This window comes from Pristis pectinata, chromosome 1, assembly GCF_009764475.1.
Source record: "Pristis pectinata isolate sPriPec2 chromosome 1, sPriPec2.1.pri, whole genome shotgun sequence".
Lineage (NCBI taxonomy): Eukaryota > Metazoa > Chordata > Chondrichthyes > Rhinopristiformes > Pristidae > Pristis > Pristis pectinata.
This window is the reverse complement of record NC_067405.1, coordinates 51,929,264-52,047,005: the sequence shown is the minus strand read 5'-3', so window position 1 is coordinate 52,047,005 and position 117,742 is coordinate 51,929,264. Positions and strand designations below refer to the sequence as shown.

The following is a 117,742-nucleotide window of genomic DNA, read 5'->3' as shown; positions in this document are numbered from 1 at the left end:
AAATATCTGTGAACAGTGAGGAGGAACATCATCAAATTTGACTTTCTGTGCATTGCTGCAAAATATCTATGTTGGCAGCACCTGCTTTTGGTTCCTGGGTTTTAAGAAATAAAAAATACAATCTGAATCCTGGGCAAGAGGCTGTCCTTCTCTAATGCTTGTATCTCATATTTCATGGGCAATAAAGTAAATTACACAATCCTTTCATAGAAGTTGGTGATATTTTAATGAAGTTTGATATGTCACCAAAGATTCTTGCAAATTTCTACAGATGTACAGTGGACAGCATTCTGACTGGTTGCATCACTGCCTGGTATGGAGGCTCCAATGCACGGGGTCGGAAGAGGCTACAGAGGGTTGTAGACTCAGCCAGCTCCATTACGGCACAACCCTGCCCGCCATCGAGGACATCTTCAAGAGGCGGTGCCTCAAGAAGGTAGCATCCTTCATTAAATACCCTCACCATCCGGGACATGCCCTCTTTTTGTTACTACCATCGAGGAGGAGGTACAGGAGCCTTAAGACCCACACTCAGTAACTTAGGAACAGCTTCTTCCCCCCCTGCCTTCAGATTTCTGAATGGTCCATAAACCCATGAACACTACGTCGTTATCCCTTTTTTGACACTATTTATTTATTTATTTGTTTGTTTGTTTGTTTGTTTATGTCTTATTATGAAAGACTTAGAATTTTTTTTAGTAATTTTATGTCTTTGCACCATACTGCTGCTGTAAAACAATAAATTTCACGACATATAAGTCAATGATAATAAATCTGATTCTGATTTATTTACTAAATCAAATGCCCAAGCTTCCCCCTTTTGTTGCCCATTTAAGCAGGTAACTTCCATTGATTAAGGAGACAAGACTATTGGTGCCATCATTCAGGACTTGGATGCCACTTGGATCATTTCATCAATTACATCCTTTTTGTTTCTTAGAATTAATATGGTAATAATGGGCATAAATTAACGGAGATTATCTTAAAGAATCGAGAACAAAGAAAAGCACGAGAGCAATACCAGAATACCAGAACTTCTATCAATAGGAAAATGTAAATTTCACCTCATTTAATCATCATTTCTGCACTTTGGGCACAGCATGTTTAGGAATCAGCAAACTCTTTCAAATTGAAAGGTGACATTTAGCAACAAAATGCATTAAGATGCATGAAATGTTTGAAATTTAAATTTTATTTACAACATGGTAACAGACCCTTCCGGCCCAACAAGTCTGCGCCGCCCATTTTAAACCCAAATTAACCTACCCGTACGTCTTTGCAATGTGGGAGGAAACCAGAGCATGCGGAGGAAACCCACACAGACACGGGAGAACGTACAAACTCCCTACAGACAGCGACGGGAATCGAACCCCGATCGCTGGCGCTGTAATAGCGTCGCACTAACCGCTACACTACCATGCCTCCCTAAAAGGGACAAATCTCAAAGAAGATATTTTAAAAATAAAAAAATCACTCAAAATATGTAATGTAGTTTCACATTATGATGTTGTTTCCAGCTACACCTGCAAAGCTGTTTGCAAAGTGAAGCGGCCACCCAAACATCACGACTGGCGGTCACAAGCATTTGAAAAAGGGACAGGGATGTGTGGAAGAGGCTGACAGAGACTGGTCTTTCTTCACTCTTGTTTCTTATTGCTTGCAGTCTCTTTGGCTATTTTTCTTCATCTTGCTATAACTGAGATCTTGCCTCATTCAGTAAGTCACTTTATTGTGCACTGACATTTTCAGTCGGATACGATAGAGGGTTGATTGCTTGACAGTTTGTCTCCTCTCTCCTGACATAATGCTTTAGCTGCTTAGCAGGTGAGGAAGTCTGTGATACCACTTCATTAAGTCAGAATCTCAGTTTGTCCTTGTTGGTCAGTTGAGGGTTTCTTTGATCTTATTTGATGTAAAGCCATTAGATTTTGTGTGGGACATGGAATCATTGTTAAGGGAACCAATAGCCTTCTCAGCCAGATTGTGTATCATCGTACGCCCACCTCTCATAGACCTAATCTATCGACATACCATAACATGCCCACAGGGTTCAGTGGTTCTATGAATATGGCTTTGTCAAGCTGTCACCTGACAAACCAGTGTGAAAATTCTCTCAAGAGCTTAGATGTTAATCAAGGAAGTTCTACAAAGTAGACTGGGTTGAAACTGTTTACGTCTTGTCCAAATACAATTCCTGGATTGCTACTGTTTGGTTTCCCTACTACGTATCTTACTTTGCATAGAATTAAAAAAAAATAACGATTTACCTGCTCGACTACTTTTACATCCAGGACATGAGTCTGAGATTGGAGTCACTTGACCAGGAGGGTAGTTTCCCCTCACTGAAGAGCATGGTGAATCAACTGGGCTTTTACAACAATACAGGAGCATTTGGGGTCACAGAATCAGCCTATAAGTGGTTACATTTGATCTGAGTATCTTTACTATTATCATCACATGGTTATGCTGAATATATTTTTATATCTTTGGTTAATCCATAGTTATTCACCATTGGTTGCGGCAGAAATAGATAAGAGTTGCACATAAATTACAGACTCGAATCTGAAAGAGAATAATACTGAGAGTGCTTAGCATTTTAATTTGGGAAATCAGGTATTTCTTGATTTAAGATCATTTGATCTCTGAATTTTTGTTATATACCATTGATTCTTTGGGGTATATGTCTTTGATTTACAAATCTACTTTTTGCTCCAATGAATAATGCACCACTTTCTGCTCATAGGAATACACTGATCCAAAATATCCATAATGCGTTAATCCCAGCCTTTTGGATTTACAAACTGAGGAAAGGCTATACAAACATATGCAGTTAAACAGGGAAATTCAAGAACTTCTGTCAGTTATTCTTTGCTCCTCCATGGTGAGGTGTTGCTGCCTTCTCCAGTCAATGCTGCAGGAATCAATGACTATTTGATATATTGATCAACTATGTAGGCTAGCAAAATCCTTGAAAATTTTATGCCTTTTTGAATATCTAATTGAAATTTTAGAAGCACACTATGCTTAAATTACTGTCTAACAACCTGGCATGAGCATTTTAATTTTCTAACTGCAGAGACCAATTCTATTAGATAATTCTAAATAAAAATAACTAAGATGTTTTGTTCATGTAAAGCTTGATGATGACATTTAAGAATCTGTCTTAATCTCATGTGTATGTCCCAATCTTCAGAACACTATCTTGTAAATAATTGCAAGGCTATTTAAACACTAGAGCTTTCTCCCCCACAGTTTGCTGCCAGTTTGAATTCACCAATGCGGTTGGTTGCTTCATAACATCATAGAAATCCCCTGGAGTTGGTGCAAAGTTGAAATTAATAAATCAGATCATGTTTAACCCAGTCTGCAATCTGCACTCATCACCTTTGCTTTCTCCATGGTCGTACTTACCAGATTTGCGGCTCTAGGCTTCCCTCAGGCTGTAGATCTGGCTGCTAAGACCATCCCATGAAGGAGAGTGGGCTGTAAGTGACTACTAGGCTTCAGGTGGCAAATCCTGAGGCCCCATCCCAGAAAGCCCTGATGGGGTTTTGACAGCTTGTTGGTGCCAAAGGCCTCAGAGCTGTTTTGAAATCCCTCTGGTATATCAGAAACATTTTAACACAGTTCAATTTGATGTAAGTAATTTAAAAATTGGACATTAAAATACACTTTATAATATGTTAAAATCCTCTGAAAATTAACTAAATACAAAAGTAAAGAAAGAAACTAACAAAGCCATGTCTAGCTAAAGCTAAAGGAGCAGATGGTTGGTGTATCCAAACCCTGCACATGTGCTCTTCCCCAAACTCATCTCTGATGCTCTCACAGCAACGCACAGGCACAGAAGTCAGAAGTGAGCTGACTTATGAAGAGGAATTAGCTGCCAGTTCTCAATGGGAACCACCAGCTCAACATCAGAAGAGGAAATCCACACGATACATCCTTCTGGACTGTTTCTTTGAAGTCACTGGCATGTGCTGTTGCATATCCACAAAATCTCCAAATGCTGCAGTCAATTAATTTTTTTTATATGCTTAAAGAGAAACATGGCACCAATCTGAACACAATAATGGTCCCAGACGTGGGCCAGTTAGTGAGAGAGATGTCCCAACTTGGCATAATATGTTTTGTTAAGACCGAGTGAGGGAAGGTAATGTTGCAAATACACTGTAAGAGCTCCCAGGGAATGGTACCAGTGTGACGTTTTTAATCATTTGCGAAGGAGGATGGAGTCTTTGATTAACAAAGGTATTGACTGCAGCTAAGCAGATATTGACCTAAAGTGTCAATCTACACTAAATATTTTGCTGGCCATGATGGCCGATAACATGAAAATTCAAGTCTGTTCTTGTATTCCTTTGTGTCTAGGCTCTGAAGTAGTGCTGGAACATGGAAGCAAGAGTGTTATTTGTGAATCAAAATGACAGCCTCATATTATTGGCTCTGAAAGACTATTGTTCGTTCCATCAAATACCAATAATTTTATCAAAGAGGTGGTTGTTTACTTCGTATTGCTATGGGTTGATAAAGGTCTTCATGCTGTCATATGTCACAGAAATACTGTTTCTTTTGTTTGTTTCTTTTTTTTTGCAATTATTACTGTACAGAATTTTAATATACAGAGAATTTTAATATAGTTAACAGCACATGTAACATTAATTTAAGTGTGGCAACTAAACAAAAATGGTCACTGTTAGGGGCGGATTATACTTCACCAGCTGTAAAGTAAAACTCACTTTGTGTTTTGCATCAAGGTTTGCTGTTGTAACCTTTTCATAAAAAATCCTTCCCAAGTACAAAATCTCAGTTTGCATACTGAAACTGGTAGTATTTAAATCTCCTAATGAATTATAAAGTATTTGATAAACTTATTTTCAGTGGAGAAGAGGAAGAGACAATGAAACAGCCATTGTTTTTCAAAGGAGCCACAATCAAGCAATAACAATATGCTATGATACAATTTACCAAAAAGAATTGCTCTCAAAAGAAGCTTCAATAGCGATTACATGCATGTAAATTGTTTTTTTTGGAGTCTTCAGAATTTCCAGTGGAATTCAGCTTTGATTCGACCCAATGATGTGCCTTAAGAGGGTAATGTTTCTGACCCAGTCATTCAGCACTGATGACCATACACATACAGCCCTTAATTATATCTGACAGTAAATATATGACCTCACCAAATCATTTATCTCCCCAAAGCTTATGGAATGATCTGGTGGGAGTCAGAATGATTCATGTCTGAACACTGCAGCTGCTCTACCAGAGCTCAACTAATAAAGTGCCATGAATGCAAGGGAACAGGTTTCCATTAGCAATTTAAGCAGGCGAATGGGATCAAAGTAGGGCCAAATTATGCCATTGTTACCAATTACAGGCTTTTGGTTGTGTTTATAAATTTATTAAATACTTAACACAGAAGCTGCTGAGGGAAGAATAAAAATATTACTTTCTCTCAAGTATAACCAGTGCTAAAGATTAAATGCAGCATACTGAAAGCCCAAGATAAAATATTAAACCATATTGCTAGCTGATACTTTGGAGCTAAAAAAATCCTCTTGTCTAATCCATGTAAGTGCCTGATTATTTTTTAATATATGAAAGTAGTTTGTTTAGATTGAATAAGATTGTGTAAATGATATAGAGATGCTTAATTTGAATGAAGAAATATAACATTTTGATTGTAAGTTTCAGTTAATTTCCAAATTAATTGTGCATAAATATAACTATAAAAGTGCAATCTGAAGATCAATTAGATTTAGTTTATTACACTTCTGTGACTTTAATATCAGATTGAGTAGATTAAAAGCTGATGTATATATATGGTGTTCAATTGATATATATGGCATTTTCCACTGTAAAATCTAATACTCAGTTTTGGCATTGAACTCGCTGGCTATTCCCATGGTGCTTTTATAGACATGCAGAGAATAGTCATTATAGGAGATGGCTGAAATCCATAGAGAGGGTGTGGAGAGAAGTTATCATGTGGGATGCTCAGAACCCCATATTTCTGTGTCCATGTTTGAGCACATTTGCCTTTGAATCAAACAGTTTTTCAGTTTTTGTCCTTCTTCAGAAACCAGAGACTTGAGCACCAAATTGCCAACTTTCTATGCAGTACTGAGGGAATGCAGTACTGTCAGAAGTGGTGTCCTTCAGATAAAAGTTCCCACCTAATGACTGTGGTAGACACAAAAAAATCCCAGAAGAGTGATTAGCACCATCTCAATGATGAGGTGAATTAACCCTGATGTTAATATTTATCTGTTCATCAACATAACGTAACATTAACCAGTCATTACCACATTGCAGGATCACAGAAACTGGCTGGCAGGGAGTCATACAACAATGAATGCACTGTGAAAATTCTTTGACTGTAAATATTTTGGGACATCCTGAGATCCAGAAAGATGCTATATAACTGCAAGGCTTTTTTGCATGAATAAACAGATTTGCAAGGTAATATTGTGAATAATGTTAAGCTGAAGGCAGGAATTGTAGGATCAGGAAAAGCACTTGCAAAATAGAGTTCTGAAAGTTAAGCACTCATGAAAGCAGAAGGTAACAAGGTCTGATGTAGACAAATGCAATGTTGAAAAAAAGAATAGGGGGGCATAGTTACCCTACGGGTTTGATACAACTTGGCAAGGGGGGAGGTGACTCATTGCTCACCCCATTCAAACATTGTGGAATGTACGAACCAAAACTGCATTAGGGTACTAGTGGTACTGCATATTTATAGAACTCTCACTCATCCTGTGCAATTCTCATGTGTTATTTTGTTCTGTTCTAATCCTCTCTGTTAAGGAGCTAACTTGCCAGTAGTCTCTAGTTCTGACAGAGAGCCACACCGAGAAACCTGTTCAGATGATATTTCCTTCTGGACTCAATATTGAATTCTACAAGTTCAGGTAAGTCGATTTCTCAGTCTGTATCAGTCATCCATCTGTAATATTAGCTCAGCTTTTTTTTTCCCCTGGAGGACATGCCCAGTCTGAACTGCTGAGCTTGTCCTGCTCTGTATCTTGCCTTCATACTTTTGTCTAGGTTCTTTTGTCTATGTTCTCACCCTCTAACTGCTCACATTCACTCATTGACCAGGTAAACTTGTTTACCGCTTATCCCCATGGTCACTCCAGTTTCACCACCCCCCAACCCCCTCATTCCCACACCTTCCCTGAAACTTTACAAACTTCTCATTTTCAGTTCTGACAAAGGATCTCTGACCTGAAACACTTGCTCTGTTTCTTTCTCCACAGATGCGGCCTGACCTGCTGAGTATTTCCAGCATTTTCTGCTTTCGTTTCAGATTTCCAGCATTGGATTTTCATTTTCCTGTTAATCTCTTGCATTCTTTGTTTCTCGTGGCCAAGTCTGGGCAGAACATGGCTAGAATAGCACGGACAGTCCTGGTTTTGTCATGTGAATTCAGGAAATTGTACCCTCAAGAAACTGTCTTTTTGGTTTAATGTAAAGTAAGTGAACTGTCTTTGCCTTTCAGTGTGCAATACCTAGAGTCCAATGTTGCTGTCCACACCACACACCCTGGAGCATTAACCAAAAACAAAATTGCTGGAATCTGAAATAAAAGGCAAAAATGCTGGACGTATACCATAAACCAGTTGTGGCTTCACAAAAGGTGTTTCAACAGCTGCCTTGATCCTTTCCCCTTTTAATGAGCCTTTTAGTTCCTCTCTGTCCCTTCCCTGTTTCCTCTTTCCTCTCCTGCATTACTTCTACGACAAAACCTCCATCTCTGGTCAGCTCCATTCCATTATCCTGACCCATAGCTTGATTATTACAGCTCCATTCAGCTTGTCTTCACTGCTATTAGCATTGTACACTGTCACATCAGAAGATCATGGGCCTCTCTAATGGAAATAATCCCTTCCACAAATGCCCTAATTCCTCTGGTGCTAGGCTGAAGCAGCAGAGTGAGTATAAAGAGGATGCATACACTTAAGGTGAGGGGGTAAGTTCAGAACAGACGTGAGGGGTACGTTTTTTACTCAGAGAGTGGTGGATGCCTGGAACGCGTTGCCTGATAGGGTGGTGGAGGCAAATTCATTGGGGGCTTTTAAGAGGGACTTGGATGGGCACATGAATGAGAGGGAAATGGAGGGATAGGGGCATTCTGTAGGTACGAAGGATTAGCTATGTCGGCACAACATTGTGGGCTGAAGGGCCTGTTTTGTTCTGTACTGTTCTACGTTCTATGTTTTATGTTCTATGTCATGAAAAAGTGGAATAGGGGCTGATGATAGGTGTGGAGAAAGGGAGGCTGAGCTGGCTGAAAGAGCTGGGAAGCTCAAGACAGTTTGAATCCAGAAGCAAGCCTATTTTACTTTACTATACTGGATAATAATCAGTCATTCAAACTAACAAGGATGGGTGTAGCACTAGGAAAACTAAAACTGAGGTGCCAAACTTACGAAGCTGCAACACAAGACTATGTGCATGCTAGTCAGCAAACGCAGCTTGTAATGGACAGAGATAAATGATCCCACAACCAATGGATCAAATCAAAACTGTGCAGTCTTGCCGTATCTAGTTAACTATTAAACAGCAAGTGGTCTCACAGCAAGTGAGACTGGAGTTCTCATGCACCTTCTGTTGGTCATCCACACTTTCTCATCTGGCTTTGGATAGCTATACTCTCGAGTTGCGCAAGTAATCTGATCTCCATTTAGTGAGTCCTTCAAATCTGCAAAACTTCAATTAACAGCTAACAATCTTAGCTCCATTAAGAAAGGATCATAGTATCCTCTCTGCTCCTGGCTGCATCTAAAACAGTGGACTGTTTCACTTAGATGTGGGTTGCAGTGTGCTTCTAGGGTGAATGTTTAAGGGCTTTATGGTGCAATGTAATTGTCTCTCAATGTGACCACTGGGACACAAAAACCTCTCTACTTTTATCTGTTCTGATTTATCTGCCATATACAGCTCAGACTTCTTTCCTTTGTCTCCATTCTTTAGTGTTTGATATCCAATTGACTTGTTTGGATATCCAATGGCTGAGGAGCCTTTATTTCTCCCAATGTGTACCATCTCAATTAAGTCACACAGCTCACTAGCTCTCTGTGCATGTTAACATGTTATCTCAATTGGGAGGGATCCCCCGGTGATCAGTATTCTGATTTGTAAATAGCATCTACATTTCAGTTTCATTTACCAGCATTTCTGATGCCATGTCTCAGCATGGATCTCTCCTCCTCTCTTAGATAGTGGAGAACAGTCGGTAATTCAAACTAAAAAGAAAGGGAAACATTGTTAAATAAGATAAAAAAAATTGCTGTGTCAAGATAACATTTCCTGCTCAGCTTCCTTCTGTAGAGGCAGACAGACTCAGCATTGTCCGAACCAAACATTGTTGCAAAAGAAAGCAGTTATTAAGTTGAAATGATGTAGCCTTAAACAGCAATGATCATTAATATTACTTATGGCACTTATTGGCTTTAGAGAACCAATCGATGGTTGGACATACAGGGCCAGATGTTAGGCTTCTAAATTACGTACATACAAAAGCTGTTAAGGATACCTGATGATTTTTAGTTTCATGATGCAAATTATGCGGGAAGTTATTTATATTCAATGTAGATTGTTTCATGCTTCATTTTCCATGCCTTCTATCTATATTCTATTTTGGTAGTTTGTGTAAGTAAAAGTGTTGAAAGATAACGTAACATTGATAGAATTCCATTGTTAGTGTTCTCTTAAGATTAGTAAAGCAAAGCTTCTGTTGTCAGCACTGAGAGCTAAAATCTGAGCATGAACAATAAGATCATCTGAAGATCTAATAAGAGTGGATGGAAGTTGTTGGGAGATGGAAATGATTGCTGCATTATTGGAATCTATAAGTGCTTATTAATATCAAGTTTGGTCAAAAGAGTCAGAGGCATGCTTTTACAGACATTCAGGAATTGTAAAAGGGACTTGTTTCTTTATTTCATGGAGTTAGTTTGGAAGTATTGGACATGGTCTTGCCTCTGAGCCAGGTTGAAATCCCATTTGACCACAGAAACTGAAGTTGAAGATACCGAGGGATTTCTGCAGTGTTCTAGCACCGTCCTTTGGATAGGTGTTAAACTCACTGCACTGTCAGATCCCGAAGCACTGGTTTGAAGAGCTGAGTATAATTCTTGTGGTCCAGGCAATTAATTATTTGTTAATCAATATCATTAAAACAGGTTATCTCGTCTTCATCATATGACTGATTAGGGATTCTTGCTGTGCACAAATTGACTTCAGCATTTAGTTCTAGGCAATCATTGATATGTTCATTGAAGCATACAAGAGGATGGGCCTTGCGCTCGACAAAGTTCCTCGACCAACCTGTCCCCGCTTCTTCCTACTGCCCCTCGGCAATTGGTACAATTATACAGGGCCTTAGATCACATCTGGCGTATTGTGTGCAGATGGTCTCTTTATTAAAAACTAATATACTTAGCATAGGGGGAGCTCAATGAAAGTTTACCAGTCTGATTCCTGGGATGGCAGGACCACTGATGAAGAGAGATTAGGTTAACTAGGTTTGTATTCATTCGAGCTTAGAAGAATGAGAGGGGAGTCCATTTGAAACTTATAACATTCTCAAAGGTCGATGCAGACTGGATGCAAGGAGGATGTTTCTCCTGTCTGTGGCGGTCTTGAACCAAGGATCAGCTCTTCAGGTTATTTGGTAAAACATTTAGGACTGGGATGGGGTATAATTTCTATGCTCCAAGGGTGGTAAACATATGGAATCGGCCACACAGAGTGCTGTAGAGGCCAAGTTGCCCAATATGTTTAAGAAGAAGATAGATAAATTTCTGGACGCAAAAGATATGAAGGGTTATGAGGAGAGAGAGTGGGAATATGGTGTTGAGCGAGATGATCAGCCATGATTGCATTGAACAGTGGAACAAGCTTGAAGGGCTTAATGACCCACTTCTGCTCATATTTTATGTTAATGGCAGGTCCGAGGAAAATATAGAGCACTTTCCATATCTTGGGATCCACCTCTCAGTGGAGGCAGACATTGATGATAAAACCTTCAATGTGCCAGCAAAGCCTTTAGTTAATTGGAGAAGAGGTTATGTGAAGATCAAGACACAAAACCCAAGTAGCAACAGTGATTCCCGTCCTACTATCTGCTTCTGAGACATGGAATACCTTCAGCAGGCATCTCAAGGCAATAGAGAGATACCATCAATGATACCTCTGCAAAATCCTCCAAATTCACTGGAAGGATATGCAAGTCAATGTCAATGTCTTCTGCCTGGTCTGCATCCCAAGTAGTGAGACCCTAGTCATGCTCAGTGACACCAAGTTCATGAAACAGACACTGACACGCTTTTCTGAGTTCTATCACGAGAGGAGGTTACCAGGCAGACAAAACGGTTCAAGGATGTGCTCAAAGCCTTCTTGAAGAAGTGCAAAACCTCCACTGACTCCTGGGAAGCTCTGGCTCATGACTGCTCAAAGTAGAGAAGGAGAATTCAGGATGTTATTGAGAACATTGGGTCCATGCCAGGAGTACACAGAATCCCTGTTTAAATGGTGGAAGGAGCCCACCAACTCACAAACTACCACCTACCTGCTCTGTCAGGCACCTCCTGCACCATCTGTGGAAGAGTTCCCACATTGGCTTCACCAGCCAGCTCAGACCTCACAAAACTAGAGTAGAAGTAAGTCATCCTCAATCTCAAGGGACTGCCTAAGAAGAAAAAGACTATAACAGAGAGAATACTCAGAAATATTTGATTACCTGTAAATCACTGTGGGTTATCTGTGGTTGTAAAAGGAAACATGCAAATGCAATTTTCATTTTTTTGATAAGTACCAGTGCAAGTATTTGTGTACAAAGGAAGAGTTGCTGAGATTTTATTTTCGGTGTGCTGGACTCTGGTTTTGCTTTATCATTGTAGATCTTGAGCTTTATTATTTGCTCAAAATAATGCAAAGTCAATTTATTCCCGACCAAAGTAAAGAATCTTACAAAGGAACTGTGAAAAACTAATTTAATAATCTGACCTTTCAAGGATTTCCTATCTACGTCAATAGACTCCCATTGGCTGTAACTATCAGTCGATTTTGACGAAAGGTTATCCAAGTCAACATTAAGTCTGGAGACACAAGAGACTGTCGGTACTGGAATCTGGAGCAAAAAAACAAACTGCTGGAGGAATTCAGGGGACAAGCAGCATCTGTGGAGGCAAAGAGACAGTCAACGTTTCAGGTCAAGAACCAAAATGTTGACTATCCCATTGCCACCCCAGATACTGCATGACCTGCTGAGTTCCTCAAGCAGTTTGTGCTTTGTTCAACATTAAGTCTGCTTCTCCTTCCACTGGTGCCATTTGCCCTGCTGACTCTTAATTTTAGTTCAGATTTCAAGCATCTGCAACATCATATTTTTATTTTAATGTAGGAGAAATGAATTCGAATGATAAAATTATACAAAATACAACCAGCAGGGGGTGTGCAGAACGTGGAGCCAGCAGAGAAAAAACACAACACCCAATCTCCCTACCCACAATAATCATTAAGCATATTAAGGACTTTTGTATGTACCCATATGAGTCTAATATACATATATTTAATGTGCACCTTGAAAAACTCTCAAATTTAAATTCCTGTATGGTTTCTCGCTGACTGTGTGCATGGTGATTTTACTCTTAGTTATTGTAATGTCAGTAACGGCTAGTTATTAGCTGGTTAAATGTTTTGAAAATTGTTCCCTGTTGTTTTCCCCCAATTCAACTTGAATATATTATCTTTTAGATCGTCACAAACAAAAAAACTTGTTGGCCTGCCTTGAGTGATGAGTGCTGTATAATGTTCTCCTGTTCTTATTTCCAATGTTCCTACTTAGTCATAATTAATTATGTTATTTGCTCTTAACATGATGCCAGCTGAGTTATATTCAAAAACAATTATGCAGATAATGGAATAACTGACTCAGTATTACTTGAGCCTACATGTTATGATTTTGTTTGAATGCAGTTTAAATATAAATATAAATGTTTGCCTCCTGAAAAAAAAATAGCAACGAATTCTGGAGATTGAAATAAAGGAGCAAATTCAAGGAGCTTTATAACTATTCTGAACTGATGAAGACATTTTGGGAAAGATTATATCTTTACTTTTATTGTATTACAATCTTAAGTGCTTTGGATAAATGCATCCATTGTTACTTCTAAAGTATCTCATTGCCAGAGCTAATATCTAAAGGCACTATTTAAATTGCATTACCACAAAGCGAACGATGGTAGTAAATCAGTGAACAGCATTTTATAAAGATATGCAACCATAAAGAAGGAAAATGGCAAGATTACTCCAAGGTATTTCTATCTTTTTCCTGCAAACGCTATGATGTCTGATCCAAATACAGCTGTCAAAAGTAGCCTGAAGCACTGGGTAAATGAGCTAGAAATGCAAAGGTAAACATTTGTTTATACACCAGATCATACACTTAGTATAGGGCAGCATCTACTATAATATATAATTTCTTTTGTGCTGCTCAGAGCAATCATGATTGGGAGATAGATAAAAAAAAACAGAGGAGACCATTCAGCTTTTGCATGAGTTGCCTCTTTGTTAGACCTACCAAATTGTATCAACGTTCTCATTTTTCTTTCTAACCCCACTATTTTCTTTTTACTTTCAAGTACTTTTCCAATTCCCTTTTGAAAGCTGATATTTAATCAACTTCTGCTGCCCTTTGAGCAAGAGCATCCCTGATCACAACAACTTGCTGTGTAAACCAATGGGCCAGATCTTGCCGGCAAATGCCAACAGTTCTGAAGGGAACTGTCGGCATTTACCTGTTTAAATGGCAGCAAGTCCCTGACTTCAATACATGCGTTGTCAAAGGGGTAAGCCCCAAACTTACTGGACAGCAAATGGTGTTGCATTTGCTAAAATGCTTCATCTTTGAATTTCACAGTCCCAGTAACAGAGTCTATTATTCTGAGCTGCTAAGGTTAGATCTGGCACAGGATGAGAGACCACATCGATTTAATTGGGTCTTGTGGGGTTGCAGCTATGAGACAAAGGGGAAGGTGAGTTTGTTCTTAAGACTTCTTTAGTTTGAGTTCAATGTTTTTAATTATTTATATGTTTTTGATGATTTTAGAAAATGACTTTTGTTTCTTTATCTTTTGTTTCTTTATGTAAATCTTAATTTTACAAAAATATTTAGTTAATATTTTATGGTTTTCAAAGGTCTCTGAATACCAAATACATTTAAAAATCCATTAAAAATCCTTCACAGCTTTGACAGCTGGCAACATTAGAGGCGGGCTTTGCTGGGTGTCAGGTGCCTGATTTCTGTCCTATTTCCAACAATTATCTATAGTTCATCCCAACTCGATCAGATGAACTTTCAACTCCCGTCAACTTTTTAGGCAACTCGTCTTAATCCAATGTTGTCCTGTCTCCTTGTCCTTTACAATATCAACATCCTTTCTCTGGTGAAGACAGATGTAAATGCTTGTTTCAGATCTGATTTGGGGGCAAGGCTTCTTTGGTGTGTTGGTAGACGTCCTGTTACCACTGGAGTAAGTGATCTTCAGGCCTGTGAAATTGGCATCTGAACCAGGACTAGGTATGGAGAGTCTGTGGGCCCTGATTCTGGGTAGTGGGCTCAGACCAACAAGACTCAGCTCATCATTTCCTTATGTTACCATTGACTCCCTTGCCAATTTAATTAGATCAAGATCGTTTGGTCACTGACCCTATTACTAGTGGATATAATTTCTGTTTTTTAACTCTATCATATTGAACACCTCTATCAAATATCTTCTTAACAAGAGGAAAAGCCTCCAGTTCAGTGTAATTGAAATTCCTCATCCTTCATATCATTCTGATAGATCTCTTCTTTCAGCCCATTTTGTATTCACACAGCCACTATCCCTTTAATCCGTAAGTTTTAATTTTGGTAACAAGCCTATTGCATGCAAAGGCCTTTTGAATATCAACAAGTAGAACACCCATATCAATCTGTTGCACTACCTCCAAGAACGCAATCAAAATAGTCAATAATGATTTGTTTTTAATCGAGTCATGATAATATTTATTTGTTTGCCCATTTTTTTCCCAGTAACAAAATAATTTTGTACTGGACTTGCTCCTCTCAGAGTTACTCCATCATGACTTTATGCTGACTGGTACATTGTTGCTCTACTTATCTCTGTTTACAACAATGAGAATGATGTAAAATCTGCAGTCCTCCAGTCCTTTGTCACTAGCCCACTATTTGAGAAGTTGGAGATTATGGCAAAAACTGTAAGATTTCTACCCTATTTCCATCAATAATCTAAAATTCACCCCAGCTTGATCAGATGACCTTTTGACTCCTCCCTACTTTTTAGGTACCTCATCTTTATCTATCTCCTTGTCCTTTACAATATCATCATCCTTTCTCCAGTGAGAGTGGATGTAAGTGCTTATTTAGCACCTCAGCAAAGTGCTGTGTCTTGACAAAAAGACCTTTTTGGTTCCTAATCCCCAAGCCTCCTTTCCTTTGCTCTTTCACTTTTATGGAATGTAACTATAAAGGAGTTGATTTTTGCCTACCCACACGTCAGGATAAATGCATTTCCGATTAGTTGCTATTGGCAGTCAACGTCTTTTGTTCTTTCTTGATTAGTGGCAGAACTACTTTTGAGCTAATTTCAATGACAATCGATATTTTATAAATCCGCCATTCTGTTCCAAGTGCCAGTTTGAAGCCTAAATTCCAATCTACAGTCGAACATTTGCCTACATTCGGACAGAGACTATACTACAATTGTAATTTAATTGGCTGGGAAGCACTTGGGGACGTCCTGAGGACAGAAATGGTGCCATAGAGATGCATGTTTTATTTTGACCTGTTTATCCTCATTCATATCAGTTATCATAAAAATAAACAAAAAGAAAAAAAAATCATTCAGACACTTAAAGTATAATCTTGGAATCTCCAAACAAAACAGTACCTAATATTTTTGTGTCCAATTTGCCTGTTGTTAAAAATAATAAGTTACTGCTTGGGTATGACATAGCCTCAATCAATGCACTGTGACACATTTGATTGTGATCTCTATGCCAGATATTGTCTAGAAGGTGTCCATTAAAGTGATTTAAGTACTTAATATGATTAACTGATCCAGAGGCTACATTAATGCATTCGTCAGATGGAATATTTTTTTCTTAAGAGCTTAATGGTAGCACATTAGCAGTATAAAGGATGAACAAATGAATAGTTTTGAAAAATAGGAAGCAGTGTGCTGCAATTAGAGGTATTTGATCCAAAAATATATCTTAAAAGCCTTACTTTCAGATGGATTCACAGCATGAAAAAGAATCCTTCTGTGGTAATCTAATTTAATCAGGCAATGCTTCCTGCCCTCTTGTGAAACTAGCTGCAAGGTCTCATCTATTTGCTCAAGTTAGCTCATTCTTAAGATCGATGCGTATTCATAGAATCATAACATGGTGACAACACAGAAGAAAGCTGTTTAACCCTTCAGTTTCATGCTGTCTCATTGCAAGTGTAGTCTAGTCCACACTTCCATCCTTTCTTGTGGCCCTGAAATTCAGAAAGGGCAGGCACGGTAGTGTAGCGGTTAGCATAACGCTTTACAGCTCCAGTGACCCGGGTTCAAATCCAGCCACTGTCTGTAAGGAGTTTGTACGTTCTTCCCGTGTCTGCGTGGGTTTCCTCCGGCTGCTCCGGTTTCCTCCCACATTCCAAAAAGATGTACGGGTTAGGAAGTTGTGGGCATGCTATGTTGGTGCCGGAAGCATGGCGACACTTGCGGGCTGCTCCCAGAATACTATGCAAGAAGATGTATTTCACTGTGTGTTTCGATGTACATGTGACTAATAAAGATATCTTATAAATACAAATCTACAATTTAACAGTAGAATTACCATAATAATGGCCTGAAATGTACTTAACTTTTGTCCCAGGTGGTTAAGAACCACCAGGAAGATGCTCTTCTCCTCCACTTTGCAATGTGGGAGAGACAAACTGGAGGCCACGTGTTGGCTCATCGTACCTGCAGCTCTCTGCTGGACTCAGCACTGAGTCCACCAGGTGAAGTTCAGTCATGCTGAGCTGATGACCAAGCGCACTTTGCATCTGGCCCCTCCTATTTACACCATCCATGGCTGGCATAAGTAGTGTGACTCCACTCACTTGAAAGGGACATCCCACCAAGGTTGAATGGGCAAATGGTTTATTTTCTTTTCTTTATTTTACTTCCTCTTAGTGGTCTTCATTAATCGATCTTACATGGGTTTACTTGAGTTTTTAAGTAAGTTCATAATTTAGAACATAGAACATTACAGCAGAGAACAGGCCCTTCCACCCTCAGTGTTGTGCCAACATAACTAATCCCTCCTACCTATAGAATGCCCATATCCCTCTATTTTCCTCTCATTCATGTGCCCATCAAAGCCCCTCTTAAAATCCCCCAATGAATTTGCCTCCACCACCCTATCAGGTAACGCATTCTAGGCATCCACCACTCTCTCAGTAATAAACGTACCCCTCACATCTCCTCTGAACCTACCCCCTCTCACCTTAAATGCATGCAATCTGGAAAAAAATATTGCTTGTCCATCCTATCTATGCCCCTCATAATTTTATACACTTACAACAGATCACCCCTCAGCCTCCGCCACTCCCAGAGAAAAGAGCCCAGATTTGTCCAGCATCTCCTGATAGCACATGCCCTCTAATCCAGGCAGCATCCTAGTAAACCTCCACAGCACCCTCTCTAAAGCTTCGACATCCTTCCTATAGTGAGGTGACCAGAACTGCACGCAATATTCTAAATGCGGCCTAACTAGAGTTCTATAGATATTCATCATAACTTCCCGATTTAGTTTGTTTAAATTATTTTAATCCTTTTGAATTGCTTTTAAAATTCACTTGATCAAGTTGTCAAGGGCCCAACATGGCCATTTAGGGGCAGGATGTCAGGACGCATCACGTAAGGCAGTGGTACGGCCAAGGAAGCAGGACCTGAAAGTTTTATGCTTCAGTGGGGACACAAAAAGTAAGTGAGATAACAGAAGCAGCAAAGGCTGAAGCAGGAAGAGTGCATGCTAAACGTGAGTGGTATAGAAAATTTACAAGTTTTAAGCCAAAAATTTGCTGTCACCAGCAAAGCGACAGCACTCACCACTGAGTTTAAGAAATCGCAAAGATTAGGGATTGCTATGACAGAGCTTCTCCTTTATTGAAGCCTGCTGCTGTTAGGTGTCACTTCAAAATGATTCCCAAAGCTCAATCACTGTAATGTCATCAAACTATTCAACAGTCAACAACGTTAAAGATTTCTTACAGAAAACATATCTGAAAGGATAAGGCACATTTTTTGATTAACTTTCCAAATGTTAGTCATTAAATAAAGTTCAGCTGTACAAAAGTAATTAGGGTGGAGATTGAAATATCATAAACAATTCCTTTTAGAAAGAATTATTTCAAAATCACATTGTTTCAAATTTAAGTGAGGAGATTGCAATACTTATACGTGACGTTAATTGGGAATGAAGAGTTTGCTCAGCAGTAATTGTAGTTTAGTGACACAAGAGAGACTGCAGATGCTGGAAATTTAGAGCAACAAACACAAAATACTGGAGGAACTCAGCAGGTCAGGCAGCATCTATGGAGGGAAATGAACAGCTGACATTTCGGACCGAGACCCTTCATGAGGACTGGAAAGGAAAAGAGCAGAAACCAAAATAAAAGGGTAGGGAGGGAGGAAGGATATGGCAGGTGATAGGTAAGTTCAGGTGAGGTGGGGAAGGGGGGTGGTGAAAGGGAATGATGTGAGAAGCTGGGAGGTGATGGGTAGAAGAGGCAAAGGGCTGAAGAAGAAGGAATCTAATAGGAGAGGACAGTAGGCCATGGAATAAAGGGAAGGAGGTGGGCAGGTCATGTGGGTGGGGGACGGGAAAGAGAAGGGGTCACAGGAATGAGGGAAAACAAAGGGGGGGGGGGAGGAAAACAGAGAGGAGTGGTTACCGGAAGTTAGAGAAATCAATGTTGATGCTGTCAGGTTCATTCCCCTACATTCGACTGTTCATTTCCCTCCATAGATGCTGCCTGACTTGCTGAGTTCCTCCAGCATTTTGTGTTAATTGTAGTTTAGTACATTGTTAAAAGCTTACTTAGACTGCTCAACAAAATGCAAGGTTGATAGCAGGACTGGTTTTACATTGTTTAAATTCACATCAATTCAAGGCAGAAAACAGCTTAACCCATTGACAGCTAGTCTGAAATTTCCACTTTGAATTGTGCATGCATGTGCATCTCAAAAATGTTGTCAGTTCCACAGAGAAATGACAGTGAACATTGATTGTTTCGCCATCACTGCTGCCAGAAACATTGGGTTAGTTATGTATTCAAATAAGCTGTAACACCATTTGCATCAATTAAATGAAAGACTACATTTTATGTGGAAATTCCTCAGAGACACTGCCACTTACATCAAGAAAACAATTAGCTGGGTTGCGGGAGGGGGGGGGTGCGGAGAGTGGGAACGTATTATCTAGATGTGGATCACATCTTTGTGTTGGTAATAACATCACATGAGTATTTTGAATCATACTGCTTCTTAATTAGTCACCAATAGGTAAAGAACCATATAAGAAAGAGTTTCATCATTAGCATTCTCCCAGTTGTTGAGAATAATTAGATAATTAACAATACTGGAAAGACTTTTGCTATGGTATTCCAAGGCTAATTTATTTTACAAGTTTATAATTTTCTAATGTTAGTTATTGAGAATTGAGAATGTTTTCCATTCTGGATTATCTTATTGTGCTTAAAACTTTATTAATTCCAGTGACTTCTATCATGAATATTTAATAAATTACATTGAAACACATGCTGCATAAATAGTTGAAGTATACCTCAAATTCTGCCCTTCCCTTAATGTAGAATTTTCAAACATTTTGGATTGGCAGGGCATTCTTATCTTCTCATTTGAGGTGGACAATGTAACCTCCCTAACAAACACTAGTGACACAAAAAAGACTGCAGGTACTGGAAATCTGGAGTAACATACAAAACGCTGGAGGAACTCAATTGGTCAGGCAGCATCTATGGAGAGAAATGGACATTTGACGTTTTGGGTTGAGACTCTTCATCAGGACTGGAGTTTTTTGGACTAGAGTTGTTTTACTGTTCACAACTGATTTCTACCATTACCTTCTGAAGATATTTTTGATTAGTGATTGTGTAGCCTACTCATATAAAATCTCAAAAATGTTGGTTTAATTAATTATAAATGTATTATCATGTTACTTACTGTATGTCAAATGTGAAACACAATTCATTGACAACGGTCTTTGATATGAAATAACTCCTGATATGTTTTATAGATACAACAATTATAACATCTTCTGCATAAAATATTCTCTGTTATGGGGGAAGGATTTCCTCAGCTTTTGTTAGCTGTGATATCGTAAATATGTTTGCAAAGATTATCTGTTTAGGATTTCATGAAAACTGAATGTAGATTCTGAGAAAACATGGTGAGAATTTTGCCACACCATGCTTCCCATTACCCAAATAAGGCAAATGGAACTCTGATCTAAGACAAAAGCAAAATACAGCAAATGCTGGAAATCTGAAATATAAACAGAAAATGCTAGAAATGCTCAGCAGAACAGGCAGCATGTAAGGTCAGCAGGGAATAGGGAATAAGGTTAGAAGTCATTAGAACCATAGCTCTGACATCAGAGGTCCCCATCCTAAAGTTTAGTAAAACTACGTACGATCCTCACAGTATTGAATCCTTGCGCACACAGTAACACAAATTCTACACCAGACAGAAAGGAGAGTAACCATTTTCTCTGGTGAAAAGAAATGGGGATTATGTTAAATTAATGCCTACCACCCAATTACAAGTGAAACCTAAAAGCATTTTCTTCACACAAACAGTGTTAGTCATAGTATCCTGACTAATTGTTATCCCCCAGTTGACATTCCTAAAAATCAGATTACTGGGTCATCGATGTGAGTAAATTATCTCCTGAGTTGTTATAATAGTTACCACTTACAAAGAATCAGATTAGCTGTAAAGTATTTTATGACATCCAGAATCGTTGAAAGATATCAGATAGAACTAGTCTTTTATTCTTTAGTACATGCTTTCAAATGAAAGCGTGGATGTAATAATATTGCTTTTTGAATCAGATGAAAGATGGTGTCATAAAGAAGAGAATACCATGTACCCTTATCCGGTAACTCTTTACTGGTAACTCCTTTGGTCCAAAAAGATAACAGGATGTTTATGATAACATGGCCTAGTAGTTATTCCATCAATTTTGTTTTCATTGCAATCTTCATTTACGTAGAAAATGATGCACTGTGTTCCCCCCCCCACCCCCCCCCCGAGGATGTCCAATATACATTTGTGAATAGCATGAGTAGAATAGAAGAGAAAAAAACTACACTTTAGTACTGAAGTGACTGATGATCCACTGACACCTCTAAATGATCAAATATCTGTTTGGAGAATACAACTAAATGCTAAAAGCTGGTGTGTTGCTTTGCATCAACACAACACACTTAGGAGCCATGCTACCACTAACCATTATGCTTAGTCAAGACTGATGGATCAGAATCCTTCCAAGTATGTGGCTTCCTCTGATCGTTTGGAGTTATTATCAAGGTGCTATGGAATGGATGTGTCTGAGGCTGTTTAGGGAAGGGTCGTGAGGTGTGCCGTGATGCAACAGCTGATCAGCTTTTTCCTCTGTCAGTGATTTTCTTAAAGGATTGGAGGGTTCCTCATATTTCTTAAATAGAAAGTGCAGTAAATAATTCTGAAAATTGCACTGATTGATTATATTGTATTAATCGCACTGGCTGAATGAGCAGAATGGTTTTAGACAGGATAAGATACCCATACAATGTATCAAAATCTCCTTATACACTCTTTGATCCTATGATTTTCTCTATAGATACAAACCAGAGCTGGAAGTGCCCTCATTCTGTAAGTTACAGATACTTCATGCAAAGTTGTTGGTCAGAGTCTCTTTGGCATTTGGCCAGATTGCCAGTTGAACAGGAGAAGTCATTTTTTTGGTGTTTATTGCGGTATTTTGAGAGTACAACAAAACTGCTCTAAAATCTGCACTGTATTTTCTGTTACTTAGAAAGTATTTTTTTTAATGTCAATATGATTTATATTAAAACATAAATGATTCATTGTTCATAGGCTCTTAATCAAGCTGTGCACGGTTGACATGATTGATGATTAATGAAGTAAGGTCCAAGCTTCAATTTTTAGACTCAACAAAAATGTGAATTCAACATTTTCCTCTGCACTCCAATGGTTTATGCAGATTTCTATTCGTTTCACCCCTTTTAATTTGAGTTAGTTTAGTTGGATATCTGCGTGCAACATTACACTGATGAAAGAAGGCATTTTCGATTGGGTTGTGCCCATGACTGGAGGCCATAAAGATAAGGCAAGTGGTTTGGGACAGAGCATGGGAACATGTTTTCACACAATTTAGTAGGGCTGTTCAATACACTATCAGAGTTAATGAGTGAGGCAGACCTCAACATTTAAAAGTATGTTAAATAGGTGACATGAAACAGAAAATTCTGGAAATACTCAGCAGGTCAGGCAACATCTGTGGAAAGTTTTATTTTAAAATGAAGACTAATCCGATGAAGGGTCTTCAACCTGAAAATAATAACTCGGTTTCTCTTTCCACTGATGCTGCCTGACCTGCTGAGTGTTTCCACCCTTTCCTGTTTTTGTTTCAAACTTCCAGCACCTGCAGAATTTTGATTTTCATGTACAAGTTGTTGGACAAAAGAATAATAAATGATATGAATCACGTGCAAGGTTAGGATTACAGTTTGTGTGGAAACCAAACATCATAGGCTTATTGAGATGAATGGCCTGTTGTCTTTTAATTTCTATAATCAAATGTTGAGCTGTGTCACTTCCTTCCAATTTCAATAGCAACTTTTTTCTCACCCTAAAGCTCTTTGTAGCTGATAAAGTAGACTTGAAAGATACGTATAATGTGAGAAACATAACAGGCAGAGTGCACAGCAAGGTCCCAAAAGCAACACAATGACAAAGATCAGGTCAACTGCTTTAGTGATTTTGGTCAAGGGACAGGTGCTGCGCACATGATAAGCATGATTTCAAAGCAGATAATTCCCCTGCCCTGCTATGAAATAGTGCCAAGGTGTCCCATACACCTAGCTGAGAAAACAAACTTCGACTAGGTGTATGATACCTTAGTTTTAGATGTCTAAGAACCATAGTTTAACATTTAATCCAAAACATAATAGCATCTCCAATACTGCAGCACACCTATAATACTTGGAGACAAAAGAAACTGCACATGCTGGAACCTGAAACAAAAACAGAATGCTGGAAGAACTCAATGGGTCAAGCAGCATCTGTGGAGGCAAAAGGTATAAGTTGATGCTTCAGATTGAGACCCTGCATCAGGACTGAGAGGGAATAGGAAAGATTGCCTTTATATAACAGTACATAGAGGGTGGGATATCATTCGTTTGTAAGCTACTTTACAATTTGCAAAACAGTCGCCTACCAGGGTAGAGGAGACCACATCACGAGCATCAAATGTTGTAAACCAGGTTGGGAGAGGTGCAGGTGAATTTCTGCCTTGGATGGAAGGGCTGTTCAAGTCCCTGGATGGTAGTGAGGGGGGAGGTGAAGAGACAGGAGTTACTCTTCCTGTGGTTGCAGGGAAAGTTGACAAGGGATAAGTTTTTTACCCAATGGTATGAATATTAATGTTCCAATTCCAGGTAACACACACTCCTGGTACTGTCCTCTCACACACACTGTCCAACAAACTTTAAACATAGCACATAGAAACAGTAACAGCACAGGAACAGGCCCTTCAGCCCATGATGTCTGTGCCGACTATGATGTCAATTCAAACTAATCCTATCTGCCTGCAGAAAGTACAAATCCCTCCTTTCCCTGCCTATCCATGTGCCTGTCTAAATGTCTCTTAAATGTTTCTATCGTATCTTCTTGCACCACCTCCCCTAGCAGCACGTTCCTGGCACCTAACACGCTCTGTGTAAAAAAAACACTTGCCTCCCAAATCTCCTTTAAAGTTTCTCCCTCTCACCTTAAAACTACACCCTCTAGTATTTGACATTACCACCTTGGGAAAAGGACTCTGACTATCTACTCTATCTATGCCTCTCATAATTGCATCTACTTCTATCACATGGTCCCTCAGCTTCTGACACTCCAGAGAAAACAGTCCAAATTTGTCCAACCTCTCCTTATAGCTAATGCTTTCCAATCTATGCAACGTCCTGGTAAACCTCCTTTTCACCCTCTCTAAAGCTACCTCATCCTTCCTGTACACAAAAAGTGCTGGAGGAAACTCAGCAGGTCAGGCAGCATCTACGGAGGGAAATAAACAGTCAACATTTCGGGATGAAGGGTCTCAGCCCAAAATGTCGACTGTTTATTCCCCCCCCCCCCCCATAGTTCCTCCAGCACTTTTTGTTTATTGCTCCAGATTCCAGCATCTGCAGTATTTCTTGTGTACATCCTTCCTGTAATATGGTGACTAGAATTGCACACAATGCTTCAAATCTTTATAACCCAAGCTTTATACAGTTGTAACATAACTTCCTAACTGTTATTCTCAATGCTCCGACTGTTAAAGGCAAGTATGCTGTATGCCTTTTTTACCACTCTATCTACTTGTGTTGTCAGTTTCAGGGAGCTACAGACTTACACCCCAAGTTCCTTCTGTGCCTTGATGCTCCTAAGGGTCCTGCCATGAACTATATACTTTCTTCTTATATTTGACCTCCCAAAGTGCAACACCTCTCACTTGTCCAGATTAAACTCCATCTGCCATTACTCCACCCACATTTCCAACTGATCTGTATCCTGCTGTATCCTTTGACAGCCTTCTACACTATCCACAATTCCATCAATTTTTATGTCGTTTGCAAACTTACTCATCAGTCCATCTACATTTTCACCCAGATGATTTTATATGGACACCAACAACAGAGTCCCCAGCCCTGTGTAACACACTGATCATAGGCCTCCAACACTACCCTCTGTCTTCTATTGCCAAGCCAAATTTGAATCCAAGTCTTGTGAATCCTATATGCCTCAATCTCCTCTCTTTGTTCATCCCTCCCATCCCCTTCCCTCACCTGGTTCCATCTACCCATCATCCCCTCTCTATCTGATTCCACCTATCACCTACCAGCCTCTACCCTACGCCCCTATGTACTGCTATGTACTGGGAATATATCCTGTTTCCTCTCAGTACTGATACAGGGTCTTGACCCTGAAAAGTCGACTTACACCTTTTGCCTCCACAGATCCTGCTTGACCGGCTGAGTTCTTCCAGCGTTCTGTTTCTATCTCCACTATTAGTTCACTTATATCCCAGTCTAGATTTTTTTGCACGTTTCAAGATGAGACATGAACCCATTGCAAGTGTGCCACTAAATGAGCCATACTGGCTCATGTAAGTGAGCAGAGATATTGGTTTCTTCTCACTGACAGGCCACACAAAATGCACTGATGCAGTACCATTAATGTAATGAGGGCACATGTCCAGATGTGATAAAATACTTCTGCAAGTTCATTCCTGCCAGCATTGCAAAGATCAGTTTGTTAATTGTGCTGCACAGCAGGGTTTTTGCTAACTTCATTTGCATCCCATTTATAGTGACAAATAGAAGTTCAATTGATGAAAAAATATTGGTGATTTGGCTCCTGGTTCCTACTTGTATCGCAGACATAGTTAATAGTTCCAATCTAGTTCAAAGATCAGAAGAATATACAGCAGAAGTTTTATGGTGGAGTTATAGCTCAGCATTTCAAATGGGCACTAATAGCAGAGTCAGATTTCAAAAAGTAATTCAAAATTGTGTTTAAGCCTAATTTAGTTTATTCCACCTAATAATTTTGGCTTAATTGGTGATTTCTACTTGGGTGGTAATGCTTAATGTTTGTAATTAATTTACAGTATAATGTATAACTTTATAGCGGTAACGTCCAGAAAAAAGTCCACTCAGCAGTAGGTACAAAAATATTACTCTGGAAATGTAAGATGTAGCCAGATATACAACGTAAGTCATTTTGAGTAAGATTTATGGTAATGGAATCATTGCAAATCAGTGATTATTGACAATGTCGCAAGCAAGGATGTATGCCCCTGTGAAATCTTAAATCAGGTGCTCTAAACCAGAACTTTATCAAACTGGCTCATAATTGTACACAACAGTACCTACTCCTTGCATGATGTATTTGAATATTGGTAGCAAAGAACGTGGTTGGTGGTGCACATAATTGCATAAGTTGCTTCCCTGGTGTTTATAATGAACTGATATTGTTTGCATTAAGTTATGCATGTCATTTCATCCCTACTTGATGAAATAAACTGTTTGAGCTATGGAGATAAGAAGTCATTTTGCTGTTAATGTTTTCTTTATTCATTCATTTCACTGATCTGGGCAGCACTGACTAATGCCAGCAGTTATTGTCCCTACCTGAAATCCCCTTGAGATGATGGCGCTGATCTGTCTTCTTGAATTGGTGCTGTCTGGTGAAGGTAACCCTATAGTGCTTTTGGGTAAGGAGTTCCAGGATTTAGACCTAGCAGTGATGAAGGACTGGCGAAATATTTCCAGGTCAGAATGGTGTCCGACTTTGAAAGAAACCTTCAAGTGTTGGTATTCCCATGCATCTGTTTTGTCCTTCTCGGTGGCTGAGGTCTTGTCTTTGTGAAGTGCTGTCAGTGCAACTTAAGAATGCAACCTCAACACATTTGTAGTTACTAATATCACTGCCACCTCTTGTGCATCAGTGGTGGAGGGAATGCATGTTCAGAGTGGTGGAAGGGATGCCAATCAAGCTAGCTACTTTGTCCTGGATGACATCAAGCTTCTTGAAAGTTGCTGGAGCTGCACTCACTTAGGAAATTGGAAGGTATTCCATCACTTTCCTGACTTATGCTTTGTAGATCGTAGAAAAACCTTGGGAAGTCAGGGCATGAGTCATTCACCACGGGTTACCTAGCTTCTGGCCTTAGACTTCTCACCACACTATTTGTGTGACAGGTTCAGTTCAGTTTCTGGTCAATAGTGACCCCCGAGGATGTTGAAGCTAGGGGACTCAATGAAGGTAATGCCATTGTATGTCAAGGATGATTCGACTCTTTTTTCGTGATGGAGATGGTGTTTGTCTGGCACTTGTGTGGCATGAATGTTGCTTCTACTTATCAGCCCATATTTGAATGTTGTCTCAATCTTGCCTCATGAAGACGTGCTGTTTCACTTGCTAAAGAGTTGTGAAGGGAATTGAACATTATGCAATCTTCAGTGAAAATCCCCACTTCTGACCTTGTGATAGAAAGATGGTCATTGATTGGGCCTCGGACGATGACCTGAGCTGGGAGGATTGATCTCCAACAACCATAAGCACTATTATCTGTGTGAGGAATGACGCTAAACGTTGGAGGGTTTTCTTCTTGCTGTTCATTTTCTGTTTGTTCAGGTCTCCTTGATGCCACACTTGGTGAAATGCTACCTTGATGCTAAGCCATTTGGGAAGATTTCAGAACTTCCAGTAAAGTTGTCTTAAAACCTGGACATAATTCTTATGTCTTGATAGGTATCAAGGTAAACAGTATAATTAAATATTTTCTTATATGGCTCACATGAGGGGACATAATTTTAAGATGATTGGAGGAAGGTATAGAGGAGATGTCAGAGGCAAGTTTTTTACACAGAGAGTGGTGGGTGTGTGGAACGCACTGCCAGCAGAAGTGGTGGGGGCAGATACATTAGGGACTTTAAGAAACTCTTAGACAGCCACATGAATGATAGAAAAATGGAGGGCTATGTGGGAGGGAAAGGTTAGATAGATCTCAGAGCAGGATAAAATGTCAGCACAACATTGTGGGCTGAAGGGCCTAAACTGTGCTGTCATGTTCTATGTTCTATGTATATTAGAGAGAGATCTGGTTGCTACTTTTTTTTCAAAACAGGCTATTGTTACCCTACTTGTCAAAATCTAGTAAGGGAAAGAACAATATTTGTAATTCTGCAAATTGTACTACATGGTGGCTGATTATTATTCACTTAGAAGACCTGGGGCCAAACATCTGTGGTTTTGTTCAGAGTGTTTCTGTGTTGGACAGAACTGTGATAAAAAGACTACAAACTTGGCTGACAGCTAATCTCCCCTAGGTGATTCAATAGGGCCTTGTTAAGGCAGGGTGCTTGTTCTATCACGGTTTGAAGCATAAGAGGGGGAAATTGCCAGGTAAGGCAATTCACAACCTAGGAATTTCCTTGTTTGCAGGCTAACTTCTGGTCTGCCAAATAGCAAGTGTGGGTTCTGCATCATGATCCAGAAAATCGATAAAATTTTCTATTTCTAATCTTTTTCTCTGGTCCATTATAATAAGGATTAAGGAAAATGTAGCCTTCGCCCTTCACCCGGCACTCGCAATCACCTCCTGCAGCTTCTACTTGTCAGGCACTCACAATGCCTCCCTAATGGCGCAGGTCCCCATTGACCCTATGTAAACTAGGTGACCACCCTTAGTATAAGATCTCTGTCTGGAACAGAGCAAATTATACACTTACACCAAGGTTAAAGGTCATCAAAATTTAGACATATTTATCTAGAATTGAAGCAAATGGTGAAATAACATAGGTGATCCATCCATACTTAGAAAAAAGAATATTCATTGAGAAACGCCAAAAGTGCAGTTCTTGTCTTAAAAATAATCAAACCAATGTGAGGAGAAGGCTGCAAGTGAGGAGGAGGTTTGGGTTTAGTGAACTGTAACAGATATTTGAATAGTTGGAAAGATATGAAAAAGTCATCTAAAGGTTTGAGAAGCTTTCAGATAAAATAGAAGGTGAAGGAGGAGGTCCAAAATTGAAGGGGACATAGGATATTTATTTATTTATTTATGTTTACAGTGTGGTAACAGGCCCTTCCGGCCCAACGGTCCGCACCGCCCATTTTAAACCCAAATTGACCTACCCGTACGTCTTTGTAATGTGGGATGAAACCAAGCACCCGGAGGAAACCCACGCAGACACAGGAGAACATACAACTCCTTACAGACAGTGATAGGAATTGGACCCGATCACTGGCGCTGTAATAGCGTCACGCTAACCGTTATGCTACCAATATAAGAAAGACAATTTACTGTAATTGTTTGAGAAGAAAAAGAGCATGATATAAGTACGATAAATAGTGAGAAATAATCAAGGACATTCTTGATCACTAGCAAGAACAAACAAAAGGGCAAATTGAATCATCAAACCAGATATGATGGAAAATGAAAAATAAAATCTATTAACCGGATGTGGAATGAGTAAGAAAAATCCCAATCACTTCATGCTATCACAGGAATATATGGAAAGGTCCATTGACAAAGATGAGCAAGAAGAGTCAGGAATGCAGTATGGGGGTGAAGAATGGGGGTAAATGCAGCCAATCAACTTCTCTTGATCCAAAATAAACTATTACGATGAGTGTAACAGGGGAATGAATGATGTTACAGACTGATGCAACTACTGGGTGCACTATTTTAAACAGTAGGAGGTTAATCAGAGCCAATCCTTTGATGATGAAGCCAACCGATATGGGAGGTACCTATATCTATTCAACCTGGTGAGATATAAACATAACATTCAATTTTTATGGGCAACTCTGATCAAACCTTGCAATTATTCCCCAGCTCTTCCTTATACTAGGTGGATTTGAAAATCAAATATGGTTTGGCTCTGCCCTAAGATTAGATTCTTTAAGTTTGGATTCTGAATAACATCAATAATAATCTTCCTCTGAGAGAAGAGAAAAAAAATTGTGCATTAGGCTGACTGCCAAAGGTTCTGCACGATTGGGGATAAAGGAGAATTGATGGGTCACTTGCTTATGGCAGCTTGTCAATGCATTTTAATGAAGTGCCTGGCAGCTGAGCTTCCAAATAACATCCATGTTTGAATAACTGATGGCACAGATCTGCCATCGAATACATAAAGTACACTTTCAGTCTTCGGCAAGTTAAATATCAAAGCAGCTAGGATCCTTTTTATTTCAGTGGGAGGATCCTTTTCTATTACCAAGGGAAGTGATATTCTCAGAGCCACACATAGCTGATGATTGGCTCCTATGCAACAGAAGGGATCCACGTTAGTACCTGAGGAGAGGTTGTTATGCTGATGACTTAACCTTGTGTGGGACCTATGTGCTGAATTTTCAGCACTCACAAATCCCTTGCAGACAAAAAGAGGAAATTTTCTCTATGCTAATTATAGTGAATTGTAAATGTGTTTATAAAGAAAATGTTTAGCATTTTGCCGTGCAGAAATTCTTAATTCAAAAAGCAAAGTGGGGTAAACTAGGCAGCGCAGCGACTGGGCACAGAAATCATGAGGTGGGATTAATCTGTCTCAGCTTCTGCTAGCCAACATGACAACCTCACGCCACCTGTTGTTACCATGACTGGAATGAACAGTCAGTCCTAACTGTGCTATTGAATGGCTTCTCACCTCTGCAGGCAGCCACTTTAGATCTGTCTGTGTTGTGGCTGCCACGGGTAGTGAAAGTCATTGTGGAAAAAGATATGATAATGCCATAACATGGGAGAGAGCTGCCTGTGAGATTTTCCATCACTGGCTTGGTGGTCTTAATGGAGGGTCAAGGGGTGGAGTAATATTCCTTAAACACAGTGAGGAGCCAGGAGGCTCTCCAGACAAACTCTCAGAAGACAATCGAGCAAATATCAATGGCAATCAGTGCTGGAATTAAAGTTCTGAAGGTTTGGCAACAGTGCCACAAGGAGGTCAATGGCCTAACAATATGTGACCATTTTGAGGAGCATAGGTTGGGTAGATAGGAGGAAACTTAACCCAATAACAGAGACATAGGTTCAGAGCATGGGGAAAAAGGTTTAGAGGGGATCAAAGGAAGAATATTCTCACCCAGAGAGTGGTTGGAATCTGAAAGGCGCTGCCTGAGGAGGTGGTGGAGGCAGGTTTCCTCACAATATTTAAGAAGCACTGAGCACTGCAATCAACAGTCACAAGACACCCTGTTGCCTTCCCAATCATCATGGGGGACTTCAACCAGTTGGTGGTAGTTGGCCAGCTTGAAGAAGTCTTTGAGCAACTACCTCCAACATGTCACCTGCATTCCGCAGAGGAACCAACACACTCAATCACTTTGACACCACCATCAAGAACACTTACAGTACCATCCCGTGCCTGCACTTTGGCAAGTCCAACCACTTGGCTGTACTTCTACTCCCGACATATAGGCGGGGACTGAGGACCTCAGCACTAGTGGTGAGGACTGCGAAGGTATGGTCAAGGGAGGCAGAGAAGCATTTGCAAGACTGCTTTGAATCAGTGGACTGGACCATATTCAGGGATTCATCTTCAGATCTGAATGAATATGCCATGGATGTCACCGACTTCACCTCGACCTGAGTAGATGTGTGTGCACCTTCGAGAACATACTGAGTTTTCCCAAACCAGAAGCCCTGGATGAACCAGGAGATTTACAGTCTGTTGAAGGCTTGATTCAAGTCCAGGTACGACCTATGGAAGGCCATCGTGAGAGTGAAAAGGCAATTCCGTGTGAAGGTAGAGACACAATCAGATGCACGACAGCTGTGGCAGGGTTTGCATGCCATTACTTCCTAGAAGGCAAAATCTAATAGCATAAATGGCAGAGATGCTTCACTCCCTGAGGAGCTCAACACCTTTTATGCATGCTTTTAAAGGGAGAATAACAATACACCTGTGCGAATCCCCACAGTACCTGGTGACCCTGTGATCTCTGTCTCGGAGGCCAATGTCAGAACATCCTTCAGGAGGGTGAACCCTCGCAAGGCGTCAGGCCCCAACGGTGTACCTGGCAGGGTACTGAAAATCTGTGCCAACCAACTGGCTGGAGTGTTCAAGGACATCTTCAACCTCTCACTGCTGCAGTCGGAGGTTCCCACCTGCTTCAAAAGGGCATCAATCATACTGGTGCCCAAGAAGAGCAGGGTGAGCTGTCTCAATGACTATCACCTGATAGCACGCACATCTACTGTGATGAAGTGCTTTGAGAGGTTAGTCATGGCTAGAATTAACTCCTGCCTGAGCAAGGACCTGGACCTGCTGCAATTTGCCTACTGCCACAACACATCTACAGCGGATGCAATCTCACTGGCTCTCCACTCTGCTTTGGAGCACCTAAACAATAGCAAAACATATATGGGGCTGCTGTTTATTGAATACAGCTCAGCGTTCAACACCATCATCCCCTCAGTATTAATCACCAAGCTTCAAAACCTGGGCCTCTGTACTTCCCTCTGCAACTGGATTCTCGACTGCCTTATTGGGAGACGACTGTCAGTGCAGATCGGTAGTAACATCTCCTTCTCGCTGACAATCAACACAGGAGCACCTCAAGGATGCGTGCTTAGCCCACTGCTCTACTCTCTCTGCGCTCATGACTGTGTGGCTAAGGACAGCATGAACATTATCTATAAATTTGCAGATGACACCACTGTTGTTGGCAGAATCTCAGATGGCGACAAAGGAGGCGTACAGGAGTGAGGTAGATCGGCTGGTTGAATGGTGTTGCAACAACAATCTCGCACTCACTGTCAGCAAGACCTAGGAATTGATTGTGGACTTCAGGAAGAGGAAGTCGGGAGAACACACACCAGTCCTCATTGAGGGGTCAACATTGGAAAGGGTGAGCAGCTTCAAGTTCCTGGGCGTCAACATCCCAGAGGATCTATCCTGGGCCCAACACATTGATGTAATCATGAAGAAGGCACGCCAGTGGCTCTACTTCATTAGGAGTTTGAGGAGATTTGGTATGTTACCAAAGACTCTTGCAAACTTCTACAGATGTACTGTGGAGAGCATTCTGACTGGTTGCATCACAGCCTGGTATGGAGGCTCCAATGCATAGGATCGCAAGAGGCTGCAGAAGGTTGTCAACTCAGCCAGCTCCATCAGAGGCATAACCTTCCCCACCATCGAGGACACCTTCAAGAGGCGGTTCCTCAAAAAGGCGGCATCCATCACTAAGGACCTTCACCATCCAGGACACGCCCTCTTCTCGTTACTACCATCAGGGAGGAGGTACAGGAGCCTAAAGACCCACACTCAATGATTCAGAAACAGCTTCTTCCCCTCTGCCATCAGATTTCTGAACGGTCCATGAATCCATGAGCACTACTTTGTTATTTTTTTTGCACTACTTATTTTGTAATTTATAGTAATTTTTATGCCTTTGCACTGTACTGCTGCTGCAAAACAACAAATTTCACATCATATGTCAGTGATAATAAACCAGATTCTGATTCTGTTGATAGTTGGATGAGCACTTGAATTGCCAAAGCATAAAAGGCTACGGACCAAGTACTAGTAAGTGAGATTAATGTAGATTAGCAATGGTCGGCATGGATTTAGTGAGTTGAAGGCCTGTTTCTGTGCTGTATGAGCCTGACTCTGTGACTCTATGAAAGAATACACTTCCTACTGGTGTACCACACCAACTGCACCAGTAGTATACTCCATATCCCACCAGTCACCTCACAATCACTATCACTCAGGACTCTAATACTACGCCCCACACTTACACATTTTTCATCCTACAGATCTGGATCTCCCAGTTTGGGAACACTGTCTGCTCTTCATCTGTGGAAGGCATAGCACACAGAATGCAGGACACACTTCATTCTCTCTTGCACAACAATTGAACACAATAGCTAACCAGCGAGGAACAGACATGGCTGTGTTCCCTTACCCACCTCTCCCCCATCAAGATGTACCTGCTCAAACCTGGACTGGGCACACACAGCATTAGGGCTGAACTAGTGGAGGTGGATCGTTGTCTTATACTTAATCTTCCTTCTCATATCCCTCAATCCAAAATTGCATCTAATTTTGAATCAGCCATTTACTTAAGAGTGTGCATCTTACTTTCTTGCTTTCCTCTCACCATTGATACATGGGGAATGGAACTTGGCTGGTCAGTGATGGAGGAACAATAGGTCAAAGAGCTTTGAAAACAATGCAGTGCCACTGTATTTAACACTCTGAAGCAGCATCGGGGAATGCATGGGGTGAGCCACTGGGTACAATTGGCCTCCAATCAGGAATGGGGAGAGATTAACACAGCTTGTAGGCACAGTTTTAAATGAAGCAGATTGTACTCACCTGTCAAACGCTTGTTTTATTGTTTACAAATGTCTCCGGTAATCAGAGACAATTAAAAATGGATGAAGAAACTGGGAATGAATAAATAAAACTAGTAAATGTATTTGAAAATGCATTAAACTACTGCTAATTAATTAAATACATGATTATACAGTGAATTAAGGAAAAATAATAAAAGCATATGCTGATTATGTCAGTCATAATGCTTCTTGAACACTTCAATGCCAGTTGACTCAAGAGTCTGAAGTGTGTGGATTCAAGACTCATCACAGAACTTGGGCACATAATATATTCATTACAGTAATGAGAGGGTGCTGCATTGATATAATGCTGTCATTTAGATGAGATGTTGAATTGAGCTCCTGTCTACTTTTTTAGATTAAAGTAAATGATTCCATTGAAAGTATGGAATAGTTTAAGCCCTTTTCAGCATTTTCCAACATTGAATCCAGCAGGTCACAAGCAGAATGTTGAATGCCCAGATTAAAAGTGCTCATTTTTATGGCACAAAGTATAAAAAACAATTCTTGTTCTATTGCTACACCCGACTGCATGCAGTTGATTTATCATTGTGATCATGCAAATTAATTGTAGTAAAATTGTTGCAATATTTTCAGGGCAGTGAGGAGTGAGTGGGCTGGGGCTTGTTACAGTGGTCGGGGAACCCCGAGTTGCAAGTAGTGTGGGGACTGAATAGAACGAACTTTCTGGTTCCAGAATTGCAGTTGTCAAATTGAGGCAGTGATTGGGCAGGAAGGACAGTACTGGAGGGTCAAGGCCAGGGAGTGGCAGGTGGCAAAAGATCCTGAATTAGAAAGGAAGATTGCACAGTGGGGTTTAATGTTTGGGGGAAGGGTGGCTTCAGATTGCACATTTTGGAGGGGTGATTTTCCTCACTTGCTGGACTTTGGGCTATACCTCTCCTACTAAACTTTAACTCAATCGGTGCATCTTGGATAAAATTTCTCAATGAAACCGTAAGAAGCTAAGAAACAGATGCCCGAGAAGATCATTCATAGCTACTCTGCCTTTCAATAACATCAACAGCGATTTGGGCCAAAGTGGAATCCTAGCCCAATGTGTCTCTGGCAATGTTGGTTGAAGGTTAAGAGGGAATTTCACTCCTTCTCTTCAGATTGTGCCATGAGATCATTTGAACAAGCAAATAGGCACTCAATTTAACATCTCATCTAAAGACAGCATCACTGACAATGAGGCACCCTCCCATTACTGCACTGTTCATGTTATATGCCCTGGTTCTATTGTGGGTAAATAAGTATTATTGATATAATCAGGTATATATAGCACTTAATCACCGATACATAGCGAGTATAACTTAGCCCCTAACTGTGCTGGGCCATATTGCACTGAGTGCTAGGGTGGTTATTCCTTTGAATTGACCAAATATGCATTGTTATTTCTTTTCCTGCTGAGAATGAACCAACTCCAATAGCCTGACACATGGGTACCTGTCACAGGGAATAAGAGCAAGATGATGAAAGGAGAACAGGAAAGCATTTGCAATAATATGCAGTGCATCAAACATCCTGTAAATCATGTTGCATATAATGCTCCAGAGGAACAAAAAAATGCATGTTGACATTTCCACTGTTTATAGAACCCACAGCTTGAACTATCACTTTCTAAAAATCTCGAAGAGATCATGAAAAAGTTACCAAGCATTACAGGCTGGTGCGCTACAAGACATCAGAGGAGGAGAAGACACAGGGAGTGAAAGATGCAGAGACCACTGAGTGGAGAACACAGTTTCAGATCCTCAAGCTCCTGGCTCCTGTATATGTGACGGGTGTGTTAAAGCCTGCGGCCCTCAGTTGTGACAGTGATTGGTTCAACCAAGGAAATGATGGGCTGAAACTCAGGGAGATTTCAGAATCAGAATCAGAATCAGAACCAGGTTCATTATCACTGACATATGTCGTGGAATAACAAGGTAGTGTTCATGCTGTTTCACAAGTCAACATAGGTAGTGATGGGTGCTGGGCCAGAGGAAAAGAAGTCAAATATAGGAAGAAAATCAAATGGACCATAAAACAGACTGCTGCTTCACCAATGACCCATTTGCACGACTATCATCACAGATTTATACCCTGTGAGCCCATACAATGTGTCATCAGCAAAGAGTAAGTATTTAACAGGTAGTTGGACAACAATTAGTGTTTCTCATATTTGGACTAATGGTACCTCAAGTTTTATCGATAAATGACCTCCTCCAAGAGAAATAAATTGGACTAGGCATTAAAAATACTAAATTTATTCAAAGATTTTCCTAGACCTACATTCTGGGACCATGGTAGCTTCTTTGAAGAACCTTCTTCTGTTCTTGGTCTGACTGATGTTAGCTGCCAACTGCTACTGGATATTCTACCTTTTGAAAGAGGGTGCTTGTGATGGGAAATAGGGTAGACATGAATCATGTCATGGGTACTTTCAATTTGATATTTCTGGCTTTAGGTTTCACACTGCACATTGGATTGAGTTGTGTTTCTCTCCATCCTTAAAAGTATTAACATTGCCTTGGGATGTGGGAAATCTTCCTAGCATGCCCGCAATAATGAATGGAGAGCTCATTAGGCTAGATTACATCAGATAATTGGTATAATCCTGTGCATCTAAGGATTCTCTTAGTCTTTGAAAGGTTGCACGATATTACCACACCAAACCTTGCTTAAAAGAGAAAACTGTCTGTAACATCTTCATCATTACATCACCATGTCCTAAAAATTTTACAACCATTGATGCAGTTTTGAAATATTTTTACTCCTCTTTTGCCAAATGTACCTGCCAATTTGCAAACAGGAGGGTACCACAAACAACTTGCCAAGTGATCTCTTTTACTGACAAGGTTTGACGGGTAAGATATATACAGGAAATAAGGTTAATAGAAGTCATAGAATAGTATAGCACACAAACAGGCCCTTCGGCCCACCATGTTCATGCCAACCTTTTTGCCCATCTACACTGATCTCTTTTGCCTGCACTAGGGCTGTCTCCTTCTATGCCTTGTCTATATAAGTGCCTGTCACGATGTCTCTTAAACATAGTGATAGTATCTGACTCCACCACCTCCTCCACCAGCAAGTCCCAGGCATCAACCACACATTGTGTAAAACTACTTCCTTTCAAATCCCCATCAAAACTCCCTCCTCTCACCTTAAACATGCCCTCTTGTTTTTGATACCCCTACCATGGGAAAAAGACTTTGATTATCTACCTCTTATAATTTTATGTACCTCTATCATCCCTGAGCCTCCTTTACTCCAGGGAAAACAAACGCAACCTTCCCAATCACTCCACATAACTAAAGTCCTCCAATCAAGGCAACATCCTGGTGAGTCTCCTCTATTCTATCCAGTACAACCACATTCTTCCTAAGTGCAGTGACCAGAAGTGCATACGATACTCCAAGTTGCAACATTCATTCTAACTCTTATATTCTATGGTCGACCAAGCATGCCATATGCCTTCTTCATCACCCTATCTACCTGTGTTGCCACTTTGAGGGAACCTTATTTCTCGTCTAACTAGTTTCAAACTGATAGAATAAGACAAAAATAATATTTAATTTTAGCAACCCTGTGTAATTCAATGATAAGTAGTGCAATTTATTTTTCTGTAGTTGATAATTACTTATCTCATTTCTTCACCAACCCTGGAAGTATTTGGCTATTGAATTCTTTGGAGCTTTTATACAGATTTACCTTTGACTTTAAAGACATTCTCTTAAAATCCTAGATGGACTCCTTGATTTGAAGAGATCAGATTATAAATCCTTTGAGCAAACAAATACCAGAGCCAAAAAGAAATTCAAGAACCGTTAGCTAAATTTGCAAGACTGCCAATCAGATGCTTATGTGAACAAATCACATTGCCAATTTGAATTTGAATTGAAAAGCAGAATTTCCCCTCAGGCCAGTTGATTAACCAAATAGTCATTGGGATATTGTATTGAATTGAATTGGGAGTTGTTTTGTGAGACTGACATAACCATTTATTTACAGTGAGGAAACTGGATAAAGAAGTTTGAGGGTAATCTTAGTTAACAGCAATTCCATTCAATCAGGCCTCAAAGAGGAGGTTCAAGTGACAAAAACCTGAATGATCTGATGAAGTGTCCCAGACTTGAAACATTAATTCTGTTTCTCTTTCCACAGACGCTGCCTGACCTGCTGAATGTTTCCAGCACTTACTGTTTTTATTTCAGATTTCCACTACAGTTTTATAATTTTCATATCCGTTGGTGATTTACTAAATAACTTTGTTAGGGCTGGAGGACTGACTCCCCCAATAAACAAATTACGTTGTAAATTGTCTTAAACTTGTTGGTACATACACCATCACTCTTATGTGCTAAATATTCCAAGGTCCAGAAACGTGACATGCAGGTAAACATGCCTGGTTAAGATGAAGGCATGCAGTCTCTTCAAACAGTTTCGACAATCAATCAACTTCCAGAGAAGTGGAGTGGGGATGGGAGAAAAATCGAGGCAGCTCAGATTTCTGATCCTGATTTTTAAACTTTCTATCTCACCCGCAGCCAGAATTTTAAGGGTTGACATCCTCCCTCTGCCCCCCTCATTCTTTCTCCATTTCAGCAGAAATAATTCCTTCTTTGTCCAACTCCCAGTAAGATAGCAGCAACAATCAAAAACGAATCCTTGTAACATCTAAAATACATTTTAAATGTCACATCATTAATTTTGTAACAGCATATTAATCTTGGTTTGAGGTAGAAAATATTCCCATAACAAAACATTCAAATTACAGTAAAATTTCTTCAGATTCCCCAAAGGCTCAGCAAGTGTGTCCAATGAAGAAAGGTCGTTGACCTGAAAAATTTGTTTTGTTTCTCTCTTCACTGTTGCCATCTGACCTGATGAGTATTTCCAGCATTTTCTGTTCTTAAGTCTATTTGCTGTGTAGCCCTGTTAACCAACCAAGGGAGATCTAGGGTTAATTCTCAGGTGTTTGTATTTTTAACTGGAATGGTTTACCAGATTCTCCAAATAGATAGATGAATACCCTTATTATCATACCAAATAGATGTTAGTAATATACACATATGAAACGTGTAGTTTCAATGCTAGTTTCATTTTTGTTATTATTCAGGTACATTAAGATTAAGATATCTTTATTACTCAGATGTACATCGAAACACACAGTGAAATGCATCTTTTTGTGTTGAGTGTTCTGGGGGCAGCCCGCAAGTGTCTCCACACTTCCGGCACCAACATAGCATACCCACAACATCCTAACCCATACATCTTTGGAATGTGGGAGGAAACCGGAGCACCTGGGGGAAACCCACGCAGATACGGAGAGAACGTACAAACTCCTTATAGACAGCAGCTGGAATTGAACCCAGGTCACTGGCGCTGTAATAGCGTTATGCTAACCACTACACTACTGTGCCTGCCATATATGTTAGTAATGTAAATTTACCCAGAAACATGTATTTTTGTAATTGAAAATTTGTTTGCGTCGTATCGATTCTTTTTTTCTGTTTCTAAAGAGCAGCAATTAGTTGATTCATTTTCAAACGCAGCTTCATTCCCATTAGACTCTTTTCTGGGTAGGTGGTGTTTAGCCATAAGGCAATAAGCCTCATTGGACTTCACCATATGTTTTCTGGGATACAAACCAGCTTGCAGAATAAATAAACCAAACCATTATAATGAAATGGTATTAGGTGAAATTAATGTGTTTAATTTGTGCTGATTTCCCTACAACTAATCTGTGCACACATTGGAACTTAGTATTTCTACTATACTGTTGCCAATCACAAATCAGAATTGCAAAAATAACTCTTTAAGATTTATGTTTTTTACTCATATCTGTGAGAAAACTGTATCTTGAGAGTGTGCCTGTGTAAACAAATTTTGATGTCAGATGGAGTCAAGATTGTCGGGTAAAACCCCTCTGGTTCACTGATGCCCTTCAGGGTAAGAAATGGGCCATCTTTATCCAGTCTGTCCTATGAATGACCCCAAGTGATTGACTCAAAAATGTCCAAGCAGGTACTAAATTGTACCATAATTGCTGCTTTGAAACAGAGAACGAGTTAAACAGACGGACCACCTGGCATCAACCTAGTCAACGTTACAAAGCCCTCCTCCTACACATTGTGGGAACTAGTGTCCACACTGGGAGAACTGTCTCACAGACTTGTCAAGGAGCAGTCTAACACAGTCATCCTTAAAGAATCGTACCACTTTAATGACTGGAGTCATATCTCAGATTAAGGAAGATGGTTGTTGGAAGTCAATCATCCTGGCCCCTGGATATCACTGCAGCATATTCAGCTGCTTCATCAATGACCTTTCTTGGATCATAAGATCTGAAGTGAGCTGTTCACTGATTCATTAGCTGAGGAGTTGCAAATAAATTTCAGGATGTTGAATTCCATTTGCAGCTCCTCAGCAAGTGATGCAGTCCATGTTTGCAGACTGCAAGACCGAGACAATATTCAGCATGAGCTAATAAATGGCAAGTAGCATTTGTGCCCTAAAACGCCAGACAATAACCATCTCCAACAGGAAAGAGTCTAACCATCTACTCGAGATTCAATGTCATTACCATCTGTTAGTTCTCTATCATCAATACCTTGGAGTCACCAATGACCAGAAACTCAACCAGACAAGCCACATACACAGTGTAGCTACAATAGAAGGTCAGAGACAGATTATCCTGCAGTGAGTGACACCGAAGACCTTCCACCACCTACGAAGCACATGTCAGGTGTATAATGGAATGCTCTCCACTTGCCTAGTTTATTATAGCTCCAACAACTCTCAAGAACCTCAGCACCTTCCAAGACAGACAGCCACTTGATTAATATTCTATTCATTATTTCAACACCTAAGCATTCACTCATTCCACTGACTGCAGTTACTCACCTAAGTTGCTCCAACGAAATCTCAAGAACACAGCATTTACCACAAAGAAGGACAAGGGTTCCAGGCAAGTGGCTCAACAGAATTACATATTTGCAACAGAAGCACGTCTCAACTGAGAAGAACACCTCTGCATATTCAAACATCTTTGCTGGGAATCCAGGCATTCAAAACACCTTTCTTTTACCACTGTTTTGAGAGCTGTCTCTCTCTGCAGACTATTTGTGTTTTCATGCAGCTATCCACGTCCTTGATTGAAGACTGACTCCAGTTTGTATTAACTGGCTGTTACCCTCATCCCAGAATTCCTGAAGGATGTCCCATGCCTGACAACCCCTAACATGCCTCAGATGGTGGTAGATATCCATAGCCTCTGGGAAAATGTTTGCTGCTTGCTAGAGCTGGAGGCCATGTGTTACCAATGATTTATGATTTCATTACCACACTCTGATTTCCCACCACCAGATCTTTTCAGGCCTCTGTTACAGGCTGGAAAGTTACCCCGATCAGATTGGTGACTGACTAGGGCTGGTGATAATGCCAAGTGGTGACTGATGAGGTTGGGTAGAATGAGCCAGCACTCAGCTTTGTGGCTGTCACTGGCTTTCCATATCAACACACATTCTGGGACCTCCATGAATATTTGTCAGGTGACAAGGGATCTGTGGAGCAAAACTTGAGCAGCAATTCCTGTCATAAGCACCAGCAATGAAGCTCAGCAATGTGCCATCATCAGATGTGGGATTGAACAGACATACTAAAGATTGGCTTTAGTTACCTTGATAGATTGGAGCTCAGGTTCATCATCAAAGGTTTTCAGCGAGCATTTAACCTGCTTCTTACAATGATCACACGATGCTTTGAGTAAACATGAGATATTTTCTGGTGTAATACATGGGATAGGTAGGCTTTGAATGTATGGCTTAATCAGACAATGGGGTGGTTGACTTCCCACTGAGTTCTGTCCTGCAAGGCCAATGTACCGCTTTTGAAAGTCATGTCCTTCTGCATAGGATAATTTTATACATCAAAGTATATGTCACTAACAGAAATCCATGGCATATCTATTTCCAAATCCTCTGAAGGCAATCTGTTGATGTAAACAGCTGGAGCTGTTTACTCTAAAGCTATTTGCTTTGAACAAGACTTCCTGACCTTTCTGTTGTTGACCACTTTGAAGAGTAGGTTTAATTAACTGTCAACAGTCGAGGGTGTAGTTCATGGTTAGAGTTACCACCCCAGGCCCTATAGTTACAAATTAATTACCCGTTGCTAATGTTACTGCTGTCATACATTTCAGTACCTTACCTATCGGAAGACAAAGGTTGTGAGAGCGAGGAGTTTATGCTAGAACTGTGCAAAAGTTAGGCCATAGTTGAACTACTGTATACAGCTTTGGTCACCACACTAGAGGAAGGATGCGACAGATGTGGAAGAAATTCACGAAAGATATAACTACAAGGAGAGATAGGCTAGGCTCTGTGGGAGATCTTTAAGGATGTGAATTATAAAATAGATGGGTGGGAATCAGTGGAATGGTGTGTTCAGATTTTGGGAAGGCTTCCAATGAGATCCCACACAGGAGATGGGTTGAAAAGATTAGAGCACAGGGAACTGGAGGTTATATGCTGGAATGGACTGAGCATCGGTGAACAGACAGAAAGCAATGAGTGGGAATAAGCAAATCTTTCTTCAGATTGGCAGGCTATGACTGGTGGCGTAGAGCAGGGATCAGTGCTTGGGACCCAGCTGTTCACAATCTATGTTTACAATTTGACCGAAGGGACCAAGTACCATATTTCCAAGTTTGCAGATGAAACAAAAGGATGTGGGACTGTGAATAGGAAGGAGATGTACCAAAGCTGCATGGGGATATAGGCAAGCTGAGTGAGTAGGTGGGTGAAATTGGCAGATGAGGTCATCCACTTAGATGCATGAAACACAAAAGCAGAGTACTTTTAAAAGGCAACAGACTGGGAAATGTTGATGTTCAAAGAGACCTACATGTCCCTGTACACATCACTGAAAGCAAGTATACAGGGACAGTAAGCGATTAGGAAGGCAAATAATATTACCAAAGGATGGCAGAACATGCTGAAAGGGCCAAATGCTCTGCTTTAATCTGGCCCCATTCCTCAACTCTTTCTCCGCCATATCGACGGCTGCATTGGTGCCACCTCTTGTACCCGTGCGGAACTCGACAGTTTCATAAATTTCACCACTAATTTTCACCCTACTCTCCAATTCACTTGGACTATCTCTGACACCCCTCTCTCCTTCCTCGATCTTTCCATCTCCATCGACATCGATTCCTTATCCACTGACATCTTCTACAAACCCACTGACGCTCACAGCTACCTCGATTACAGCTCCTCCCACCCTGTCTCTTGCAAGGACGCTATCCCTTTTTCTCAATTTCTCCGCCTCCGCCGCATCTGCTCCAATGATGAGGCTTTCTATTCCAGGACATCCGAGATAGTCCAACTTCTTTCCAGACTGGGACTTCCCCCCGACTGTGGTCGGGAGAGCTAGCACCCGTATTCTGCCATTTCCCACATCGCCGCTCTCACCCCCACCCCTCCCAGACCCAACAGGGATAGGGTCCCCCTTGTCCTCACATTTCATCCCACCAGCCTACGTATCCAACACATCATTCTCCGCCACTTCCACCATCTTCAATGGGACCCCACCACCAAGCATATCTTCCCCTCCCCACCCCCTTTCTGCCTTTCGCATGGACCACTCTGTCTTCGACTCCCTAGTTCACTCCTCCCCCCCACCCATCCTGCTCCCACCCTGGGAACTTTCCACAGCCCCCACCATAGGTGCAACACCTACCCCTACACCACCTTCATCCAGGGACCCAAACAGTCCTTTCAGGTGAGACAGACATTCACCTCCCACTGCATTCAGTGCTCCAGGTATGGCCTCCTCTACATTGGGGAGACCAAATGCAAGCTAGGTGATTGTTTCGCAGAACACCTGAGCTCTGTCTGTAACCGTGACCTGCATCGCCCCATTGCCAGTCACTTCAACTCCCCCTCCCACACTATCACTGATATGTCAGTCCTCGGCCTCCTCCACTGCCAGCAGAATTCCAAGCACAAACTGGAGAAACAGCACCTCATTTTCCATCTTGGAACCATACAGCCTAATGGCATGAACATTGAATTCTCCCACTTTAAGTAACCTCACCCCCCTTCCCCACAACCTACCCCCCCCTCCACCATACTTCTTCTCTTCTTCCCTTTCCTAGACTCTTTTTTTCTACCATTGTTTTCCTTCCTCTCCTTACCTTTGACCCATGCCCCAGTGAATCTGCTCTCCCCACCTCCCCCGCGCCCGCCTATCACTATCTCTTACCTACATCTACCTATCACCACCCTATGCCCACCTCGCCTCGCCTCTTTTGTCCACCTATCAATGCTCTGCTTTTCCCTCCTATATATTGTGCTTCCCCTTTTCCTTCAGTCCTGAAGGAGGGGTCCTGACCCGAAACATTGACCGCCTGCTTTTCTCCACAGATGTTGCCTGGCCTGCTGAGTTCCTCCAGCATCGTCGTGTTTTTCATTTTGCTCTGCTCTAATCCTGATATTCCTCTGCAATGTAGGTGACTGAGATGAGAGCTAACTGCAGTGAACCAGAACTGAATGGGTGGTGGCAGCGGATCCCCTCATGTAAAAAGCACTTGAATTCTTGCTTGAAATGCTGTAATCTACAAGGCTACATAAAGAGTGCTGGGAAGTAAGATTAATCCAAACATCCCTTTTTACCAGACACAGAAAAGAGGCGAATAACTTCTTTTGTGTACTGAATTTCTATGTTTCTTTAATTCTATACATTCTTTGTACAACACTTCAAGATCTTCAGCTGGAGACACAAGAGATTCTGCAGATGCTGGAATCTGGAGCAACGAACACAAGATGCTGGAGGAACTCAGCAGGTCAGGCAGCAACTATGGAGGGAAATGAACAGTCGACATTTCGGGCCGAGACCCTGGAACAAAGGGAAGGAGTTGAGGAGCCAGGGGGAGGAAGGTGTGGGTGATGGGCAGGACGTGAGAGTGGGAAGGGGAAAGACATGGGGTAATGGGGCCAGGGGGATCAAGGAAAACGGGGGGGGGGGGGTAGTGTGTGTGGACAGAGGGGAGTGGTTAGCAGAAGTCAGGGAAATCGATGTTGATGCCATCAGGTTGGAGACTACCAAGACGGAATATGAGGTGTTGTTCCCATCACTCACACCTTCCTCCCTCTGGTTCCCCACCTCCTTCCCTTTATTCCATGGTCTACTGTCCTCTCCTATCAGATTCCATCTTCTTCAGCTCTTTGCCTCTTCCACCTATCACCTCCCAGCTTCTCACCTCATTCCCACTTCCCCCTCCTCCCCCACCTACCTACCTTCCCCCTCTCACCTGGTTTCACCTATCACCTGACAGCTCGTGCTCCTCCCCCTCCTCTTCCCTCCACCATTTTATTCTGGCTTCTACCCTCTTTCTTTCCAGTCCTGATGAAGGGTTTCGGCCCGAAATGTCAACTGTTCATTTCCCTCCGTTGATGCTGCCTGACCCGCTGAGTTCCTCCAGCATTTTGTGTGAATCTTCAGCTGGTTATTCCTTAACTCACGGCAATGTTTAACACTTAGCATAAAGCATCCAAATGGATGAGAAAGTGGTGAAAAAGAATATCATTTATATCACATGTTTAACTTTTGCAGCTACTGATACACAAAGCCTTTTCCAACCACATATTGGCTTTTTCTGATTGGCCCGCACTGTGCAATCAAATGGCTTTCACAAAGGCTGTAGATGGGTTGTTCAGGTCCTTGCTCTTGAGGGACACTTGGCTGAAGAAGATATCCCTGCTCATGCTGGTAATGAACCAGGCATGGCAAACAAGGTATAGATTTATGTGTCCTGAACCTACACCTCTAAACCACTTCCCACTCTGAATCCAGGAACGTGACATCATGTTCTTGCTGCTGATCTCCGCTGCCTGTAACCACATCCCCTTGATTCAGCTGCAGACCTTTTCCTCCCACTGCTAGGGAATTGTATCTCTCTCCTACTCTTCCTGGTCCCAGCAGTGCATCTGCCAAAGCGATGCAAGCTTTGTGTGTGTGCCATTCATTCTGGTACTTGGCTCTTTTCTTCCCAACTTCAAATTGCTTGCTTGGTTTATCACTTTATACGTTGGAGTTAAAATTATGGAATAGAGGTGCTCATCGCGTCTGCCAATGCTCAGTAAAAGGCACATCCCAAGTGAAATGGGAACGAGGTGGTTGGGTTAGTAAACCACTGACAGGCAAGATGAATGCTTCTGTGTTTCCTGCCTGCTGTTGAACCCACCTAAGCCTTGCCTCTAAGCATTCCACTGAACTAAAACCAGGGCCAATGAAACCAGAGGCAGCTGCCAACTGAAAATGGCCAGTTCTGAGCCTTGGCAGTCAATGCTTGCAGACAACATATCAGTGCATAATGCAGGGAACTGTTTTAATTTTAGACTCTGGGAGATTGGATAAAGTGCTAGAAAGCCAATACAGACAGCAGTCCCCAACCATTGACCATTTAAGTTGCCTTTCAGCTGGTATATTACACTCAGGCATAGTCTGAGGTCTATGCCTGAGTGTAATATACCAGCTGAAAGGCAATTTACCCAATAATGTAACACTGCGTCAGTTCTACATTAAAACAATTTGTATTATTAACCGAATTGCAGGTTGAATCCACAAAACACAAATTCACCAACCAAATCTGAAACAGTAAGCAAAATGGTCATAGAAATACATATACATAAACAGGGTAGAGCACAGAAAATAGCAAAGCACTGATAGATAATTTGTCTTCTTGTACACATGCACCACTATTTAATGTCACCAAAAATATGGGTTACTCATTTAAAATTAAGCTTAGCACGTAAGGCATTAAAATCATTAGGACATGCTCACTCTTGAACTCTCAAAGTGACATGAATAAATCCATACCTGAAGGGCATTTGTTTCATTAATTTAACCCCTCGTTCACTATCTATTAGTTTTGTTTTCAAATTTCACATTAATCTTAATGAAGTAAAATTTTTCCAGCTGAAAGAATCTAAATTTTCAGGACTAGAATTGTGCAATGGATGGAAAGCTGAACTAAAATGGTGCTGAGCTTTGGACCTGTGCCAGCTTTCTGTGTGGCTGTGATTTTTTTTCCATGTATCATGTACAAGGAGTCATGAGATTAAACAATGTAAATCCCAGAGCTTCAGCAAAATCACACATGTTAACTGCATGGAATTTTGAGAGTCACATGGGAAGTAGGAAGTTAAATTCACAATTGTCTGCCTTGCAGGAGCTCTTAAAACAATGGTTCACAGGGGGAAATGCTGCTTTTGAGTTGTAGGTCCAAACTGCAATGCCTGAACTAGGAGTGGCAGGTCAGGCACAGGAATTAGCACCCTCAACCCTGACAGATGATCAGGCATTTGCATTGGAAGTGGACACTTGGAAGAAGTGTCAGAAAAATCAGACTCCTTGCCCTCCAAAGGAAAAATCTTGGCACTGTGGCATCTTTTCCATAGTGAAGCATGGATGGTTGGCTCCAGTGGCAGACTTCCTGACAACGTCCCTGATAAGGACTAGTACTCTACCTTGCTTCACAGGTGTCTCCATCCTCCAATGAAGGCCTGCAAAGCATCAGCAGGATTAAATGTGGAGGGGGAAATGAAGCTAGTAAAACATGGCATATCCCAGTGATGAACCCTGCTTTTGGGAAGCTAGTCTATGGGAAGCCACATTCCTCAGTCTCAAGTACAGCTTCTCTTTATGCCTGGCATGCTCCCTCAGCTGTCTGCCCTTCCATCATCTGCAATAACATTTTCCTACCAAATTTTTTCAGTGCCTTAATCTGTACCAATGATTTCCTCCCTTCCCCTCTTTCTTCCCTGCCTGGATATTATGTTTTTTGCCTGTTTTGGCATAACACTCTGGAATTCTCTCTCTAAATCTCTGCTAGGGGGAACATCTTCTCAGCGCCCAGTCTGTCAATCTCCCTCAGAATCTTGTGTTTCAGAAAGTTCAACTCTCATTCTTTTACATGCCCAACCTGCTCTACCGGAGTGTGGCGACTTGTTACAAGCTGCTCTCTGCAGATCTACTCATTACCTTTACTGTAATCGTTCTACACCTTTAAATTTAAATTCTATGTCACTTACTATTACTACCTGTACTATTTCAATGCACTCTGTACTAACTCAATGTAGCTGCACTGTGTAATGAATTGATCTGTACGATCGGTATGCAAGACAAGTTTTTCACTGTACATCGGTACAAGTGACAATAATAAACCAATACCAATACCTCTCTTCATTCCAGAAATCAACCAAATGAATCTTCCCTGCACTTCCTCTAACACAAATATATCCTTCCTTATATAAGGAGACTAAAACCATATGCAGTACCCCAGGTGTGCTCTCACCCATGCCCTGTAAAGTTGCTCCAAAACCTCCCTATTTTTATAATGCACACCTCTTGCAACAAAGGCCAATTAAGTGCTGTACCTGTATGCACATATTTCATGCACTGGGGCCTCCAGATCCTATAGAATAGTGGATAGACTATTAGATTAAGAATAGTGGGTGCAATGAATCATATTTAAAATTATCCTAGGTAGAGACAGCTGAAGAAAGGAACATTTTGTAGTCTCGCTCCATCAAAGCACTGGGGAATGTTGCATTGTTAGAGGTGCCTGAGCTTAAGTTCCTGTCTGTTTATGCAAGTGGATGAAAAATACCTATTAATATTACTTGATGAAGAATGGTAAAAGCAACAAAACAACAGAAGTGTTCAGCAGGAACAGCTGCAACTGTGCCATGCATTTCTGGCATTTTGTTTTAGTTTTATTCTAGGTTTGTAGCATTTGCAGTATTTTAGACTGCAAAAGAATAGGATGTTTCACTGGTGTGATGGCCAGCACTTTTCGTTCAATTAGCACTGCCAAAACAGATTAACCAAACATTCATCACATTGTTGCTTGTGGAATCGAATTCTGCTCAGATTGTATTCTGTGTTTCGTTGCAAAATAACACCAAGCGCACTTCAAGTTAATTTGTTAGTTGCAAAGCATAGAGACACACTGAGGATGGAGGAATCTACTATATAATCATCATTTCTTTATTTCAACCAATACGCAGTAAGAAATGTTTGGAAAATGTGCATGTGTTTTAAATGCCATTCATTAACAGAAAACTTTGTATTTGTGTGTTTTGACACTGTCAAGATTCTTTCTTTGAAATACAGTCTGGTTAGCCTTAGTTCGATACCGATGTGTGCTGAACAAAAATAGTGCCTTTGCAACAACAAAACTATTAACCTTTTCTTTTGTTAATTATAGAAAATATCCAGTGACATTTGGGAACTGTTTACAATCAGTTTAATTAAAACTCCATCAGCACAGGCTGGGCTGCTTTGATAATTTATCGCTTATTTTAAAGCAGATGTAAACATGAAACCTCACCTCCAACATTTTAAGTATTGATTTTTTTCCATTACTGAATAATTGAAAAGCTTCTTTTAAAAAAAACTTGGAGCTGTCTTTTCAATGTGAATGATAAATGATTTGAAGGGGCCTGCCCCTTGAGGAAATGGACTTTAGCCTTTCTACAGCTAATTAGATTCAATTAAGTCCAACAAATTGTGGAGGTAAGTCTTTTCCATTAGTGGATGCTATTATTTGTCCCTTGCCTTTTTATCTGGGCTTGCATTATCTGAGATAGGCACATCATCTTATGATAGTGGATAAGAACCTAATTACTTTAAATGATGTTAGGGTGATTGTAAAAGCAGTGACCTTTGCAAGAGTTGTTTAATCAACATAAACACTGACACTAGGAGTTTAAACACTGTGTTTTGAGGAATATAACTGTCATGCCTCAAGCTGACGCTGCATTTTCGTGATTGCCATTAGCCTCAAGGTGATAACTTGAATTTATATAGTGCCTTTAATGCAACAAAATATCAAGGCACTTTGATGGAGAATTATTGAACAAGATTGAACAGACGACCAAATTCTTGGTAGGGAAAGCTAGATTTAAGTAGCAATATTGAGGATTGAAAGAGTTTACACATATAGGGAGAAGTGAAGCCATGATGGGATTTATAAACAAGGAAAAGCTGTTCAAACTCAAGCATTGTCAGATCAGGGACCAATTGTCCTGTTCAAAAGCCCAAGATGTATTTGCTCTATTAAAAGTGGATGTGTATCAATGTCATTTTACTGTTGATATCGTCATAACTTGTTCCATCTGAAAACCTTCAGTGGGAATGGTGACCATGGAAATTCTGATCCTTGAAGATTTTGAAAGCAAAATTGAATAGCTGAGGACTTTAAATGCACAGCAGGTTCTTCCAATTTAATGCATACTCTGAACCTGCCATCACCTGTCAATTGGAGCACCTGCTGATAAAACGGTGTAGATTCAAAACCATTCAGAGAAAGACGTGATGAACTGTTATTATTGTCCATATGTTTCATCTGTTCTCAAATTACTGTGGCAAAGACATCACCAGCAGATCTGCTTAATGGGAGTGTAGCAGGGAGATAGCAGTGGAGGCAGGATGGTCAGTGTCAGTGGGGTGAGGTGGAGGATTGGAGAAGTGGCAGAGGCAGAAACTAGAGGTAAAGACTCATAGGAAATATTGTGAAGATTAGTGTAATAATTTGAGGTGTTCAATTGAAACACTGCCTATTGGTTCAAGTGCCGAAGTGAGTAATAGACCAGGAAACTCTTTCATTAGATCTTAATGTGATCTGAAAGACTTTAGCTGGGTAGTGGTGCCAATGCTAAACATAGCCTCAATAATCAGGTTTTCCCACACACTGTTTCAATTTAGTTGTCAGTGCTAGTAGTATGGGATTTTAGTGAAGAATGGGTTCAATTCTACCATTATAGCTTAACGTCCCAACATTCTCACACAAAGAATGACAACGTGAGTGAAATGGTGAAGGTTGTTGCACTAAAGAAACCTTATAATCTGGGAAGGGATCGTCACCATCAGCAGAGGGGGATCTGTGAAACTTGCATGAAATGGAAGGGAGATTTAAGCAAGAATATGAACACCTTTTGAATAAGAACAATTTAAAGAGCAATAATGGTATTTTATAGATCATTGAACAATTCAGGAAGAATAAGGGTACCATATCTGTGCTCACCAGAAAAGGAAAATTAAGAATAGTGGAGACAATGAATCACATTTAAAATTATCTTAGGTAGAGACAGAACCAAACAAAAGAATAAGAATAAGTGAAATGCCTGGAAATTTAGAAAGCCACAGAATAAATGCCAGGATCTTGTGTCCTAATTAAAATGTTATGCAAATAATAAAAATCAGGTCCTAGTAATGTCACTAAATTATGTTTCAATAGAGTGTGAATAGATTCCTTGCAGCCAGCCAGTTGGTCCATCAATTCCTATTTATCTTTGTTTAAGGAAATGACTGAAACTTTGTAAAGCCAATCCTTCAAGTTGAAAGCTATTTTCTCTCTTCCAAATTTGTATGACGGCAAAAGATACTTGACTGGCTCTTGTTGGAGGAATTATGGATGGCTAAATGTCATTTCCCTTGACCTGCCTATTTGGAGTGGCAAAGAAAATTGCTAGAGTGAATTTTTTAAATCCATTTTCAGCAAAACCCTTGTCAATGAAAATCCATTTTTACAAGGGCACCACAAGGATCAACATTTCTGAAAATGAAAGATATACAGGAATTAAAATAGTTTACTTTTCTTTTACAACTCTTTGGCAAATGGATTTCAATACAGATAAGTATGAAGTGATGCAGTTTGGAAAGTCAAACCAGCATAGGACTTATACTATGAATGGTAGGGCACTAGGGAGTGTAATGGGACAGAGGGACCTAGGAGTACAAGTGCACAGCTCGTTGAAAGTGGCGTCGCAGGTAGACAGGGTGGTGAAAAAGGCATTTAGCACACTGGCCTTTATCAGTCAGGGCATTGAGAGTAGGAGTTGGGACATTATGTTGCAGTTGTACAAGTCATTGGTGAGGCCACACTTGAAGTGCTCTGTACAGTTTTGGTCATCCTGTTATAGGAAAGATGTGGTTAAACTGGAAAGAGTGCAGAGAAGATTTACAAGGATGATGCCAGGACTAGAGGGTCTGAGTTATAGGGAGAGATTGGCCAGGCTAGGTTAGGGTGAGAGGGGAAAGATTTAAAAGGGACCTGAAGGGAAACTTTTCGTGAAGAGCGTGGTGAGTATATGCAACGAGCTGCCAGAGGAAGTGGTTGAGGCAGGTACAATAGTATTATTTGAGAAGCACTTGGATAGGTACATGGAGGGGTGGGGCTTAGAGGGATATGGGCTGAATGCAAGAAATTGTGACTAGCTGGGTCATGGTCCATGGTCCATGGTCCATGGTCCATGGTCCAGTCCATGGTCGGCACGGACTGGTTGGGCCGAAGGGTCTGTATCTGTGCTGTATTGCTTTATGACTCTATGACTCTTTGGTTTCCCCCTCTCACCTTGCTTATATGGTTGAATGACACACAGAGATTATACAGTTTTCCAACCAGTAGGAAAAACCTGAATTATGAAAACTTGGAAAAATTGTGATCAGGACATCTGCATTGTTCTCATCTACTTCTAGTAGAGAAGGACACTCTGATCAGGTTAGATGGAATTAATTGGAAGGAGGTTTGTATGGTCACCCTAATGGACTAGATGGGCAAATAGCCTGTTTATAGTTTTTTTCAGAAAGTGTATTCATACCAGTGGGGAAATATTTAAATACAACATCTTAGAAGTTCTGCATGCATCATCTTGCAAAATTATAAGTGCTCAGTGAAGCAGCATGAAGGGTAATTGCCCATTTGTCAGCCATTTTTCCAAAATAGCTCATGTTTTTCTGATTTAAAGCTAAACTTGGAGCTGTGATTAAACAATTGCAACAAGTGTCCAACATGTTGCAACATGTTCAAGCTCATAAGCAAAAAAACATTTTTGAATTAATCTTGATTTGCTGAAATTGGTGTTAACAGTGCTAGCATCCTGACGATGTGCTACACAGACTTACTGCAGTACTAGAACTGACCATCAGCCAGCTGTCACTTGCACTGTGGTCCACAAGCCTCTGCCTGTTCTGGGGCGAGGCTCCTTTTGATATGCAAACTGCTGTTCTTTGACGTATAGTGCAGGCTGATTGTTTTCCTGTTAGTTCACTTTTCAGAATCTGAGCACTACTGAAGAGCCCAGCATTCATTCCCCATCCCTAACTGCTTTTGCAAAGATGTTAGTGAGCTGCCTGCTTGAACCACTGCAGTCCTTCTGGTGAAGGCACTCCCACAGTACTATTGTGTTGAGAGTTTTAACATTTAGACCCAGTAACAGTGAAGAATCGGTGATACATTTCCAAGTAAGGATGCTGTGCAACCTAGGTGGGAACTGGCAGGTGGTGTCTTTCTGCACCTGCTGCCCTTGACCTGCTTGGAGATAAGAGGTCATGGGTTTGGGAGGTACAGCTGGATAATTGCAGTGCATTTTCTATATGAGACACTCTGCTGCCACTGTGTAGTCGTGACAGAAGGAATGAATGCTAAGAGAGGTGGATGGGGTACCACTTCATTGGTCTGCCCTGGATAGAATAAAGCTTTTTGAATGCATTGGTATTGGTATTGGTTTATTATTGTCATTTGTACCGAGGTACAGTGAAAAACTTGTCTTGCATACCATTCATACAGATCAATTCACTACACAGTACATTGAGGTAGTACAGGGTAAAAACAATAACAGAATACAGAGTAAAGTGAGTGACGTCGAATTTAAATTTAAAAGAGTAGAACGATTATAGTAAAAGTAATGAGTAGATCCGCAGAGAGCAGCATGCAACGAGTTGCCACTTTATTCATCCAAGCAAGTGGAACATATTCTATCACACCCCTGAGTGGTGCCTTGTGGATTGTGGAAAGTCTGTGAGGTGTCAGGAGATAAGTTACTCACTGCAGAAGACTGGTCCATTTGATTTTCTGATCTGGGCTGAGTCCATGACTCTCGACAGCTTCTTACATACCTGTGCATTCAAATTGCTGTACCAGACCATGATGCAACCAGTCAGGATACTTTCAACAGTACATCTGCAGAAGTTTGTTAGAGTGTTTGGCACATCACCAATTAGAGTTCTTAACCTTCTAAGAAAGTAAAGACACTGGTGCACCTTCCTTGTGATTCCTTGTGCTGGGCCCAGGACAGGTCACCCCATATGTTAACGTCCAGGAATTGAAAGCTGCTGACTCTGTCCACCACCAATCCCCCGATGTAGCGCATGTTCACCCTCCTTCCCCTTCCTGAAGTCAACGATCAGCTCTTTAGTTTTGCTGACGTTGAGCAAGAGGTTGTTATTGTGGCACCACTCAACCAGGTGTCCTACCTCATTCTTGTATGCTGACTCATTGCCACCTGTGATTCGTCCAACAACAGTGGTATTGTCAGCAAATTTGTATACAGCATGGGAGCTGTACTTAGCCACACAATCATTTGTATATATTGAGTAGAGCAGGGGGCTAAGCACACAGCTTTGAGGTGCACGTGTGTTGATGGTCAGCGAAGAGGAGACATTGTTACCAATCCTCATTGATTAAGGTCTGCCAATGGGGAAGCTGAGGATCCAGTTGCAGAGGGCGGTACAAAGGTCCAGGTCTTGAAACTTGATGATATGTTTGGATGGGATGATTGTGTTGAATAGCTGTAGTCTATGAACAGCAGGCTGACGTAAGTGTTCCTGTTGTCCAGATGGTCCAGAGCAGAATAAAGAGCCGAAGAAATCACATCTGCTGATGACCTGTTGTAGCAGTTGGCAAATTGAAGTGGATCCAGTTCATCTCTGAGGCAAGAGTTGATTCGAGTCAATGAGGACTGGTAAGAACACCTCCTCCTCGCTGACCATCAGCATAAGTGCACCTCAAGGCTGTGTGCTTAGTCCCCTGCTCTACTCAATATACACATATGACTGTATGCCAAAATCAGACATGAGAAGGCCTTGGCGAGTAGGATTAAGGAAAATCCCAAGGTGCTCTACACATACATGAAGAACAGGAGGATGGCCAGAGTGAGGGTAGGACCTCTCAGGGATAAAGGGGGAAACATGTGCCTGGAGGCGGAGGAGGTAGGGGAGGTCCTTAATGAATACTTTGCTTCAGTGTTCACCAGGGAGGGTGAATTTGACAGATGTGAGGTCAGTGTAGAACAGGCTAATGTGCTGAACCATGTTGACGTTAAGAAAGAGGTTGTGTTGGACCTTCTAAAAAACATTAGGATAGTTAAGTCTCCGGGGCTGGATGCCACATACCCCAGGTTACTAAGGGAACCGAGGGAAGAGATTGCTGGGGCATTGATGATGATCTTTGCATCCTCCCTGGCCTTAGGAATGGTACCAGAGGATTGGAGGGTGGCAAATGTTGTTCCGCTGTTCAAGGAAGGCAATAGCAGCCCAGGGCAGCAATGGCCAATACCAAAGGACATCTGTTTAAGGTGAGTGGAGGAAAGTTTAGGGGATATGTCAGAGGTAGGCTTTTTACACAGAGAGTGGTGGGTGCCTGGAAAGCACTGCTGAGGGAGGTGGTAGAGGTTGATACAATAGGAACATTTAAAAGACTCTTAGATAGGCACATGGATGGAAGAAAAATGGAGGGTTATGGGCTGTGTAGGAGGGAAGGGTTAGATTGATCATGGAGGAGGTTTGTATAGGTCGGCACAACATCATGGGCCAAAGGGCCCGTACTGTGCTGTACTGTTCTATCTTCTATGTTCAATGTTCTAAAACCACCTTCTCAAAGCACTTCATTACAGTTGATGTAAGCAATACTGGACGGTAGTCATTGAGGCAGGTCACCATGCTCTTCTTGGGCACCGGTACAAGAGATGCCTTTTGGAAGCAGGTGGGAACCTCAGATTGCAGAAGCGAGAGGTTGACTATGTCTGTAAATACTCCAGCCAGTTGGTCCGCACAGATCTTTAGTACTCGGCCAGGTACACTGTCTGGACTCACCCTCTTGAAGGACGACCAGACGTTGGCCACAGGGACTGAATTTACAGGGTCATCCAGGGGCTTGTGTGGGTGTGTCATACTTCTCCCTATTGAAGCGTGCGTAAATGGCATTGAGCTCATCCAGGAGTGATGGGTTGTTGTCACTTATGCTACCTGATCTCGCCTTGTAGGAAGTTATATTGTGCAAGCCCTGCCACAGTTGTCGAGCGTTCATCCGTGATTCCATTTTAGTCTGAAACTGCCTCTTTGCACTCACTATGGCCTTCTGGAGGTCATACCTGGACTTCTTATATGACTCTAGGTCACCAGCCCTAAACACCACAGATCTAGCCCTCAGCAGATTACAAATCTCCTGGTTCATCCAGGGCTTCTGGTTGGGGAAGACTTGGAATGTTTTTGTGGGTGCACACTCGTCCACGCACGTCCTTATTAACTGTGGCATATTCATTTAGGTCTGCTGATGAATCCTTGAACACGGTCCAGTCCACTGGCTCAAAGCAGCCCCGGATTCATTCCTCTGTCTCTTCCATCCAGCTCTTCATAGTTCTTTTCACCGGTGCCACGGTCCTCAGTCTCTGTCCATACACAGGCAGAAGAAGCACAGTCAGGTAGTCGCATTTACCAAAGTGTGGGCGAGGGATGGAGTGGTAGGCGCTCTTGATGGTGGTATAGCAGTGGTCAACTGTGTTGGGTCCTCTAGTGTTGCACGTGATGTGTTGAAGGTAGTTTGGCAGAGACTTCTTCAAACTGGCCTGATTAAAGTCTCCCACCACCACATGACAGGTTTCAGGGTATGCTGCTTCGTTCTTGTTGATTATGGAACTTTGTTCCTCAAGTGCTAGCTTGATGTCTGCATGAGATGAGATGTAGACTGCAGTCAGGATGATGGCGAAGAACTCTCTTGGTAGATAGAATGGTCGGCACTTCACTTCAGGCACAGTAGTGTAGCGGTTAGCGTAATGTTATTACAGCACCAGATATCCAAGTTCAATTCCGGCTGCTGTCTGTAAGGAGTTTGTACGTTCTCCCTGTGTCTGCGTGGATTTCCTCCAGTTTCTTCGGCTTCCTCCCACACTCCAAAGACGTACGGGTTAGGAAGTTGTGGGCATGCTATGTTGGCACTGGAAGGGTGGCTACACTTGTGGGCTGCCCCCAGAACACTCTACACAAAAGATGCATTTCACTGTGTGTTTTGATGTACATGTGACTAATAAAGATACCTTGTCTTATCTTATCTATACAGTATATTCCAGGTCAGGGGAGCAGGAGTAGGACAAGGCTGCCATGTCCGTGCACCACGACGAGTTTATCATAAAGCAGACGCTGCCACCTTTTCCCTTACCCGACGCTGCCGTTGGGTCCATGCAGTGGAACGTAAATCCCTCGGGCTGGAGCGTTGCGTCTGGTGAGTTAGGGGTGAGCCATGTCTCTGTGAAACAGAGCACACAGCTGTCCCTTATGTTATCATTAGTGGAGAGGTAAATTGCAGATGGAACCTACCCAGGAATTGAGAAGGATAAAATAAAACAAGATAAGGTATCTTTATTAGTCTCAGGTACATCGAAACACACAGTGAAATGCATCTTTTGCATAGAGTGTTCTGGGGGCAGCCCGCAAGTGTTGCCACGCTTCCAGCGCCAACATAGCATGCCCACAACTTCCTAACCCATACGTCATTGGAATGTGGGAGGAAACCGGAGCACCCGGAGGAAACCCACGCAGATACAGGGAGAACATACAAACTACTTATGGACAGTGTCCAGAATTGAACCTGGGTCGCTGGCGCTGCAATAGCGTTATGCTAACCACTACACTACCATGTCATATTGTCTTTATGGTGTAACTCTGTGAGTATGACTATGTAAGGCTATGTCTCTAATAATCTGTGGGACAGCTCTCCCAGTTTAGACGCTTGTCACCAGATGTTGTAAGGAGGACTTCGTAAAGGGCAATCAAGATTTTAAGGCCAAAAGAAAAAGGAAAAAAAAAAGTTCAAAAATCCAAAACTCTTTTACTGCTCAGTGGATCAATATCCTGTCCATTCAAAAAGACAAGAATACCCAGCTTCAAACCTGTGTATCCTTTTGCTAGCTATTTTAGCCATTATACTTCTACAGATGCCCTGCATCCTTAGGTTAGAAGGGAAGATTTAATCTGGATTTGCAGTCCTTCCAAGAAAGGCACTGATATGTGAAATTGATATTTGATGTCATTTTCCAGCAAAATCTCTGACAACTTTGTTGTCAAACTGATTTGCAAGGTGGTGGACTGTGCTGGGAATTGTCTTGCTGTCACCTAGGTTTGATCAATCTCATGTCACAGGCTGATTTAATGTGCATTGTCAGATGGGAATGCTCTGGCAAAAACTACAAACCTGTTGATTTAAATAGTTCAAAAATCAATACATTTTGACATAATGTGAGTCCAACTTCTTTGATGGCGCACTCAATACAGAAGGAAATATTCCAAAAGGAACACCTAACAAAATGGAATGAGGAAGAGGTTTGCTTCACGAAGAAAGTTATGTTTTTAAAATTACACTACAAAGACCGGCATGAGAACGGAATGTTCACATGAAGTATTTATATTTCAAATGCGTTATTACCATGTTACTCATTAAAGTACATCCCCGGAATGATTTTATGACTTTTATTGCATGAAAATAAAGGGCTAATACAGCAACCTCACAGTTAAATTTACAAGCCTATGCTTGGAGGGAGTACAGGTCAGAGACAGGACAAAAGCATTCTAGTTCAAATTTTTGACCCTTCTGAGTCTTTCACCCAGCTGGAAATGCGGCATCACTAAATCTACCCTCACACCTAATTACATTAGAAACTTGCATTCCTTGAGCTTACACTTTAGGTTCCAGAATTGATTGAGGGTTCTACCAGTCTCCCACAAGAACATCAAGAGATTACTGTAGCCACTGAGAACCTGGCTCAGATCTGGCCACAATGGAGCTCGACTGTTTCTGCCGGCTTCTGTCAATCTTGAAAAGGGCTCTGAAAGATATGCCAGTAAGCAAGATGGCGCTGGAGCGTTGTGACTCATTGCGAGCTGCACTCTACAGATCTACTCATTACCCTTACTATAATCATTCTACACTTTTCCCCTTTACTAACTAACTTTCACTAACTATTCCCCTTTGACTCTCACCAACTTTTATCAATGCACCATAGAAAGCATCCTATCTGGATGTATCACGGCTTGGTACGGCAACTGCTCTGCCCAGGACTGCGAGAAACTGCAGAGAGTTGTGGACACAGTCCAGTGCATCACGGACACCAACCTCTCCTCCTTGGACCTTGTCTTTACCTCTTGCTGTCTTGGTGAAGCAGTCATCATAATCAAAGACCCCACCCACCTGGGTCATTCTCTCTTCTCTCCTCTTCCATCAGGTAGACGATACAGGAGCCTGAAGACACGTACCACCAGACTTAAGGACAGCTTCTACCCCACTGTGATAAGACTATTGAACGATTCCCATATAGGATGAGATGGACTATGACCTCACGATCTACCTTGTTGTGACCTTGCACCTTATTACACTGCACTTTCTCTGTAGCTGTGACACTTTACTCTGTACTGTTACTGTTCTTACCTGTACTACATCAATGCACTCTGTACTAACCCAATATAACTGCACTGTGTAATAAATTGACCTGTACAATCGGTATGCAAGTCAAGTTTTTCACTGTTCCTTGGTAGAAGTGACAATAATAAACCAATACCGATACCAAGATCAAATTATTTTTTTTGATCAGCCATTTCCCCGATAACAAGAAATTGGTTTTAATCACCTTCAATTCATACAAGGAGAAACTGTGAAACAATGAGACAAAGATCATCTTTCATTTTAAATCTAGGTATAGGCATAATTCCAGGAGCTTCACTGCTAATTATAGATGTAGGTCTTGTTTTAATGACAGTCAATCTGAACTGATACATCTTCATGCAAAATATGTGCTGTTAGCTGCCAGTAGCAAAGGGATAATTCTGATTTGTGTAGTCAGTTCCAAACTATTTTTTACTTGCAGAAATTTCTGATCATTATCTGACAACTAAAACTGCCATTTTGATTCAAGAGTAAATGTTCCCTAGATAGCCAGTTTTTAGCATTTGTCATGCCATGCTACCACTTTCTTTCTTTCAAGGGTGACAGCATCCGTAATAGCTTATGTAATACATGGGGGTAAAATTCATGCAGTAGGTTATGTATGTGGAAAAGATTTATGTCCACTCGTGACTGATAGCTATCTATTAGTCTAAAGGAGGCAGAGGTAATTTGTTGACTGTGCCAACGTCATTGTCCAGAATATCATTTGTTTCAACTGCAGGCACTCAATGCCAGATCTCTCTTCCCTTAGAGTGTTGACCAACAGCACCAGCTGTTCAGTGACATTTCCCAGGTTGGCGAGGTTGTACACCAGGCACAATTCCTTCTTGCCCATCCCATTCTTCGGAAGACTCTGCTATTTTAAGGCAACACTTGGAAAAGTAACCCTCAAAATGCACCCTGGGCAAAAGTAACCCTAACCAAGATATCGCACCATGACTAAAAAGACTCCCTATCAGCAAATAAATACTTACACAAACAACAAAACTGTTTTCTTTCCCCATTTTGATAAGTTGATGCCCTCACATTTCTTACTTTAGCTCCTATACACCACTTGACTCAATTCTCAACTGCTGACTTGCCCCTTGTTACAACTATTCATGAACTAATACTGCAGAACATTTCCACCCTGCTTGGGGAGTTATAAGTCCTCTGAAAGGTCGACCTATTGCTTCGCTGCTAACATTTATACCTTTCTTCTTGGAGTCATCATCCATGAAAGCATGAATGGGCATTGTCATCTCATAGCCTGCAATGAAATTAATTTTCTTCTCAGAAAAGGCCAAATTTCAAAGCATGAATGTATCATGACAACCTAAGTTTACCTGCAGGATATGAAGGATACTTTTTGCCTGCTGTCACACACATTGGGTACCTTGAAGCCCTGCACATCAAGGTGGGTAGAGTGTTCTGTGGATGGGTAACTTTGATTGCAAAGTGTTTACTGGAGAAAGTGGCATACCACACCCTGCCAAGAAGCCCTCACTACAGATAGGGAGCAGTAGAGGTGCTGAAAATCTGCCAGGAATCTGACCCTATCAGAGAGTAGTTGCCTGGTCAGTATAGCCAAAAGAGCAAAAAAGGCAATTCTGAAAAATTGTTTACCAGCAGAGAAATCACAAGTCAAAACCTTCAATACTTCAGGCTTAGAAACTCCTCACATCCATCTATATCAGCTAATCCTGTCAGCAACTGTGTCGAATAAATCTCACTTACCGTGAATGCAATCTAAGTGAGGAAAGGAAACAGAGTAGAGTGGCACTAACTTTTATGGACATATATTGAGATGAGAAAATACAGGAGAGCTGGTGATTCATGCGAATGTCAAAATAACAAGGAACTGGTAGAAAAAATGTTATAGGAGTTGGGCAGAAAGTGCATTTGAGGCTAACATCAAGATAGGTTATGATCTCAGTAAACATAGAAGCAGGCTTCAAGGAACTGTATGATCTGTATGGACTATCCCTGCTCCTTTTCATACGATCTTATGAAATTACATCTGCCCATTTTAAAGGTTGGTGGTAGATCAAAAACAGCAGGACAACCCATCTACAGTATCATAGGTTAAATACTTTCTATTGCATTATTCATTTACAAATAATAGTTCTATATATGAAAATGTAAACTAGAAGCTCAGTTTTGAGGTTAATTCTTCATTGAATGTTATTCTGAAGATTAACAGGATGATTTTTTTGAAGCCAGATGGTTAGAGATCTAGGATGCAAAACAATGATGTCATCTAGAGGCCTCAAACTAATGAAGAACCTCACTGAAAACTCATAAATAACCTTATTTAAGAGGGAGCTTTTGTTTAAAACCCAATGAAGTGCACAATGTTAAACAATGTACTTTGTTGCTGTAATCTGCATTTAGATTGAACACAGAAAGTTGGCAGTAATGGTTTATTCTCTGAAATAGTTGCACCCTATGCTAATTGTTTTCTATTAGATACAAGTTAGTTACTGAAGTGAATCCTGTAATTTGTTCTACCATCTTCCTGAATCAGAAATAAGTATGCATTATGGAAATGGAAAATCATTGGCGAAAGTATTGAAGAGAGTTAATGCAGCCCGATGAAACTCCATTTTATTTTGCTTCTTTTACACTGGTGCTGATTTTATTTTGGATTCTAGGCTTCCAGGTTTCTGACTTTTATGATGCCGAATACTAAAGTACAGCTGCAGAATTGTAGATCCATGGCTAGAAATTCCTCTTTCAAAAGAGGATAAAGTTGCATAGTGGGTCACTACCCAGAGGACTTGACTTTTTAAAGATTTATTCATTGATAGGATGCTGACAATGCCAGCATTTATTGTCCTTGAGTTGAAAAGGCAGTTAACTGGATGGGTCTGGAGTCACATATAGACCAGATTGAGTAAGGCAGATTTCCTTCCCTGACCAACATGAGTGAACCAGATAGGTATGTATGATAATCTCATAGTTTCATGGCTACCATGACTGAGATAGCTTCCCCCACAGCCCCATCCCAATTTCACTGTGATGGTTATGCCAGGCCAGAGGAAAAAATATTGAAACTTACCCCACTAATGAGCAAGGCCCAAGTAAACAGGAGGTAGGAGAGCCCCCTTCACCAGCAAAATAATAATTAACAGTAATATTCAATGCCATTACTCAAGGTCAGTACTCAAACCAATCTCAAAGTTAAATGACATTTATCAGACCAGTCAACACTTGCTTCCATCTTCATTTTTTTCATACCTAAAGATTTGAGTAACATTGAAGGCAGTCCTATCAATCACACTGTAATCCCATCACTAGTGGTTACATTTAAATTCTCTGGCTGCCATGGTGAGATTCAAACCCCTGTTCCTAGATCAATGGTCCACATCGCTGGCTGTTAGCCTACCAACTCAATGACTTGTTATCATAACCATGTTCTGGGAACATGGGTTCGAATCCCTCAATGGCAACTGGGGAATTTAAATCCAAATGGAATAAAAATCTAATTTCATAAATTGTGACCACGAAACTATATGGATTTTTATTAAACATCCAGTTCGCTAATATCTTTGTAGAAGAAAATCTGACATCCTTACCAGGCCTGCATTTGACTGCAGATCCACCAGTGTGGTTCAACTTGAATAGCCCTCTAAAAAGTGCCACAGTAAGTCAAAATAGGAGGCAAATTATGGATAGGCAGGAAAGGCTGTGATATACACATTACATGAATGAATTAAAAAAAACTATGGCCAACTGGAAAATTGCCTGAAGGACTTTAGATTTAGACTGAAATTGTGGACAGCTTGACCAAACAAAGCATTATGTTTTGAGAAAAATGACTGTGAGCCTTTGCTAACAAATGTGACAAAACTGTTAAGACAAGTTTATTGTTCATTATCTAATTGTTTTGATGATAATGAAACTGAGTCTGTGAAAATCAACACCTGCTCAGGGTCAAATAAGGCAATTTCTTGGAATAACTGTTGTTGCAAATGAAACTGTGGAACTGTACACAAACTCTGTGTTATATAACTATAAACTAATCGAAGGATAGCTTGGGAATAAAAGCACATTGTAAGTGGTTCAACTATTATCAGGTAATTTTCCAATTATGTTACAAACTTCAGGTGGCCAACAGCTGATTCTGTTACAACATTTTGTAGAATTGGGTGGATAGGCCAGCCACACTACCAAAGTTCAGCAGCTACAACTCAGTCATCTTTAATTCATATTATAGTAATTTTTATGTTTAGTCGATTGCAACTAAGAAGGAAGTTTCCTAAAGCTTTGTGTGAGAATCACAGTAAAACTGCATTGCAGCTCTGTGTGACGAATTGCAACTGAGAATTGTGGTAAAGGAGTGTTGAAGCTCATTGTGTTCCTTCTTTAGTTATTCATTCCATTACATGAGAAGTTTGGCATCAGAAATTCTGAAGTGTTACACACATTCATCAATAACTAAATATGACTGATAGGTCACCTACCAGAACATCTTTGAGATGTGGGACGAAACCAGAGACCTGGATGAAACCCTGCATTCATGGAGAAAATGGGCAAACTCCCCACAGCTGCCTACTCTTTTTTAAATAAAAGCATCCTTTTCTTTGATTTATACTTATTTACTTATATTATTATAATAATCCCTCTATGCAGCGCTTAGGATCTTTGAAAGGATTCTATGCCTTTATTGCTGATTTTTTAATTTGCTTCCTTTTTATGTAGCACAGGCTAAATCAACAGATGCTACCAGACACATCTGTAATGAGAATTGACACATCTCAGTTGATTGGCACCTGCATAATACCAAAGGTTTGTAAAGTTTGTAAAGTGTGTTCAGGATGGATTCCTGTCACAGTATGTTGACAGGCCAACTAGAGGGAATGCCACATTAGATCTAGTATTAGGTAATGAACGGGGTCAGGTGACAGATCTCTCGGTAGGTGAGCAACTGGGGGACAGTGACCACCGCTCCATAACCTTTAGCATTGTCATGGACAAGGATAGGAACAAAGAGGAGAGGAAGATATTTAATTGGGGAAGAGCAAATTACGAGGCTATAAGGCTAGAACTTGCGAGTGTGAATTCAGATGACATTTTTGAAGGGAAATGTACTATGGGGATGTGGTCATTGTTCAGGGATCTCTTGCAGGAGGTTAGGGATAAATTTGTCCCAGTGAGGCAGACAAGGAATGGCAGGGTGAAGGAACCATGGGTGACAAATGAGGTGGAACAACTAGTTAGGAAGAAGAAGGCAACATACGTAAGGTTTAGGAAGCAAGGATCAGATAGGTCTCTTGAGGAATATAGGGTAGCAAGGAAGGAACTTAAGAAGGGGCTGAGGAGAGCAAGAAGGGGACATGAAAAGGCCTTGGCTAGTAGGGTTAAGGAAAATACCAAAGCTTTTTTCACTTATGTGAAGAGCAGAAGGATGATGAGAGTGAAGGTAGGACCAATTAGAGACAAAGGTGGGAAGATGTTCTTGGAAGCTGTGGAAGTGGGTGAGGTCCTCAATGAATACTTCTCTTCAGTATTCACTGAGAGGGGCCTTGATGATGCTGAGGACAGTGTTGGAAAGGTTAATGTTCTGGAGCATGTAGATGTCAAGAGGGAGGATGTGTTGGAGTTGTTAGAAAACATTAGGACAGATAAGTCCCCGAGCCCTGATGGAATATTCCCCAGACTGCTTCACGAGGTGAGGGAGGAGATTGCTGAACCATTGGCTAGGATCTTTGAGTCCTCGTTGTCTACGGGAATGGTATTGGAGGATTGGAGGATGGCAAGTGTTGTCCCCTTATACAAAAAACGAAGTAAGGGTAGTCCAGGGAATTATAGACCAGTGAGCCTTACATCTGTGGTGGACAAGCTGTTGGAAAAGTTTCTTAGAACTAGGATTTATGGGCATTTAGAGAATCATGGTCTGATCAGGGACAGCCAGAATGGCTTTGTGAAGGGCAGATCATGTCTCACAAGCCTGATAGGGCTCTTTGAGGAGGTGACCAGGAAGGTTGATGAGGGTAGTGCAGTAGATGTAGTCTACATGGATTTTAGTAAGGCATTTGACAAGGTTCCACATGGTAGGCTTCTTCAGAAGGTCAGAGGGCATGGGATCCAAGGAGGCTTGGCCGTGTGGATTCAGAAATGGCTTGCCTGTAGAAAGCAGAGGGTTATGGTGGAGGGATTGCATTCAGATTGAAGGGCAGTGACTAGCAGTGTCCCACGAGGATCAGTTCTGGGACCCCTACTTTTTGTGATTTTTATTAATGACCTGGATGAGGGGGTAGAAGGGTGGGTTGGCAAGTTTGCAGATGACACAAAGGTTGGTGGTGTTGTGGATAGTGTAGAGGACTGTCGCAGATTGCAGAGGGATATTGATAGGATGCAGAGCTGGGCTGACAAGTGGCAGATGGAGTTCAATCCGGAGAAGTGTGAGATGGTACACTTTGGAAGGACAAACTCCAAGGTGGAGTACAAAGTTAATGGCAGGATTCTGAGTAGTGTGGAGGAGCAGAGGGATCTGGGGGTTCATATCCACAGATCCCTGAAAGTTGCCTCACAGGTGGATAGGGTAGTTAAGAAAGCTTATGGGATGTTAGCATTCATAAGTCATGGGATCGAGTTTAAGAGCCGTGAAGTAATGATGCAGCTCTACAAAACTCTGGTTAGACCACACTCAGTGTACTGTGTTCAGTTCTGGTCGCCGCATTATAGAAAGGATGTGGAGGCGTTGGAAAGGGTGCAGAGGAGATTTACCAGGATGCTGCCTGATTTAGAGAGTATGAATTATGAGGAGAGACTAAGGGAGCTAGGGCTTTACTCTTTGGAGAGAAAGAGGATGAGGGAAACATAATAGAGGTATACAAAATATTAAGAGGAATAGATAGAGTAGACAGCCAGCGCCTCTTTCCCAGGGCGCCAATGCTCAATACAAGAGGGCATGGCTTTAAAGTAATGGGTGGGGGGGGGGGGGAGTTCAAGGGAGATGTCAGAGGAGGGTTTTTTACCCAGAGAGTGGTTGGGGCATGGAATGCACTGCCTGGGGTGGTGGTGGAGGCAGGTACATTGGTCAAATTCAAGAGATTGCTAGCTAAGCATATGGAGGGATTTAAAACAGAGGGATCTGTGGGGGGAAGGGGTTAGATAGTTTTTAGTTTTTAGGCGAGGCTTAAAGGTTGGTGCAACATTGTGGGCCGAAGGGCCTGTATTGTGCTGTACTTTCTATGATTCTATGATTCTATGATCTCAGTTTTTAATTTCAATCAGTCCTGATGCAGAGTTTTGACCCAAAACGTCGACAATTTCTTTCCTCCCACAGATGCTGCTCAACCCGCTGAGTTCCTCCAGCAGATTGTTTGTTGCTCCAGATTCCAGCATCTGCAGTCTCTTGTGTCTCAATTTTAACCCTGATGTTGCAGGACTTGCAAGAATTGTGCTAATGTTACAGCAGCCCAACTTATGTCAGGCAGAATTACACAGATAAGGGAAAAGTTTCACAAAGTGAGAGACTTAGGTGAATGCTGAGGTACAGCTATGACAAACAGCTTCTGCCTTCATATCTGTCACATTTTCTTATGATATAGAAAGAGGTCATTTGGCCCATCGGATGTATGCTGACTCTGAAGGCAATCCTATCAATCCCATTCTCTCTCTTATTTCTTTGTCACCTATCCATCTCACATGTCCATCAACTCCCCCCAAATTTCTTCCAGTTCTCTTACTACCCATCTGTGCCAGCGCTAGTTTACACTAACCAATGAAGCCACCAACAAACATATGCTTTGGAGTGGGGGGAAACTGGAGCACCCTGGGCAAACCCACAGGGAGAATTCCACACAGTAGACACCTGAGGTTAGAATCAAACCCCAGTGAGTGGAGCTGAGAGGCAGCTGCACTGCCTGTAATGCCACTGTGCTGACAGGGTAAAGGCAAATGGTTTGCTTTAAGTATTCTTGTGCTATATTGTTTATGGTTTTATTACTCATTGGTCTTCAAGTTCACAAACTATGAATTTTGACAAGGGAAGTAGCATCCTTATCCAGTTTACTATATTGCTGGAATGTACAGGGTCCAGAAGCAAGAGGCAAATTTTCTCTGCACTGTCAAACAAGGTCAAAGTATTCCAGCAGTGGCAAAATTTGGGTGTTGTAGCTCATATGGCCACACTCCTAGGATGATGTAAAATAGAAAATAAAAGTGAAGACACTGTATGCAAATATGGAAAAATGCTATTTACTAGATGTTCTTAAGATTCAATGAGGTTACTATATCCAGATATCACCACTAAACAAAGCAAGGAAATTATCCAATACATAAGGACACAAGAGAATAGGAGCAGGAATTAGCCCTCAGGCATATTAAGCCGGCCCTGCCGTTCAATATGATTGTCACGAACCAGCAACAAAAGAAACACACTGAGCATGATTCAGTGTTAAAAACTATTTTATTAATTACTACTTATGATAATACGTAAAATAAAAGTAAAAATGTTAGTATGTTAGAATTCAAAAATGTTAAACCTCGAACGTTAACCCCAAAACTAAACTCTTTGTGTGTGTGTGGCAAAGTCCCAAACTCCAAGTTCCGGAATGGTTCTTAAAGTTCAGTTCCGCAAGCCATAAGGTGAAACATGAGCAAGGGCTTCTTCAACAACCACCGTTGTCAGAAGATAAGACGTAGGTGTAGAGAACATAGGGAGAGTAAATACGAAATCCAGATGTTCCACGATGGAACCCCAATGACACTTCAGCGTTTACTCAGTAGTGACTTCCTCACCCCGAAAAGCATCCGAATCGTGATCGTCCACACACAAATACCTGTTTCCTTCTACAGGTCAGCAACAAAGTGAACTCCACTGGATTACTTCCAACTTCCATACATGGATTTCAGTGGCAAACACAGTTATTGTTTCTCATCCATCGATAGAGAAAACAAGCAGGCTGGTGTCTCTCTCCCTTTTCTCTCTCTCTCTCCTTCTTCTTCAACAATGTCATTACGTCCTTTATCTTCTATTGACGTAAGCACGCCCCACACACACATACACACACACTCTCTATCTTAAAGGGACTTTCACTGAGTCCGTAACAATGATAATGGCTGATCCATGCTGACCTCAACTTCTCTTGTGTGCTATTTCTCCATACCCCTTTATTCCTCAATTTATCAAATGATTATCCACCTCCACTTTAAATACTTCAAATGATCCAGCTTCCACCACCTGCCAGGGCAGACAATTTCAGAGAGTCACCACCTTCTGCGAAAAATAGTTCAATGTTCTTCAGCTTTAAATGACTGGCCCCTTATCTTGTAGTTACGTATGTCCCCTTGTTCAAGACTCTCCCACACTAGTTAAAACATTCCAACATCTCTCCTGTCAAACCCCCCTTAGGATTTTATATGTTTGATTAGGGTCTTCTAAACTCTAAGGATTACAGGCCCAAACTATTTAGTTCACTCTTGGTAGGACAACTCTCTTAACACAGGAATTAGCCTGGTGAATTTCCCTTTGTACTGCCTCCAATGTTACTTAATCTTTCTTAAGCTAAGTTTCCCAAAACTGTATGCAATATTCCAGGTGAGTCCTCACCAACACTCTGTACAATTGTAAAACAATCTCCCCAGTTTTAAATTCCAACCCCTTTGCAATGAAGGCCAAAATGTCCTGAAAAATGGTCCTGACCCGAAACATTGACCGCCTGCTTTTCTCCACAGATGCTGCCTAGCCTGCTGAGTTCCTCCAGCATCATTGTGTTTTTCATCTAGATTTCAGTCCTTTATTTCTCAAGGCCAAAACGTTGTTTGCCTTCTTACCTATTTGTTGGACCTGCCTGCTTGTTTTTTGTGATTCATGCAGTAAAACACTTAAATTCCTCCATACTTCATTCACTTGCAATCTCTCTCCACTTAGATAACAATCCGTCTTTTAATTTTTCTTATTGAAGTGCATGACCTCACACTTCCCCACATTAAATTCTATTTGCCAGTCATTTCCCACTGTTAACTCAATAGCCCTTTGCAGAATCATAGTATTCCTTTACGCCTATTTTTGTATCAGCAGCAAATTTGGAAATGTTCCTTCAGGTCATTAATGTAAATAGTGAACACATTTGCAGGGCAAGAACTGATCCCTGCAGTACTCAACTAGTTACTTCCTTCCTGTCATTTATTCCAACTCTGCTTTCTATGAGACAGCTATGTTACAATTCATTCCAACACACTTCCTCCCATACCATGGGCTTCAAATTTATTCAGGAGCCACTTATATGGAATTTTTTTCTAATGCCGATTAGAAATCTAAATACACCACATCTCATGGAATCCCTCTTTTTGGTTCCCCTCTATCAACTCCCCCTGTTACATTCTCAAAGAATGAGAACATGTTTGTCAAACGTGATTTACCTTTCATAAAACCATGTTGACTTGGTTTAATTATATTCAGCTCTCCTAAATGATTAGTTATTTCCTCTTTGATTATTGGCTCAGTATTTTGCCAATAATAGCTGTTAAACTAACTGGCCTGTAGTTCCCTGCCTTCTACTTTTCTTCTTCTTTGAATAAGGGAGTCACATTATATGTTTTTCATTCTTTTGATACCCTCCCAGAGTTTTGCAAGTTATGAAAATTTTCAACTAATGAATCCACTAACTCTGTAGCCACTTACTTTAAAACCCTAATGTGCAATCCATCGGATCCTGGTGACTTGTCTGCCTTTCTCCTCTGAGTATCTCCAATATTTTATCCCTTGTAATTAGAATTTTGTAAGTTCTACCATGTTATTTGAAATTAGGTTGCCTGATTTATAAGATAAAATAAGATGAGATAAGATTAGATAAGATTTCTTTATTAGTCACATGTACATCGAAACACACAGTGAAATGCATCTTTTGCCTAGAATGTTCTGGGGGCAGCCTGCAAGTGTCACCATACTTCCGGCACCAACATAGTATGCCCACAACTTCCTAACCCATACGTCATTTTTGGAATGTGGGAGGAAACCGGAGCACCCGGAGGAAACCCATGCAAGATACGGGCAGAATGTGCAAACTCCTTACAGGCAGCGGCTGGAATTGAACCCAAGGTTGTTGGTGCTGTAATAGTGTTACGCTAACTGCTACACTATGGTGCCACCCAATATCTTAGGGAAATTAGCAATGTCTTCCACAGTGAAGACTTATGCAAAATATGCATTCAAAATGTCTGCCATTTCTTTGTTTGCTGTTATTAATTCACCAGCCTTGTCTTCTAGAGGCCCCACATTTACCTTAGGCACCCTCTTCCTATTTACACATCCGTAGAAACTTTTACTGTTTGTTTTTATACTATATACAGTGTAGTATTATATATAGTATTGCACTGCATTTTGAGTTTTTTCTCAAAACTCATTTTCTCACTTCTTATGAGCACTTTAGTTTTCTGCTGCTGGATCCTAAAAACTTTCCAGTCCCCTTGTCTAAACAAAGATTTGTATGTCCTGTTTTTCAGTTTAACATTATCCTTTACCTCCTTTGTTAACCAAGGATTGTGTGTCTCTTTCTCTCATGGAAACCCTTCTTTTGATTGGGATAAAATTTTGCTGAGCTTTATAGACCAGCTGTTTAAATATCTCCACTGTTCATCTATTGACCTGTCTCTTAACTTGTTTACCTAGTCCACCTTAGATAACTCCTCTCTCATACCATTATAATAATCCCAATTTAAATTGAAGACACAGGTTATGGACTTATGGTTTTCGTCCTCAAGCTGCATTTGGAATTCAATCTTATTGTGGTCACTACCCCTAAGGGGATCTTTAACCAAAGATGCCTTATTAATCCTTCCTCATTACATAAGACCATATCTAAAATAGCTTCATTCCTGGGTAGACTCCACAATGTGCTGGTCTAAAAAAATCACGCATTCTACAGATTTTTCTTCTATGATACCCTTGCCAGTTTGGTTTGTCCAATTAATACATAGATTAAAATCTCCCATGATAATTGCAATAGAAAACAATGATTTCAATTTCAAGTCACTCATGAAGACTGACCTATGCAGGAATGAGTGATGCTGCAATAAATGATTCCCTTGTTCAACTCAAAATACCACACAGAGTGGTGTGCTTACCTAAGCTCTACAGATCAGAAGTTTGTGGTCTTCACTGAACTATCTGATTTGAGCAACAGCCTCAGTTGCAATTGTACAGCAGATCTCTTGGCCCTTGATCTAGTGATAAGGGAGAAGGAACACATCCAATATTCCCCTTCCTAATCAGTATTTGTGGGCAAATGCTAGCAACAGCATAACAGTGAGCACATCTGGATTGTGACCCTCTGTAAGTAACCATTCTGTGACAACCAAAGTCTAGCACCACATGCGGTGAATGGGGAGCTACCAGTGCCATAGGAATGATATCTCCAGTAAAAACTGGATAGGAGGTAAAAGGAAGAGGGATTGAGGATTAACCTGTACCTAACCACGGCAATACATTCTTAGAGCAAAAGATGTCACTGTCCATGACCCACCTGGAGATCTCAGCTGTCAATCCACGTTTGACCTTCTGTCCCCATTAACATGCTCTCTTGCAGTGGCTATCCTGCCTCCATAAGGAGCTTGGGCATTTGATACAGAATTTAAGCCCCGGGAAAGGAGTGGTACAGCTATTGTTGGGGCAGGACAGTGGGTGTGGGGTTGGTGCAAACCTTGAAGATTATACACCATGGGAGCATATCTTCTCTACATGCCACAAGGGGGGAATGCTGGCCTTTGTTTGGCAGCAACTGCTTTGTCCACTGCCAGCCTTGTTCATGCAGCGCATCTTCTGTGAGGGAATTTTAAACAGCCTTCAGCCCCTTTATTCACAATTGTTTTCTTCATGCAGTATCTGTATGTCTGAGGTATAACTCACTCAGTTTAGATTGGAGATTGTTCAGATATCCTTGAGGTGTCGGACATTAAAACCCAAAAATGGATAGCAGAAGCGTAATTTCTCCCCTAATGGTATGTTATCTAGATTGGCGATTCCAACATAAAAGCCAGGTGATTAGTTTGTTTTATCAGTTAGTTTAATATGAGATTGTAGTTATAACATTATTCATTGCATTATTCCAAGATTGCCTGCCTGGTGAAACCAATTTCTCAGCTTAGATTTTATAAAAGTGTAATATCTTAACATTCATAAGCTGCACAATTTCAGGAGGCTTCACATGGGGGATGGCTGTCTTGTTGTTATTAGCATATGTTCACAGAACTTGCCAAGATTTTGAGCTGTGGAAATACATTGTGAACAGCAATTCTACTGACACAATGCATAAAATGCTGTTTAAATCTCTCAAAGTAGCATCATAAAACAATTGTTTCTGCATCACAGGGATTTATTCTCAGGACAGAATTAGTTCCCTTTCTGAAACAAACTGACATGGGATCTGAGTGGGTACATTGAAGGCAGCATCGGCGGAATTGCAAGTATCTTGTGAAATGTTACCCAAGATTATGGCAATGAGCCATGATGGAAACACTAAACAATTGCCTTGTGCTTCATTTTCTCATCACCATTAATCTAATGCATCATATGCCTAGCAATATGATTCAGTTATAGAGTATATGGACACCTTTAACCCTTACGACAGCGAGTAGGATGACACTTATAGCAGTGCTATTTTAGGAAGAGTGCCTTTCAGTTTGAGTTCACAGGCTACAGCTAATTTTGGTAACTTTTTCCAGTAACAACATATTGACAGTTTCATTCATGAATCATACATCACAATTTGCACATTTGGATCTTATATTACTGACGTAAGTACATATAAAGTGTCAGGAAGTGGACAGAATATGTGGTACACATACAATTAACAACAGAATTGCTTTATAATGATAGAAGATTAAATTCTGTCTTTATTGCATGGGGTTCTGGAATTTTTTTTTGCTTTGTCCTACATGTTAACAGTCATGCCTGCTGATAACACACATTGTTTGGAATCATAATATCCCTAAATACTGCTCATTGTACAGCAACTGAGAAAAAAGTGTTTAATTATCTTTCTAGCTCTTCCTAATTACCTCAGCCCCTTAAGGAATTTATTTTGCTGTTGTAAATGCCAAATGGCATTATGACTTGAGAATCTGATAGGCTAAGAGAAATGAAAATGCTGCTCCTACCTCATGAAAGACTGCAAGTACCAGAATGCCAAGCAAACTCTGTAGGAGGGACAGTGACACGGTGACTTGGAGCACCAGTCAAAGCAGATACGTTTATTTCTTTTCAGAGCAAGCATCAAATTGAATCTGACTGAAAGCTAGTTTACTCAGCCTGTGGATGTTCAGAAATGAATGGTAGATGGTGTGCTGGGGGCAGTTGGAGTTGGTAAGTGAAGGAGTGAAGAAAAAGTAGTGGGGGAGGTGGTTAGAAAGTGGTACGGGGGAACAAGAGGTGACACTGTTCAAGGCTATTTTCTATAAATCAATGCACAAAAGTTGCCTTCAGGATATCTTGCTGGTGAACATAACTGAACTGAATTCAAGACTTGAGCAGAGGTGATACAACTTGTGTTGTCTGTTGATAATACACATTGTTTAGAATCATAACATCCCTTACTTAACTGGACACTTATTTAGTGACTGGACTCAACCAGGTGGCAGCAGCAGGAAGATCACATACATGGTGCAGCAGTGAGGTTCAACTTGAGATGACTGTTAGACAGTAGGTTATAATGAATGGCAAATCACAGCCTGTGTAGAACTGGTCTTCCCTTGTCTGCACACATTTAAGATAGGCCAAGAATTGAATTGCATCACATTGCATTAACTTCCATTAATTGGAGGAACAGAGGAATCTTGGGGTCTACGTCCATAGATCCCTCAAGGTTGCCACGCAGGTCGATAAGGTTGTTAAGAAGGCATATGATGTGTTGGCCTTCATTAGTCGGGGTACTGAGTTCAAGAGCCACGAGGTGATGTTGCAGCACTATAGAACTCTAGTCAGACCACACTTGGAGTATTGTGTTCAGTTCTGGTCACCTCATTATAGGAAGGATGTGGAAGCTTTCGAGAGGGTGCAGACGAGATTTACCAGGATGTTGCCTGGATTGGAGAGCATGTCTTATGAGGATAGGTTGAGCGAGCTAGGGCTTTTCTCTTTGGAGAGAAGGAGGATGAGAGGGGTTTGATAGAGGTGTACAAGATGATAAGAGGCATAGATCGAGTGGACAGTCAGGGACTTTTTCCCAGGGTGACAATGGCTAACATGAGGGGATATAATTTTAAGGTGATTGGAAGAAGGTATAAGGGGGATGTCAGGGGTAAGTTTTTTACACAGAGAATGGTGGGTGCGTGGAATGCACTGCCGGCAGAGGTTGTGGGGGCAGATACATTAGGGACATTTAAGAGACTCTTAGACAATAGACACATGAATGATAGAAAAATAGGGGGCTATGTGGGAGGGAACGGTTAGATAGATATTAGAGCAGGATAAAATGTCGGCACAACATTGTGGGCCAAAGGGCCTGTACTGTGCTGTAATGTTCTATGTTCTATGTTCTAAAGCAAAAAGCATTCCACCAAAATCTGGCAACAGCCGCAATCCAAGTGCAATTTGGATTAATCTTATCATTTCTGGCCCTTGAGCTTTGATGGGGTCTGAGTGTACAGAGGTCTCAAAAATACTTATGTATGTGCACACTTGAAGTTTTAACATAAAATATATTTGCATTATCTCATTTTTAATCTGGCACCCATGGGCTGCAAGGTACAAATTTAAGCAATTGTAAAGTAAACTGTAAAATCACTATAACATTTACTAAGCTCCCACTCCCTTTAGAGTTCCTGCTTAGAACTATAAAAGCATGGTCTTTCTCACAATCTTCTATGAAAGTACATGACAAAGTAATTCTGAAGTTATTAAATGATGGCTATTTGTCTGACAGTTTAATGAATGAAATGTCTGCTTTAGTTTTAACCGCCACAATACTAAACTCACAGTGAGTCAATACATAGATCCCTCTGTATCCACTCATGTTGGAGCTAGTGCAAACATTTCCACTTTGATGAATAACATAAGGATAAAAGTGGGGATTAGTGAAGTATAATATATGACAATTTATATTGAACACAAAGTAAAATATTCCGTGAAGTTAATATTAGGTAGTAATGTAACCTTTGGTTCCTGCTGATATTCTTAACTAATGTACATTATTTGTCTATTGTTCAGAACACAACAACATAAGAAATTGGAGCAGTAGGCCAAGGCTATTTTGATCTCGGACTCAGTTTCACTTAATTGCTTGTTCCTCATTACCCTCATTCCTCAATAGTCCAAGAATCCATCTATCTAAGCCTTCAAAACATTCATCTCATAGCACCTCACCTCTGTAAGTCAGAGAGTTTAAGAGGTACATGACTCTCAGAGAGAAGAAACTCCCCCTCATCTCCATCTTAAATAGGCAACCCCTTGTATTAGGTTCCACATGAGTGAAATTTTCCTCTCAGCATCACTCCTTATTTCTTTACTTACTCACTTCCCTGTCCCCTCAGATTTTTAAATGTTTATCCTCTTATCCTTCTAAATACCAATAAGTAGAGAGCCAAACTGCTCAACCTTTTTTTTTAACCAAAATAAACTTCATTAATAATAAAAGACAAAATATATACAGTAATAAAACAGTGCAAACCTTTACATTCATGTACAGATCCATCATCAATCATCAGTGTTACGTTTTGTAAAAAACCACAGCACCGATGTCACTCATGTGGCTCCCTGGGGTGATACTCCAATCCTATATTTACAATATTTAAGGAGCTTCCTCGCCTGACCCTGCCCCTCCCTCTCCAGTGGCAGAAGAAACCTAAACTGTTGTCCTTCCCCACCAAGCCCTCGCATTGGCTGCATCCAGCTTCAGTACATCCCACAGCAAGTATTCCTGCAGCCTGGAATGTGCCAGTCAACAGCATTCCCCTACGGACATCTCACAGTGCTGGGAGACCAATGAGTTTCAGGCAGACCAAAGGGTGTCTGTCACTGAGTTGATGACCTTCCAGCAGCAGTTGATGTCCGTCTCTGTGTGTGTCCCCGGAAACAGACCTTAGATCAGAGAATCCTCTGTTACACAGCTGCTGGGGATGAACCGTGACAAGGACCCTTGTATCTTTCGCCACACCTTCCTCATAAATCCACAGCCCGCAAAGAGATGGGCAACCGTCTCGTCCCCAGCGCAGTCCTCCCTGGGCCAGCATGCACTGGGAGTGATGTTCTGACCATGCAGGAAGGATCTGACTGGGAGGGCCCCTCTCACCACCAGCCAAGCGAGGTCTTGGTGCTTGTTGGTGAGTTCTGGCTATGAGGCATTCTGCCAGATGGTCTGGACATTCTGCTCAGGGAACCACTCCACAGTATCCATCGAGTCTTTCTCCTGCAGTATCTGCAGGATGTTATGTGCTGACAACTGCCTGATGGACTTGTGGTCAAAGGTGTGGGTCTGGAAGAACTGTTCCACGAAGGACAGGTAGTGCGGCAACGTCCAGCCGACTGGGGCGTTGCGTGGCAATGGGGCCAGGCCCATCCTTCGCAACAGCAGGGACAGGTAGAACCTCGGTACGTAGTGACACTTGGCGCCCACGTATTTTGGTTCCACACACGGCCTGATGCAGCCACAGACGAAGGTGGTCATCAGATGAGGACGACATTGGGGACACCTTTACCCCCATTATCCAGGAACTTGTGCATGGTGACCTGTCGGACCCACTCCATCTTTGATCCCCAGATGATTCGGAAGACAGCACGGGTGATTTCCAAGCTGGAGAAGCGAGGAACAGGCCACACCTGCGCCAAGTACAGCAGCCCTGAGAGCGCCTCACACCTGATGACCAAGTTCTTCCCAGTTATCGATAGGGATCGCCATTCCCACAGTCTCAGTCTCTGCTTCACCTTCCCGATCCGCTGCTGCCAATTTTTGTTGCACACCCCGGCCCCTCCAAACCAGATCCCCAGCACCTTCAGGTAGTCAGGCTTGACGGTGAAGGGGACGTTGGATCGGTCGGGCCAGTTGCCAAAGAGCATGGCCTCGCTCTTTGCGCGGTTAACTCTGGCCCCTGATGCCAACTCAAACTGGTCACAGATGCTGATCAACCTGCGAACTGACCTCGGGTCCGAGCAGAAGACGACGATGTCGTCCAAGTAAATGGAAGTTTTCACCTGGGTGCTCTCACTGCCTGGAAACGTCACCCCTCTGATGTTCTCGTCCTTCCTGATGGATTTGGCAAAGGGTTCTATACAGCACACAAACTGCTCAACCTTTCGTCATAAGAAATCTATTCGTCCCAAGAATTGCCTGTCTCTGGTGCAGGGAAGACTTGTTTCCAGGGCAGATGCTTTCCATTTTAAATATGGAGACCTATATTGTATTGTAGGGGTCTTACCAAAGACTCAGACAGTTATAGAAAGAGTTCCCTATTCTATACTCCATTCCCTTTGCAATAAAGGGCACATTCCTCTTGCCCCTCTAAGTATTTGTTGTACATGCATGCTAATATTGTTTTAAGTACAAGGACAACAAGATCCTTCTGTATCGCAGCACTCAGTTGTGTCTGTCCATTTGAAGAAAATTCTGCTTTGCCATTCTTCTTGCTGATGGATAACTTCACATTACCCCACATTATAGTCCACCTAACTAATTTTTGCCCTTTGTTACCTATCTATATTGCATTGCAGGCTCTGCGTCCTCCTCACACTTGTCTTCCTCTTTGGGGTTTCATTTACTCATGGAACAACCAAGTTCCACTGAACTTGCTTCCCCTGAAACCATGCTAATTAAAGGGTAAACACTCAACGTGCATCCTTTGTCCTCATTACGGTCATAGAGCTCCTGCAACCTCAAACGCATAGTCTGTGACCGCTTTGCAGGCAAGGTTCATGACCCACTCCTAGCCGAGCAGACTCAGGATCAGTCTAGGTCTCAAAAATATCTGACAATTTTCTGCTCATGTGGCATTGGGGAAATCCCCCAAATTCCATATATAAGGTCAGAAAACTTCATCTACTTTTCCTACTGTCCACTGGAGCATGTGGAATGGAGACAGCATTTGGCTGCATTGAAGGTTTGTCCAAAGTGAAAACATTCTAAGACTGCACTCTTTCAGTGACATCCCTGGTAACTTGCTGCCGGAAAATGATTGGCTGTAACTTGGGAAGGGTTCTGAGACCACCAGCTCAAATAATACACTTCCTACAAGCACTGTTCTTCATTAGCCTGTAGGTACCTCTGAGCCCCTAGGATCAATCATCCCTCACTGATTTATTAAGTAGCAATACAATCCTGTCAGTGTTTGTATTGTGGGAATGCCCTTATGAGTACTGACTGCTGAGATCACAGCTGCAAAGCTGAATGCCAGCAGCTTCGAGAACTTGCCAAGGATCAGTAGAGAAGCACTCTGAAACTATCACAACACAGCATAGGAACATGGGGCAACATACGAACATAAGAACATATGAACTAGGAGCCACTCAATCCCTCGAGCTTGCTCCACCAGTTAATAAGTTCATGGCTGATCTGATTGTAACCTCAGCTCCACATTCCTGACCACCTACAGTAACCTTTCACCCCCTTTGCTTTCAATTATCTCTCTACCTCTGCCTCAAAGATATTCGAAAACTCTGCTTCCACGACCTTTGAGGAAGAGAGTTCCAAAGACTCACAACATACTGGAAGAAAACTGTTTGCTTCATCTCTGTCTCATCTGGGCTACCCCCTTTTGTTAAAGCAGTGATTCCAAGTCCTAGGTTCTCCTACAAAAGGAAACAAGCGGTTAGCGTAACGCGATTACAGTGCCAGCGACCTGGGTTCAGTTCCCGCTGCTGTCTGTAAGGAGTCTGTACATTCTCCCTCTGTCTGCATGGGCTCCCTCCGGTTTCCTCCCACATCCCAAAAGACGTGTGGGTTAGGAAGTTGTGGGCACGCTATGTTGGTGCCAGGAGCATAGCGACATTTGCGGGCTGCCCCCAGAACATTCTATGCAAAAGATGCATTTCACTGTGTGTTTCGATGTACATGTGGCTAATAAAGGTATCTTATCTTATCCTCTCCACATCTACCCCACCAGGACCCGTTAGGAAACTATGCTGTTTCAATCTCATTCCTCAGGTGCAACTCACAAATGAAAATCTTGATCTTGAATGGACCTTCCGAAACAGCTTTAGGGTGATTCATAAGTCTCTGTTAATGGCATTAAAAGCTAGTTAAGCAATTTCGAGACTGAAGAGTCCAGGTATAGAAAGTTACTGGAAGTTAGAATGTAGTTAGATAAAACCACCAGAAGGTTAATAAATTTGGCTTTTTTTTTATGAAGTGGACATAATATTAGAGCAAATTTTTTAATATATTTATACAGCACAGTTACAGGCCCTTCCGGCCCAACGAGCCCGCGCCGCCCAATTACACCCATATTAACCTACTAACCCGTACGTCTTTGGAATGTGGGAGGAAACCGGAGCACCCGGAGGAAACCCACGCAGTCACGGGGAGAACTCACAAACTCCTTACAGACAGCAGTGGGAATTGAACCCTGAATGTTAGCGCTGTAAGAGCGATATGCTAACTGTTATGCTACTGTGCCGCCTTTTATGGAAATGTGGATAAGTTAGAGGAACTGAATTTGAGGAGCAAAGCATAATATTCTGTCATCATTAAATAGCAGGTTTAGAGATAGAGACAGTATATAGTATTGTTTCACCAAGATAATACAAGGCTTGAGAAAAAATAATTGTAGGGGAAAGGTACTGAGCCTGTATTTCCTCTGGCAAAGTAAAATTTAGATATATTTTAAATTGTCAAGAGCTTTGAAAGAGTACATTGGGAAAACAGTGAATGCTTGCAATTATGTACCGGTGCTAATTTTCCGAGGCTAGATCAGCCATGATCATATTGAATGGCGGGGCAGGCTTGAGAGGGTGTGTGGCCTACTCCTGCTCCTGTTTTCTCGTGTTCTTGTGTGAAGGGTTTAGGGATGAAAGTTTGGTGCTTAAGTGACTGAAGACGTAACTTCCAAAAGTAGAATAAAAAGAGGTTCACAATATGGTAGGATGAGAGAAATGAATATTGAGGATCAGGTTATTGTGAGAAAGAGGAATAAGGCCAGTAAAATATTTAAATGAGGATAGGAATTTAAAATTGGAGTGGGTGTGAGGTATGCAGGAGGGTTGCATGAACAGAAATATTCAGCTGAACTAGATTTGATGTGAGACAGTATGCAGCCAATAGAGTCTGCATGAGTTGAAGCATGGAGCATTGAAGCAGCAAAGTCCTGAAATGATAAAGACATGGATGAGAGTTTAAGCAGTAGCAGAAATGAAGACAGTCAATGTTATTGAGGTGAAAGTTGGGTGGGGTGGGTGGGAGGGGTGGCGGGGTGTTATGGTGAAGAGAACATGGGTATGGAACTGAATGGGTATTGGAAACATGCCTAGGGAGGGCTGCAGAATTGACTACAAGGACATAGACTTCTGGTGGGTGCTGAGGATGATGACTTCAGTCCTCCCAACTGATACTTTCTCAGGCTGGGGAGTTAGTGATAAGTAATCTCTAATAGAAATTATAACTAGAAGAAGGGGTGTTTTAAATTATTATTGCTGGACAAAAAGCTATTTGCAGATTTTACACATTGTCCAAGTTATTCTTCCATTGACTTGCAATAAGTGCAAGCTGCTTTTTTTATTTTAATCTAAGCAATAAAAATTAAAATGACTCCCCAGTGAGGGAAGGTTAGGAGTAAATTGCTTTGATCAAGAGAATAGCTAATGCATAGAATTCTTTGGCACAGCACATGGTTGGAGCAGAGACCACTGGAATTCTTCAAATGAAAATTCATAAACATTGCTTGCAGAGTAGATCAAGGACAATGCAGAGCAGTGATAATATATTGAGACATAATTGACTGATTGGCCCCCATGACTACTGTAAAATTCTATGGTCCCATCCTGCACAAATCCATCCCAGCTATGGATTGCTCTGTTGCTCTGAATATGCTCAATCGAACATGCAAAGAAATGTTTGTTTTATGAATATTAACAGGAACAAATATCTGTTAAATATCTTTACTGTAAATTATTTTGGATGATGGATTCCTATCAGCAGGAAAATTTACAACAATTTTTATTCTTATTTTTATTTGAAATAAGTACAAATTTTGTTTCCACGTGGCTATAACAGTTCTCACAGCGTGATTTAATTTGTGCTGTTTATTGCAAAACACTGTCGGTTTACTTAACTTATAACTTAATATATCCTAGAAGTGAATGAAAACTAACAAGTACTTTAATATCATGCAAATGATTTCTTAGCTCTTATTCTGGGCAATTTCTATTCTGACTCAATTCTCCAAATTAATACACAGCTGCCTTTTCTTGTGGCTGTTTGTTATATTGCTGTTTTTCACTTATATTGAGGACATTTTCACAAACATGTATTTAGCACGTGAAGTAATTACTATCACAATTGATACAGAGGTTAGCAAGAATTTTTACTGCCTAATTCTTTTCACCTCTCTGCCCAGATCTGAGGTAACAGCAGTTTGTCCAAGGTCATGTAAGCTGCCTCAGTACAATCCTAATGGGCAGGCCCTCCACCCTTCTAGCTGTACTATCAGCTGCCGGTTAGGGATATCAGGGCAACTGGGGTAATTTGGCCCCTTAAATTATAATTCTTCAAAGTAAAACCAAAAAAATATATATATTTTAGCTAAATTGATAGTCTTCTTTGGTAAATAGTGCATGTAGGCAGTGAGCAGTTCCAATTAACATTAGAAATAGTCCATATATTACAGACATAGAGCACCTGAAGCTATGGTTTCTGCAATGCTCAGCAGTACAGAAACAGAACACACAACGTAGAGCAATAAAACCAGATACAGATTCACAAGGTTACTTCTGTGCCAAGCACAACCTTCCTGCTAAACTAGAGCTTTTGCAGATAAAGCAGATGAGAGCTTCATTTATGCACAAATACCTAGACATTCATTTCTTTTCAGTAATGGTAAACACCCTATATAGTTTTGACAGGACAGCATGTTGTCCTCTGCTCTGAAATTTATTCCCTTGACGTCATTTTAAGTCATATGGTACACTTATCACTGCCGACTGGTGACGAATTCTAGGTAAATGCAGTCAAATTAATTTGGCACAACTTTCCATTTACTTGGGATGGAATGGTGCTGCATGATCTGTTTACCTTCCTACACTTGAGTTAAGGGAAATTCAATATGTAATAATTGTGATAAACATTCCTGTTATGCATTGTTTTTGACTTCATATGCACCAATGCAGTTACATCAACACAAAATAGTGACCATAGTTTTTTTAAAGTATGAGGATTTGCTTCTTCCTCCACTTGGCAAGCTTGTACTAACAGGCCAGTACAAGTAAGCCAGTATATCTAATAACTAATCTTGTGAAATCACACATAGTAGTTCTGGCAAAAAGTTGGACTCAGTCAATTTTGCTTTGGTGCTGTAATGATCAGATAGAAGATTGGCTTTCGCATTGGTAAAGGTGGACAACTGGCCATCAGGACGTTGCTTTTACTTTCCATTTGATTGTAATTCAGTGATAATCTATGAAGTTTAAGTAACCAAGGAATTTCTATTAATATTGATTTAACGAACTGTGGTACTGAAGTTACAATATGCAGCAGTAACGAATAAAGACTCAGCTACCTAAAAATTTTATCATGTTATGCAATGTTATTTGGAGAATACATGATGGAATTTTGTCAGAAACCCAATTGCTAAATGGATATTTAATGGGATAATTTTGAAGGTTGCCAAATCACAGTCAAGCATCCAACAGAGCACAGCACAAATTTAGACAAGACTTACTTGAAATGTTTGTTGAACATTAGTCACACACGTAGTAGTAGGTCTTCACGTATTTGTGAGGCAGGCTTCAGAGAAACATATAGGGAACATACCTGACCCATTCCAGAGTCGTGGAGTCTGGGCTTGGATCTGTCTATGGGGCAAATCCCTTGAAATTATTTACTTAAGATTTTCTCCCATTCCCTGACACCACCACTGCATATCTTTTTTGGGCTCCACAATCAAGCTTGCCTCAATCACAACTTGATTACTCCTTCCAACCTGGAGCCAACTGCAAACTCGACTCCACTATCCCCCATTATTTCATCCCCTACATCACAGCTGCTCCACCTCCAATATCACGAACTTGTCCTTGAGGTCCCCAATCCTTTCTCCGATTGATAGTAGAATCTTCCCTCTTTCCTCTCCACCATCTTCCTTCCAGGACCCTCAACTCACAAACTGATATCTACAAGAATTCCTACAGTAGGTCAGTAATGGCAGAGCTAGCAATGGAAAGACCCCCATGCCTTCAGCCCTATGTGCCGTCTGATGCCCCTCCATCCCCGCCAGAAGTCGCTAGTTTAATTTGACTTTCCCATCCACCCAGAACAGCTTCTAGGCCAATGAGTTTTCTTGCAGTGAAAATGAAAAAAACTGCAGAGGCTGGAAACCTGATATAAAAATAGAAACTGCTGGAAATACTCAGCAAGTCAAACAGCATCTGTGGAAAGAAAAAACAGCATTAATGTTACAGGTCTGAGACCCTTTTCCAGAACTGGGAAAGAGAAAAAAAAGTTAGTTTTCAGTACTGGGGAAGGTGGGGGAGGGAGTTATGGAACAAAGGGAATATCTCTGAAATGGTGAAACCAAATGGGTGCAGTTAGAATAGCAGTTAGCATTACATTATTCTTCCTCACCTGCGTAATGTGTTGTTAATAATGAACCGGGGGGGGGGGGGGGGTCATGTCCAAGAGGCCAGATTATAGAACTAGAAAACAAAGCTATTAAAATGATAACAGTCAGAAATGACCAGTTCTTATACAAACAGAAAGAATGAATGAGCTACCAAAAGTTGGAGAATTTGATACTGAGTCCAGAGAGCTGCAGTGTGCTCAGACAGAAGATACGGCGTGACAAAAGAAATTCTGCAGATGCTGGATGTATCTGGAGCAATACACAAAAAGTGCTGGAGGAAGTCAGCAGGTCAGGCAGCTGTTATGAACCAGCAACAAAAGAAACACACTGAGTCATGATTCAGTGTTTAAAAACTATTTTATTAATCACTACTTATGATAATAAGAAAAATAAAAGTAAAAATGTTAGTATGTTAGAAGTAAAAATGTTAAACCTTGAACATTAACCCCAAAAACTAAACTCTTCGTGTGTGTGTGTGGCAAAGTCCCAAACTCCAAGTCCAGGAATGGTTCTTAAAGTTCAGTTCAGCAAGCCATAAGGTGAAACATGAGCAAAGGCTTCTTCAACAACCACTGTTGTCTGAAGATAAGACGTAGATGTAGAGAGAACATAGGGAGTAATTATGAAATCCAAATGTTCCACGATGGAACCCAAACGACACATCAGTGTTTACTCGGTAGTGACTTCCTCACCCCGAAAAGCATCCGAATCGTGGTCGTCCACACAGATACCTGTTTCCTTCTGCAGATCAGCAACAAAGTGAACTCCGCTGGATTACTTCCAATTTTCATTCGTGGATTTGCAGTAACAGACACAGTTATTGTTTCTCATCCATCGATAGAGAAACTAGCAGGCTGGTGTCTCTCTCTCTTTTCTCTCTCTCTCTCCCTCTTCGACTTTGACTGACTTCAACAAAGTCATTACGTCCTTTATCTTCTGTTGACGTAAGCACGCCCCACACACACACACACACACACACACACACACACACACACACACACACACACACACACACACACACACACACACACACACACACACACACACACACACCACTACCCTATCTTAAGGGGACATTCACAGAGTCCGTAACACCTCCCACCTAAAAAGAATTCTTTTCAAAAAAATATTTAACCGCACATACAGTTAGTAATGTTAATAATTATCATGCTACACAATTACAGAATATTAGATTAGTACAGATACATGTTTCCCATTTAACATCAGGAAAGACAATCAGCAATCACATTATCTTTGCCTTTAATGTGAGTTATCATGAGATCAAACTCTTGCAAAATTAAACTCCAGTTTAACAGCCTTCTGTTCTTGTTTTTGACTTGGCTCAGAAACACCAATGGGTTCTGATCTGTATACACAGTCAATGGTTTCTGAGCGGTGCAAACATATACACTGAAATGTTGCAAGGCTAAAACAAGCGACAGTAATTCTTTCTCTATGGTGGAATAATTCTTTTGATGTTCATTAAATTTCTTTGAAAAGTAAGCTACAGGATGGACAATATCATCAAGGTCACCCTTCTACAACAACACAGCTCCTGCAGCTTCATCACTGGCATCTACTGCTAATGAAAATGGCCTTCCTCATTATCAACATCAGGCATTCTAGAAACAACCTTCATATCATCCACCATGGCCACAACTGAATCTCTCTCATAATAAGGCTTCAGCATGTTTACATGACAGAGTTGTGTTTTCTTGCGTCTATCTGGTGTTTTGATTATATATGTCAAATCAGTTACTCGGGATTCAATAATATAGGGTCCAGAAAAAACGAGATTGTAATGGATTATTTTGGCTAGGGAAAAATACTAACACCTTTTGTCCCACTGCAAATGTCCTAGGTTGAGCACGTCTGTCAAAACATGTCTTCATTCTTATCTGGCTGGTTTTCAAATTCTCTCTCGCTAGCTGGCAAACTCTCTACAACCGAGTTTTAAATTTTTGGACATAGTCCAACAGACTCAAATGCACTTCCTCATTAACCCATTGTTCTCTTAACAATTCTAATGGTCCTCTCACCCAATGTCCAAATACAAGCTCAAACGGACTAAATCCTAATGACTCCTGTATTGATTCTCTAACAGCAAACAAAAGTAAATGAATGCCCTCGTCCCAATCCTTTGTGTTTTCAAAGCAGTAGGTCTTCAGCATATTTTTGAGAGTAGAATGAAATCTCTCCAGAGCTCCCTGAGATTCTGGGTGATATGCAGATGATACAATCTGCTTTGCTCCCAGCTCATAGCCTAGTTGTTGAAAAAAATTAGATATAAAATTACTGCCTTGATCAGATTGGATTTCTTTTGGCAAACCAACCAAAGTAAAAAAATTTAAAAGAGCCTTTGACACAGTCTTGGCCTTAATATTTCTAAGAGGTATTGCCTCTGGAAATCTAGAAGTTGCACACATGATGGTTAACAAATACTGATTTCCAGCCTTAGACTTTGGCAATGGACCAACACAGTCCACAATCACTTTCGAAAAGGGTTCACCAAAAGCAGGAATTGGCTTCAACGGAGCCACAGGAGGTTTTTGATTTGGTTTACCTACCATCTGACATGTGTGACAGGTTCGACAAAACGTCACCACATCTTTTCTCAAACCAGGCCAATAGAATTGTTTCAAGATCTTCCCTACAGTTTTATTCACACCAAAATGACCACCCAAAGGCATACTATGGGCCAGATTTAAAATCTCATCCCTATAAACTTTTGGAACAACAACCTGATGAATAACTTCCCATTCCTCATTAACAGGAACATGAGGAGGTCTCCATTTCCTCATTAACACTCCATTTTTGACACAGTATCCAACTGGAACTTTTTCAATCTCCTCACATGAGAGTGCTTTTTCTTTCAATTCTGTAAGCTCAGGGTCCTTCGTCTGTTCCACCATAAATTCTTTCCTCGAAAAAGACAAATCTTTAAATTCAGGCTCACTACAAGGATTTTGATCCTCCAGTGAAGACAGAAAAGTCTCAGACAAGTCATCATAAGTTTCTTCCTGTGTAGGGCTGTCACAGGGAACAACATTAGGCTGCACAGGACTGTCGGCCTTGGCTAATTCTTTAGCTCTAGCTCGAGTCACCGCACAGGATGGGTAAACATCTGGATCATTCTCAGACTCATCAATCCTTGGTTTGGTCGTTAACCGTACCACAGGGACAAATTCTCCATCCGCAAGGTCATTCCCCAATAACAAAGAAACTCCTTCCACTGGTAAACTAGGTTGTATCCCTATCTCCACAGGTCCTTCTACGAACTTTGACTTTAAAATCACCTTGTGCAAAGGGACAGACATGATGCTCCCTGTAACGCCTCGTACTAGACTTACCTCACCAGTGTCAGTTTCTTCACCAAAATTTAAAACACTGTCCAACAAGAGAGATTGACAAGCCCCAGTAACTCTAAGGGTTTTCACTGGCACATGGGGTGACCCATCATTCAGTGTAACAAAACCCTCCGATACATAAGAACGGAATTCCTTTCTCACCTACTCCAACTTTTCAGCCTTTACCTCTGGCAAGGACTGATCTTTAACAACATCTCCTAAACCTTTTTGATTTTTAATTACCTGAAAACAAGCATTGGGCACAGCTTCCTTCCTTTTCTTCAAAAGGGCACAATTAGCTATTACATGGCCAGGTTTCTTACAGTAATAACAAGTACGCTCAACAGGTTTCTCCAGCACTGGCTTCTTTTCATCCTTCCCTTTTTGATTACCTCCCAATTTAATCTCCAGTTTACCTGGATTGTCCTTATAACTCTTTTGAAAGGTTTTAGGTGGTCCCCATTTGGATTTATGGGTTAAAACATAATCATCTGCCAACCTAGCAGTTTCTTGTAAAGTTTCCACCTCCTTTTCATTTAAATATGTTGTTATTTCAGCTGGGACACATCTTTTAAAGTCTTCCACTAACATCAATTCTGTCAATTTATCATAATCCCCAACTACATTTTTAGCCATGCACTATCGTTCAAAACATATTCTCTTTCCATTGGCAAATTCCATGTATGTCTGATCTGCAGATTTCTTCAAGTCTCTAAATTTTTGTCTATAAGCTTCAGGTACCAAGTCATAGGCTTTTAACGCAGCTTGTTTTACCTTTGTATAATCAGTTGCATCCTCAACAGACAAAGCAGAATAAGCTTTTTGAGCTTTACCTTTAATTACACTCTGTAACATAAGAGCCCATCCTTCCTTTGGCCAGTTTGAACTCACAGCAACCTTTTCAAAATGTTGGAAATACTGATCAACCTGATCTTCCTCAAAAGGAGGGACTAATTGAACCTCCCTGCTGGCTAAAAAACCATCATCAGAATCAGATTCCAAACTCTTTCGCTTCATTTTTAACTCATGCTGCCTCTGTTTTTCCTTCTCCTCCCTATCCAACTCCATCCTCCTCAATCTGGGCCTTCCTTTCCTCTGCCTCAGCCTCAAACTTCAACTGAGTTTGTTCCTGTTCAGCCATTATCTCTAGTTTCCTTCGTTCGGCCTCTATCTTTGTCAGCTGCACCTGTGCCTCAGAAATCGCTGGTTCACTGCCAGGAAACTGTTTTAACACCTCCTCCTCAAAAACCTTCTTTTCCACATAATGGCCAGCTATCAGTCTCTGAATATCTGCCTTTCTCATAAATCGCATTACTGCCTCCAGATGTAGCTCTGCAGCAATCTTCACCAAATCAGGCTTCCTCATTACCTGCAATCCTCCAGGAGTGGGTTTTTTCAAAAATGTATCCATTGTTGCTGGCTTCCAAACACACAAGCCAATTAAAAAGAATTTATCAGACCGACCACGATCAGTCGTCCACTAAGACCCCAATTTGTTCAAACTTAGACCTCCCTCGTCAATCTTTGGATTGGATCCCGGACAAGCCCCCAATTTTGTTACGAACCAGCAACAAAAGAAACATACTGAGTCATGATTCAGTGTTAAAAACTATTTTATTAATCACTACTTATGATAATAAGAAAAATAAAAGTAAAAATGTTGGTATGTTAGAAGTAAAAATGTTAAACCTTGAACATTAACCCCAAAAACTAAACTCTTCGTGTGTGTGTGTGGCAAAGTCCCAAACTCCAAGTCCAGGAATGGTTCTTAAAGTTCAGTTCAGCAAGCCATAAGGTGAAACATGAGCAAAGGCTTCTTCAACAACCACTGTTGTCTGAAGATAAGACGTAGATGTAGAGAGAACATAGGGAGTAATTACGAAATCCAAATGTTCCACGATGGAACCCAAACGACACATCAGTGTTTACTCGGTAGTGACTTCCTCACCCCGAAAAGCATCCGAATCGTGGTCGTCCACACAAATACCTGTTTCCTTCTGCAGATCAGCAACAAAGTGAACTCCGCTGGATTACTTCCAATTTTCATTCGTGGATTTGGAATAACAGACACAGTTATTGTTTCTCATCCATCGATAGAGAAACTAGCAGGCTGGTGTCTCTCTCCCTTTTCTCTCTCTCTCTCCCTCTTCGACTTCAACTGACTTCTCCAACAATGTCATTACGTCCTTTATCTTCTGTTGACGTAAGCACGCCCCCCCCCCCCCACACACACACACACACACACACACACACACACACACACACACACACACACACACACACACACACACACACACACACACACACACACACACACTACTACTACTCTATCTTATGGGGACATTCACCGAGTCCGTAACACAGCATCCATGGAGGGAAATAAACAGTTGACGTTTTGGGCCGAGACCCTTCATCAGGACTGGAAAGGAAGAGGGCAGAAGTCAGAATAAGAAGGTGGGGGGAGGGGGAGGACTACACGCAGGCAGGGGATAGGTGATCTCCTTGAGCTTGTATTGGGAGTCATTGTAAAAGTGCAGGAAGCCACAGACAGAAAGATCAGAATGGGAGTGGAATAGTGAATTAATATGGTTTACTTGTAGTTCTACAACACTGTACTAGCAGGAATATTAACCTCTCTGAAGTAAATAGGTTACTGCATTCCACCAAAAAAGAAACTCCTTCATATGCTTTCTTTGCCAATATAATTTCAGAGATCATGTACTGGACAAATGCCATTGAGTGAAATTCCTCACTGCTATCTTATCAGTGTTAATTAAATAAATTGATAAATTTATCTGTTAAAATATAAAGGACTTTCAAATGTGTTTGATGTTTCTTCCACAGTATCCATTGCTCAGTTTCAATGCTTAGTTGTCTATTTAATTTGTGATCTGGTATGCCCTGTGCCCCAAAACAATGGTTGATTGGGTTTGTGCATTTGAGACAATAACATACTATTTTGTCCATATTGGAGACTGTTACCACAATGTTACCCCCACCCCCCCCACCTGAATAACCTACTGCCAAAAAACCTACCATTTTCAATATTTTTTCAATTATTCATCTGGCTAATGTATTACACTATATATAAACTCAAATTAATATTGCCAGGGAAAAGACATAAAACACTCTGAAAAACAAGATTAATTTAAAGGATATAAATAGCTTAAATAAAGCTTTGTTGCACTTAATGAGATGAATCACAAATTTATCACTGTTGGGATTATTAAATTCAGGAACGGCTGCAAGTTTCTGCCGGTTTACCAGTTTATTTACTTGACAAAGTACCAGAGGAATTTCTAAAAATATATTGTCTTTCCAAGAATCATAGCAAAAAGTGTTCAGCAAATGCAATGCACTTTCACATTCCACATTCGCAAAGTTCTTGTCTGGGTTACCATGGATGTACACACAGGTGTACAGTGATGCGAGAGAGCCTGCAACTGCACCTGCTGTGGTAAATTATTCACTTTAATCCTACTTTCAGACAAACCTAAAATGAAGGCACCCAGACTAGATTGTAAAAGTTGCATCATGGATTCCTGTGTAAAATTACCCAGAGATTAACTTTAATAAAACACAGGGAACAGGCTGTTCTGGGCCTCCACGTGGAAGCTCCAAGTGCAAGGACAACACTCTCTTTGTCTCTGCAGCTGGGTTACAATTGAGACATTAATGCAAAGTGAACAGAGTGCTGTGTGATCCTGAGCAGTGGAAGATGGGAAGGCTCAAAGTTCAGTCCTCAGTCCTGCCTGTGTGCCTGTTTTAAACGCCATCAAGTGCGAACAAATAACCCCTACTGCAGTAACACACACAAAAAGTGCTGGAGGAACTCAGCAGGTCAGGCAGCATCCATGGAAGGAAATAAACAGTCAACGTTTTGGGTTGTGACCCTTCATCAACACTCAGGATCCCTACTGTAGTGCTGGGAGCAAAATCCACCTCAGGTATCATGATCTCTATGATAGACCAAACCCAAAAATCCATGCTGTCTGTGCTAGCACACAGAGTCTATGCTGGTTCCTGTGGTCCTCTACCTCAATATAAATCAGTGGTAAAAAGATGGAAACTAGTAAAACCAGTATAAAGTATAGAAGCAGGAGATGCACACAGAGTAATATCGGGAAATGGAAACGTAAGTCTGTATTTGGATAGCAAAAGTCACCAGCCGTGACAATTATTCCCACAGAGAAGGAAGACTGAGGGGAACTCAATGGCCAGATTTTCCACAGGTGTGTTTCATGAAATGATATCACAAGAGACTGCAGATTCTAGAATAATGATGGGAAATAAATGCTAGCCTTGCATCATTTCATGAAGCAAAAAATAAACTGCTGGAGGAAAATAGTGGATCAGGCAACATCTGTGGAGGGAGATGAAGGGTCTCGACCTGAAATGTCAATGGTCCATTTTTCTCCACAGATGCTGCCTGACCCGCTGAGTTCCTCCAGCAGTTTGCTTTCTGCTTCACTAGCATTTATTTCCCATCATCCTTAACAGAAGGAACACATCAAATAAAAAGGTTGTCCCAGAAGTACACCCCGGTCCAAGTGATGTAAAGGAGCAGATTGTCCTAAAAGCTGAGGCCTCTGAAAAAATACTAAAAATAATTCAAAATGGACATGTTAAAGACAATCCAATTAAATGCATAGGAAGATTAGATTCCTGCATTAGAAAAGACGAGCTGGTTAAGGGCTGTTAGCAAAGTAAACTGGCTCTACAAACAGCAAGCTGATTATTCATGATCACAATCTCTCTGCCATCATCTACACACTTCAAGGACACCAACCTCCTGACGTTCAAACTGATTGCAATTTTGCACAGAATACAACCTTTCAAAGATAGGATTGAACAATGGAAACCTGAACATTTACAGATTGTGAAGTGGCTCAATAACTAAATTCTTTTGCCTGGAATTTGTATCAATTTTCATTCATTTTATTTTATATGTAAATAATGCATTAAATCATTTAGCATATGATTCAAAGAGATAGCACCTTCACAAAATTGGCTCTAGCATTATTGTCCCTCTGGTAACAAACATTTCTCTGATGTCATCAGTAGCATGACACCAACTCTCAGTTTAATGTCATAAACAGGATCTTCTCACTGCCACTTACCAAATTCAGTTTAGTTACAGCTGAACCAGGAGTGCATTGCACAACATTCCAGCTTTGTTTGTGATGTGAAGTGATGCTGCTGACATCAGGGCTGCTGACTAGGGACCTTCAGAGGTCACTGGAGACAGCGCAAGCATAGTCCAAAGTCCTCAGAGCCTGCTGCAACTGTGATTTTACCTGCATTTAAATTTTCACATCATCATGCAGTGGGGGGCTCAGTAGACAGGAGCTATCAATTACTGGAGGAATCTAGATGAAAAACATGATGATGCTGGAGGAATTAGGGGGGCTATATGGGAGGGAAGTGTTAGATAGATCTCAGAGCAGGATAAGATGTCAGCACAACATTGTGGGCTGAAGGGCCTGTACTGTGCTGTAGTGTTCTATGTTCTATGTTAACTCAGCAGGCCAGGCAGCGTCCATGGAGAAAAGCAGGCGGTTAATGTTTTGGGTCAGGACCCTTCCTCAGGACTGAAGATAGGAAAAGGGGAAGCCCAGTGTATAGGAGGGAAAAGCAGAGCAGTGATAGGTAGACAAAAGAGGGGAGGCAGGGTGGGTACAGGGTGGTGATAGGTAGGTGAGCAGTGAGAGAGGGACTCACGAAGGTCCCGTCGAAGAGAGGAAGCAAAGTGGGCATCCTTGAAGAGACTTCGCAGTGGAGCAGTGATACTGGAGAAACAAGGACTGCAGATGTTGGAATCTAGATGAAAAAGATGATGATGCTGGAGGAATCTATTTGGTTGTGATGGGTCAAGCTAGGGAGCAGGAGGTACGCACTCAGCCATCAAAGAAAAGCCTATTTTCAGAGGATGTGAATGTATAGAAACACCATACCCCACTGGACCTCACTGATGAACATTTTCACTAGCTCAGATATCCCAAGGCGTTCATAATAAGATATGTGCCTTATTAAGAGAAACCCTTAAAATTTTTTAGATTCATTTTTGAGACCTGGGCATCACTGGCAATGCCAGCATTTATTGTTCATCCTTAATCGCCCTTGAGAAGGTAGTGGTGAGCCACCTTGTTGAACCACTGCAGTCATGTGAGGGTATTCCCAAAGTGCTGTCGGGTAGCTTGCATGTAGGAATTGGCTTGCATGTAGAAAGCAGAGGGTTGCGGTGGAAGGAGTGCCCTCGGATTGGAGGGCAGTGACTAGTGGTGTCCTGCAGGGATCGGTTCTGGGACTTCTACTTTTTGTGATATTTATAGATGACTTAGATGAGGGGGTGGAAGGCTGGGTTAGTAAGTTTGCGGACGACACTAAGATCGGCAGTGTTGTGGATAGCGTGGAGGGCTGTTGGAGCTTACAGAGGGATATTGATAGGATGCAGAGCTGGGCTGACAAGTGGCAGATGGAGTTCAATCCGGAGAAGTGTGAGGTGGTACACTTTGGAAGAACAAACTCCAGGGCAGAGTACAGGGTAAACAGCAAGGTACTTGGCAGTGTGGAGGAGCAGAGGGATCTGGGGGTTCATATTCACAGTTCATTGAAAGTTACCTCACAGGTGGAAACAGCAGTTAAGAAGGCTAATGGGATGTTGGCTTTCATAAATCGCGGGATTGAGTTTAAGAGCCGCGAAGTGATGACGCAGCTTTACAAAACTCTAGTTAGGCCACTCTTGGAGTACTGTGTTCAGTTCTGGTCGCCTCATTATAGGAAGGATGTGGAGGCGTTGGAAAGGGTGCAGAGGAGATTTACCAGGATGCTGCCTAGATTAGAACATATTGAATATGAGGAGAGGCTTAAGGTGCTAGGGCTTTATTCACTGGAAAGGAGGAGGATGAGAGGAGACATGATAGAGGTATATAAAATATTGAGAGGAATAGATAGAGTAGACAGTCAGCACTTCCATCTCAGGGCACCAATGCTCAAGATGAGAGGGCATGGCTTTAAGGTTATGGGTGGGAGGTTCAGGGGAGATGTCAGGGGGAGATTTTTCACCCAGAGAGTGGTTGGTGCATGGAATGCACTGCCTGTTGTGGTGGTGGAGGCAGATACATTGGACAGGTTCAAGAGTTTGTTGGATAGGCATATGGAGGAATGTGAGATAGAGGGATATGCGGGAGGAAAGGGTTAGGTAGTGTGAGGGTGGTTTGATGGATGGCACAATATGGTGGGCCGAAGGGCCTGTTTTGTGCTGTATAGTTCTATGGTTCTATGGTAGGGAGTTCCAGGATTAAGACCCTGCTGTAATGAAGGATTACCATTCTATTTCCTAGCCAGTACGATGCCCTTCTTGGAGGGGAACTGGTGGTGTTCCCAAGCACATGCTGACCATGACCTTGGTGGTAGAGGTTTGGGAGGTGCTGTCAGTGAGGCCTGGATGAGGAACTCCAGTGCATTTTGTAGATGGGACACACTACAGCCACTGTCTTCCTCTACCTTGAAACCTGTCTCCTACATGCTGCCACAGTGCATTTTGCTGCTGTGTGCACTGGCGAATGCTAGTGGGAATGGTAAACAGCAAAGTATGTGCAGATGTGCTAGATCAGGAGAGACACGTTTGGGAACCAAGTAGAGTCATAGAATCCTACAGCACAGAAACGGCCCCTTTCAGCCCACCTCATCCACACCAACTACGATGCCTATCTACACTAATCCTGTTTGCCTGCATTCGGCCTATAACCTTCTATGCTTTTCCTATCTAAGCACCTGTTCCAGTGCCTTTTAAACATTGTAATTGCACCTGCCCCTATCAGCTTCCCTGTCAGCTCGTTCAAGATAACCACCACCCTCTGTGTGAAAAACTGACCCATCAGATTTCCTTTAAGTTTCTCCACTCTCACCTTAAGCCTATGCCCTCTAGTTCTAGGGTCCCCTGCCCTTGGAAAAAGACTCTCACTATCTATCCTATCTATGCTCTGAAGATACAGGAGCCTGAGGGCACATACCACCAGGCTCAAGGACAGTTTCTATCCCACAGTGATAAGATTATTGAACGGTTCCCTTATACGATGAGATGGACTCTTGACCTTACAATTTACCTTGTTTGACCTTGCACCTTACTGTCTACCTGCAATGCACTTCCCTGTAGCTGTGACACTTTGTATTCTGTTATTGTTTTTACCCTGTACTACCTCAATGCACTCTGGACTAATTCATTGTAACTGCACTGTGTAATGAATTGCTCTGTACAAACGGTATGCAGGACAAACTTTTCACTATACCTCGGTACAAGTAACAATAATAAACCAATACCAATACTAAAATTTATGAACCTCTATAAAGTCACCCTTCAGCACCCTACGTTCCAGTGAGAATAAACCAGGCTATCCTTATAACTACAGTCCTACATTCCTGGTGACAACCTGGTGAAGTTGGTCCCATTTTAATGCATGATGCTCTGTGTAAAATACCCTAATAATTCTTCAGAAGTATTTTTGACCAATTTTGAGATTATTTTCACAGGGCAATCTGATGGTTGTTGGTGCTTATAATCAGCACACATTTCATCCACCAAAAGTGGGTGAAATCCAATTTCTAGGTATTGGTATAAATTCACAAATGTCACAGATCATGAACATATATCTTGTATTGTGTTGAAATGGAACTGAGAGCCAGTGGCAGATTGTAAAAGCTGGCTACTTCTGTGGAGATAATGACCCTTGCTCAACAATCTGACCAGCTCCTTCATGTTTACCTTAACTAAGAGAAACTTGAAAGTTTGTAGATTCATTCATCTTCCACGAGGTGACCAATACATCATACATATAAAATTGATTTAAGTCTGCAGTGAACTAATTCTCTTTCTTCTTTCACAGTTCAAAATTCAATTTTTTTTTAAATGATGCAGTCAATAATAAATAATTTTTTTTATCTATTTACCCAATTCCAGCAAGGGATTTTAAACTTTATCAGCATCCTTTTGTGAAAGGTTTCCTCAAGTACTTTAATCACATTGAAATAAAGAAAGGACTTTGAGCTCTTAGGACTTTACATGAGCAGCTTTTAATATCAAATGTGATAAGCATCCAGTGATTGAACCTGGTAGAGATTCAGTGGAGATGAGTAAAGCTGCCCTAGATAAGAGATTTGTGTCAGTCTGATTCAATCCATTTGGCTCCATTAGTCTGCTTGGTTTTGTGGTAATGCAAATCAATCATATCACTCCCCTTATTTTCCAGTGGGTTAAAGACGTCACATGCTAAAACAAACTGTGCTATACAAATTAACGGTTTTCAGGACTGAGGTTCGCTTGCTATTGCCAGAGTATCAGAACAACATTGTAAAGTTAGCCTCATTTGCTCCAGAAATAAGGCTTGACTTCACCTCAAGGTTCATCCTCAGAAACCTCTGAAAGTTACAAGCATAGCAGCAATTAAGATAAGATAAGATATCTCTATTAGTCACATGTACATCGAAACACACAGTGAAATGCATCTTTTGCATAGAGTGTCCTGGGGGCAGCTCACAAGTGTCACCACACTTCCAGCGCCAACATAGTATGCCCACAATTTCTTTACCTGTGCATCTTTGGAATGTGGGAGGAAACCGGAGCACCCGGAGGAAACCCATGTAGACACAGGGAGAACGTACAAACTCCTTACAGACAGCGGCGGGAATTGAACCAGGGTTGCTGGCACTGTAAAGCGTTATGATACCCGCTACACTACCGTCCCTACCCTTCTAGACCACATCTGGAATATTGTGCATAGACCTGGTTTCACTTGTCCTCTTTTCAGGCAGTCCCTCGGATAAAGGATGATTTGTTTCACTCTGGTTTTGTGGGTTTTGAGGTGGCTGATGAGGCCAATGTGGGAACTGCAAAATCCCACATGGAACAGGAGAGGCTGACGGTATGGATGAGTGCAATTTGTGAGGTGGTGTCCTCCTTCCACTGTGTATGCAGGGCTGAAGTGTGCTTCCCATGTAGGGACTCAAGGTTCTCAATACTATCCCGAATACCCCTTCTCCAATTTGAGTAGCCATGAGCCCAAGGTTCCCAAGAATTAGTAGGAACTTTGTAATTCTTTAAGGAGGCTTTGAGTATATCCTTGAATCCTTTCCTCTAGTCCACCTGGCAATCTCCTTGCATGACAGAGCTTGGAACAGAGTGTTTATTTTGGGAATCTGATGTCAGGCATGCTATTGATGTGGTCTACAAGTTGTAGCCAACTGAGAGTAATTAGGATCTCATTGCTATAGATTTTGGCCTGAGAATGGATACTGACATTGGTTTGCTTAACCTTCCAGTGAATTTGCAGAGACATAGCTGGAGGTGTTTTTCGAGTGTCTTGAAGTGTCTGCTCCAGGTAGTCCAGGTCTCAAACATACAGGAGGGTAGGGATCACTGTTGCCCTCTGGAGCATGGGCTTTGTGTGCAGTATGAGGCCTTGACCTTCAAACACCCTTCTTCTTCAATCGGCCAAGGTCTACGCTGGCACATTAAAGGCAATGGTGCCCCGACACATTTCTCAATCTTTCTCTCAGCAAGATAGTATCTCACCTCCAATAAACATCCCATGGGAGTGGCACTAATCTTCAGAGCTAATGGGAAATTGTTCAACCTACAGTGACTACACTTCAGAAACAAGGTTACCTGAGCCTCAGAAAGCAAGCTGCAATATACAAGCAATACTTGCACTTGTGCACACTTGGAATCCAGTCTCCAAGACCATTGTCAGTTTGTTCACTAAGACATATGAGAGGATGGGCCTTTAACTCAACATTCACAAAACCAAGGTCCTCTACCAACCTTGCCCCACTATACCACACTACCCTCCAACAATAAAGATTCACAGCAAGACTCTGGAAAACATGGAACACTTCCCATATTTCATGAACCACCACTTGGCAATGGCAGACATTGATGATGGTCTTCCTATCTAAGGAAGGATATACTTGTGATACAGGGAGTGCGACGAAGATTCACAAAATTGATTTCTGGAATGGTATGTTTTTTGTATGAAGAACGATTAAGCAGATTGGCCCTATACTCTGTAGAGTATTGAAACACATAAAAGGAGTTTGATAGGATAGATGCTGGATGACCTATTCCCTGCTTGGGGTGCCTGGAACTATGCACCAGTCTCAAAATAGGGCAGTGAATCTTTGGAGTTCTCTACCAAAAAGATCTGTGTGTCCCCAGGTATATTTAAAATGGAGATGAATAGGTTTTTGGTTCTTAAGGGAATAAGGGGTGATGGGGTTAGTGCGGTAAAGCAACACTGAGGTAAAAGATCAACCACAACCTTATTCAATTTCAGACCAGACATGCAGGGCTGAATGGCTTACTCCTGTCTCTATTTCTTATGTTCTTTGCCGTTGCACTAAATGTGTGATGTAGTGATGTATCTTCATTGATACCTGCTTCTGACATTTGTTTCCATTTGTCTTCAATGGAACTGAATTTTAGAGGGGGATTCCAATGAAGACATAGGACCACGTCATGCATTTAATGCATAGATAAGATGAAGAATTTTCCAACCCAGCTATCAATATGGGAATCTTTATGTTGAAATGTGGATCTGTTACAAGAACAGGATTGGGTTCAACAGAATGTCCACTTTGTTCAATAGCCTCCTAACATTCACTATCTGGACCGATATAGAACAAAAGAACATTTAGAAGAGGTAATAAGGCCACTTGTGATACTACACACTAGTATTACCCACACCCACTTTTGGAAGGCAGAAAGGCAGAAAGAAAAATGAATCATTTAAATCTAAACCTTACCTTCTGGGTCACTGTGAGTGAAAACAATAATGGGTTGTGTTTATTCTATGGAAGCGAACTATGTTTCTTCTGCTGAGCAGACTAGTAATTCACATAAGTGAAAAGTAAATGTATGCTAATAAATAGAGTGCAGTCAGTTACAAGACTGTAATTCAATCAAGGAGCCTATTGATATCATAAGCCACGAGTCAGCAGAATCTGAGTGAATTAGAAGCTCGCATCTGCTGGCAGCTTTTCATAATGGCAAGCAAAAGTTATGAAGAAGCTTATTTTTACCCAGTGATAAGTATTGGATAGTGTATTTTTACCCAATAATATACATTGGATAGTCTAATAATATTATTTACTCATTTTCTGGTAACTTACCAGTGCAGAATTCCAGTTGGAAATTGGAGGTGCAGGCTTCAAGCTGTCATCCTCCCAGAGTACATCACCTTCCTTCTGCCAGAAGTGTTGCAAACGGATTGAGGACTCTGCAGAATCTGACACGTCAGGTCTTGACTTTGCCAAGAAAACATTCCTACGGCCATTTCTGGAGTGGGGCTTTATATTGCTAACTGTAGTTCATGCAGAACAAAATGAACGAAAGGAAGAACAAATATTCACACCACCTAAAATGTACACACCTCCAAAAGATGGATGTGGATTGTACAAATGACATTTTCACTAAGACTGAGAGAGGCACTGTTGATAGACGAAAGATTCATAGGATCTTACAGGATGGAAACAGACCCTTCAGGTAACTGAGTCCATGGCAGTTGTTAAGCATCCATTTACACTAATCCTATTGTATTCTTCCCACATTGTCCTCAAATCTCTCCAGGTTCTACCATTCAACTACACATTAGGGCCAATCTTACCAATCCTCAATTAACATACCAACCCCACATATCTTAGGAATGTGGGAAGAAACTGTAGAACCCTTAGGAAATCCATGTAGTCCCAGGGAGCATCAGAAGTCAGAAATGAACACAGGTCACTGGAGCTATGAGACAGCAGCCCTACTAGCTGTGCCTTTGCAGCTACCCTATAAATCTGTATGTCTTGATGGCGAAATAAAGAGAATAAAAATTGGGAGAGATTTACATTAGGATCTGACTTGGTCTCTTCTGTTTTACTCCATTGCTTCAAATTTAATTATATCACAAAATGTACCTGCGACAGTTCTGTCAAAAGAATGATCTATTTAGTCCCATATTACTGCTCTTTATCTGGAGCCCTACATGTTTATCCTTTCAAGCATTTATGCCATTCCATTTTGAAAACTGTGATCAAAATTACAATAACTACCATTTCAGACAAAGCTTTCCAGATAAATCCCAGACATAACTGTTCTGTTAAAAATAAATTCCTCTCATCTCCCTAGTTGCTTTGCCAATTACCGTACGTTCTGCTGTAGGTGGGAATAGTTTCTCATCAATTACATAATGAAAAGCCTTCATTATCTGAATGACTCTGTTAAAGACCCTTCTCTAAGGAGAACAATCTTGACTTTACTAATTTCTCCACCCAACGAGAGCCCAAGGGGGAGCAACTGATGGATGAACAAAGCTAAGGGGCAACCTTGAGGATGCCCAGAAGCAATGCATTGTGTGTTGTGTAATGTAAGTGAATGCATGAAAGGTCACTGGCAACTAATCATGCCATTGAACAAATATTGATAATTAATCAAACTCAGTGACTCCTTTTGTTTGTGGGTTTTAAGCTAATTGGGAATCAGATATTCATCACTCCAGTGGAATTGCTGGGCTGCATCTATTTTCTTCTGGATTGGGTAGCATTTGAACAAATAACTAATTTGTTGTTGAATGCACGGGTTCGTTCTTTACCAAAACCACAATAGAGCATCAAAGGGAATGTGGGCTGTGGAGGGCATTTCGCCAGGCAGGAGTGAAGGGCGACATGACAACAACCAGCTCAACAACCATAATTCAGGCTCATCAGTGGGTTCAGGTTATAATCCCTGTGGATATCAAAGATGTAATTCATTTTTTTGTACCCACCCTCTTCATTAAAAGGCTGATCTTCAGGCTGCTGCATCGACCCAAGTGGAGCTTTGACACCACACACCTGTTGAAGATAGTTCTACATGCTTGGATTCAGCACCTTGTTGTGCTGGTGGTAGTACTAGATGCTCTCCAAGTACTGTCAATACCCACCATTAGAACCTTGTTAACTCCATTTTCTCCTGACCCAACATACTTCAATATGGTCCCTATCAGAGGTTACCGGCAGGGAAGTTCAATACTTATTCCAGGATCAAATAGTTCACAGATTGTAGGGCCACGACGTAATGTAACTGAAAGTGTTTGAGATACATAAACTAAAGCCATGTAACACTGAGTAATTGATAATGTGTTTGATTTCTTTCCAGCCTCAGTTGATGGTAAACTGAACTATTCAGTGTCTACCTACCATAAATATGTAGATACACAAGTCCTGATGCAGAGGTTCAACCCGAAACATCGACCAGTCCTGATGCAGGGGTTCAACCCGAAATGTCAACAATTCCTTTCCCTCCACAGATGCTGCTTGACCTGCTGAGTTAATCCAGCAAAACGGAGACACAAGAGATTCTGCAGATGCTGGAATCTGGACACAAAATGCTGGAGGAACTCAGCAGGTCAGGAAGCATCTATGGGGGGGGGAGATAAACAGTTGAATTCCTGATGAAGGTTCTCGACTCGAAACGTCAACTGTTTATCTCCCCCCATAGATGCTGCCTGACCTGCTGAGTTCCTCCAGCATTTTGTGGGAATTCCTCCGGCAGATTGTTTGTTGCTCCATTTATATGTGGATAACTGTACAACTGTGCAGCCTACACAAAATTGTAGAGTTAATTAGTGTTGTGTTGGGATTTTAAAAAGTTTATGAAGAAGGTTTTCTTAATGTGTTCCTGTTTAAACAATGTCATTTGCAAATAGATGTAGGTAACTCATCCTTCCTTTGTGAACATTACGCATCGCTACTTGTGTTCTTGCAACAAACGCCTTGGCCTTTGATGTGGGCATTATAAGCTTGTATTCTGATCTTTCGGTTGTGGTGCATGAGAAATATCTGAAGAGCTGTTAACATGGCCCACCCACTAACATTCAGCCTGCAGTACCGACAACCACATATTAACTAAGAAGCAGCTTTCCTCAAGGGTCAGGAGCACCAAAGGTTAATTAACTAATGAACCTCTGTAAAACAAATGCTAGACTTATATCATTCTTCAACCAGTTGGAGGTAAATTACCTGGTAATAAAAAAATGTACAGTACATCATCTACATTCTTAGGCCAATAAGTGATAGGGGAACTGTACACATTAGTTACATCCCACATAAAATGATTGCATTTTCACAAAGACCCATGTTTTGGCTGATGCTGCAAGAATTAAACTCTTGCCACCATAAGTGCTATAAATTAACAGATAAGTATATCCATGTTGTTATGGCAAGGATAATAATTTTTACATTAGTGTTTGATAAAGCATGATGCCTCAAGCTGATAAATATTTTTGGGGTCAGTTTAACTCACATATTTCATTCTGATATCATTACTATAGACATTATTTCAATTTATTATTCCAATTTATGACTAGAATACTAATGTTTGTAATGAAAATCATTCAAAATGGTTGTCTTTCCACCACTGTTAGAAATGAAAATGTCTTCTGATTATTTTTAAAAGGGTTGCCGTTAATTATCTTCTGCAATACTGGTTGCCAGATGAACACAAAACATGTCCTCCCTCTCTCAGTGACTAAATAAAACAGGTTTATTGCAAGTTCATTTTAATTCTGTTTTAAATTCACAAACTCTTCAAGCTCTCTAATTTCAGATCAGCAGAATGTACAATCATTATTATAGTCAGAAGGCTTGTGTCATCTAATATAAGAAATGAAGTTCTGAATATGCAGTGGCATTGTTCTGCACTGGTAAAATGCCAAAACCACCCTAATAGCCACTGTCATTGTTAATTCTCGGCAGCCGTTGTTGATGCAGTCGAACAAAGCTTCATTAATTGGCCTCATGATGTTGCAATTTTAATTCTATTTGATCACCAGAACACTAAAACAGCTGCTTATGAATAACTCCTAATATAATTACTGAAACATATTGGGCTCCTAGAATTAAACAATGTTTTTTTCTGTATTTTAACTGGCACATTGGAGATTTGTCATGTAAAATATTTTTCTCAAAATATAACCTTTATTCCACTGAGACTGTTGTTCATTTCCATACTGCAGGTCTGTTGTTCAGGGTGGAGTTTACTTCTCGTGTAACAATTTGTTTTGGTGCACACTCTGACGAGCTTCATAATTGTTGGGAACAGTTTATAAATTCTCAGCTGACTCTGGTCATGTACCAAGATATTGATTTGACTTTCATACCCGCAGAAGATATTCTGCTAGGTGCCTGTCAAGAAGAAGTAAAAATTGTCAAAACTGAGTAAGCAGTTTTTTTGCCGAGTTCCATTAGTATCTGATCCATCAGTCTGGGACTAAATGTCACCACTGCACTAGCGATCTGTGCAGTATTTTGAATTAATTGAAACGAAGGGAAGCTTGCTGTAATCATTTTAGGTGCAAATTACCATAAAAAAAATAAACTGGGAAATTAATCGCAATAAATAGCTGGATTCTTTATGATAAAATGCTATGCTTTTTAAATTCTGTTGTGTTTAACAATATTACTTGTAATACATGTCTTAAATTCTAATAATTAAAACCCTCAAATCATAATGTCATTAAAAATAGAGACCATCACTCTATTCTACCATAACTCTTTAATTAGAGTCAGCGAAAGGAAATAAAGTTTATTGTGAGCAGTTTCAGGAAGGATGTGCTGGCATTGGAGAGGGTCCAGAGGAGGTTTGCAAAAGTGATCTTGGGAATGAAAGGGTTAATGTATGAGGAGTGTTAGATGGCTCTGGGCCTGTACCCACTGGAGTTTAGAAGGATGAGGGGGGAATCTCACTGAAACCTAGCAAATATTGAAAGGCCTGGATAGAGTGGACGTAGAGAGGATGTTTCCAGTAGCGGGAGAGTCTAGGACCAGAGTGCACAGCCTCGGAATAGAAGGGCATCCCTTTAGAATAGAGATGAGGAGGAATTTCTAGCCAGAGGGTGGTGAATTTGTGGAATTCATTGCCTCAGATGGCTGCGGAGGCCGTCATTGGATATATTTAAAGTGGAAGTTGATAGGTTCTTGATTAGTAAGGGCGTCAAAGGTTACGGGGAGAAGGCAGGAGAATGGGGTTGAGAGATAAAAAAAATCAGCCGTGATCGAATGGCAGAGCAGACTCGATGGGACGAATGGCCTTATTCTGCTCCTATGACTTATGGTCTTATATCTTGTAGTAGGCAAATCAGTTACTGATTTACCCCATTATATTAGCAAGAGTCAATCAATCAAATAATAATTCCAGCTGTTAACTTTTCATTTTGCTGCTTCAGTTACCATTGGCAGTCATAATAATTTCAGCACATCTCTCAGAAATTATGGGAATGTAAGCTAATGTTTATATACTCCCTTATTCCACTTCTCCAGTGTCTCAAACCATCCAATACTTTGACTGTTGTAAGTAAGCAGGAATTTTCCAAACACCAGCTTTGCACAATTAATTGGATGAAAGCCCACTTAATTTCATTTTAGCAATGGTAGGAGGAATGTTGTCTGGCTCACTGGCAGAGTCCATGAACTTTATTGAGTAGTTCTTAAGAATACTATACCAAAGAGGAATATTGAGGACAATAAATATCACTTTAAAGAATGTAAGGTGATGGTGTTGAGCATTATTTTATTAATACAATAACATTGCCTTTAATATGAAATTTGACAGCTTTTTACCCCATTCTCTGTATTTATCTATAATGGCACAAAACCAATTAAGAAAACTCACCAAGGTATTTCTTTGATGATATGGATTTTTAATCTAACATGCTGTTTTGTGCAAAGTGAAATCTGAATAGTTTATGCAAACTAAAATAAGACATAGATAAGATAACAGTTTTGATATGATAAAGTACGAATAATCTGAAGTGATGTCTGCAGTCATTCCAGTTCTTCAGGATCACTAGTAGAAAACAGAAAAATAAGAAGGCTCCTACTGTGCCAAGGTGAAAGTTGTCAGTATTTCACTTCAGAATTCATGTTGTGCTTGGAAAATGATGTGTATTGAAAGTGAATAGTGAAAGGGGAAAAAAAGAATTATTTACATAATTTTCAAGAAGTCAGCTTAATTTTAGACACGACAAAATATTTTGAAATGCAATTATTGTTGGCCCCAAACAAAACACAGCAACCAAATTGCACAGAGCAATCTTCCACAAAGCTCAATGTGATAAAAGACCAGATAACATTTTAAGCTGGTGTTTGGATAAGCAATGAATGTTGATCAAAGCTTTGGGGAACTTCAAATGTTCACCTGAGTTGTCAGCTTAAAGATGGACTCTCCCCCAAAACTGCAACCCTTCCAGTACTCTTGAAGATACAACCTGGTGCTCATTTCTCTGGAAGAAGGTATGAACACTTGACCTGCTGATGTTGGAAGTTGAAACAAAAATTCTAGTGTGGCTTTAACCTATTGTTTCCTTAACAGAATTAGTGGCCCTGAATTTCTTGATCATCTAACAAAATGTGGCAAGCAGGGCATTAGAAAAATCCTACATTAGACCCCTTTTAACCTTATCTTTGATGGTTCCCTTTAGCCAAGTCTGGGAAATAATCATATAGTCTTGGATTAATTTTGGTTCCTAAAGTCTAGGTACACATGACCTGTACAACTTACATTTCCGGTAAGGGGTAAGGACAAGGATGGTAAGGTAAGTGAACCTTGGGTGACCCAAAAGTTCTTAAATTTAGTTAGGAAGAAAAAGGAAGCATACATAAGGTTTAGGAAGCTAAAGTCAGACTGCGCCCTTCTGAAATATAAAGATAGCAGGAAAGTGCTCAAGCGGGCTATTAGGAAGGCCAAAAGTGGCCGGGAAATGTCCTTGGCAAGTAGGATCAAGGAGAATCCCAAGACATTTTATACATATTAAGAAAAAAGAGGATAACTAAGGAGAGGGTAGGTCCACTCAAACATAAAGGAGGAAATTTGTGTTTGAAGTCAGAGCAAGTGGCTGAGGTACTAAATGAGTACTTTGCATCAGTATTTACAAAGGAGAAGGATTTGAAGGATAGTGAAAGCAGGCTGGGGCATGTTAATGTGCTGGGATGTTTTGAGATTAAGGTGGAGATAATGCTGGGTCTTCTAAAGATGACTAAGGTGGATAAGTCCCCAGGGCTTGATGGCATATATCCCAGAATTTTGAAAGAATGTCATGAGGAGATTGTTGCGGTTTTGGCAAAGATCTTTGTGTCCTCAGTAGCAGCAGGCGAGCTCCCAGAGGACTGGAAAGTAGTGAATGTTGTGCCTTTATTCACTAAGGGAAATGGGAATAATCCAGGTAACTTTAGGCCAGTGAGCCTCACGTCAGTGGTAGGGAAGCTATTGGAGAGAATACTGAGGGATGGGATTTATGTGCATTTGGAAAGGCATGGCTTGCTTAGGGACAGTCGGCATGGCTTCGTGCGGAGCAGGTCATGCCTCACAAACTTGATTGAGTTTTTCGAGGAGGTGACAAAGGTGCTTGATGAGGGTAAGACAGTGGACATTATCTACATAGACTTTAGTAAGGCATTTGATAAGGTCTCTTATGGTCGGTTGATTCAGAAGATAAAGATGCATGGAATCCAGGATGAATTGGAAGTTTGGATTCAGAACTGGCTTGGCCATAGAAGACAGAGAATAGGGATGGAAGGCTGTTATTCTGGTTGGAGGTCCGTGACCAGTGGTGTTCCGCAAGAGTTGATGCTGGGACCCCTGTTAGTGATATATAACAATGATTTGGATGAAAATGTAGATGGATGGATTAGCAAGTTTGCAGATGACACCAAGATTTGTGGAGTTGTGAACAGTGTAAAGGACCATCAAAGAATACAGTGGGATATAGATCAGTTACACATATGGGCAGAGAAGTGACAGGTGGAGTTTTTTTCCGGGCAAGTGTGAGGTGTTGCACTTTGGGAGGTCAAATGAAAGGAGAAGTATACAGTTGATTCTAGGCCCCTTAAAAACATTGAGGTAGAGAGGGATCTTGGGGTCCACTTGTGGCTACACAAGTAGATAAGGTGGTAAAGAAGGCATGTGGCATGCTTGCCTTCGTGAGTAGGAGTGTTGAGTATAATAGTGGGGAAGTCATCCAGCAGCTATATAAAACTTTAGTCAGACTGCACTTGGAGTATTGTGTGCAGTTCTGGTCTCCCCATTATAGGAAGGATGTAGAGACTGTGGAGATGGTGCAGAAGAGGTTTACCAAGATGCTGCCTGGATTAGAGGGTATGTTATAAGAAAAGGTTGGACAAACTTGGGTTGTTCTACCTAGAACGTTGGATGCTGAGGGGAGACATGAAAGAGGTTTTTAAAATTATGGGAGGCATAGATAGGGTGGAAAATCAGAATCTTTTCCCCAGGGTGGAAGTGTCAAACACCAGAAGACGTGCTTTTAAGGTTAGAGGGGGATGTATAAAGGTGATGTGAAAGGCAAGTTTTTTACACAGAAAGTGGTAGGTGCCTGGAATGGGTTACCAGGGGTAGTAGTAGAAGCAGGCAACTTGATGGAGTTTAAGAGGCTTATAGATAGACATATGAAGGGAATGGAGGGATATGGATGATACACAGGAGGAGGACATTTAGTATAAATCGGCATCAAGATCGACACAACACTGTGGGCCGAGTGGCCTGTCCTGTGCTGAACTGTTCTATGTTCTACATTCTATGTTCAAGATGTTTTCTTGTTATTTTCTACTACAATAGGATTCCTTCCTAGGAAATGGCAGCCGTTTTGCATTGAACTGCCAGCATTTATCCTGTAAGTGTCAGGAAGTTCAGGACTCCCATGTACTTCTTGCTTGCCAGAGGAAGTGGTAGAATCATGTAATCATTACATATAAGAACCATTTAGACAGACGCTTAAATAGTCATGGTATCAAAGGATATGGTCCTAATACAGGCAAATGGGTTTAATGTAGGCAAAACTGTTGGCATCAACATGGTGGGACAACTCTATGACTTTAAATGAATAGAGATGATGGGGGAGTGGGCAGAATCAAGGTCATGTTCTGTATTCTGTATAGGAAGGTCATGGTGGGGGGTCCAGAAGAAGAATATAAAAGATGAGTACTGTTATTCAGGGCTTACCAATAATGGTTGCTTCCAGGACTATGTCATCTAATGACGTAATTTGTCGCATATGAGACATGCAAGTACAACTCATGCTGAGAAATGTCTTGTCAATTTTCCAAAGATCATAAAATGCCTGGAAATGGTTGTTTTATGTTTCCCCCTGTGGTACTTGTTAAAACTGCTTTGTACAATCTAATTTCCAGTCATCTACACCCTGCAGTGTTTAATCCTCTGTTCAGATTTTTCTCTAGTTTTATCTCAGTTATCCCTAATATACATGGCTCCTTACAGTGTACTATTGACTCCATTTCTTCCATTTTATTGGAGACAGTGTGTATTTGTTTATGGACAGTTCAGTTCATTTTTAACCACTTTTAACCTTATCATCCTTTCATACTTTTGTCCTATACCCCTATTTACTTAAATCCCCCCTTAGTTTAGATTTTCCATGCTTTGCTTATGTTTACATTAAAGCTTCTTTAATTTCTTGTCGTTCCCTCACCAAGTGTTAAAAGCTTAAAGCCTTTGCCATTCCTCCATTAACCTTTACCAACAAGGCAATAGTCGCATTCCAGTTCTGGTGGAGCCTTTCATATTAGCACAACTTCCTCCTGATAAGGACTGAAGTGGGAATGGTCATTGACAAATGCAATACAACTCCTCAGATAATGAAACAGCCCATGTCTGCATAATTAAAAGTAGACCTGAGCAACATTTAGGCATGGGCTGCTGATAAGGAGTGAGTATCATGCACGTGAGGCAATAATCATCTCCAAGAAGTAAAAGTCTAACTTCTTAGACTCGACATTCAATGACAATACTTTCATTAAGTCTAATCATCAGTGCTTAGGGATCAACTACAAGGTACCAGTCAGGAGTAAGATGGAATACTCTCCATGCATCTGAATGACTGGAGTTCCAGCAATATTCATGCGGCGCAAGATAATCCAGAACAACTCAGCCCACTTAATTAGCACCAATCCACCATTTGAAAAGTCACTCTTCCACCAACAGCATTTCAATACAGCAGTGTGTATAATATACAAAATTGGCTTCAGCAACTTAGAAGCCTTCTTCAACTGCATCTTCCAAAGCCACACCTCTGTCTCCTAGAAATAGGACAGCAAAGACAGGGAACCACATCACCTCCAATTTCCTCTCCAAGCTGCACACTATCCTGATTTGAAAATTTAGCATTGTTCTTTCCTTGCACTCAGTCTAATTCCTGTCATACCTAAAAAAGGTATATAACCATTTAGAGAACCAGAAATGCAGATCAAGGTGGTAACTTAGCAGTAACTTTTTATGGGTAATTTGAAGGAGCTAATAAAAGCTGGCCCTGCAAGTGGTTCCTACGTCCAGTAAATGAATTATTTAAAAATTATATAAAACACAAAAATATCCAATGCAAAACACAAATTTAAATGAACTGCTCCTACAACAATTTGGAAAAAAAAATAATCCTGCGATCTTTGATGCTGTTGCCGCATTGATCAGTTTCTGCTGTCATCTTTTCTTGAGTTGAAGGGATTATCTTTTGTATATTTAATAAATCAACTGAAGGAATAATGTTCATTATAACAGAGTTAGTTGCCTTGAGAATAAGTAGACGTAATTGTAGATGAGGCTGGAAAGTACGCAGACTAGAAGTAGACAATTAGGAAAGAATGCATCACAGAAGTTTGGATTTTATTAGGAGTGTTCTGGGCTTACAAAACATTTAGCATTAGCTTTGCTTTGCTTGTGTGGAAGTGAGTTGACATTTGATATGAGAAAATTCTGACTCTAACTCTGATTGTAGAAATTATTCCAGTTAAGGACAATATAAATCAGACAACAGATGATAAGCATTTAATTTCTCTTTTCTGGATAGCTTATTTGGGGGCACAGATTTCACGTTGTCTGTGGAAGTTTGAGCTTTTTGAGGAGGAAATATCAGGAATTTCCTTTCTCCAAACCACATAAAAGGGATCAATATCACAGTCGTTCTACCTGGAAATATATCCTAACTAGCACAAGTTTTTTATAACCAAGTATGTGTGAAACATGTGACAACCAAATGCAAAGTTAACACAGTCCCCAAAGTTCAGAATGTTGTGGATATTTGACAAATGATTTCTTTATCCTATTAGTCTTTTCTGTTCTGCCACTAGGATTTTTCTTTTATCTACATCTAAATTTAATTGTAAGAAAGTGCATCTATTTGAAAAAGAGAATTATTGTTGGTGATGTTTGGTCTGACTCACTACAAAGGCCATCAAGCAATGGGCTTTGGCTTGGACCTTGCATTTTCAGTAACAGAGAGACAATCACCATTCATCATACTTTGGAGTAAATCAGATGACATCCAACATCACGAAGTGCTTAGTTTCTTTGGATAAGTTGATGTTCAATTTGGCCTACTTAATGTGGCTGTTTTGGAAAAGCATGGAGTTACCATAATATGCCCACTAATACTAAATTTGTGCACCGTAACAACATAACAACTTGCATTTCCATAGCACTTTTAACTCAGTAAAATGCTTCACAGAAGCAGATGATCAAAAACTTGGTCAAAGATTAACAATATGAATTGTAGGTAGACCTGAGGAATTAGGCAGAGACATGCCTTGTAAGCCAGGGTTCAAATATCATCTGCATATTAAGGAAACTAAAAGCTTTTTTTTTAACCTCAGGTATCAAGCTAGGCTTAGTGGCCTCAGAGTATGAAGGTCCTGAGACCTCTGGAGCTTCAATAACTCTTAAATTCTAACACTCCTCAGATCTTCCTCTCCTTTTACAGTCTTCTGACTCCATCTCTCTGCTGTCTCAGTCTCTGCTGTATTTTCACTGTCTCTCACAATCTTCCCCCTCTGATCCTAAATTTTTAATCCTCATCTTCATTCCCTACATCCCCATCTCAGTGAATTCAAAGCCCCACATTTTGTTGAGCTCTTCTTTCCATGCCTTCGCCTCTGTGCCTGCTTCTTAGACCAGGAGTCTTCAGCGAGACTATGGACCCACTCTCCTGACTTCAGCACTCTCAATACAGCTAGACCTCCCACCTACCTTCCCTCACTCCCCTCTGCATCTTTGGGTCTTACCCTCTCCAGATCTGTTCATCACTTAGTGCTGACATGACGTTGACCCTCTCTATTCTTCCACTCCATTTTCTCATCCTACCTTTTCCCCTCTGGACTTACAGTACTCCATTCACTTAGGACCAAGTCCAACATTGTCAGCAAACATGCTGATAAAGATGGCCTTGTTTGCCACATTCTCTAACACCACATAGCAGTTTGTAGTTTCCTGGTCCCACATTATTCATTTTGTTCATGGACATCCAGTCCCTCTACACCTTGATCCCACATGGGCTCTGTTATATCTGTTCCAATAACGACACTTCCTGCAACATTTCTTCTAATATTTGCCATTATTTTTCTCAGCCATTGTTTCTTCTCCACCAGGGAGGGCTCTCGATCCTGCCTGTTCCATTCCCAGGACTTTTCCTCTCACTCTGGGGGGATAGGATTCTCCTTGTCCTCACTTCCCACTCCATTTGCCTCTACATTCAACAACATGAAGCCACCAACAGAAGAGAATGCCAGGAACAGTACCTAGAAAGGAAGTGTCAAGCTCATGCAACTAAACAGAAGGCTTTGTGTATATTAAACAAAAGAAGTATAATAATATCTCCAGAGTTAAGTAAACCAGAACCAACAGATCAGATTAATGGTCTATAGTACAAGCACGTCGAATTGTTCACAGTGGCAGACAATAGATATCTTTATCAGTCACATGTACATCGAACCACACAGTGAAATGCATCTTTTTGTGTAGAATGTTCTGGGGACAGCCCACAAATGTCGCTATGCTTCCGGCGCCAACATAGCATGCCCACAACTACCTAACCCATGCGTCTTTGGAATGTGGGAGGAAACTGGAGCACCCGGAGGAAACCCACACAGACACGGGGAGAATGTACAAACTCCTTACGGACAATGGCCGGAATTGAACCCTGGTCTCTGGTGCTGTAATAGCGTTACGCTAACCGCTGCACATCTGCAGTTAGACGAACAGGAGGAGGAGTCTGCATGTCCAATCCTCGATGATGGTTGAGCCCGTTTGATAAATGCAGAAAACAATGCTGAACTGTTGGACCATTTTAAGACAGAAATGCAGAGTCAGTAATCCATTTCAGTCTCCTCCTGAGGTCTCATCACCACAAAAGCCAGTCTTCAGACAATTTTATGCACTTCACAAGAAGCAGCTGAGTCCATTTTGTCTAGTTAAACTCTGGGGGCACCCTGAGTACTAAAAAAAGTCTGGCATTTATTGAGTGTCTTTCGTAGCTTCAGGTCATCTCAAAGCACATTACATCTAATTAAAATAGTCACTCTTGTAATGTAGCGAACACAGTAGCCAATTTAAACACAACATGCTCCTACAAACAGTTTTGCAAGAAGAACCAGATAATCTATTTTTGTGATATTGATTTAGATACAAGTATTAGTCAGAAAACTGGAGTTAATTCGCCTGCCTTTTTTTTTCCAAAGTAGGGCCACAGGGTCATTTAATGTTAATGGCTTGTGTTCCAAAGCAAGGTAGTGGCTAGCCTTCTTAGAGACAAACAGGAGTGGCCAATAAATGCTGCTTTTATCACCATCCAGGGAAAAATAAAACAAAAAAAAACAAACATAAAGATTTGTCAAATGAAAGATCCAACTCCAAACACTTTGATTTCTTCCAGTTTGATTTACAACTAGCAAAGGTGAAGTGGGCAGAGGAAAGGGCTTTCAGGGCGTTAGTTGTGTTAGGCCTATTCTATCATCCCACGGGATTTGCGAGTTGCTCAGGGGCAGACCCTTGAACAAAAACATTTATTGTCCTGGTGCCTCCCGTCCATTTAAGATAGCATTTTATGTGCCATTTTGGGGGCCTAAGAATTTCTGAACCATACATCAGTGTTGCAGTTGTAGTACTGAATTAAACAATTTGGCCCACTTACATTGTTGCACTCTTCAACTGCCCTGATCCCATTTCATTGTTACCTTTCTTTTCAAATGTCCTTTCTTTGATTATCTTACAGTTTCTGTTTCAAATGCTACTTATAATCAAACGCTCTATGTTCTATTAATCTTTGAACTGATAAAGAAATCTTCCAAATTCCTACTTTGCTCTTCTTGAGATGATCTGTTGTTACTGGTTTGTCAACCAGTGGGAACACTTTCATTATTTGCCCTCTGAAAAGCTTTCATCAACTTGAAAGCCACTATTAATTCCTCCTTGGCATTGTCCATTCCAGTGAAAAATATTGGAAAATGTTCAAGCCTTTTATCACTTTAGGCAATGCTCAGTCAATAAGACTCTAACCTCAGAGTCAAATGCTTGTGGATTAAAGTCTCAAAGATATAAACACTAACTTTGGCTGACACTCCAATATAGCACTCAAGGAGAACTGCATTGTCAGAGGTGCCTTCTCTCATATGAGACACTGGTGGATGTATGAGATCCGTGCTACTGTTTTGAGGAAAAGAGCCGGGACCGGCGCTCCTTAACATTTATTCCTCACTCGACATCGAAACAGACTGACCATTGTCATATTACTGTAGTCGGAGCTTGTTGCACACATTCTGTTTGTAAAGTATCTTTGTGAATTTTTCATAAAAAGCTGCATATATAAGACGTATTTTTTAAAGCTTCCTGATTTAATTCTAGAAGGCTTTCGTCAATAGTGTGAAAGAAAATTTGATATTTGTTTAGGTAAGGAAGAATTCAATAAAATTCAGGCAACTTGTCACCACCACTAGCTGGTGTCCCTATGAATGATTCTGTGCACAGCACTTCTATCACTGTTATACATTATGTAAAATTGCACAAGTGTTAGCTCAACAAGACATTTGTCTCTTGCAGTCTCCTTACCGTGAAGATGGGCCACATTTACAATACATTGGGAATGCCATTAACTGCAAGTCCTCCTCCAATTCTCTCTCCAAGTCACACCAACTTGGATACATACACAATATTTCAGTGCTTAAAAGACTTGAATTTGTCTAGTTAGTTTCTTTCTAGAACCATATATCGACAGCTGTAATTCAAGGTGAAATCTCACCATTATCTTTTCAAGGCAAATAAAGTCAAGTAATGTGTATATTCTATCCAATTCTCACTTCAAGAACAAAAATAAACTTCTCCAGGCTCCCCTAGTGCACCCAATAGGCTTAGTAGACCTGAGGTATGCCCTACTTCTTAGGATATGATTTACTCAATTTTCCCAGCCTGGACAATTCCACCCATTCCATTGATATGTTCTTGCATAAAAGGGAGGAAGCGCTATTGAAGGGACACTAAAAAAAAACATTTGTGGACATATATATTGTTCTATTTCTTGCGTGCATATAAAATCCTTTGCTGTTTCTCTGAAACTTTTCTTATCATAACAGATTTTATTTTTCTCTCAGGTTTCATTTGCATTATTCCCCATACTTATCAACCTACTTTTTAAAGAATGTTCAGCTTTATAATTTTACCAAGGACCTCCTTTCTTTGACATAGCCTTTAACCCTTCCAGATTATGTTAAACCCGTACCCTAATCAGCTCATATTTCAATAGCTTCAACAAGTGATTGGCTATTACCTCGACTTTCCAACCAATTAATCTGACCTGAATCAACTTGCACTCCACCGAAATGAACTAATTTACAGCCCAACGCATATATCTAGAATTTCACTTCTTCTTTCCATAATTTCAAACTAGTTCATGGTCTCTACTTCGCAAGTGATCAGTTCACTTCATATCAAGAATTAATTCCAGTGCAGCAAACTTTCTTGTTGGAAATATCACACACTAATTAGAAAACCAACCAACTTGCACACATAAAGCAGTCTGCAGAGTTCTGGATCCATTTTAGAAATGGTTCCCTATTTTGATTATTGCCTTCACCCACTCTACATTGAAAAGCAAATTCTTCCATAATTGAGATAAGATATCTTTATTAGTCACATGTACATCAAAACACACAGTGAAATGCACCTTTTTGCATAGAATGTTCTGGGGACAGCCCACAAGTGTCACTACTCTTCCGGCGCCAACATAACATACCCACAACTTCAGAACCCATGCATCTTTGGAATGTGGGAGGAAACCAGAGCACCTGGAGGAAACCCACACAAAAACGAATGTACAAACTCCCTACATACAATGGCCAGAATTGAACTCAGGTCGTGGGTGCTGTAATAGTGTTACGCTAACCATTACACCACTGTTGTATAACTCTACAACGATTGCAATTTTCTCCAAATTGCCTGTGCTGCACTGTAATTGTAACTCGGCTTAAACAGACCACCAGCACTAAAGACTTGCCATTTGGTGGCTGCAGTTAATTAATCACAATCAGGAAGGCCACCATTTCTAGCTTTGCTGAAAACCCAGTGTAATCAAAGTCAAAGTCAAACTCAAAGTCAAGTTTATTGTCATATGCACAAGTATATGCACAGGTGCAATGAAAAACTTATTTGCAGCAGCACCACAGGCACATAGCATCATATAAGCAACATTAACAAGAAAAATACATTATACACAATTTTTATAAGACAATTAGAACAAAATAATACAAAGTTCATTTTTGTGCAAAGTGATCAAAGCGATCAAAGTGTTGTTAAACTTAGTGATTAGGATTTTGCTGGTTGGTTCAAGAACTGAATGGTTGAAGGGAAGTAGCTGAACTTGAACCTGGTGGTGTGGGACTTCAGGCTTTTGTACCTCTTGCCTGATGGTAGCTGCAAAAAGATGGCATGGCCCGGATGTTGCCATCTTGAGGCAGCACCTCCTGTAGATACTACCATTGGTGATGTATTGGGCAGAGTGCACTACTCTCTGCAGCTTCTTACATTCCTGTACATTTGAATTGCCATATCAGGCCATGGTGCAACCAGTCAGGATACTTTCAACAGTACATCTGTACAAGTTTGTTAGAGTGTTTGGTGAACTTCCTTAACCTCCTGGCCCACTTTCCTTATGATTGCATCTATGTGCTGGGCCCAGGAAAGGCCATCCGATAAGTTAACACCCAGGAATTTAAAGCTGCTGACTCTCTCCACTGCCAATCCCCCAATGTAGATTGATGCATGTTCAGCCTCCTTCTCCTTCCTGAAGTCAACAATCAGCTCTTTAGTTTTGCTGATGTTGACCGAGAGGTTCTCCTTTCAACCAGATGATCTATTTCACTCCAGTAAGCTGACTCATCACTACCTGTGATTCGTCCATCAGCAGTAGTGTTGTTGGTGAATTTGAAGATGGCATTGGAGCTGTGGCATTGGAGTCATATGTGCATAGAGAGTAGAGCAGGGGGCTAAGCACGCAGCCTTGAGGTGTACCAGAGTTGAAGATCAACGAAGAGGAGATGTTGTCACCAGTCCTCACTGACTGAAGTCTGCCGATGAGGAATTCGAGTATCCAGTTGCAAAGGGAGGTACAGAGGCCCAGGTCTTGAAATTTGATGATGAGTTTGGATGGGGTGATTGTTTTGAACGCCAAGCTGTAGTCGATCAACAGCAGGCTGATGTATGAGTTCCTATTGTTCAGATGGTCCAGAGCAGAGTGAAGAGCCAGAGAAATTGTATCTGCTATTGACCTATCATTGCGGTGGGCAAATTGGAGCGGATCCAGGTCTTTGCTGAGGCAGGGGTTGATTTGCACCATAACCAACCTCTCGAAGCACTTCATTGTGGTTGATATAAGTGCCACCGGACGGTAGTCATTGAGGCAGGTCACCACGTTCTTCTTGGGCACCGGTACAATGGATGCCTTTTTGAAGCAGGTGGGAACCTCAGACCACAAAAGCGAGAGATTGAATATGTCCGTAAATACTCCAGCCAGTTGGTCTGTACAGATCTTTATTTTTTGGTCAGGTACACTGTCTGAAC

General features: G+C 41.1%; 1 long non-coding RNA gene across 1 annotated transcript; it reads left to right on the top strand.

The window, feature by feature from the left end:
- The first annotated feature begins 318 nt into the window (after positions 1 to 318).
- Positions 319 to 102,122, top strand: LOC127574626 (uncharacterized). The gene is made up of 3 exons (XR_007956938.1): positions 319 to 436; positions 6,811 to 6,914; positions 101,999 to 102,122. It is a non-coding gene; the product is annotated as an uncharacterized LOC127574626 (long non-coding RNA).
- The last annotated feature ends 15,620 nt before the right edge of the window (positions 102,123 to 117,742 follow it).